This window comes from Pseudonaja textilis, chromosome Z, assembly GCF_049901715.1.
Source record: "Pseudonaja textilis isolate UNSWEBS1 chromosome Z, rPseTex1.2, whole genome shotgun sequence".
Classification (NCBI taxonomy): domain Eukaryota; kingdom Metazoa; phylum Chordata; class Lepidosauria; order Squamata; family Elapidae; genus Pseudonaja; species Pseudonaja textilis.
In genome coordinates this window covers 97,130,777-97,274,955 of record NC_142008.1, presented here as the reverse complement: position 1 = coordinate 97,274,955, position 144,179 = coordinate 97,130,777, and the positions used below count along the sequence as shown (strand labels likewise).

The window sequence follows — 144,179 nt, the reverse complement described above, 5'->3', positions numbered from 1 at the left end:
TCCTGGCACTTGACAAAGCATTTCAGCTTCAAAATAAGCAGACAAGGATCCATAACACAGTGTTGACCAAGGCATTCATGAGGATCCTGCTATAAAATTTCTGTTTTCTGTTGACCACACAGCAATTCATTCTTGCCACTGTTTTTGGTGGTTGGATCATGATCAGTTATATTTTGAGATTAGAATACTATTTTTAGGCATGTTTCCCAGGAAAGTTTGAAAAAAATTCATTTTCTGGCTTTTAAGGGGAAAAAAACTTGAACCGACTTTATCTTTGAGACATGGTAACAAGCTGCTTCAAATGGCAAATATTACAGGAAAGCCTAAGTGATATAATCATTGAATTAGATGACATGGCACCAAGTAATCTAAAAGATGCTATCTGATTGTCAATATTATCTGAAAAGTTTCTGCATGTAAAAGTAGAGCATCTGGCCTTTAAGTGAGATAGGAAAACTTTTTAATCACTCTACCGGAATTATCCACTCTTGTTCTTTTCATGGAACATAGAAAAATGTAACGTGGTTCTTTTCTTTTCCACTACTGCTTTATTCTTATGTCATCCCTCTGCAGTAAGCAATAACTCGTCTCATGGTTGATTGTGGTCTTTGGTTCATATCTCCCTGATATACACTAACTTTGGCAACTCATTGATTTTCAAATAGTTGTGTGTCTCTTTTGCACAAAATAGTGCCTCTATTGTCTTTTCTGAAAGGAAGGTTGAGGTAGAGATGAAGTATGGTCATTAATTTTTTGTTAATGTATTGGGGTAATAAGGAAGACAAATTTTAAGAAGATTGTTGTGAGTAGTACTTGAATGTTTTATGGCTATTCATTTTTTCTATTCTCCTCCAATATTAATATGTAAGACAATCTTATGCCTGCTAGCCAAAACAGTTTTAGTTGAAAAAGTAAAAGATGGTAAATTTAAGAAATATTTTTCAAATACAATTTTAAAAATGTAAAAAACAAAATTCAAAACTATCTCATAATTACAGCACATCATGTATTCTGGCCTAATAATAGGAACTTTCTCCACTAAGGTATTCTAAATTCTAAAGAAAGTAATAATAATATAAATAATATTATAATAATAATATAAATAATATAATACAATAATATAAATATCATACATTATTCTACTTGTACTAATTTGCATAATTTTTTTTATTAAATTATAAATTCTTTAGTCAGAATTTTTTTTTTTTTACTAATTGTGGAAAGCTAAACAAAGACTCTGCAAATACAAGTACAATGTTAACTGACTCTCAACACATATCTCTATATTTCCAAGATGCTACAGAATTTTTGTGGATCTCTGAAAGCTGTGTGAATTAAGTAAAGGTTCAGTCCATGCTCCTTGAAGAACACTGTGAAGACAATATTCCAATGTGTGATACAAACTTCCATCTTTCCATCATTATCCTCATCCTCCTGCAGAGAAAGTGTCATGGCTTCTTGCCACCAAACTCCCATCCTCTGCAATTGCTCTGACAGACAGCTTTGCCATTCTTCCCACAGCATCCAGTTGAGGGAGAGCTTTGTGTGTGTGTGTGTGTGTGTGTGTGTGTGTGTGTGTGTGTGCGTGCGAAAAGCAAATAAAATAGGCAGGGGAATGTGGACTACCAGCTGGTTGCCATATTTGATGACTCTTCTTTGTCCAACTTACAAATGAGCACTGGCAACATGGGAAGACCGAGAAAGAATGTGTCATGTTAATATTATATTATATGGCATGTCTGGACTTCAGAACCTCTGCTCAATATTCAATGCTATAAATTGCTATCCACCCGATTTTACACTGACCCAGAACAAGGCTGGTATAAAGTCTGCCATTCCAATTGCCAAACCCTAATTGCTTCTACTGTGCCTGTTCTGCCTCACTGCTAATTTGTGAGGGTGCTACTTGTTAAAGGCAAACTGAATAGTTTTTGGCTCTGACTTCGCTGTTACCCTGTTTCAGCACATTACCAAACAGCAGGAAGGATACTCATCAATCAGGGGACTATAGTAGTGAAGAGGAAGACCTAAATTCAGGATTCTGATTGAGCTTCCCCAAGTGGTTTTGTCTGCCCTTTTGTTATGCCTAATTTGAGCAAAACAAAATAATGAGCAGAAATAACCTCAGAGAGAAAGGAGGCAAACCTTACTATGATTATCCTAATAGTTAGATTTAGTAGAGGGAGAGAATTGTCCAGCTGCTGGGCAACTACATCTCCTGCTTCAGGTAAAGGAAGAGGAACGTGATTGCAGTGACAAATACAAAGAAATTGGCAAACCATCAGTACTCACTACTCTTCCTCTTCAAATGATATAAGTCTGCTCCCATCCCATTTATCTTGCTAGAAATTTGTCAAAAGTAGGGAAGTGGGTATAAAACAAGTTTAGAAACAGAAGTAGGCAAAGTGGGAAAGGGTTCAATGGCCAAGCTTAACATATTTGCATATCTTGAGGCTATTGTTGGGTGGAGTAAGAAAGAACATGATGATGATGATGATGATGATGATGATGATGATGACGATGATGATGTTATACATTAAATTATGTCTGACTCTTGGCAATTGTATGGGCCAAGTCTCTCCACATCTTCCAATCTTCCACTATTTATTTGAGTTTTTCTGTGTCAATTTTTGTTTTATCTAGCCACCTTGTTCTTTGATGACCTGGTTTCCTTTTATTACTAACTCTTCCAAACATAATTGCTTTTTTCAGTAAATTTCCCTTCATGACATGGCCAAAGTAAATGATATAGTATCGTGATTTTGTTTTCTACTGACGTGTCTGGTATTACATGCTCCAGTACTTGATTGTTAGTCATCTTTGCTGTCCAAGGAATACATAGCAGCCTTCTCCAGCAACATACCTCAGACAAGTTGGTTTTCTTTCTGTCTTGCTTTTTTAAGGTCCAACTTTCACAGCCATAGGTAGCTGTGGGAAACACAGCAGAGTGGACTAACCTACATTGCCAGGCTGATGTCCTTGCTTTTCCACATTTGGCTCATGTTCATCATAGTTGTGTGACCTAGTGCAATCTGACATTTTATTTCTGAGCTGCATTCAACACCTTAAGCAATCTGAGATCCTATTAAAGTATATTTTTCCATGCATTCTATCTCTTCACTGTCAATTTCTGTTTTGATGTTTCTCTTCCTTGCAGTAATTATGAACTTGGCCTTTTTGATGTTCAGAAAGGGACCAACATTCTCATTTTCTTCTTTGATTTTCTTGATCAGGTGTTCCAGGCCTTCTTTGGTTTATACCTGTTCAGATAATGATATATTAGGGCTCTCTTATTCATGGGATGAAGATGAGATAAAAGGAAAATCATGGGGCATAAAAACCATGTTGTAGTGGTTAGGTACAAGTGGAAATAGGCCCCACACTCACCCCTGCTGCCAATTTTCTCTAAAAGAAAAAAAGGACAACAATGATATCATTACATTCAAATCCATTTTCCTGTTTACTTTCTGTTGCTCCAGATAGTTATGAAATGTAGTAGCTGTCAGGTTTCCAAGTAATGAAATCCATGTTAAAAGAAAAATAACAAAGTCCATCTTCAAAAAGATTTCTTTTATTTGGGAAAACATCAAATTGGCAAAGTCCATGGTAATTCCAGATCTGACCCAACCCGGAATTACCCCACAATATTAGAAGTTAGAAACAACCCCTGAAAGTCACATTCTCTAACAGAAGTATTACAACGTTCCTTGATGTCATAAATCTCCACCTCCAGGGCCCCAAGCCCGGACAGCTTATTTCCCATGGGAAAGAAGATCACCTAGCCTTAACACTCTCTTTATCTCCACTCCTCCCACCTTAGGAATGTGTCAAGCCCACAACTTTTCCTCCATGACTATGACATGGAAAATAAGGAAAAAAATATATATACTAAGACAAACTAAAATGGCTGCACTTTTGACAATTTTGGGCTTGACAGGCTGCCCTCCCTCTTTGGAAAAGAAACCTTTTGAAGTATTGAACCCATCTAATTTGTTTAGGAGACAGTTTCCTAGGTGTTTTTAGAGCTTCTAAGTTTTTATGGTCCGTCCATACTTTGAACGGAATGTCACTGCCCTCTAAAAATTGTCTCCAAGTTTGCAAAGCCCACCGGACTGCATACGTTTCTTTTTCCCATACAGCCCACCATCTTTCAGTGTCTGTTAGTTTTTTGGATGTATATGCACAGGGTTGTAGATCTCCATTATCATTTTTCTGGAGTAGAACAACCGACAACTTAACACAAGTTCCCCCCAAGGGTTTGCACTCACGTTCCGGTGTCCCCAGGTTCCATCCTTCTGCCATCTTCCCTGAGTCTTTACTGTTACCCAAAATGCCAGGTAAGCAGCCAGGGCTCAGGACCCTGAATAACAACCCCTCTCCAGAATTATGGTTTTTGTGAGATCCGGAATAATGTCAGGTTTCCAAGTAATGAAATCCATGTTAAAAGAAAAATAACAAAGTCCATCTTCAAAAAGATTTCTTTTATTTAGGACAACATCAAATTGGCAAAGTCCATTGTAATTCTGGATCTGACCCAACCCGGAATTACCCCACAACATTAGAAGTTAGAAACAACCCCCGAAAGTCACATTCTCTAACAGAAGTATTACAACGTTCCTTGATGTCATAAATCTCCACCTCCAGGGCCCCAAGCCCAGACAGCTGATTTCCTATGGGAAAGAAGATCACCTAGCCTTAACACTATCTTTATCTCCACTCCTCCCACCTTAGGAATGTGTCAAGCCTGCAACTTTTCCCCCCATGACTACTGTTAGATATTTATATATATGCCCTGATTGGTTGGCCCGTGGGGGCGGGAAATTGAAGAGCTGTCACTGGTTGCAGCCACAGCAGCCTGGGGTAAAAAAGGAGCTGCCCTGGCTGCTGTTCTTTGTTCTGAACGATGTAATTAAGAAACTTAAATGGTCAGAGCCTCCTGCCATGATCTAACACTGGCGATGAAAGTGGGATTCTGAGAGAAGCAGGATTGTGACAACATGGCTAGCTAACCAGACAAAGCACTCAACATGGCTGGGAACAATACGCCACCCACACCCTTCGACCCAATGTCTGAGGACTGGGAGTCCTATGTCAATCGTTTCCAGATGTTCCTAGAGAGCAGCGATCTGGTAAATATTATAGAACAGAGGAAAAGAGTAGTTTTCCTCATGCATTGCGACCCCACTGTATTCAAAATGGCTGAAGCCCTCGCAGATCCAAGCCATGTAAAGACGATGGCCTGGCCAGATCTAGAAAGAATTCTCAGGGTGCATTACACTTCCCCTGTATCACTTCCCCTGTATCACTTCCCCTGTATCCAGTCAAAAGACACGAATTCTACAGGAGAGATCAGAAGGAAGGAGAAAGCATCAACGATTTCATCGCTAATCTGAGGGACATTGCTGGGGCATATGAATTCCTGAATGTGGATGAGGCAATGAGGGATCGTGTAGTCCTGGGACTAAGAGACCTGACATTACAGAGCCAACTTCTAACAAAACCAAAAATAACACTAAAGGAGGCCATCAAGGAAGCAGCAACGGTAGAAGCATCGCAGAAGTCAGCCGCAGCTATGAGGAAAATGAATAAGAATCCACACACACACCCCCAAGGACACTGCCCCCATTCACCATGAGGACCTCAAATCCAGGTCAGGGTCAGCAGACAATGAAGAAGTGAATCAACTTCACCCTGAACGGCACCAGAAAAGCCGAGAAAGAAAGCGGAAGGAATTTTGGTGTTTGGGTTGTGAAGGAAATCACTCTAGATTGGAATGCCGGTTCCGAGAGGCTATTTGCCAATGCTGCGAGTGGAGGGGGCACATCACAAGAGCATGCCGAGCATTCAAGCCAAACAACCAAAGACCAAGACACCCCCAAGAACTCAGGAAAATCAAACTGAAAACTGTGCGGGTCAAAATAGCAGAAATCGATGGAACCATGAGCGGAGCACAAAAAGAGAAGTGAAACGCACCAGACAGTAATCGTGGGCCACTCAAGCATACCAAATGCCAAGAAAGTACATGTGCACATCACAATAGAAGGTGAACCATGTAAAATGGAAGTAGATTCCAGATCTCTTTTATCAATGGTGTCGTGGGACACCATCAAAAGAATAATTCCCCAACTGACAAAAATACAGCTGAAGGAACAAAAAATAATCCTAAAAGACTATCAAGGGAACAAGATTCCAGTCATTGGCATTGGAGAATTTAGAGTATCCTTCAGAAATTACTCTGGGATCCTGCTTTTAACCGCGGTCAACAGGGACCGACCAAGTCTGCTGGGGCTCCAGTGGTTCAAGCCATTGGGAATTGAATTCACTGGCATCCACAACATCACTGACAGCAAGTGGGAGGACCAACTGATAGAGGAATTCCAGGATGTTTTTGATGGAAAACTAGGCAAGTACTTGGGGTCCCCTATTTCTTTTAATCTAGACCCAAATATTGCCTCTATCAGACTAAAAACAAGGCAAGTTCCATTCGCACTTAAACCAAAAATAGATGAGCAGTTAGACAAGCTCATTTTCCAAGGGATTCTAGAACCCATTGATCATGCAAAGTGGGAAACCCCTTTAAAGCCAGTTAGGTCTCTGTGCATCTGTGCTGACCACGGAGCAACCCTTAACTGTGCTTTACAGCAGAGTGTGTACCCCATCCCAGTGGTGCAACACCTTTTGCACTCCTTGGGGCAGGGAAAGATATTCGCAAAATTAGATCTTGCACAAGCCTACCAGCACTTACTGGTAGATGCTGAAACGGCAGAAACACAGACAATTGTGACACACAGAGGGGCTTTTAAATGAAACCGTTTGCAATTTGGGGTGAACATTGCCCTGGAACTATGCTAGAGCCTCATGGAATGCTTACTACATGGACTAAAGGGGGTTGTGCCTTATTTTGATGATGTCCTCATTTCAGCCAAGAACAAAGAGCAATTACAAGATCGTTTGAGGGAAGTCTTCAACCATTTTAAGGAGGTGGGGCTTAAAGTGAAAAAAGAAAAATAGCAGCTGATAGGGTGGAATTCCTTGGATTTTCAATAGTCAAAGACAGCATGGAGAGTAAAACCAAAGCAATCAAGGATGCCCCCAGACCAAATGGTAAAACTGAATTACAAGCTTTCCTGGGGCTAATTAACTTTTACCATATATTCTTACCACAGAAGGCAACTGTGGTAGAACCGCTCCACTGACTGCTTGACAAGAAAGCAGCCTGGGTTTGGGGACATAGAGAAGAGGCAGCGTTCAAAGAAATAAAGAACTTAATTACATCAGAATGCATACTGATTCAATATAATGAGACTTTACCAATAATAGTAACTTGCAATCCATCACCATTTGGGGTAGGCGCAATACTCTGCCACCTTTTGCCAAATGGAAAGGGAGCCCCAATAGCTTGTATTCAAAGACATTATGCAAACTGGAATGGAATTATAGCCAACTAGACAAAAAAGCATTATCCACAGTCACCGGAATCAAGCGATTCCACGAATACATACATGGACAGAAGTTCACATTGGTCACAGACCACACACCACTTTTGGACATCATCGTGGGGGATAAAGCCATCCCAAACATCATGTCCCCCAGAATGACCCATTGGATAGAATTCTTATCTGCATACAATTACAACTTGATCTATAAACCATACTGAAAGGTTGTGTATTGTGGGGTGATCGAATTATAATTCCAGCCATTTTAAGGTATGATATAATGGAAATGTTGCATGCAGAGCATCCAGGGCTAGTTAAAATGAAATCATTAGCAAGGAGCTATGTGTGGTGGCCAGGGATGGATAAAGAAATAGAGGCCTGGGTCTCCGCCTGCCAGGTTTGTCAGGAGAACTAACCAGCACCACCCATAGCACCCAAGCATGAGTGGGAATCACCCAGGGGACCCTGGTCTAGAATACATATTGATTTTGAGGGACCAGTAAGGAGACACATGTTTCTTATCGTTGTGGATGCATATTCTAAAGGGATGGAAGTCAGCATCATGCAGAGGCAGTAATAAAAACCCTAAGGAAACTATTTGCTACACATGGCCTTCTGGATGTAATAGTATCCAACAATGGACTTCAATTTACAGCCACACAGTTTGAGGGATTCCTAGCACAAAATGGGGTATGACATGCCCTCTCGGCACCTGGACATGTGTCCATGAATGGATTGTCTGAATGCATAGTCCGGCACACAAAAGAAACACTTCAGAAACTAGGGCCAGGGGATGTGCAAGCAAAAGTAGATAAGTTATTAAGTATACAGCACATAACACCTAGCACATCAAAAAATAAAAGCCCCGCGGAACTTCTCATGGGAAGGAAACTGAGATCACAATTAGACAACATACACCCCAGTTACACACCAGAAAGGCCACTAGATTCATCTAGCAAATGCCGGAATTTCAAAATGGGTGACTCAGTATATGCTAAAAATCTAACAGGGGAACTATTATGGGTACTGGCAACAGTGGTAAAAGTAATGGGACCTCGTTCATACAGAGTCAAGACAATCAAAGGCAGATGTTGGAGAAGACACATCAACTACGGAGCCAGGGAACAAAGAGAAGACAATCAAAGGCAGATGTTGGAGAAGACACATTGATCAACTATGGAGCCAGGGGACAAAGGGAACAAATAGGGAGGAAGGGGGAGACCCTTCACACAGATACATTACAAACAGAGAAGAAGGGGGAGATCCTTCAAATGCAGCCAACAATAACAGGGAGGAAGGGGAAGACCCCAACCACCCAGACCATATAAGGAATAACACAGAACAGGCCCTAACAACCTCAACAATTAAGAATAGCTCCAGAAGAACTGAACAGAAGTAGCAGACAGTCACCAGACACACATAGGCAGTGTCAAACCAATGAAGGAAGCAAAAGGGCGGCATCTAGTGGAAGTAGAATGGCCACCATGATGAGAAAATTCCAGGAGGTTCCACGGAGGGGAGCAGGAGAGGCGATAATTCCAACCGAGCAGCTCAGAGACCAACCCATGACTGAGCTGCACCGGTCTGGTCACACCCATGAGAGTCCCGCCTACTTACATGATTACATATAGTAGGCAGAACAGGATTGGGTGAGCTGGACTAGGTGGGGAGGGGTGTTAGATATTTACGTATATGCCCTGATTGGTTGGCTCGTGGCGGTGGGAAATTGAAGAGCTGTCACTGGTTGCAACCGCAGCAGCCTGGGGTAAAAAAGGAGCTGCCGCGGCTGCTGTTCTTTGTTCTGAATGATGTAATAAAGAAACTTAAATGGTCGGAGCCTCCCATGTCTTCTCTCGCCCACAATCTAACAACTACCACAGGGAAAATAAGGAAAAGAATATATACTAAGACAAACAAAAAAGGCTACACTTATGACAATTTCGGGCTTGACAGTAGCATTGAGAAAATGTAGTCTGTGCTTGCTCAGAAATACTTCATTTATAAGTCCATCACAGTTCCACTCTTGCAGTGAATTAGGGTGCTTCTGACCTCTTGAATTTTGTATCTTATCTACCCTGAAAATTGTTAAAGGACAAAGTAAAGCACTTAGTGTACAATCATTTTAAAGGCTATCTACTGTATACTTTTAGCATACTTCATGGCAGTCCAGCCTAGCTCTTGGAGAAGACAGACAGAAGCACCAAGCCACTGTTCAAACCTGCCAACTGGGCATCAGTACAAGTTTCTGTCATCAGGTAGAGATTGACCAAGGCACCTGCAGCCCACTCCCTCCCTCCGCTAAATCCAGTCAGTACCCAGTAGGTATTTATGATTGCTTTAAAGAGGAGTGACAAGGTCTTTTAATAACCCTGACAGGCCTGTATGTTTTAATAGATTGGGGAGATGGAGGAGAGAGAGGCAAGCTGAATTGTCAAAGCCCTCTTTCCTTTACAGTTCCCCCCATCGACAATATGACACAATAAAAAATGGGACATGATACTTTCTTTTCTCCTTCACTTTAATGTACAGCCTGTCATCTTTCACTGCTAAACAAGCTCCTGGACCACTAAGTGCTTCTTACCTCTTCTGGCCAAATGACAGATGCCTAAGACTTAGAATGGGGAAATTCCTTCTGCATGCAAATGCATTTCCATCCTATGGGATTATCTAACTTTTCTCTAAAACCTTGTAGGTAAGAGCTGGATTGTACAACAGACATTTGAGATAAATAGGTCTACCTGTATTTTTCTTGTGGCTTACATAATGCTGTGTCAGTTCATTTCTGTCTTAGTGAAACTATAATAGACTTTTCCAAAGGTTTTTCACTCTTCCTGTTAGCAATTTTGGCATGTTTTAAAATCCCCATCCAACCACTACACAATGATATAGATGCACTCCCTAGCAATGGGCGGTATTGGTTCTGACATGTTCTACAGAGGAATTATTGAGTCTATCATCTGCACCTCTATAGCTGTCTGGTTTGGTTCTGCAACCCAACAGGGCAGACACAGACTTCAGAGGATAATTAGGACTGAATTACTACCCACCTGGCTTCAATTGAGGACCTACTTCACGAGTCAAAAAGAGGGCTGTGAAGATATTTACAGACCCCTCACATCCCGGACATAAACAGTTTCAACTCTTTCCCTCAAAACGACGCTATAGAGCACTGCACACCAGAACAACTAGACACAAGAACAGTTTTCCCCCAAAAGCCATCATTCTGCTAAACAAACATTTCCCTCAACACTGTTCAACTATTTACAAAGTGTACACTACTATTACTGTTAATCTTCTCATCATTCCTTTTCACCCATCCCCTCCCACTTGTGATTGTAGGACTGTAACTTTGTTGCTTGTATCCATACGATTTACATTGACTGCTTCCTAGTATGATTTGATTGTTGATTGTACCCAATGACTATCATTAAGTGTTGTACGTTATGATTCTTGATTCTTAACAAATGTACCTTTTCTTTAGGTGTACTGAGAGTATTTACACCAAATTCCTTGTGTGTCCAATCACACTTGGCCAATAAAGTATTCTATTCTATTCTATTCTATTCTATTCTATTCTATTCTATTCTATTCTATTCTATTCTATTCTGTTCTGTTCTGTTCTGTTCTGTTCTGTTCTGTTCTATTCATATGTCAATAGGCTGAAAGCATTTGTGGAAGGAACACATGTTCTTAGGAAAATTTTCTTATACAAATTCTACTGAAACCAAAGGAAGCATAGAAAAGTGAAACCTTGAGGCAATTTCCTTGAATAAGAAAGATAATTTCTTCACAATTGCCTATTTCTCATAAAATTTAATAAACTTGTATCTGATTGACTGTATCACTTTATATTGCAAACAAAATGTTTTCTCCACTTAAAAATTTAAGGAGCCTGTCAGAAGAAGGATTCTGACCAGAGGTGGTATTTAGCAGGTTCTGACTGGAGAACCAGTAACAGAAATTTTGAATAGTTCAGAGAACTGGCAAATGCCACCTCTGACTGGCCCCACTCCCATCTATTCTCTGCCTCCTGAGTCCCAACTGATTGGCTGGGTCTTCTTTTGTTGCCCTGAACAGGAGAACTGAGCTGGAAAGCAGGTTAGTGGGGTGGGGAGGGAATGGGATTTTGCAGTAACTTTCCCCCTGGAGTGGGCTGGGAATGGAGATTTTACCATATCCTTCCCCTGCCATGCCCATCAAGCCACACCCACCAAGCCATGCCCACATAACTGGGGCAGCTGTTCCTCCACCCGGGTGCATCAGCTTGCCATGGACTGGAGGAGGAGCTGCTCCGGGATGACCAAAGGGTCATCTACTACTGCAGCTCTGGAATATGGGACCGACTTTCCCACCATTGTCAGCAAGCCACCCCGGGGCGGATTTCCCTCCCTTGCCATTGGTCTTACCTTCCAGTTGCAGCTTGCGTAGCTCTAGGTAAGGTTTGAGCTCAGCCGAAGGGTGAGGGCCAGCGGGTGGGCAGGGAATGTGGGCGGTGCAGACTGTTCTCATGCAGCCTGGATTAAATGCTTTGGGGGAGGACATTTCTCTGCGGACCACCAACATTTTCTCATGGACCACCAGTGGTCCCCAGCCCATCAGTTGGCGACCACTGGGCTAGAGAGTCATTGACACCATGTCATTTTGGGCGACATGCCAGGATTCACCAACGCCTTCCAATTATTATCAAAAGAATACCTTGTTCTTGCGCAATTGTTTCTCTTTTGTTGTTCTCTGCCAAGATCATGCCAGCTGAATCAAGTTAGCCATTTTCTGAGTTTTTGACATACCAAGCTCAAAAGCTTTGCCATCACTATTCTAGAGCTTCTTATATTGCTTCCAGTTTATGGAACATATGTCCTTAGTTATTTTTAAAATGATTTTATCATTTACTGTTCATTTTAAGTTGCCTTTTTAACATATCATGTTCAAATTTTGTTTTTTAAGTTTTCATAGCTGCTTTGAATATTTGCCAGTAAAATTTCAGTAATAATGTATTACTGTCTGTAATTGTCTTATTTTTCTCTTAAGCTTTAGTCATCATATACTTTATTTTTTAAAAAATTGGCCATTCTATTCCACTGTTCTTTTTTAAACTGTGTATATAATTATATTCATCTGTATCAAACATCTCCAAACTATCGTCTCAAGGACTCAGAATTTCAGGTCCAGTAATTCCCATCCAGCACATTAAGGCTGATTTATATTTGTATTTGTGAAATCTGAGATACACATCTTGCATCTAATGAAATAGACTGGGGTCTACAAAAGGTTATTTGTAACAGACTTTAAGACTTTTTGTTATGGGTATGCATGATGTGACAATAAAAATGTGTGCTTCACTATGCAGCCTTTAGCATGCTAAACATTCATTATCATAAATTTTCTCTCTGGCATAGTATCAACAAAACAAAAACTGCTGCATCTAGCTACTGAATGAATTAATGTAGGTTCCCCCTTATTTAAATACAAATAATATTTCTGTCATTTCCAGGTTAACATAGGGATTATGGAAATGGAATCAAACATTTCATGAGGACACCACACGGGAGAAAACTTGCAATCCCCACCACAAAGGGGAGGGGAAGGTTTTGGGGAAGAACTGAAACATGACAGGAAATATATATTTTAATTTTAATTGTTTCATTGCAGTACTGATTTTACAGTAGCTTTATAGTAGCTGGACAGATGATTCTCTGAGAGATTGTAGCTAGCTAGCAATCTAGATACTAAATACTGGATATAATAATACTAGAGAAGAAATAGAGAAGAAAGAAAGAAAAAAAGAAAGAAGAGATAGATAGATGATAGATAGATAGATAGATTGATTGATTGATTGATTGATTGATTGATTGATTGATAGATTGATTGATAGATAGATAGATAGGATAGATACTGTAGATAGATTATATATAATATGGCATATCATATGTCATACATGTTATATATATTGTTTCATCTAAGTTAGTAAAATGATAAACTAGATAATAAACAGAAGATAGATGAGAGAGAGGGGAGAGAGAGAAAGAGAGGGAGGGAGGGAGGGAGAAAGTGATCACAGGAGCCAGGGACATTGCAACCGTCATAAATGCGTGCAGTTGCCAAGCATTTGAATTTTGATCACAGGACCATGGAGATGCTGCAATATCATAAGTATGAAAAACAATCATTAAGTCCTTTTTTCAGTGGTGTTGTAACTTCAAACAGTCACTAAATGAATAGTTGAGAACTACCTGTGCATATAAATTAGAGACAGGTGGTCCTTGATTTACAAACATTTGTTTAGTGACAATGGGGAAACCAGATTCTCTTAAAATCATATTACTAACTTAACAATTGCAGTGAACTACTTAACAATGTGGCAAAAAATAGGGCAAAACTCACGTAATAATTTCTTGCTTAGGAATGGAAATTTTGGACTCAATTTTGATTGTAAATGAAGGACCACCTGTGTGCATATTTTATATATATATGTGCTTTCCATCATTCCTTTCCATCCATCATTCATGGATGGAAAGCCAGAGTGGTTAATCAGAGAGAGAACAGAAGTTTATTTCTGAGCCCAGTAAAAAATTTGCTACTGAAATTAAAAAGACAAAGTTTTCACCAATTTTGCACCATAAGCAAATTGGCTTGAGCTGAAACCATTCTTCAAATTCTGTTCTGAGGAGGTTTATGCCTATTCGTAGCACCGTTTCTACTTATTCAACTGTCACTACATTTCTGGGTGTTGTACATTTCTTGTAGTATTAGATTAGACTGTTGCTCCGCACACTGATCTTTGAAATCCATAGAGCGGCAACTGAGCAATATTATGACTTTTGTGAACACTTTTGCCTTTGTGGGCTCTTCCTTCCATAAAAATAATATTATTAAAGTTATATAGGTAATCCTATATAATTGGACAACATTAGGACAACAATTGGAATCAGAATTTCCATTGTTGAACAAAGTGGTTGTTTAAGTGAGCCATACCTGATTTTACTGCAATCACTGCATTTGTTAAGTGAATCACAGAGTCATTAAGTGGGCTTCGCCCACTGACTTTGTCAGAAGTCGACTGAGGTCATAAATGATGATCCCATGACCCCAAGACACTGCAACAGCTGAAGTTTTATGTCAGTTGCCAATCCATGCCCTTGACAAACAAGTTAGTGGGGTGTCTACAAGCAATGGCAAGAAGGCTATGTTGCTGAGCCCTTGGAAGCGGTGGTGGGGTTAATTTTTTTTACTACTGGTTTTGTGGGTGTGCCTTGGTGGGTGTGGCAGGGGAAGGATACTGTAAAATCTCCAGTCAGAGATGGTATTTGCCGGTTTTCTGAACTACTCAAAATTTCCACTACCAGCTTTCCAGAACTGGTCAGAATCAGCTGAATACCACCTCTGCTTGGAAGTAATAAGTAGACCTTCAACAAAATTTACAATTATTCAGAGATACCACAAGGCTGCCATATTCCTCTTTAGCATGGTTGCAGAAAAGCAAATTAAGTCAGTTAACATCTTCTCCTCAGTTTCCCATTTTTATTTTCCAGTGACATTCAGTGCTTTGCGTTTATAGAACATGCTCAGTCTTCATTTCCCCATTTATCTATAGACTAGGAAGGTAATTTATTTTTTTTAAAAACTGTACACCTGCAAATTTAATTTTTTCTCCAAATGAGGTGACATTTCCCTCTTTCTTCTCGGTAGCCTGTTTTGACCCCATTTCTTTTATTACCTGATCTTACAGTGTGATTGACAGAGATGTGGTGCTCATTCCTCCACTTGAGTTGTTCCTCACTCAGGAAATCATCAGGTAATAAACTGCAATAAACATTGCCTTTGATGGAGGACATCTGAACCTTCTCTTTGGGATACATTAGGCCAGGAATAGGCAGTCATTTTGGACTGGTGGGTATACTTTAGCATTTTGAGAAGATGTCATGGGCGTTCTCACAAAACGACCGGTCGCAAACCACACATTGACTAGGAGGCAAATTAGGAAGGTTGCTCCCTGCCACCCTTTTTAGTTTCTCTGAAAGTTTTCTTCCACCCATGCTTACCTTGGTCTTTTTGTTTTTTGCTCTGGTGGACACATTTCCAAACAAAGCACTGCAGCCACCCACCATTTTTATTTTCCAAGAATGCCTATGAGGCCTATGTGAATCGCAGAAGCATTATTGTAAATAAAGATGATGCTTCAGCTTGGTGCTTTGCTTTGCACATACCAGCTTCCCATTGTTTTTTAAATTGAAATAATCTAAAAATAACTAAACTCTGGCAGGGAGGCTGCAGGTTCCAGAGAAGAAGGCTGTGGAATGTTGGTACTGAGGTCTCTGTCTCAGTCAGGCAGCTCTTATCCTTAAAGGCACCGTGAATATAGAAAAGTTGAGCTTTTTACCCCATTCCTGAATTTGTACATATGTTCCTAGTTTCTCACATTCTTAGAAGTAACTTTTGCAGTGGGAAAAGTTTTACATTTTTTGATACCCCCGGGTGAGATTAACTATAAAAGAAATTAGGCTTCGTAAATTGCACAAGTAGAAAAATCTTGCAGGGGCAAAGTTTAGCCATGTTTAGCCATGTTACATTAGAGCTGACATTAAAGATAGCATCTATACATCCATAATGTGGCATGTCCTTACTTGAAGGGTAAGCCTTATAATGTCCATTCATGCACATATAAAATCTATCACCTCCTCCTTTTTCAGTGGCTGGATCTAGATAACATGCTAAATCTTAAAAGCCACTTGTAGTTCATATAACATGCTATTTTGAAATTAACTAACTGTATTATAGGATACTTAACATGATGATCTGGTTCATATAATATGTCCCAAAGCACAGTCTACTCTTGTGCAGTGTATAAACTTTTGACAGACTTGATAAAAGTCAAATCCTCTTCACAGACTAGGAAAAAAAAAAGTGCAACTCTTGCTTCAAGGCAGAATTTCCCTAAATAGTGCTGGTGTCCGAGAATTGTTAAAAACAGGCCTTTTGTAAAGGATGCATGGTTCTATAAGGCGCATCTTATGGCAAGTAAAGAAAGTGTTAAAGGTGCTGCTTAATTCATCCGTTAATCACAGTTAAGAGGAGTGATGAGTAGCTCTCTGGAGCCTGGGTGTTTCTCCACAGATTAAGCACCAATTTACATAGTGCTTTTATTCATGTTCACCTTCCCCTGCGGCGGCACGGTGTCCTTTCAGAAACAGCCAAGCAGAGCTCACGGGAATGTTTGACAAATGGCTTTAGAGTGCAAAAGCTCCCCCCCTTTTCTTTCCTTCTTTCCTCTTTTTTCCCCCAGTAAGCAAGGAGAAGTAGTGAAGTGTGGATGGTGCATTTGCAAGAAATGGCATATTTCAGAGGTACTGGATATTAATGAATGAGGGTGATAAATTGGGATAACTTTTCATCTTTTTTAATGGCTAAATCTCCATTCAAACAGGTACATGCTCCATTTCACAGTACAATATAAAGAATGGAGAGGAGAAAACCCTTTGATTTGTTTGTCAACATCAATGTAACAATGATATACAACTATGGTGGGACTTATAAGGAAGAATATGAAGAGAGAGAAAAGTATTTGAGTAAAGTTTTCATGAGTCCAAATTATTTTAATACTGTATTATCTAGTTATAACAATCCTGTAAGCCAGAGATATACGGACATACAAAGCATACAAATACATAGGGACATACAAAGCACATTAATTTTTATATGTTTTGTCTTGTTGTTTTTTTTAAAAAAATAGGATTAAAACAAAAAGTCCCTGAATGGTAAATTGCTTCAATCTTAACCCTTAAACTTCCTTCCAGAAAACCTTGAAAACGCTTGACATTATACTACCCAGTTTGGAAATGGTTTACAAATATACATGGGAACCAACATACTATACCAGAGGATTTCCATATATATTCCCATACATCCCATCCTATTTGTTTGAAGTTGTATAAAATTCAGCTCAACCTCTTCAGATCATGCCACCATGTCTCTGGAAAGTTAGAAGCTTCTGATTCTTTGCACATTTTCCTTCCTACTTTTGGGGCAAAGTGATGATACAGACGCAAAGCCTGCAGAAATTGATAAAATATATTGCATAAAGAGGCAGACTGACATTGCATGCATTCATGGTTACTTGAAAAAACAAACCTGAACATTCTTATCATCTCAAATCCTTCACATTTTAAGTCTCCGTTTCAAACATATTAGACATCCATCTATGCTAACTTAGAAGTATTATTGTATTATTTTTAATTAAAAGCAATCAAAATAACACAAGGAGGCTGGTTCAGTAGAAGTTCTTGCTGGACATTCTGGATTCTCCTAAGTTAGATGACACAGTTATGTAAATGACAGAACTGTCCTTAGTCCTCTGACTAATCTGCTGTCTTCAGATATGATACAGAATGTTACTTGATCATTGAAGCAGAGCCAACACTGCATACAGATTGGGTACTACATTGATGTTTGCTTGTGCCGACAAGTTGATCATGATGTTATTGCAAAGTCTGGAGTTTATAACAGTCTGAAGTACTAGAGAAGTTATAAAGACCTCACACATCCTCCAACTTTTCATCTTGCCAGAAAGTAACATATCCAACATGCCCTGTACAATTTTTTTTATTTTATTGATTCATTTCTTCTACTTCCTTCTCTATTTCTTCTGCCTCTTCCTGGTTTTCACTTGACATCCATTTTGATGAAAAGTATTAGTGAAATTGAATCCTTGCATATTGCTTTGGAGTATGTAAATTGTATGTATTTTTTCTTTTAAAGAAACTTTTTAAAAAAAAAACTGCAAGGGCAATTTTGGGTGAAGATTATATTGCTAAGCTCTGTCAAGATAATAAATAAGGCTATAATCCTGTATTCATTTACTTCGGAATAAGCCTCATTAAACTCAGAGATTTTGCTGTATATGGGACTGCACTGCATATGGGATAATAAGGAATATAACTCCACGGGAGACTTCTCATGCACAGCCTCATTGAAATTAGTGAATTAATAAAGTTAACAGGTGTATAAAATATAAGATGAGGCATGTGCAGATGAATGACAACTAAAAATTGTCAGCTGTACAACAAAATAAAATATCAGAATATATAATTATTCTGGAAACAAATTGCTTTGAGTGTACCTCAGGAAGTGTTTGAAATGTCAGTCTGAATTATACAAAATATGATTTTTTTTAAAAAGTAAACTTAGTTTCTTTATTTTTGATATCCTCTTCATCTTGCATTATCAATGTGATTGGCCGATGCTGTTTTTCACAGAAGTTCTGTGCTTCAACTCAGCTTTTTTCAAAAATGGTTTTAGCATGATTGTAAATTTCCAAAATGCCATGGACTCCATAAACATTGTCAGAAAAATGAAGATTAATTTCAGTTTGGGCTTCTGTTTGACATTATCCAGCAAAAGAAAGAAAAAAGAATAGAATGGTATGAGGTGGTATTGCTATGGTGATCATACATTGCCTTCTAGTAAAACGGATGCTGTTATGACTGAGTCTCTCATGGCACCCATTTTGTGAAAGTGTCAGCAATATGCTCTTGAAGTTCGGTCTGTGTTTATTTGGCAAGAAACATCAGATGATATTTGGGGCATATAATAATATAAAATAAGAAAGAATAGTAACTTTGCCAATTAGTCTATTTCATAAAATAATTACATTCTAGATTTGACTAATTTTAAAATATCCTATCATTGAAACAGCACTGCTGAATTGTTATGTACAATCTTCTCTCAACTCCCAGGACATTTTTTTAACTTCCCTAACTTAGCTTTGACTTTTTTGGGGGTTCAGAAAAGTAAACCCAGCAACTGAATGCAACCACATCACAGTACTTTTTGAAACGCCTCTCACTCTACAGAGAGATATTATTGAAAATATTATCATGTTTAAAGCTTATCCTTATTTTTCAAATATATTAATTCTCCATTAAAAAAACTAAAGTTATTGTTTACAAAATCAGTGAAAGCAAAATACCTACTCAATATCTGTGAAAATGGCTGTGGGAATATCATGTTTAAAGCTTATCCTTATTTTTCAAATATATTAATTAATGATGCTCAAAGGCATCATTTGAAAACCCAAGCAATGTGAACACACATACATACAGCTTTTGTAAAACATAATTTAAATTTGATTTTTTTAAAAAGAATACCAGAAGAAAGTACCTCTATTCTCTCTATATCAAAGCACAGGAACATGTTTATCCCTCTCTTTTAAGAGCAAGGGGAAGAAAAACACGCTATCAAAAGGAGGTGATGTTCCCTAGGTAAAAAAAGGTTAAATTAATTTACAGTGGTTAAATTTTTTATATGTATGTATGTATGTATGTATGTATGTATGTATATGTATGTATGTATGGTATTCAGCTTTGTTCGGGTATTTTCCCACATCATTATAGTTGTGCTTTTAAAGTTGTAGCAACGTTTCGGCAGAATCTCATCTGCCGTCATCAGGCTTCTGTATTGCAATACAGAATACAGAAGCCTAATGATGGCAGATGAGATTCTGCTGAAACATTGCTACAACTTTAAAAGCACAACTATAATGACGTGGGAAAATACCTGAACAAAGCTGAATACCATATATAGATAGATAGACAGATAGATATAGATATATAGATATAGAAATAAAAATTGGCTAGTCAGCATATGTGAGTGGGAAGAAAATCTAGCACAGTGGTAGTCCAGATATTCTTCTATGAAAAATATTTTTCAACTCTTGACATCTTCAGTTAAAACTTTGGCAAAGTAGATTATAACAGATTTGATGGAGAAATAATTTATCTTGGAATAGTAAAATTATCTAATTGTAAGAACACCCTTCCTCACAAAAGTATTTTGCTCTTAAATTGAATGTCTATGTTCTATCTCTAAAGTGTTAATCTGTGACAGTTCTTTCACACAGACATAGAAAAAGGGGCAATCTTACTATCTTTCTGAACTGTTGCACTTAGTTCAGCTCCACATTTTCCAACTGACAGGGCTACCAAGTGAACAGAGAAAGATGGAAGATGCATGTAGAGAGAACCAGGATTCAGAATTCTGAACTAGGGCATTGAAATCCCATAGGTGCTTTTTCAGAAAACAACTGGACTTCCTTGTTTGTTTCTTTTGAAACAAAAGATAGTTTCCCCACTATCCTGTCAGAGCTGAAGAAACTTCTTGAATGAGAAGTGAAACATCTTCAAAAGAAACAAACAAGAAAGTCCAGTTGCCTCCTGAAAAAGCATCTTTGGGACAACCAAACTCTACAGACTTTTAGTGACACAATTTGGGATGGACACCGTTTGAATGGTGTAGGAGTAGGAATGGAGGAAAAAATGCAGAGGACAGAAACCAGGAGCACTACTCAGGTGACACTGAGGACACAGATAAACCTCCAAGTGCTTCAGTGACCCGCTAAAAGGATGCAAATGACCAGCTGTCTGCAAGGAATATAAATCCTTCCATTACCCACAATCCTGTCAGAGCTGAAGAAGCTTCTTGAATGAGAAGCTTCTTCAAAAGAAAAAAACAAGGAAGTCCAGTTGCCTCCTGAAAAAGCAACCTTTTTGACAACCATGACCTGGATGACTGAGAATCCGTACAAACTTAAGAGCATTGAAAGCTTTCAAATATTTTATCTGTAAAAAGGAAAAAACCCTCGTGTTATTCTATGTGAGATACAAAGTGAATGAATTTTCAAATGATAAACTAATAACAGAAAAAAATCCCTTATGTTGTATTTTTATTTCATTTTCATTTTGTAATTAAAAGTAATTTTTAAAATATCATACTTGGATGAATTTCTTCTCATGCCTTATTAACAATTCTGATATTAGTCCAGAGGGTGCTAATTAGTCTAGATTAATTAATTCTGAATAAAGGTATGGTAATTAATACATTTCTTTAGGTCACTGCTTTTGTTCAAGCAGGGCAACAGATGTCTGTTGAATACATGAATGAGAGAAAAGGCTAGATGTGTGAATGTGCTACGTAAATATTTGTAAATGTTCTACTCATTTTTAGCACATTTCATTTAGTAATATCAGGCCATATGAAATTCTGCCAATAATCCTGTATAGAAGTATGTTCAGCTGATGGTCTGCCTTGGGAAATACCCTTCCTACGAACACCTTAATGCAAAATAGTGCAGGGAAATGCTCCCAATATTGTACTAGGCACATGCATAATCAATCAATCAATTGTTCATAAAGAACAACTTCTAAAATGCAGCTTCCATAGGTCATTAAAAAAGATCCTGAAAAAAAGTAAGTAAAGAATATAACAATGAAACAAACAAAGTAAAATATAAAATACAATGCAATCGGTAAAAAATGACTGCACTTTTTGATATCTAAAGTAAAAGAAAACACTGAAATATTCACGAAGTTTTCTTGGTAATAATATGATGTATAGTACAGTACCATGTTGGTGAACCTATGCCACGCGTGCTGGAAGTGGCACACAGAGCTTTTTCCCCTGGCACAAGAGAGGTTGCCTGGAAGAGCCCCACTGCACATGTACATGCACCGCCGCCCAACAGCTGAATGTCAGGTATCTGGTGCACATATTCAGGGGGTGGAGGGGGGTGCGTGGGAGACGCATGCACATGCGCAGATATACTGTGTGCAAGGGGGAAGCACACACGCATGTGCAGATGCACAGCACGCGAGTGGGAATTGTGCACGCAGACCTGCAGCGCACGAAGAGGAATTGTGCACACATGCGCAGGGGACTGGGGGGGCAGCACGCATTGCCTTCTGGGTGCTGGCACACAAGCACACGCGCACACAATTATCAGCACGGGAGCCAAAAAAGGTTAGCCTCCACTGGTATAGTGTATAATGTACAGATAGACTTTGACTTACAGCAGTTCATTTAGTGACAGTTCGTAGTTACAACAGCACTGAAAAAAGTGACTTATGGCCATTTTTCACAATTACAATCTTTACAACATCCCCATAATCATGTGTTCAAATTCAGATGCTTAGTGACTGGTTCATATTTATGATCATGACAGGGTCCCAGGCTCATGTGATTCCCCTTTTGTGACCTTCTGACAAACAAAGTCAATGGGGAAGCCAGATTCATTTAACAGCCATGTTTACTAACTTATCAATTGCAGTGATTCACTTAACAACCATGGCAAGAAACATCGTAAAATTGGATAAAACTCACTTAACAAATGTCTCACAACAACAGTAATTTTGGGCTCAATTGTGATTATAAGTTAAGGACTACCTGTAGTTTAGCATATTAATAATATACTAAAATAATAAGAGCCTTCTTATTGCCTTTTTCCAATGTTTCAGATTGTCTGTCAAACTCCCATTCAACTATCCACCAGGCCTGGTATGGCTTTTATTCTGAAGTCTAGAGAAAAACCAACCAGGTTTTGTCCTTTAAATCAGGAAGAAAATCTTTAAATGTGGTTGCTTAAGAAATAACACTGAATTGATGGCATGTAAACAATAATCAATCAAAACACCTAAAATAAGGAAAAACAAATAGGCAAGCTACAAACCAAAGGACCGCCTTTGTGGGAACACTCATAATGTACACAAGGGGGAGGGAGACAAAATGATGGCATAGGTGTGGGATCTTTTTCAATCCATTCACTTGATTGGGCTTTCTGTTGATTCTGTAGTTTCTATTATTTGCATCAAATTATTCCTTAATTTTCTGTATGAAACATTCTCAAGGGAAAGAACAAAATGAAGTCAAAGGGGCCCCATTCAGAGATTACAGGTAAACTAAGAAATTAATTTAGAAAACTTCTATGTTTTGCAAGTAATAGCAAAAAGCCTTGTTATTGGCATCTTTGGGGCATTTGTTTATTCCAAGCATAGACATAGATCACTTGAACAGATTTCAGGTCATGAATGTTTTTAATCACACAAAAATGTTCTAAAAGTCATAAAGGTGTCCAACTTTAGTATCTGCAGTATTATCACAGTATTTTTTTTAAAAATGTTTCTCAGCCTACATAGAACCAAGAGATATATTGTTATGTGTGTACCATGTTATTTTCAGTAACTAACAAACTTCCAGGCATCTTTGCAAATAAAGCACATTTCAAGTTTTAAGTTCCTCAGGATGGCTCTGGTTTACTGTCACCTGAATTGTGGGCCAGAAGATTCTGCAGGCTTTTGAACTGGCTGCTACTGAGGGGTATTTGTCTAGTATCATCAAACTCAGATTCTGGACCTAGACTTGCCCATGGCAAGGACTTGAAGAAAAATGCTATACCTACCATGTAAAACAATATCTTTCCATGCATTTTATCTGGATGTCATGGGAGGGAGGGAGGAAAGGAAGGAAGGAAGGAAGGTTGGTTCTAGATTTATTTTTATTGTATATCAATGTAAATTGTTGTTTTCTTAAGCTCTGTACAGAAACTTGGAAATTATAAAAAGTAAATAGGCAATTAGCTCATACCTCCTTTCACTAGTTATTGCTCTAACTATCCACTTCATTCACCTCCAGTACCTCAGCAGATGTTGATGGTGACCCAGACAGATTCTATTCAATGAAAAAGTATGCACATTTTTTTTCCATTTAGGATTCTCAAATATGAAAAGAGCCTTAAATAATGGCACCATCCATGCTACACAGTGCTGGGATTCAAATTTTTAACAACCGGTTCTGTGGGTGTGACTTGGTGGTCATGTGACTGGGTGGGCATGGCTTGGTGGTCATGTTATTGGCTGGGCGTGGCCAACTCAACATCACTCACATTGAGGCATGCATCTTCTTGCCTGCCTTTCATGACTGTGGGGATGCTGCAACAGTCGTAAGTGTGAAAAATGGTCATAAGTCACTTTTTTCAATGCCATTTTAACTTTGAATGGTCATTCGACACAAGCAAAATACCAGCAAAGGAGGGGGAAAAAACTCCAGAGACGTTCCAGAGACAGAAAGTCTAGTCCTGCCAAGAATGTAATAAGGGTTAATGGAGAGGCAGTTTCTGTAAGCAACACCAGAATGTTTCCTTCCTGCCTTCCTTACAGGATTAGGCCAGTAATTTCTTCTAACAACTGGTTCTCCGAACTGCTTAGAATGTTAACAACTGGTTCTAGAGAATAGGTGCGAACTGGTAGAATCCCACCCCTGATGCCACACAAAAAAAAAACCCTTTCCAACCTTAGAAACTGTCATAATTTTGGAGTCACTACTGTATGTGATGGACTATTTTAAATTGCCTTACTCCCTCTGTAGAGGGACAATGGCTTTCATCTTAAATACAGTATATACTCATACCTTGATACATGAATCATTCCACATTATCCAAGAAATTCATTTTTACCTGCAAATTTTGGGGTTCTGCCAAACATATTTGAAAGTCACCAGATTTTGTAGAGCTGAAATGTATCAACCAAGAGGTGAATCATAAATGATCCTTACAATCAGAATGTGTTTGTAGTGGCCAATGAATTTTAGAGAGATATGTCAACAAAGAGGGCTTGGAGGTGGCAAATAAGATGGAAAAACAGAAACTTTTCCTTTTGGAAAAGCAATGGCATAGCAATGGCAATCCAATTACAATCTAAACAACCTAGAAGGCTACCGAGCGTTAATGAAAAAAGTAAGGCTTTTGCTCAGTTTCCAGCTGATGGTCCAAAAAGGTAAAGTCCGTTTGTTTTTCCTCTCTTGCTCCTCCCCACCCCACCCAAAACAACTACCTCTATAGCCACAAGAGGGTGAAAGCAAAGAATGAAGGAGGGGCCAGAGTCCCACTTGACGTTAATGGATTGTAGCGGCTGTTGGTGCCTTATCTCTCTCTCCTTCTCTGCTGGGTAGCGTGTGTCCACCAGAGTCCGCAGGGTCGGTGATTAATAGGGCCCATCACTCACTGTCCAGAATGGTTGAAAGGCTGCGTGGGGGGGAGGGGGTAGCCCTCCCCCCACTGCTGAGATAACAAGCAGCAGGAATAATGAACGCTGTCATTCCACTTTTCATTTTGATGGGAAGTCATTACGAGAGTCAACACCACCGACAAAGAGCAATGAATCAACTGCTCTCCTATGAAATTAAAATCGAATCACCTCCCCCCACACCCCAAAACAATCTCTCTCTCTTCATCCCCACCCCCAACAAATAAGAGAGAAAAAGGGGTGGTACTGGTACTCTTATCATCTGCCAGGGGAAAGGACAATGGGCACAGACTTGAGGCCACTCACACAGTGACTTGCTGGCTTCGCTGTCTATCCACAGCTTAGGGATGACTTGATTTAGCGTCTTCCAGGGTGCCAACTTTGAACGGAAAGAAGGGAAGGGCTGATTCACTATGTGAATGGCTACTGTACCATTTAGTTATCATTCAAAACTGAATCACAGATGGACAAATGGAAATGGGAGACTTGACAGAAAACATCTGTTGATCACACCTGATTCAAATATTTCAACAGGAATAGAAGGTATTTAGCTAGGGCTTTGTCTCAGTTTAGGGCACACCCTTTATTCCAGATGCATTGTATGTATGAACAGATGCTATTTGGAGTTAGGTGTGTACCTGGAATCATGAAATATAAAGGTAGCAACCCAAAATGCATTTGCTTCCTGTGCAGAAATGGAAGTCTCTTGAAAAGTGGAAGCAACTTGCATAACAACCGGACTCTTTTCTACAATCAAAATTGGAACCATAAAAATTAGAATGTACAGCTGAAAGTAGATTGAATGCAAATTCCTTCATAGTCCTAAGGGTGCTTTTTCTAAAATACAACTGAACCTTCCTGGGTTTGTTTTTTTTGATAATGTTTTGCTTCTCATCCAAGAAGCTTCCTGAGTTAACGGAAGAAGTTTCTTAGATAAGAAGTGAAATGTTTTTTGTTTTTTTTTTAAACCAAGAAGGTCCAGTTGCCTTTTGGAAAAAGCAGTTTGGGGAGAATCATGACCTGGATGATTGGGAATTTCTATAGATATAAGCTCCTTCATACTTTGTGTGAAGCCACTGAAATAAGTGGCAGTATAAAAGTGTAGAGGACAATGGCAATGATATTATTCACAGACGTTTCTTCCTTAGGATACCTGAAAGTTGAATAAATATCACACAAATAGAGACAAGGAAACTTATTTGTTAAAGATATTAAACAAGAGAAATAGCAGATGGCTTTATAACAATCGGTACAGTATTTCCCTCAGTTCTTTGATCAAGCAAAAAACTAATCGCTTACTGGCATTCATAGAATATTCCTGCTACCAAGTAGTGAGTGCAGAAAATTTCCCCAGAAAGCAAGGAAAAATTAAAAATGCAATTAGGACTCCAGAGAAACAATAACAGGAGATAGTTTTTATCTTCCTCAACCAGAGAATACATACACAAGAAATTTGGTATTGAAACATCAGCTTTATTGACTCATTAGAAATCATTAAGAAGTGTTTAAAGCTGATACAAAATGGAATCAGAGCATCTTTTCCATTACAGGTCCCAAACTTCTGGAACTTGGTCAGTGGTAGTCCTTGTTCTCAATTCTTACGCTTTTTGATACTTGTCCTTTTCCCCAGTTTTCTTCTTCTATTTGAGGTGATGCTTAACACTTTGCTGCTTGGAAGATTGTCTCTGGCATGTTTGAGGAGGAATAATCAAAGAGAGGCACCCATCAAGTTCACAGGTCGACCGTTATACCGCTTAGAGATGTCAGCTTTTATCTGAAACAAGGCTTCTATCAGTTATAAATATCCTGGATTTTAAACATACAAATTATATACCTATTGCTACTGAATTAAAGAGGCACAATCTTTCATAAAATTATGGCTGCCATAGCTAACCAATTACCATCTCTCAGTCTCTAATTTATATGTCCTACCCCTCCTTTCAACCTTGCAACACTGTTCTAAATCAGAGTTCTCAAACTCAAATAATCATGAGGGACATATGAGGTTAGATTTGGCAAGCAGACTTATGCAGTAGTTTGGATTCATTCTAGAACAAGGCTGTCAAACTCATCACTCACGGGCCGGATGTGTCACATGCTGGCCATGCCCACGTTCGGTTTAGCAATATACATCATGTGATGCCACCATGACGACATGAGTTTGACACCCTTGTTCTAGAAAATTGGAACAAAGATTCCTGCAGTGGCACAATCTTGGAAAATGATATGGTTGTTTTTAATGGGTCTCAAAGTGGAATTGCCTTAACACTCCCACATATTCTGATTTACCTCTTATAAGACAAATTCAAACACTCTCAGTGTGTTCAATAACTCTCAGACATGCTACTAATATAAACTTTTATCAGATTTCTATATTTAACAGGCCCAGAAGAAACTGGTCTAAATGTTAATGTTCTAAATTGTTCACTGCAGTACAAGCATTCAACTGTAGTTTTTTTTTAAAAAAGGAAAACTTAATTCAGTCTAAGGATTTTTACCCCCCCCCCAAAAAAATAAAAAAATAAAATAAAATTTTGTCCTTAGAAGCAAGGGTCATGAAAATATCTGGCAGAACTTGTGTGCAAAAGGGCAGTTCAAAGAAGTAAAGAAACATGTGGCCTTGGAGCCTGCCATCAATTCGTTAATCATGATTAAATATATTTTCTCCAGAGGCAACAGCAGTTGCTCAGAGAGGGCCAGTTTTCAGTCATAAATAAGTACATAAATAAACAAGTAAATGATGAGGCAGGGTTAATTCAAATTTTAATTCAAACAAACCCAATAATTTCTCCAGAAAGCATAAAAGATTTTTTTAAATGTCATTTCAACCCATTTCATCTTTCATATTGAAGGCAAAACTGACTGGTATTTCACTTCCCAGATTCTCAACTTCACTTTTATACATACACATTTAGTCACATACTAGCTATTAATGCATTTCTGTTCTTTGTGGCCTAATAGAATACCTTCTGTTTGCAAAGCTTTCCTAAAAATACCAGGTAATGTTGGTTTACATTTTCTTTTCATTTTTCAGGGATATTATGACCCAGGAGGAAGATGCAGTTTATGGTAGAAATGTAAGATATAGTAAATAAAGAAATAAACTGTATGCTGAACTATATAAAAACAGAAATGATCTAAATATCTTATTACATGAAAAGCTATGCAAATGACTTCCTGGGTACTCACCAGTTTCTGCAAATCTCTGGTTTTTTCTAGAAGTAAGTCAAGTTTTGGCTCCAGGTTAGCTTGCTCCTCTAGTGCCTCCTTCTGCTTCTTCACCATTACCTCCTTCTTCAGGAGCAATAGATTTGCTTGCTTCAATTTTTGGTGCAGGAGCTCAGTCACTCGGTCCACATACCTGAATCATAATGACATCCATATAATACCTACAAACCAATTCTTACCCGCTATATGTCTAACTACTTTTAGAATGAAATTTCAATGTAACAGACCTCTATTTACCAGACTTTGGATTCAATGGGCCACATGTTTGTTTTAATGTCATCAAAATTACAGACCATTTTTATTTGAAATGGTCTGAAGAAAGCAGCTTTATTTGCATTGTTTTTATTTTAACACAATATACATATAACGACATCACATACATAACATAAAATAATGCATTGACCCAATGTATAATTAATAGACAGCCTCTGCTGTACCACTGGCCTTCCGGAACATTCACCCCCAAAGTTCCATCCCCTTTAATGTTTAGAAAGTGCCTCAAAATCTGATTATGTCATCAGGCTTGGGAGTCCCAGGGAACCAGCAACATTTTGGAAGTTACTCTCCTATTGAGGATGGTGTGGTTAATATAATTACTCTCTCCATTAATGATTTATATACTTTATTTTTAAATAATATTTTAATGTTTAATAACAAATGTTCATATTTTTATATTGATTGTTTTTATATATCATTATTTTATTGCACTGTTGTATGTTGCCCAGAACCATGTCTGCTGATGTGGGTGGCTGTATACCTTTGATAAATAAATATATTCAGTAGTAACAGAAACCCCTACCCAACAAATCAAAGTTCCATTGTATCATTGTGATATCTCAGAATCAGAATATTTGACAAGTCTGGCTGATCAGTCAAACCATAAAACTATCAGTAGACATCAGAGCATTCAATTTAAGTGTGGGAACCATGTCATATTTTTGTTTTGTTTCACAGAAGTGATAAAATAAATAACCTGGCAGCTGAAAATAGGCAGGGGATGGTCTTAGTTTAGTTTAGTTTACTTTATTGTCATTGCACCTGTACAACAAAATCCAACACCATCTTCAGTGCACATCATGACCATGACCATGAAAATAAACACAAACACACATCCTTCACCCTTCACACACTGAACCCTCGACACCACACCAACACTGCACTATACAGCAGAATTCAAAAGAGCTACTGCCCTGGGATAGAAGCTGTTTTTCAGCCTACTTGTCCTTGTTTTTATTATTCTGTACCATCTGCCAGATGGTAATAGTTCAAAAAAAGGGTTCCTAGGATGAGATGGATTTTTGAGAATGTTTTGAACTTTCTTAAGGCAGCGGGAGCTATAAAGCTCTTCCAAAGAGGGGAGAGGGAAACCAATGATCTTCTAGGCAATGACATTAACCCTCTGGAGTGCTTGCCTATCGGTCACTGTGCAATTGGCAAACCATACAGAGGTGCAATATGTTAAAATGCTCTCTATGGTGCAGTGGTAATAGGTCACCAGCAGTTTTTCATTCAGTTGTTGTTTTCTGAAAAGCCACAGGTAGTATAATCTCTGCTGGGCCCTTTTGACCAGGGCTGCAATGTGGGCACCCCAAGTCAGGTCCTCTTTTAGGGTAACACCCAGAAACTTAAAACTGGCCACTTGCTCCACTCGGTCTCCATTGATAAGCAAGGGCTGGATGTCTGATCTGTTCCTTCTATAATCCACTATAAGCTCCTTGGTCTTATTGGTGTTGAGGCCAAGTTGTTGTCTCCACACCACGAAAGCAACCGGTCCACCTCATCTCAGCAGGCAGACTCATCCCTCCCCCGGAGATAAGTCCCTTAGAAGTAACCTATGCCAGAATAATTTCTTTGAAGTAGCTATAAGAACAAAGGAAAAGGAGAGGAAATGCATACAATGTTGGTTTAATATTTGGAATGGAGAAACACATTTTAATCTATTGACTGAGATAATCCAATGAACTAGTAACTTGACCATAAAGATATTTACATGAATATAAGATCTACTTGGTTCACCAGAATGAATTTCTACCAAAGTACATGTTAATGCTGAATAACTAGCAACACGGGTTGTTTCCAGTTCGTGACTTGGCAGAAACTCAAGATTCCAGCCACTCTTCCAAGAAAACAGAGTATATATGTTTAACTGATTACATATGCACTGTGGTTGTTATCCCCCTGAAAATACATAGCAATGCACACAAGTAGGAGATTGTGGCACAGTTTACCAATGTTTTATTTGCCTGAGAAGCACTTTGGTGTACAGATAGTTTTCAATTAAAAACTATTTGTTTACCTATTTTCAATGTTGCAACAGCACTGAAAAAATGAACTTACTTAGCATCCCCATGATCACATGATCAAAATCCAGGTACTTGAAACTTGGATGTATTTATGGGTATTGCAGCATCCTGGATCACATGATCTCCATGTGTAACCTTCCCAGTGGGCTTCTGATAAGCCAAGTCAATGGGAAAGCCAGATTTGCTTAATGACCATGCGGTTCAATTAACAACCGGGGTGCTTAACTTTATAATCATGGCAAAAAATGTCATTAAAATGGGCATAATTCACTTAACAACCACCTCATTTAGAAATTCTAGTCCCAATTGTAGTCTTTAGATGAGGACTCCCGTGCCACTTGTATAAGAAAAAAAAATCCCCTTGCCATAAAGAAGACTTTAAAAAAAAATGAGTCAGAAGCACAAAGCCATAGAAATCACAATTCAGTCCATAACACACAGGACTCTCCTAAGTAACACTGTATTTTTTCCCAACAATATAAATGAATGCTAGAAAATTGTTTTTTCCCCCATGACACCAGAACTTCTACATAAGTTTAAATTCCAGATTATAGAAATATTTGATCTGCATTTAGCTATTATCCCAACCAAAGTTCAATTGTGAGAACATTAGGTAAAGGTAAAGGTTCCCTCACACATATGTGCTAGTCATTCCCGACTCTAATGGGTGGTGCTCATCTCCGTTTCAAAGCCAAAGAGCCAGTGCTGTCCGAAGACATCTCCGTGGTCATGTGGCTGGCATGACTAAACACCAAAAACGCTTGGAACACTGTTATCTTCCCACCAAAGATGGTCCCTATTTTTCTACTTGCATTTTTCACGTGCTTTTGAACTGCTAGGCTGGCAGAAGTAATGGAAGCTCACCCCGTTACTCAGAAATAGGGATTCAAATCGCTGAACTGCTGACCTTTCTGATCGACAAGCTCAGCGTCTTAGCCACTGAGCCACGATTAAGCACAATTAATTTGACCAACCATTAAATGGTTGGAATAAAAATATTAGTTTACCTACCTTGGAGAAGCAAGGATCATAAAAAGATGTTGCATTCTCAGGTTTGTTAACTGTCCTATTAGATTCTGGATGACTGCCATCATGGCTTCTAACCTCTCTTTGGTCTGGTCTTGCAAGATAGGTGGCGCTTGCTGGAACTGACTCACAGATAGAATATCTGCCTCTTCACTCATCTCAACAATGCGCTGGGAAAGGAAGATCTCCAGCTGGGAAAGCAAAAGAAAAGTAAGAAATTTAAAAAAAGTCACTGCCATTATAAGAAGCTTTTCACATTTGGTTCAATTCTTAGAAATAAGGTATATGGTGTGACTGCGGTGGAAGATGACATTCTCTTTCTCTACTGTATGCATTTTTTTCTCTATGGTACAGCGGGGGGAAAGTTCTTGCCAGACATTTGAACAATGTCTGCATCTGATATTAAGGAAGCACACTGATTGCCTTAAGTTGCCATTCTCAAATTCTATTCTATGATCTTAAGGATGGGCACTGCTTTGTTCAAAATTGAACTAGCACATACAACCTCAGGAACACTGACAGAAAAGGGAAAAGGTAACCTTTTATTAACCTATTAACCTTTAATTTTGTCAGTCCGCCTACCACCGCAAACTGGAAATTCAACTAGAGATGTCAAGTACCTGACTGCATGTTCAAATCATTTTGACTTTAAAGTCAGGATGAACCGCTTCCCAAGTCCTCATTCACATGACTGTCAAGTAAAAACATATCTTAATTGCATAAATCACTGTTGATCCAGAAAAAAATGTTCATCTGCATTAGATGAAATACAGGTTTTAATTTCAGTGAGAATTATTCTATGAGGACATTAAAATAAGAAAAAACAAAAGGGTTTTTCAGAGGTTCACACAGAAGGAATTAGGAAGCAAGGTTCCTGAATTTCCTTCAGAATAATTAACAAAAAGAGACATTTATGCTCCTTGCTTTACCCAAAGAGTAACATTTTCAGATATCCTCATGCAACATTACACAGTCTATCAAAATATTCCAATAGGTGAAATCCTGCAAGAAAAGAAACATCTGACATTCTAATTTTTCATAACCTATATTATTTCTTTTTTAAAAAATCTAGTGAGATTTGTATGAATTCCATAGATTTTACAGGATTTAGCAATACTACAAGATTGCAGCTGTTTTTAAAAATAAAGTTCAATTATAATTATATATAGATATTTATTTTAGGGCATCTTGGGTGTCACTTATCTTGAAAGGCAAGGAAGCCGAAGAAACTAGGAAAGTGAGACACAGATGGCAAAGATAGTTCCAGGATGACTTTTCAACATTAAAGAATGGAGGCAAAAGGAATAAATTAAAAATATCAACCATTACCTCCATGAGTTCATCAATGAACTGATTACGAGTCTCTGGCATTTCCAGAAGTGTGAAAGCATCAGGACCTCGTGCAACTCCCTCAAGGTCTAGATAAAAATAATACGGGACATACGTAAAAGAGAAAAATACCATTTGTTGCTTTTTATATATAAAATTCCAAAACCTATGAAGCCAAAGCTTAGTTTCCTTCTGTGTCCATTTCCCACAATCAAATTCAGAATTCATTCATTCTAAAAGGTCCCAAGCAATTTCAGTATTCTGCCTAGCTCCATGGCCCCTCTAAATCGCCAGTGGAAGTTGCAGACAGCAAGTGCTGTACAAAGAGGGGAACTAATATGAGTGAATTATTCTGTCTGAGCTTACTGCCTAATGTCTAATTCTCATGAGAATCATATACGTCTGTTTAAAGCCTCTAGCGAATATTAGAAACCAAATGAAGTGGGTTATGATGCTTTATCCATTCATATGAGCAAAAACAAATGCAAAATTCTGTATGCTTAATTCTGTATCATAAGGATTGCGGATTCCAGCTTTCTTGGTGTGGGGTCTGAATTAACAATTCCCAAATTTAAATATTATGTACCATATAAGAACATAATTTCTGATTATCATAAAAAGAATGCACAAGGAAATCCTATTTCTACTTAGTAACTGGGAAGGATTTTGTACATATTTTAGATTTTCTTTGCAAACATCGCTTGAAAGTTGGCTGGCTGACTTTGGGCCAACCACTCCCTCCAATTCCAATCTATTTTATAGGGCTATTATAAGGAAGAAATATTATGCGTGTTTTTTACCTTGAGTTACTTATAAAGTAATAAAAGTGAGATAAAAATCTAATAAAATAAATAAAACCTGCTATTAATTCAGATAGAAACTTGTATTAATGGATATCAGAGGTGAATAACAGAATGACAGAGTTGATAAGGACCTTGAAGGTCTTATAGTCCAACCCCAGTGCTCAAATAGCAAACCCTATACCATTTCAGAGAAGTCACTCTCTAGTTTCTTTTTAAAAGCTTCCAGTTTTGAACATTCATAATTTCTGGAGGCAAGTCATTCCAGTGATTAATTGTTGTAAATGTCAGGATTTTTTTCTGTAGTTCTTGGTTGCTTCTCTCCTTGATTAGTTTCCATCTATTGCTTCTTGTCCTGGCCTCAGGTGCTTTGGAGAATAGACTGACTTCCTTCTTCTTTGTAATAGGCCCTGAGATATTGGAACACTGCTATCATGTCACTCCTAATCCTTATTTACATTAAACTAGACTTAGTCAATTCTTGCAACTGTTCTTTTTATGTTTTAGCCTCCAGTCCCCTAAGTGATACCAATAAATTGTCTGTGGTCATTTCCAACCTGCTTAGCTTTTATCCCTCCTTCTAACATTGCGTAGATCAATAGTCCATCGGCAAAATTCTGACCTAGAAAAAGTGTTCCATTCTCAGATTGTGAGAAAACATCAATGCCAAATCAACTCCACTTCAAGTAGTACACTTCTACTTTTTTTTTTTTTTTTGAGAAAACCAATCTCAATATAAAAGCTTGCATTTTTGGCAAGTCTTTTGTGATTGCAAATTAGCTAGTATAAGGAATTTTGACCCCTATTTGATATTGGTTTCAAATGACATTTTGAATTCATTTGAATTCAGATTTCTCAGGCTGCTGTTTTAAGAGGCAAATTAGCAGATTAACAGCAAATTAGCAGATTAATCGGTCTACGTATGACTGGAAACCTACCCTGTTCTTAACCAATCAGCCATCTCTACCTGGTGACCTTCAGATGTCTTTGAATCTATCATCCCCAATCATCATAACTAAAGACAAGTGGAACTATATCATAGCCTCATATATTATGAATGATGACTTCATGTAATAAATCCAGCATTGAAAGAAGCAGCCCCCAAACAACTCAATTAGATGTTTCTAGTTCATAAGCTGGCAAGAGAAAACCCACTTTTGATGAGTCAAAGTGTTACCACCTGCAATTTCAAAACTACCAGCAAAAATCCTAGCATTGATAGTTATATCTCTGTATCACCAATGGATAAAGCAAGGAACAACCAGCACAACATGAGAATAAATAGAAGAAATACAAAAAAGATCGTTGGATAAGGATCCCACAACAGGAACAAGAATCGCATATCCAATACCGCCCTCTTGTGTCTAACTTCTTCACTTCTCTTTCACATCAGGCCCTCTTAAATAAAATGGGATACAATTCCACAGATCTTTTTCCAGGAAGAAAGCTAGAAGTGCCTCACGAAAGGATGAATTGTTCAAGGAAATGGTTCATAATGCTTCCATGTCTGTCAGTTCTTACCTTCAAATGGCCCTAGGCTTGAGAAGTTTCCTCATTGAGGCCAGTTTTGGAGGGGGAAGACTTTTCCAGTTTGTTCCCCAATGAGTTTCATTCTAGCTCATATGAACATATATTGCTCTCCTCTTAGCAAAACAGACACTTACCCTCACTTAAATTTTGAGCCATATCATCCTTCATATCTCCCCAGTCAATACCTGAAGAGCTGCTCTCCTATGGGAAGGAAGGTATAGGCTATTTCAGTGGACCCGGTTCTGCAAAGATGCCACAAGCAGGTGATGTTGATATGTGGCAACAATATACAAGGCGAACAGATTCACAATCGAAAGTGTTAGTTTGCATTCCTGGCCCATTGCTATACGGATGCACATAATGTCTGCAGGGAATATGGGCTAGTTCATATGTAGAAACAAGGTCTCTGTCATTCGGTTCAACAAAAAAGATTAAGTCTTCCATTTAAATTTAAACCTATCATCCTTTACAAATGTTGATCCAATTTTAAGGATGGCTTAGGTATATTACAATCTAGTATAATTCTGGCTTGTTTTTGTATTTCACCCATGAATAAATTGGCAATCACAATCCCCTGGCTGTCTCAAAGGATATTTGCAGCTTGTTTAATAAACATGGCTAAAAAAACCCCAGCCTTGTGCTGTATTGCAGGGGTGTCAAACATGCGCCATTATGTGACGTATCGTGACTTTTTTCTCCTTCGCTAAACTGGGTATAGGCGTGGCCACTTCATGACACATCTGGCCCATGGGCCGCAAGTTTGACAGCTTTGCTGTATTGGAATACATTCCTTCTTAAAATTGTGTGGCTATGCACCAATAGCATCCACATAAAATGCACAGTCAACATGTTTTGACACAGTGAAACTTGTACGAATACAGACTTAATATACAAACTGGCAAATATGGGAGACACCCACTTGAGCCTCTGGTTCCAAAGAAATTCCCCAATCTATCTCTTCACTTCCTCCTTCAACTGAGATACCATAATCTGTTGCCTCAGAGACAGATACTGTTTCTTCTGTTCCAAAGTCACCCCAGTCAATCTGCAACAGGAAAACAAAGCACAGGATCTGTCACCAAATCATTTTGAAGATATGTTATGATTTTAAGATGTTTTTCCCCTTTCAAATCAACTCCTATGCTTTAAACTCTTATGTGTCTTCTTTTTGAACTCCTATACACAGTTACATGGCCATGAATTTCATGCTTCTTACTCTTGTTTACAGAACATGAAAATACAAAATACATCCCTTAACAATTGAAAGCTTGGGACTTTCTGCGCTGGCCACTTAGAATGTTGATTATCTGGGCACCCATCTGGCCAATAAAATTAGACAAATTTCAGATATATGAGGACAACATGGGACTATTGTAGGATAATTATTTCTACAGATGCTGCATTTCTGTTACAGTAAGGATTCTTCTTTGTGAAATACCGTTTCCTTAGAGATTAAACCCTCTACCATTTTTATTACAATTCTGGCACATATTTTTATTCATTTCTGCATCTGATACCTCATGATGGTAATCCTCTGTTAGTCATAACAACTGATTTATATTGTTTGCATATTTTAATATATTTTAATCTCTTTAATGTTACATCAGTTTTATGACATTTTAAATTATGTAACAGTTAGTATAAATACCTTTTTTGTGCAAAACATATTTTAATATTTAATAGTGCCTGGAATCATATGGGTGGTCTGTAAGCATGGCTGAGCTGAAGTCCTGCATTCTTCTTCTTTTTCCCATTAGCAGATGTATATAAATCAATAAAAACATTCAAAGGTTTCCATTCACATTTCGTCTAAACACAGAACTGGAACATGTAGGCATTGAAGGAGAGGAAGACCAGGTAAAAGGACGGGTCAATAGAAATGGCAACTAAAGAGACAGAGGAAGAATTGAATGGCCAATGGCACATTCAACATCTAAAAGCAGCATAGTGAGTGCAGAGATGGGGGTCATGTGAAGAAGGGGAAAGAGGGCCGAGATGTTCAAGCCTTCTTCTACTCATCTCTGGATTTATTATCACCAATGCCCAGAAAAACAAAGTTGGTTTGGGTTTAAGTTTGGCCAGACTGAAATCCCCCCTTAGAATGCTCTGGCCAAACTTCTGAGTCCTAACAGATTCATTTTGTCAATGGAACAAAACACATTTTTGTATTCATAGGCACACCCCAACAAATCATACATTGTATTTTGCGAAAAAGAAGAAAATTCTGAATTTAAAGCAGACCTTCAAAATGGACAGAAAAGAATTTATATCAAAAACATAATATCTGGTGGAGAGAGAAATAGGTGTTTTTCAGATAGTTTCAGTATATGTTATCATGTCCCTTCAGACAGTATATGTTATCTTGTCCTTTCAGACATACCGCTTCCTGTGATGGTAAATGGAGATATGACTGAAAAGGTTAATATTAAGAAGGGTACAAGACAAGGATGTTCTATGTTGCCATTATTATTTGTATTGACTTGGGAAGTATTGAATAGAAATATTAGACAAGATAGGAAGATAAAAGTCATGGAAATAAAACAGGAAGAGTGTAAGTTACAGGCATTTGCAGATTGCAGTTTTTATTGTAGACGATCCACAAAAAACATGGTTGAAACTAATGGAAAAAAATAGAAGAATATGGGGATGTGGCAGGACTGAAAATAAACAGAGAAAAATCTTTTAGTGAAGAATATCACAGATAAGCAAAAAAAAAAGAGTTAATGAAGAGATTAGATATTCAGATTACCAAAAAGTTGAATATTTAGGCATCCAATTAACAGCAAGATGTGTAACAATTAAAGAAGATAATTATTATAAATTGTTACAACAAATTAAGATAGACTTGGAAAAATGGAACCGTTTGCAACAATCCTTAACAGGAAGAATAGCTACAATTAAAATAAATTTACTACTGAGATTATTGTATCTGTTTCAAACAGTCCCGATTAAGCTGGAAAAAAATATTTTGAGGATCTAAATAAAATAATATTAAAATTTATATGGCAAAGGAAAAGAGCAAGAATTAACTTAAAAATGCTACAGGATAAAAGAACAAGGGGAGGTTTGGACTGCCAAATTGGAAACTATACTATCAGGAAGCGGCGCTAACATGGATGAAAGAATGTGTTGTACTGAGGAACACAAGACCTTGGAGGGACATGATTTGCAACTGGGCTGGCATGCCTTTTTATGATATGGGAAAAATAAGATACATGGTTACTTTCAAAGACACTATATAAGAAATGCTTTATTGCTAGGGTGGGAGAAAATTAGAGAACAGCACTATTTGAAAATACCAGTTTGGCTTTCAACAATGGAAGCACTTATTCATTCAAATGTTTTTAATATTGGAAATTTGTTAGATATAAAGATATTTTGAATGAAAAGAGTGAGCTCAAAACTAAACAAGAATTGGAGGAGCAAGGGATTGAAGTGGCTTGGTATTCACACATGCAAATACAATCTAGATATGAAGAAGATGCAAAACTATATGGTTTCTACAGAGAATTGACAGAATTGGACAAGATACTAACAGGAACAGAAGAAAGATTGATTAAAAAATTGTATAGTTATTTGTTGGGCATTAAATTAGAAGAGGAACAAGTGAAGGAGACAATGATAGCATGGGGAAAAAAATTGGTTATACAACTGAAATAGATAAATAAATGGCAGAAATTGTGGGATAGAAATTATAAGTTAACAATGTCAACTGCACATAAAGAAAACTTTAATAAGATGTTTTATAGATGGTACTTAGCACCAACAAGGTTGGCAAGGATGTTTAAAGACAAATCAGCTAAATGTTGGAAATGTCACCAAAAACCTGGGTAATATTCTCACATGTGGTGGACATGTGTAGAAGCCAAAAAATACTGGACAAAAATACACATGTGGTTGGAAAAGATGACATAACAGCATATTTATTTAAAGCCTAAAAATTCCTGTTGGGGATCTTACCTGAAATTTATAGTAAGGAGAATATATACTTGATTATCATGTACTAACTGCAGCTAGAATTGTATTTGCTCAAAATTGGAAAAGTGAAGATTCCTACTGAAGAAAATGTGATCAGAAAAAAATATTAGAATGTGCAGAAATGAATAGATTAATACTTGCAATTAAAGAGAAGGAGCAAACTGAATATTACCAGATATGGGAACTATTTTATCGATGGGTAGAGAAAAAATATAAAAGCTAGAAATAGCTAACAGACTAGTGAAATACAGAAAATATGTTAATAGAATTAAACATGTTAAGAAGAGGAGTGTTATAGTAATAGAAATATTACATATATCTATAATAATAAAGTAAGAATAGAGAATTGATATCAAAGCAATAAATATGGTTGTAAAAATTAACTGTTATTGCACAAGGTATTTGCACCCAGATGACACACCATTAAATGAAAGATGAATTGTATGTATTTTACATAAAATACTTAAAAATATTATTATTAAAAAACAGACATACTGCTTCCTCCTCAACCATTTCTTTCACTTCCTCTGTCTTTGGCCGTTCCACCGATATTGGTTTGACTCCTCGCCTCCACTCATATACGGTGGTGTTGCCTCGAGCCTGCACATGTCTCAGTAATGGGACCACTTGTTCTGTAGAACTAGAATGCACAAAAGAAGCCTCAGTTTGCCCTTTGCTAGAGTTTGTAGAAGCAAAGATGATTGCCACCCTCCTGGAAATACATCTAACTTTACAAATTGAAGTAGCTGTAAAAATAACTCTACATGTAGGTTGTGGGGTGCTTGCAAACTTCATTCCAGGATCACAGGGATTCGTTACACGGCTCAAATAAATGGATCAGCTCAAATACTTTTTAAGGGGGGGAACAGGACTCTAATTAATACATGTTTATCTAATTAGCAAATCATTGACCAGGTCAACATTTCCCAGGGTTTCTGACAACAGCCTTTCTAACTTAGCTTGAATATGCCTATATTTTTCTTCTGAAGTACAGCCTCTCTTTGCAACATCATACAACCTGATCTATCTGAATTGGACCACTGGGTTACCTAAATCTATGCAGTCTTTTCTAGCCAGCCTCTTCAAGCTGGACATTTTTGCAGTCCTCTTAATTCAGATTTTTTTTTTTTACATGGAGACCCTAAAAGCAGTGCTTCGCATTTTTGGCACCTCGTGTTTTGGCATAGAGCTACTGTCCCTTTCCAGTTGCATCAGCAGATTTTAAATAGTGAGGAACTCTCCCAAAGTTATTCCAGACCATTTTCAGCTTAGAAGCACCTACCCATCACAAACAAATTGTACACAGGCCTGGTATAGGTTGATGGCTTCCAAAAGTCCCTTGGCACCACCTCCAATCTCTTCCAGCTGCGATGGCAAGTCTTTCACTAAAGCCAGGAGCTCTTGGTGTATATCATCCCCCTGATAAAAAATGGGACATATAAGAACAAATGGATAATATTCAAAAGAAGGTTTGCCAAGGCCTCGTGCGTTTAATTTTGAAGCTGCGATAATTAAGCCTCTGAGCCTTATTCATTCATGAGAAATAAAGTGGGAAGGGATCCTGAGGTAAGGTGACTGTGGGATCCTAGCACATGTCTGCAGGGAGTCCAGAGTTTCCAATCAGCCCTATATTCTAAATGTAATTTACTTATTTTTAAAATATATATATATAATCTGTCCCACCTTCAATACACCCAGATACATCACAAGAAGAGGATGCAATCAAATTTAAAAATACATCAAGAGCCACTTTTCTCTACTGCAGAAAAGCAACCACAACAACTCAATACATTAGTTGAACTGGGGAAAAACTTTCAAGGTTTTAAGCAGTCTCCATCTCGTGCCAAAATGTTCAAGGTAGACTAAAAGTCTGGGCTTGGGGGAGGGCATCCCCCTTTATACCGAAATTCCATACTGCTTGCAGGAGCTGCAGAAACGTTCCCGCATCTCAGCAGCTGCCAGCTGACACTCTTCCTCCTTCCGCATGTATTCTTGTTGCAGTTGCTGACATTTGCTGATCTGTTTCTTGAGGGAAGGGATCTCGTAGTTGACATTTCGCACCAGAAGGCTGGACAGTTCCACTGCAGGAGAAAATAAAAAAGACGCAGTGTGTTTCACCCCGCTTCTGAGCAGAATGATGTTATAGTACACAAACTGTACACACTCAAAGCAATACAGAACAGGAACAGGCAATTTTTCATTGGCCAGGAAATATACCTATGAAAAGCACCATTTTTTCAGCTGAGGGCTACAGCAGGTGGAGTGCAAAGATTTACAAGAAAGGAAGACCACTCTGATTTTAAGTCCACCACTACAAGAAATGAAGAGGGTAGTGAAAAAAATGATTAAACAGAAAAAAACACAGGACAACACCCAGCTTCCTTAACTTGTCAAAACTCGATTGCCAAGGCAAAATGCAACTAATATTAGAGATTCCTAATCAAGGGGAAAGTGTGTGTTTGTATATATTTATAAATGCATGATGAACATTCCAGAAGCCATGCCCCCTCCCCCCCCCCCCAAATGGCAAAGCTGGGCCAACATACACATACCTCCCACACACATGAATTAATAACTACCAATTAAAATTAATTGCCTATAAATAATACACTCCCTTTATAGAATTAATTGATCTCCATCTGTATATACCAACCTACTCTCATAGTCTACTCACATGGCTATGCACAAGCACCTTCTAGTATAAAGGAGCAATAAAAAGAATGGATAGTTGCATTGAGACAGGAAAGAAAAGAGATTGTGCAAATGGGGGTGAAGAGAGGGAAGCATAACTGGACTGGGAGAAAAAAACAGGGAGAAGAGCTCTGTCCATATGGTACGCAAGAAATTCCAATTTACAGCATAATCATCCCCTGCCAAGCAAAGACTAATCTTCAAGGGAGTCATACTTTCCAGTACTGGTAATTTGAACCTCCTATCCACGACAGTTGGTTAATATAAACAACTGAATACAGAACTAGCCATTTAGTAAGAATAAAACAGATGCTGCTTTAACTTTCATGACAAGCATACTAGAAAAAGAATTGAGGTGGGTTAATTTAAGTCTGCCCATTTCTTCTTCTTTGAAGAAACAAACTTATTAATGAGAATTTGGGGAAGGGGGAGCTAAGCCACAAAGCTTACTTTTAACCAATATGTTAAATGATAAAATTCCCAAATATATTTCTAGAAATGAAAAGTCACCTTCTAAACTCAAGACAGAATCTGACTCATGGAAAGATACACAAAATAAAGCTCTTGTAAATTTACATTGAGTTGTTTTTCTAAGGCCTTTAAATCCTTGAACACACAACTATTAGATATAAACCAACGGCTCAATACCTTGGCCTTAAAGAATTTTATTGCTGCAGGGAGAAAATTAATACCCATGCAAATTGTTGGATATCTCTGAGGCTTGAATGAATCTTTCATTTGGTTCTTCAAATATTAAGGAAGACTGGAAGATAACTCCAAATATTTGAATTGTTTATTCATTTAATACTGATTCAGTTATCTTATAATTATGTCTACAGTTATCCTTTGAACAGAATCAGAGAAAATTTTAGTTCTGGAATAATTAATGTCCTCTTTTGCTTTGCTTAGGCCTATCTGAGGCCTAAAAAACCCCCTGCTTTTCAATAAAAATATTGAAAAGGTTTACCTGCCAAACGCAGAGTATGGATGATGTTTTTTTGCTAGTATGCATGCAGAATTACTGTAATAATTAATACAGTAATAAGAAAAGAAACCTTATTTAAAATTGGGGGGCTTTACTGAGTTGAATAAGTTTTCAGGAGAGGCACATCAATGGCAACTGGGATATCTTTAAGGGTTAGATTCTGGATTTGTTTTCAAGACACTCAAATTCTAAATTAATCCTTGCTGCTGAATTTAACATGAGAATTACCCTCTTCACTCCCTGTTATAATAATTTGCACCTCTTGACCAACACACTCCCATACTTTAGGACATGTAATGCAAAAGACAATGAAATTAACAAAGAAGAATAGAGGTTGGCCTTGATAACTTTGAAAGTTGGTCTCCTCATCCTAAATATATACAGATTATTTTGGATACTGAAGGGGAACATGTAGAGAAAGGGACCCAAAGAATTGACAAAATGAAATGAGAATCATCTATATATTTTGTGTATCACCTCTATAACCTGACTGAATTGTCAACCGCAACTTCTCATATAGAGCTTATTATTTATAAATCTTTCCATATTAATTAAAACATGTCTTCAGCAATATATGATGCTGCTTAGAAAATCTCCAGCCCTTTTGAACTGCTGTCCCCCAGACATATTGGAACAATATTCATAGTTCTTGTTCAATATGGCTGAATTGAGCAATATGTTCCAGATGATCCAATATATCTAGGGAGCTCCACACTGAGGAAAATTTTCTCAGAAATCAAAAGAATCCATGTGGCAATGTTTTAGCTAAGTAATTCTATTCTAATACAATAGTTATTATTAGCTCATACTATAATTAATAGTTAATACTATTGCAATATTATAATTAGTACTCCATAGGAAATAACAGTCACTTAAGATTAGTATTCCCTATGGAGAAACGATCATTCATATATAAACTGCATAAACCTGTAGGTTCCCAACCCCAAATAATATGACAAATAGTGAAGGAATGACAGAATGACAGAGTTGGAAGGGGAACTTGGAGGTCTTCTAGTCTAACCCTCTGCTCAGGCAGGAAGCAATGTATCATTTCAGATAAATGGTTGTCCAATCTCTTCTTAAAAACTTCCAGTGTTGGAGCTCAATTTCTGGAGGCAAGTTGTTCAAGGAATTTAAATATGTATTCTGTAACATAAAGAATGCCAAAGAATGTTCCTACTCCTTTGCAGAACTTACTAAACAAGAATCAGAGGCTTGAAGATAATGAAAATATACTGAAAATGTGCAGATTTGCAAAATTATAAATATCTAGTTATCTCTATTGAAGATATATTTCTACTCTGGCTAGGAACCCAAAAAAGCCACTTGTCACTAAGAAAACCTATAAGACCTGCAAAAAATATTGAGCCTAAAAAGGGAATTTATAGGCTGATATAAAACAATAGACAAGAAAAAGCTAAAACTCAAGCTTTCAGGCAGGGTATAACTTTCAGGTAGGGTAGAAGAGGTCTTGCCGCTAACCCTAGAACAGCCTTCTATAGTCTGGACTCCTACCAGATAGCAATAGCACTTAAGACTTATATACCGCTTCACAGTGCTTTACAGCCCTCTCTAAAAACTTTAGAGTCAGCAAAATGCTCCCCAAAATCTGGGTCCTCATTTTACCGACCTCTGATTGATGGGAGGCTGAGTCAACCTTGAGCCAGTGACATTCAAATTGCTGAACTGCTAGCAATTGGCAGTCAGCAGAATTAGCCTGCAATATTGCATTCTAACCGTTGCGCCACCCCTGCTCTTATATGTAGATTCTCTATTCAGGGTGGATGTTGGAGATAATTTGGAGACCTGAAGTTTAATAAAGGCACCTAGATTGGAAACGGCTGCTCTAAAACCCTTGTATCTCTTTTAAGCCTCAAACTCCTCTGTGCTTGGGGACTGCAGACATTAAAGAAACGCTTCCAAAGGAGAGGATGTACTCTAGATCAGGGGTGTCAAACTTGATTTCATTGAGGGCTGCATCAGAGTTGTGTTTGACCTCAGAGGGCCGGGGTGGGGGGACAGAGTAGGCACGGCAAGGATAAGCATGGCCAGCTAACTCGGCTCTCTGGGGCTCAGTTTTTGGCCACAACAGCCTCCTGCAGCCCTCTGACAGCAAAAACTTAGTTTTCACTGGCAGAAGCTGTCGCGGCCGAAAACGGAGCCTCTAAGGGCTGCACGTGATCCTCCTGAGCTCTGTTTTCACTGTTTCCAGAGCGGGCCTGTGGGCCAGATCTAAGCACCCCGCAGGCCAGATCTGGCCCACGGGCCTTGAGTTTGAGACTCCTGCTCTACATTAAGAAAGGACAATATGAATATGGAAAGCTTTTGGAGTGATCTTCAAATGTTAAACCTTCTGATCTCTGAAGGTGTTTCTAAGAGGGAGAAATGTGATTTTAATTGCTGGTAGGCAAGTAATGTAAAAACCTGAATTTATATAGCCTTAATTGCAGCCTAAGGAGTGGACTTAAACTCATAATGAGAATTGTGCAATGCATGGAGGCTGCCTTTTGCCTTACCCAAGTAAGTGTTATCCTTTTCATATAGTGTTACAATTTCTTGCCAATCCTGTAAGAGGAGCAGAAAAGACAATGAAATGAGAATACTGCTGTGACATACAGTTTGCATCCCATTTTACAATCATTCTAAGGGCCAGAATGCAATCTCTCAGAGATGGAAACGTATAGATACTACAGCATCTTTTGCACTTTGCCAAAACTGAAAAAACCCAGAAGATGCTTAAATAGAAAATAAACCAGGAAGAAAAACTTAATATACTGAATGAATAAATGAAAATAATTCAAAATTATAAGAGGTTGAGCTAGCTCTTTGAGGATTCCCAAAGCACTATTAAATCAAGTAATAATAGCTCACTGCTTTATCTAAATAGACTGAAACTCATGTAAATTAGATTACTTTCTCTTTCAAGTTTGTTCAAATATTTTAGGCTTATCGGTTATCTATGGAAGGGAGGGTGTTACACCAATCTGTACCCATTGCAATATAACTTGATTCATACACAGCCTTAATCTATGATTTATCTAATAATGGTTTGTTGAACAGTGATCCGATTCACATTCAATGCTCAAGTTTAACCCATGGCTTATATGCTATACTGAGCATATTTTCATTAATAAAAACTATGTGAGTGCTGTGGATTTTAGGTCTCCCCCCCACCCAAATATCTAATGGTATGCCATATTTATGTTTGGCAGGAGCTCCACTCTTCTGGGGTTCTCTTGGACTCACAGCTCCTGATGAAATGAGAAAATGGCAGAAATGAGAAAATGGCAGTTGAGGCTTGAGGCCTTTGCACAAGTACACTCTGAGGGCCAGTTACCCCTTCTTGATTGGGAGGTACTGCTCAGTCACCTATGGAATCATATAATTCTAACCACCCTTGCTGTACAAGTGGTCTTCGACTTACAACCACAAATTGAGCACAAATTTCCATTGTTAAGCAAGGCAGTTGTTAAATGAGTTTTGTCCCATTTTATAATCTTTCCTGCTACAGTTAAGTGAATTACAGCGGTTGTTAACTTAATAACACAGTTTAAATGAATCTGGCTTCTCGCTGACTTTGCTTGACAGAAGGTTGTAAAAAGTGATCACACGAAGCCAGGATATTGCAACCATCATAAAATATATAATAGTTGACAAGCACTGAATTCTGATTACCTGACCATGGGGATGTCCAGTATGAAAAATGGTCACAAGTCACTTGTTGTAACCTCAGTCACTAAATGAATTGTTGTTAACTCAAGGACTACTTATACACTGGACTACCATTCAAGTTTGCAATCTGCATCTGTCCAGAAGGCAGTGACATAGACCAGTGATCCCCACCTTTGCAGCTTGGTGGCCCCAAGGGGAGGTGTGGAGGGGCATGTGCAGATCCATTCATCAAAGAGACAAGAGAAACCTTTGGGGCACAGTTTTGTGCTCCTTCAACCTTCTCCATGACAAAAGCTTTTACAAAGGGACAGAAGGCCTGAAGCAGCGTGAAGTCACGTCCCCAAAGCTTTTCGTACATTTCCAAAAGCTTTTGGCGCACAGAAGCCTTCAGGGGCACTCTGCTTCTTCAGATCACCAAAAGTGAATTGGGCAACCTGCACAGGCAGCCTCAGTGAGTCGGCAAAGCTGAGCAGGGCGCCCTCATCCCAGTCAGTCTCTGCTATCATTGCTTCACTTTTCGAGTATTGGAGCAGACATCTTTGTGGCCTAGCTGGGGAGGGAGAGGAGAAACAGACCATGTGAGCGGTGAGCCAGCATGTATGCGCACAGCTCCTCTCATGCAAGAGAGAAGCCTTTAGGGCACTGCTTGCGCAAGTGGAGCTGTATGCACGCAACGTGCACATGATCCGCCTCTTATGTGGCTGTTTCTAAACACCCCATGCCTGGGAGTTGGGGACCCCTGATGTACGCAGTGAGCAAATTATAGCATACTCACATAATTGTTGAATGAGCTGCAATGACTCCCATTAAGCTTCCAGATGCAATTCAAGGAATTAATCATCACCTTTAAAGCCTTACATATGACGCCAGGCTAGTTTTAGGACCACTTATCCCCACTGGTTTCTGCCTGTCACACCAGATGTTTGGGTTGGCATGCTCCAAGACTCTTTGGTGTTACCTGGTGAGGCCTGGAAAGCACGTGTTCTCTGACATGCACACGCCTTATGAAACAATCTCCTGCAGAGATACAGATGGCGCCAATCTCTTGCCTTCATGAAACCAAAGAAAACCTGAGTTTTCCCCGATACTGGGTCCAAGATTTGGTGGGCCAGGCTATCGTAGTTAATGAATGCAAGTTTATTTATGCCTCAGTGTTGTGGGGTTTTTTGTTCTAATTTGATTGTGTTTCTTATTATTTTTATCAAAGTAGATAAATGAACCATATAAGTTTTCTTAATAATAAATACTGTATAAATAATATTTCAGATGCAAAAGTTCTCCACATTGTGTTCTGAAAGATGTTATATTTTGGTATAACTTCTTGGACAGTCTTCCATCCAGAGTGTGTTTCTAACTAGATTTATTGGATTACTATGGCTTTCATCTCTGATTCAATTTAGCCAATACTTTTGTTGGAAGTGGATAAGAACACTGGTATTCTTGATTCAGCTGTTGAAAAATCCAAGGTTAGTAAATTGCTCTTATTGAAGGAACTTTAATGAACAATAGAGTTTATGTGCCTATATGAGGTTCTTTTGGTTTAGCACGAAGAAGTGAATCTTAGTTAATTAAACTTTAATGTTTTGTATTTCATGGGTATAAGTTTGCAGAAGTAATAAAGAGGGGACAGCCAACACTTGGAAAATGTAGAGTTCATTGACCAGTGGATGCAAACTATGCTGTTCTCCTCCTCTGATTTACTCACCTTCATTCGCTGCGAAGAATAGCGACCAAATATGTTTTTAGAAGAGGCTTCAGTCCTTTTGAGGATCTCCACAATTCTGAGGCAATGAAAATAGTGAATATCTGGAATCAGAGATAGAAGGACTGTGAGATTTTGATTAACACATTTTATTCTGTAAATCTCTTGTTTTTCTTTTAAAAATAAACAGCAAAAATCCAAAGCTTATTATTTAAAGTTAATTATGTATTCTAAATACAAGGTTAATTATACATTCATTTAACAACTTTCATAAATACTCACAGGAACCAGAAAGAAGACATTTGATCTCTTCATTTTCTGGCATGTCCTGGATAGCCAAAGCAATTTTTTCACGGATGATGCGGACCTGAGCCTGCCATTTCAAGCTGCAATGTCGCCTATCCACCAGCCAATCTTCAAAAAGAAAAAAGTACACATCCAAAAAAAGCCAGAAAGATCACATACCTATTCCAAGTCATATTTAAAGTGGTCACTTGTTTCAACAGGACAAGTAAAGAACACAAAGAGAGACCTACCAAGCAACTTGCTGGTCTGTATATCAATTGGCAAGTTCTGATAATCCTGTTGAAACAGAAACAGAGTGATTTAACACTTAGTGAAATTACTACGTCAATAATATGCTATGCCCCCCAACATATTAACTCGCTGAAGATCTAAAGGAAATAACATGTCCAATAATATTAGCCAATTAAACTTATATTAAAATATATTGAACTAAAATGATAATTACATGCTTAATTCTTGCTCCAATTACAATTCAATTACTGGTTTCACAAACTATGATATGCCAGGTGTTTTTTTTTAGCAATGTTGTCTTCAATAGGCTACAATTAGTTTGGCTTACACAACACACAAACCTACACCCATGACTTAAAAACATACCATGGTTCACTTCTTTGTGCTAAACCAAAACAACCTTATATGGTTTAATGTGACATGTGAACTCTACTGATGATTAAAGATTTTACATTATTCATAGAAAATGAGAAATATTTTGATGCAGTTAAATCATTGCTATAGGATGCAGTAATAAAAATGAAAATAAAAGTGAATTTAGCAAAATCATGCCTAACTCTTCAGTTCTATGCTTAATTTTCAAAATGAACACCTTTCAAAGCTTATGACAGAAACATCTTTAGTTAAATAGCTGTATAGATTTTTAATATCTGGAAATTCATATGTGCTAAAGAAGGTTGTAGCTTACACCCACTACGTGAACTATCTGTCTTTCCTCCAAATGCCTTAGAATTCTGTGACCATATTAACAACCTGCATGTTTACACTATTGTTTCTCAACCTCAGCAACTTTTAAGTTGTGTGCATTTCAATTCTCAGAATTTCCTAGTCAGAATTCCCCCCAGCCAGCAATTTGGGGAATTGAAATTCACACATTTTAAAGAGGCCTTGGTTGACACTGTATTACCCAAATGTGAATAAAGCCTTTAAGAATCTGCAGCTTCCAGGGTACAGTATTTTAATTAAATAAATAAAAAGGCAAGATGCCTCTGTCACGGACAATAAAATAGCAATTTTAAAAAGTAGAGCGGCTTTGAACAGGAAAGGTTTTGGAGCCTCGAAGTGGAAGACTGCCTCTACAGATAGAAAACCCTGAATGAAATCAGAGGTCTTCATTTGAGCAAGAGCCTTCCTTAGACTTTCTGAAAGATTTGTCTTAAGAATAAGTGTTTCCAAAAGTGTTATATTAGTAATTGCATCCAGGGAGCTAGAATTAGAAGAATTAACGGAGGAAAGTACGTGGCATTCATGTTAGAATTAAACAAGGGGAGTTTATTGTAGGTGCAAAATAGGGTCTCCTGCTTGAGTGAAGAGTTGGACTAGAGGACCTCTAAGGTCCTTCCAACCCTGTTATTCTCAAGTCTAGAAATAGTGATTGCGAAGTAATCGCAGGATGAGCTAATTACCCACCCACCCCAAATAATCCAAATGCTGTTTTCCACCAACTGCCCCGTTATCATTACATGTTCTTTCCCACCTGCATAATTTTTATTGCCTCCGCAGCCAAAAGAACTCGTTTTTCTTCACGATACTACGCTTCCGCCTCAACAACCAATCGACGCAGACGCAGGACAGAGTTTTTCTGCCGTAGCCAATAACAAACGCAAGTTCCAATACGCAGAGCCCGCCTTCTGTGGGAAGTGAAATGAAGGAGCTGTACAAGGCCACGCATCATTTTTGTGATTGGCCAGCAGAAACTCACACCGTAAAAAATTCACTTATACCAGAAACGGCGGGGAGGAGGGGTTGCGGTCGGAGCGAGTGAGGATAGAGGAAAGGGAGTTAGGAAATGATAGTGGTCGGCAGGTGGCGCTCAAAATTTGCAGACAGATTCAGATTCTTTGACGAGGCTATTTTTGCATGAACTAACTGTGCATGTGTGAATTGGAACCCTACATTTATTTATTTTTATTTACTTGATTTGATTTGTTAATCGCTTACAAGATAATAAAGATAAGAATAAAGTATAAATACGGAAAATAGGTACGAATAATTGTGAACAATAGGACAGGAATGGTAGGCACGATGGTGCGCTTATGCACGAATGTAGATGAAGTAGAAATACTAAACCGTTTCAGCTAAGGACATGGCCAGTGGTAAAAGGATTATCTGCATACGAAAGTTATAAGTCAATCCGCAAATTCTCTTAAGGCTAAAAAATTATCTTTTATTTCCTAGAAAACCTGTCAGAGAATAGTACAATATTCAGAAATTCGACAGCTTGAGATAAAACAATAGTCTAATTCCTTCATATTGTATAGTAATTCCAAGGCTGCCTACTACATCAGCTATTTAATAGTTAGATGCTGAGAAATTATTACACAATAAGACTGCCTTCAAGTAAATTAAAGAATAACATAAGTACAAGGTCACATTGGAAAATTAACTACTGATATTTTTGTTTTTCAAAATTAGCCATTTCTTCCAACCAGAAGTTAATGTTGGAGTGGCATAACCTAATAATAATAATAGTAATAGCAAACAATGCAAAAATATCTATTTCCCAAGTCGAATTGTCCAGCAATTCTAATGTTTTATGTACATGGTAGAATATTTGGCACTGAAGTGTATAGTAAATTTCCAAATTGAACTGTGAATATTTTCAGCTTTTGTTTTAGTAACACTATTTTAAGATGAGGCTGCCTTTGATGAAAAGGTGAAATTACAGAGCTTGACATTCAGTTCATGTGTTTGCCTATAGTAAAGGTCATAAACCTCTCATAAATGGCTTACTAGACCACATACAAGAAATTTTATTATAAGCAATTATTTTATATTTCAGAATCTGAGTGAGAATTAAGGACATTTTGACATTCTAGATCAAGGGTCTTCAAACTTGGCAAGTTTAAGACTTTGTGGACTTCAACTCCCAGAATTCCTGAGCTAACATGAGTGGAGGAGAAATTCTGGGAATTGAAGTCCATAAATCTTAAAGCTGTCAAATTTGAAGACCCCTGTTCTAGATAGTCTCCAATCTCACTACTATTTATAACTTCCAGGCAGATGATGGGGAGACAGATGTCCCTTGTATGATGTGTGTCAGTTTTCTCCAGTCATGATTTCCTGTAGATATATTAGATAATAGAATTTTTTCCTCTTAAAAGCTCTAACATATCTAGGGCATCAGACAGTGGAAAGCAAATTTATAGTAACAAAAACATTTTGCCAACTATTATTGCTATATCCCAGATTGTTGGTGTTGAGTTTGGACTTAAACATGCCCGGAAAATAGATCTTAAAATCAGTGGAAGGGCTTCTCTAAAAGGTTTGGATTTAACCCATTAAACATACATACTGTCCAGGGCTCAGAGAGTTTTGGTGATATTATATTTAACTAATGCCCTATTCTTTTGAATGGAACATAAATGGAGTTAAATTTGTCTGGAATTAGAGTAGTGGCAACAAATTTAAGAATGCTTAAATAAAATCCAAGCTGGAAATAAATTAGTATGTGGTTTATAGATGAGTGAAGGAAACCCAACCTTTCTCACATTACCTTTGCCTTACCTCTAGTTTCAGAAGTTATAAGGGTCATGATTTTATTATGATTAGGAATGAGTAACCAAGTAACTTTGGAATTTCACTAAGATTCAGTCGCAAAATGGTGCACTGATATAAACTTGAATTATTGAAATAGATTTAGTTCTGAACAATTCCTCCTATAGATTATTTTCCACTTTATATATTGTACAATGTTCACCTCTTGGAAAGATATGCTGTTTTGGGAGAATGATTTGCCTGGGAAAACAACTGAATGGTCTCTAACCTGGATTACTGGAAGCTGTTGGCAATTGAACAGGAAAAGGAACAAATTATTCCCCCTCAGCCCAACACAGAAAGAAAAAGAAAAGAAAAGAAGTCTAAACCGGTCTGATGAGTGCCTGAGCCAGAGTCTAGTCTGACTAATCCTCCAAAGAAAAGAATAGATGTAAAAGAACCAATCTAGTAAGAACTAGAGATGTTAACCCTTTTGTTTCAATGAAGGATAAAGAAAGAGAAGTAGAAGATTGTTTGGCACTGGTAAGAACTAGAACCAGGAAGCTCCACCTGTTCATATCAATTTAAATGTCAGTTTAAGAGTTATTTTGTTTTATTTTAACAAGGAGTTCTTTGTTTGGTGGATTAACCTGAGAATTAGTGAGTGGCTCCTAGTTTTCCAGTGGGTATATTCTGTTGTCCCCATATTGCTCTGACATCTAGAAAATTACATTTTGTATCCCACAAAATTGGATTTGGAGGATTGCATAGATGAATAAATCGGTCCCAATTAATTAGAACCTTTTATTGGGCTTATCTGTCTTGGGAATTTTAGCCGGGAAAGGATTGGTTTTTTTTTTCCTGTTGTCCAGTTTAGACTGGAAGCACTTTGGAAACTCAAAACTATATTTTTATTGGTGTATTTATACTGTTCCACGAAGAACCAGTACCTTTGAGACACTGTATAAATAACAAATAGCCACAATTGTTGAAAGCTTTGCAAACATCATGGTAGTAGTAGGCAAGACTTATTTCCTTATTTTTTTTTTAAAAAAACCCTCCAATTAACCTTGCCGTGTTCCAGAGGCCCAAGCCCCAGCATGAACTGTAGCAGAGCACTTGCCAATCCAGAGCACTTGCCAATCTCTGGAGGGAAAATTTTTCTCCCTTTCTTAAAATCTTCAGGTAAAAAAATTATTTTAGGAAGAAGCTTTTCATGTGCTCAGATCAGCTTAATATTTATTTATTTAAAAACGAATTAATACCTACAAAATTAGAGGATATGCCAGTGGCATCCTTCCCATCTCCTTGAAGCCCACAACCACCATTATAAAAGCTTAAAACTTTAGTAAGGCTTTTTGGAATACCCTAACTATTCAAGGCAAGTTTCCAAAGGTATTTATTACTCTACCAATTCATGAATAGAACTATGTGACTAATCTCTAAATTTTGCCTTCAAACATTTTGTTTAGTGTAATAAAATATGACCAACAGGAGGTTTACACGCTATGCTACAACTATAAATACCTAACACATTATTTTTCATTTCCTTGCCTACCTATATTGCTGGGTGATTAGAAGGATAAAAGAAGTGTCCAATTATAATAAATACAGTAACTGGAACTAGAAGTCACAAAACAAGTAGTTATAAAGCACTAGTTCATACATGTCGTTTATTATTTGATTACTGCAATATAAAATTATATGTATAGTATATATAACTCTAGATTAAAACTCACAGAAGAAGTTTGGTGAATTTTCAATTAACTTTATAATTGACATGGTTTTCAGTGATTGATTCCCACATTTGATTCTGGCAGAAAAAATATATAAACCAGCCAGATTACTAAAAATTGACCTTGACGGAAATTATCTTCAATAGATTGACACTGTATTATGAATGAAAATGGGTTTTACTTTCCTGCAGAATAATCGTGTTCCCATTTGAGAATTTGCACCCTGCAGGACCAGTCACTTATCTGGGTGCAATTCTTTATAATCTTGGTGTTTTAAATTTTGCCTTGTTAACTCAGTTTGGGTTATAAAGTCTGAGCCTCTGTGGGCATGTGCATTCAGTAATGCATTTATTGCCTGTGGTTATCAACATAATCCACCTGAGGAAATAAAGTGTTTCCCTTTTTAAAACTTTGACTCAGTAAATAAACATCTAAAGCTTTAAGGGATGCATTCCCAACATCCAGAAGAGCTGAAATTCTGGAATTTAACCCCCCTCTCTTTTTTTAAAATACCACCTCCTCCTTCTCCACAGATAAAGTCAAATGAAATTGCTCTAAGCCAGCAACTGTCTCAGCTTAGATTTCCCTCATCATGAATATTCAGATCTGTCCCTGCTCAGCCACTGTTCACTCCTGTTTACTTTATGCAGGAGTGGCTCAGTCCCTGGTTAACCTTGACATACAGAGGGAGGGAGGGAGAGAGAAGTGCAGCACAAATAGGTATGTGGCACCTCCACACACCTGAGATATGAGAATCACATTTTTACTGGTTGCCAAAGCCAACTCTGCCAGTTTTGCACAAAAGTAACAACGTCTAACTCAGTGTCTCGTTCTACCTCACGTTTTCTCCATATTGATCTTTGCCCACAAGAGTTGAAGATACTGTTCAGTGACGAACAAATCAGACATCAGACGAAACAGGTATGTTGTTAACGGCACTTTTAAGGGAAGAGGGGAAGGAAACTCACTCCACACTTGGGAAGACTGAGTTTTGTAGCCTTCACAAATGTTTAATCAATCACCATGTAAAGATGTAAAGATAAAATGAATAGAACTTCAGTGGATAATAGTTTTGAATCTAGATGGGGCAAACCCATGTTTTCATCCATACTTACTCCTAATCTCTGGATGATATCAGACCAAGATACAATCTTTTGCGAGATTGTTGTAAGCATAGAACACGAAGGAACAACTTTATTCGGCTTTCAAATAAGGGAAACAAAAACGTTGCAGATGATCTGCTGAGTAGCTGTCTGTTTTGCATATTTCACTTTTACAAACCTGAGTTACTGCTAAAATACACTTAACAGAGAATCTTTAGCTCAGAGTTTAGGCAAATTGATAATTTTAGGTGAATGAGAATTTCAGTTCTCATTCACCCGCAACCAAAATAGCAAATTATTAAGGATCATAAGAATTGTAGTTCAAAACATGTGAAGAGCATTAGTTTGTTCAATTCTGTCTTGATACATTTATTTAGTTAACTGACTATTTCAAAGGTGTCCATCAATTTGTGAGTTTTAAAAATGTTCGGCTTTCTGTTATTCATGTAAAACATTGAATTAGAGTCAAATATTGTCATGCCATTCCAAAAAAGAGGTGTTTTTTTTCCTGGCAAATGAATCCTTCTTGCTCTCTTTATATGGAGAAAAGGAAAGAGAAAATGAAAAGATATATCTGTGTAGAATACTTCAGTTTTTGATCTCTTAGACCTATTAGATTGCTCTCAAGGACGGATGAAATCAAATGCTGTATTGGGTGCCCAAAGAAAGGCACATTTAACACCTCCATGAACTATATTGGGTGCCAGTTTGCTTTGATTCAAGATGTTGTTTATGACCTATAAAGCCCTACATAAGCATAGAGCAAGGCTGCCTACAGACCTAGCTTCATCCCACTCAGTCAGGCAAGGAAGGTATGTTGCAGACCCACTCCCAAAGAACTCCGATTGGCAGGGTCTAGGAGAGAGCCTTCTCTGCCATTAACTCCACTCTATGGAAGTAGTTAATATTTGGTGTGAGGACATGGTAATTTATCTAGTTACCTAGGATTCCCACTAAAAGATGGGTCATGAACCTCTCCTTCCTTCCTTTTCCCAATCTGCTACCCTCTACGTCTGTTGGAACAACTCCCATAATTCTGAGCCAGCATTGAAGTCTTAACACATTGGGGGGGGCGGGCATTACTAGGTTGATGGACAAAGAGGACATGAGCCCCCCTCCCCCCAAAAAGGAAAATGAAGTAGATCATGTGCTTCAGAGAAACATTAAATGTCTTAAAATAAAGTTTAAGCGTGGTTTTGGAGATAGCATAATTGAATCTGTAACTTAGTGGCCAAGCTTAAAAATAATCCAAAGCACCTGGAGAACGCTGGTACGAGTGATACAGTAATCGTTAGATTAGAGATTACCATTCATCTATGTTTCTAATACCTCTTTCTGGTGCCACTTCTGAGCTGGAAGATAAAGTTCCCACAGAAATCTATGGATAGAGTGAATGGGATCCAATATTGGACATACATGGGTGGGATGGAAGAAAGGCTACCTCTCATCCTTTTTGCTTGGCTCATAGGGAATAGACAGGCCTTAAAACAGGGGGTTGCGTTCAGTCTGTCTTTCGGTGAGATGTTGTCTATTTATAAACTATTATCATGGTATCTCAAGCTACAGTATCCTTAGATCATACACAGGAAACGAATGTTTTAATGTAGAATAAACAAATTCACCTACATATAGTAGCTCCTGCTCTTGATCTTGATCTGAATAGATTCAAAACAAGAAGTTACACCTTGAGCAAATATAAAACCCTGAGACAAGCTAGAAGCTAGGAAGTAAAAATAATAAAATGCATAATAATAATTTAAAAATAAAGATTCTTCCAAGTTGGATTTTTCTGCTGAATAAGCATTCCTTTTTAAGGATTTTTTTTCAATATTTCACAGTCTAGCCTTAAAGTATCCTGGTGGTCTCCAAATGCTAACCAGTTGTAATTCTACTTAATTTTTCAAGTTACAACCTAGATGGAAAGAATAAAAATTCTTGTAGTTCTTTATGGACGTTTTTGTTATTCAGCAAGAAGATATAACTGTTCTTCTGTTAACTATTTTCCTCTTATCCAAGGCTGGCCCATATCTATCATTTAAAAGGATTCATAAGACACACCAGTGTAAGCACTTCAAGGTACACTGGATTAGGAAACCAATGTCATGCATGCAACACTACTTTCATTAGATTATAGGAACAGAATATTGTGAATCTGAATGTCCTTCCCTCCCCCCCACCCCCATTATTATTTTGAGAAGTCAGAAGAACCTTGTCTGATGTGATTTCTCAATTCTGGCCCGGCCTCGGATTTCTTTTATCTGACTTGTTTTGATTGTGGCTCTTCCTCCTATTCCTTAAGGTTATTACTTCTGCCCATTATAACTGGCTTGAGTTGTTTAGCTTAGCATAATGCATGAATTCAATCAACATGGTTCTTGGGAATACTGCAAATTGTTCTCAAACCAAATGTGGCTTAGTAAAATGTATGGATCAAGAACAGGAATCTGAGAAGCACATTTGGCAGTGCCTAAGTGCCAGAAAGAACTTTGCTCTACCTACAATGCAACATTTACATAGTGCATTTAATTTTTTTTCACAATGATAACAATAAGTTCATGAACAGATGGAAGAATTTAGACACAGACGAATTGGCTGAACTAAGATCATTCAGACATATACAAATAAGTTAAGCTTTATCCAATATTTTCCTGACTTAATATTGATACTTTAACAGTATGTATACTGTGTCTCTGCCACCATCAGTGGGGGATAAACAAAACTAGAGTGTGAAGCAACGGAAAACAAAGGGGAAAAAAGATAAGATGCTCCATGTTTTAAAAGGAAAGCTTAAATGAAGTGTTTAATTTCTCTTAACATTTTGAAAAAACGTGGGGGGAGACATTCAAACCAAGTAATCTTTTAAGCAACATCTCATCATTTTAAGTACTCCTTGCAAGCAATATATGTTAGCAATGTGGTGGCTGTGGGCTTTATAAATTGTCTTTAAAGTTGACTTTTAAAGATGGCCAGAGGTTGCCATTCTCTACAAGTAGCCCAGGTAAAGAAACTATTCTCAATTTCAATCTCTCCCTTCCAACTGAAGCTTCAATACCTGCACTTTAAACATCAAAAACATCTGAAAATAAATCTTTCCCACATACAAGGAATTTGATTTTGTCCTCATTATTTGTATTACACTTTTTTTTCCTCTAAGGCACTAAGGGCATAGGCACAGATCAAGAGAGAAAGTTCATAGTTTCTTGCTTATATTATCCATCTAACTTCCATGATTTATTTTTGGAATGAAAATAGGGATTTGGGGTGGAGGTGTTTATTATGTGTACATGAGGAATATGAAGCTCAGAATTCTAAACATGGTCTTCTTGACCATTTAGGGGGGAAGAAGAACCAGCTAATGTCACAAGATCATAATAGATATGTGCTTTTTTCTCTTTTCCCAAGAGTGACTGATCCTTCTTGTTGGCTCCATGGCAGAAAATAACTATAGCTGGTGGAAGTTAACCTTCCTTCGAAAGAAAAAATCAACTCCAAAGGTATTGTATGAACATCCAGATATTTATGGAGTGGCCAATGATGAGAGTCTACAAGAGGGCATGCCAGCAGATGGGAGCAGTGGAAGCCGCAATGAGCAGGAATTCAATGCCCGGCTAGAGAAAATTGTGGACAAAAGCACCAAAGGGAAACATGTCAAAGTTTCCAATTCTGGACGCTTCAAAGAAAAGAAGAAAATCAGGGCTACTTTGCCCGAAAACCCCAATTTCTTTTCTGATGGGGAACGGGAAGAAAAGTAATGGCCAAGTGAAGGAGATGCTTTTCATAAGCCCTTTTCTGAGGACATTTCTCTGCTGAAGAGAAGCTGATGTTGACAGATCAGGTTCATTACATTTGCTAATGAAGTTAACGAGGGAGTCCTCTGAAACTCAAGGATCAGATCCTGATTTTCATGTGAAGTTTCCCCAAAGGATGAACATTGTTCTGTTTTGTTTTCCTCTTTTTTAATTTAAGAAAAAACAATGCAAGATTTGTATCAAACACAAGTTTATGAGGGACTTATAAATGAGAAAGGAAAATTGAGAGGTAGAGAACATACACAGAATAGGGAACATACACAGTATTGCTAAATTCAGATAAATTACCCCTCCTTAGCTACCTTGTTAACCTTTCTAATCGGAGTAAATAGGAAATGTTTGTTTTTGCCTCTCAGGATGCCCAGCTCTTGGCACACTTGGGCAGCTGCTCTGATAGGCCTCATTGGTACTGGTACCTGCTTTCATCTTCCTACTCTCCTCCCTGCTGAAAGCTTTCTTGCAACAGCAGTTGAATCTGACCATCACTGAAAATTATCCAAACATTCACCTTATATAGTTGTGTTCTAAATCACGATAGAAAATGTAGATGGGAAATGTTTTTTATAGATTAAGTTGCTTCTGCTAGGTAAGCTTTGGTCGCCTCTTAGATACCAATAACTGAGGCCAATAAATCTGATGTACATGGAAAGATTCTACAGCAGTTCATACAAATCTTTATTTTTAAGAAACTTGAAAACTATCTGCTAATTACCAGCAGTCAGCATGACCTGTCAAAAACAAATCTTGCCAAATGAACTTAAGTAAAGGTTTTGTTTAGACAGAATCCTTAGATTGAGGGAATGCTGGAGATGTAGTTTAAATTAATTGCAGAAAAGCACTTTACAAAACAGCCCATATTCTGTCTAGCATGCTACTTGAATGTGAACAGGATGGGTGGCTACACACCTGACTCAAAAATTGAGCTCAGGGTACTAATAAGTGGTTCCTTATCAAATTGGAATAAGGTACTATAGGAAGAAAAATCCAGTCCAGTTCCAAGCCAGGAAAAAGGTACTGGAAATAAAATGGAGGCTCATTGGCTGAAAGGAAAGAAGGTTTATTTGGTTTCCAGAAACTTCAGTGACAACAGCAATGTTTCTGGGTTGGCAGATCCCTTGGCTGAATGAATGGATGGGTCTTTATAGGGTTCTGGGATTTTGTGATTGGGATGTTCTAGGGCAGGGATGTCAAACTTGCATCCTCATGTCATCATGTGACGTATAGCGACTTTCCCCCCCTTCACTAAACCGGGGGTGGGAGTGGCTAGTGCTTGATGCACCTGGCCCGTGGACCTCGAGTTTGATGCCCCTGCTCTAGAGGTGTGTGCAATGTAGTGACTTGCTAGTCTAATGATGGTGGGTTAATCCTAAAAGTCATGTCCTGTATTTAGAATTTGGGTGGGGGATGTAAATTCTTAATCCCTTCAGCTGTAAGAGCTGAAAGTGTTTTGTTTATGAATAGATTGGCCCAGTGTTTCTTAATAGGTACAAAATATCTATCGCTTAAGACTTCAGGCTTCTGCTTGAGGCTATTAAGAAAAACTGGGGCTATTTTCTGCCTTTTTAATATTTTTTTCTGAATTTCTCCTTTGAGGAAATATAATATTCTGCCTCTTTTTAACATTAATAATAAAGAATATTTTAATCTGGGAAAGGAGGGCTTCCTACAGTACCATGTGTGTGTGGGGAATATCCTAGATCCTGAACTCTGAAATATTTTTATTACTTGGATAAAGAGACGAAGGGAATACTTTCCTGAATTTGCTGATGATATAAAACTGGATATGATATCTTTCAGAACAGAAATAAAATGTACTAGTTTTTATAAAAGAAATGGGATAAAAATATTAATATTATTTAATAGAGATATTGCAAAATTATTTTCTAAGGAAGCAAAAATTACAGTACTAATAAATTGTAAACTGAATATGGGATTTGGGTCAACAATGTGATATGCCTGAGGGAAAAAAAAAACCAAACCAAAAGGCAAATATAATTTTAGGTAGCATATACAGAAATACAGTTTTTAAATAAAAATTCTACTTGCACTTTGTTCTGCATTTCATATGTCCACTCTACCTTGAATACCATGACTAATCTTGGCTTCTGATTCAGGCAATCTTTAACATTTTAAAGTATACCAATAAGGATAATAGGTGGCTGGGAAGAGAGATATAATCAGTGATTTTCAAACTATTGGACATGTAGACTTCAGTTCCCATAATGGACTTCACATATTTGTGAATTCTGGGAGTTGAAGTCCATGCATTATGAAGTTGCAAAGTTTGAAAAACACTGGATTAAATGAAGAGGGATGGTTATCTTTGAGCAGAGACTAACAAGAGCTTTGGTCATGTTTTTTTAAATACTTGACAGGATATAACATAAAATAGGGCACTGAATAATGGATTTAAATTACAGGAACAGAGATTCTGACTGAATATGTATGAGGGGAAAAATTACTTCTGAATTGTAAGCACTGTTTGACAGTGGAATCTCCCCTTCATTGGATGCGTTCAGATGACGATTAGATAAATGACCTATCAGGTGAAGATTAGAGAAAATTATCTATAATTGAAACAATGGACTGGAACCTGTTGGCTTAATAGCATCTACCATAGTATGGCTCTTGAACGTGATGCGTGTGGACAGCATCACATTACCAATTTACCAAAAGGCAACGGAGATTCATCTAGTAATTTTGAGTATAGTCTTTGACTTATGAAATACTACATAATGAAGCCTGTTCATAATGGTTGTAAGTCATGATAGTCATTTAGCAGGTTGATCATATAACCAAGACAATTTTACAACTTAAAAATTGTGGCAATAATTAAACAAACACCATGGTCATTAAGTAAATCAATGGTTTGCCTTGGGCCCAGTTTTACAAAAACCCTGAAATAAATGAGGGTAGAAGTTCTTTCTCTGAGCTTGAGGATTGGTTTCTGAACGTTTCATTACCAGGCAAGGTAATCTCTTCAGAGAGTTAATAGAATACCCTAAATTCCACTGAAGATGTTACCTAGTCTGATAATAAAACATCTGGAAACCAACCCACAAGCTCAGAGAAAGAATCTCCACCCTCATCCTACACCCAAGCAACAGATATTTGTCATTGAAAGTAAATGCCGGTTTTCAGCAAAATTATCATAAAACGTAATTATATGATTGTAAGATGCTGGAGCCAAGTTGTTGAACACCCAAAGTTCTGTCACATGACTGTTGGAACATTGAATCCAGGTTGTACATAGCCCTGAGGTAGGACCATTATAACTGAGCTACCTGTACGTTATTAAGTTTTCTGATACATGAGCTGCCTAAGTGTGAGGTCCACCAACCCAGCTGTTCAGTCCATACTGTGCATTGCAATGTATATACAATCCTGTTTATGTTTTATACTCCTAGCAAAAAAGAGGGATACTGATCTTAATGCAGGCCAACAAATACGTAGGGTCATGGGGACACTGGTCCCCAAAATATATAAACTTGCATTCAAATAAAATGGGGTGAAACTGTGGCCACACTTTTATGAACCCCAAGGGGGGTTCCAAATGGACAAAACGACAGCTTGTCTCAGCCAGGTTTCATATAATCCACTAGGTGATGTGATTGTTTGGTGTTGTTTTAGCATAATGTGTGAACCAAGACACAGAAACTTATAAACCATGTTTTATAGTTCAAAACCATGCTTTATAGTACAAAACCAATATGTGTTTATTAAATAACTATGGCTTAATATAATATATGAATCCAATCACTATAAGACTGAGATTAGTAGTAGGGTCTCTTAAGAGGGCAGATATTTGGTTTCATTTATTAATCACATTTACAGTCAGAGAAAATGAGACTCTGCTTTTGGATCTCACCAAATTTGTCTGCTGTCCTGTAATATAATGAAATTTATTATTTCTCCAACTTTGAAGTAAAAAATTTAACTGTAAAATCTGTTGGATCTAGTGTATAAACTGGGAAGAGAAGGCTCTTGTGCTCGGCATCAGGTGGTAAAAATGCTGGATTTGTCATGCAGAATTACATGGATCTGATACAAAACACCATCTTGATATCAATGTACAAATAATATTCATCTTCAAGCTCTATTAACTTCTTATTTTTTATTCAGACAATAATTTATATTGGACCAGATCCAAATGTGACTCAACAGACTATCAGGGATTTATATCAACACCACATGAAAAAGAGCCAACTAAAGAGGGAACTGTAATAGGTGAATTGGTGCCCCATTAAAATTCCCCTAACTTTGATTACAAAGTCCCCTTTTATGATCTTCAGTTTCCTTCTAGTGCAACATTACATTGTTTGAAGCTATTAAAATATTACATTGTTTTAACATCTTTGATTTGCTGGCTGGGGAATTCTTGGAGTTGAAGTCCACTGATATATACCAAGGTTTCTTGAAACAGAAGTAGTTCCTTTCCATCTCAAACTGAACAGCAATTTCAATGTAAAAGATTTCCTCCTCCTCTAAATATAATGTATTTTATTAGCTTTAGTCGTCAAAGACTACTTTTGCATATCGTTCCTCATTTTGTACCACAGTATCCAGGGTTGAATAGCTTGTGTGGGGTTTTTTTCCTTGATGTATCAGTGAAAATTCTGAGGTGAGCGGGTTGGTGTTGGATTGGCTGTTCTTTCTTATACAGAAAGTTAATTAGGAACTTTATATTGTAATTCATTTGTTATATTCCAGAAAGGGTGTTGTTAAATATAAGGAGTCAAAAATAGATTTGTTTTTGTCTCTCTTACTCCGTAACTCAGAATTCTTTAAACTACCTGGAATAACTTCTTCAGAATTTCCCCAATATCTCTTGTTAGATATCAGCAGGGATAATATTTGAAAAGAAGATTTGAACATTTTCCCATGCATTTATAAATTCAGCCTCAAGCTTTATCTTTATTCCATATTCACACCTGAAATTCCATTTCCTATGCATCATTTCAATGATGGCAATCATTAATTTACCTCTGATTTTGTAATTCTGTTTCACTAAATCAGCAGAAATGCCTTTAAAATATTTGCTTGCTACATATGTTCAGTTCAAGGTTGTTCTTTTCCCACATTTATTGCAATAGCCTTCAGGCTATTTCCTTTCAAATTTGTCCAGCAAGCCACATGAACTTTAGCTGCCAAGAGCTACATTAATAACTCATCCATCAACCTCATTTTGCACTTGTAAAAGTTACAATTTTGATAAACTTTGAACAGCAGTTTTGTTGAACTCTCTAACAGTTTGTCTTATAATCTGGCAAAAATCACGTGCTATGTAATTTGTTCCAATTGTCCTAAATGGATTTATTAAGCAAACAATTAAAAAGTGACCTATTTTGTCAGAATTATTAATGCAAACTCCAAAATTAGCTGTTTTTACAATAAAAGAGATCATTTGTACCTCAGGGTTGAAATGAGAGGTCCTAGAGCATGGTTGTTTTCTTGATGACTTTTCATTACCAAATCATATCATCAGTGCTAATAGGGAGTGGGGTGTGCTCTGTTTATATTCTACTGACTTGCCCTGCTAAGTATTGGTGGGTTTGTGGCAGGGGTGTGTGTTTACTGTTGGCTGATTTGGCAGTTCTTTAATTGGAATATTGTTCACTTCTTCACTGTTGATCTGATGTCACTCTTGGTGTTAATCTATGCTCATCTAGCTCCCAACTGCTTTTCGGATGTATTTTGTTTTTTTGCTCCTTTTTTTGGCCTGTTAATCAGCATATAAATTTTATTGAAATCTGTTGATAGATCAATTGCCAGAATGCCAGCTTCCAGGGATTCTCTAGGGTTTTTGGATATGGCTTGGTCTCAAATGGTCACGATTTCCACTTCAGATTTAAGAAAATTATATGGAGAGAGTCGGTATCAGAGGCCTTTTGATGTGGTGGTTAAGGTGCCGGATTAAACCTGCAGAAACCCAGTTTTAATTCTCTCTGGGAGTCAGCTGGGTGATCTTCAGCCGGTCACTTTTCTCAATCCAAAACAGGGGCTGGCTATGACAAGCTGGCTGAAAAACAAAACATCTACAATATCCATCAGATATTAATGACTTTATTGTACATATTGAGCAAGTGTGGTGCCAACAAATAGACCTTGCATTGAGTGAGACAAATGTTAAGAGGGGAGGAGGAGGAAGGGAAACATAGTCAAAGATGCCTGTACTTAATACCAAATCCTGCCTTATGTTACAGCCCATATGTCAATATTACACTTATCTACAGGTGGCAATACTTAACCAAACTTACCTGATCTCAAAAACAAGCCAGGTAGGGGATGGTTGGGATTTCAACAGGATATTGCCAGGAAATCCTGCGCTGCAGGGAAATTGAAGTGTGAAATAATTCCTGGAAGAGGGCAAGGGAATGATAGCTGTACAACTGGTTTGATTATTTATAACAATGAAAGAGAAGAAAATGTCAGCCTAATTAAGCACGTATAGGGTGTTTTTATGTGAACACAGTTCTCACATTTCTGACTGAATTTTTCAGAATTTCTCCACTGAGAAATAGCAAGGGCCATATGTTTGTAAAAAAATGGAATGGATTGTATGGAAAACAGATGGCAGCAAAAATGATTCTGATGGTTGTCTGGATTTTAGCAGCCCAGTTGTGGTCACCCTAGGTCTAATTATAATCTAACTTTCACAAATCTGCCAAAATTTGGTGCAACAGATAACTCCTTTTAGGAGTATGGTTTATAGCTTAGTACAATCTAGGAACTTTCACTTTCGCCGCAAATAACTGCTGGCACTAATTCTGTGTTACTATAATACAGGAGACACCAGGTACCCAAGCTCCAGTTATTTCTTGTACTTTATAAAATATGTTTTAATTTTTTCACTTGCCTTCTTCTAATCCAAAAAGGCTACCTTTCCAGGCAGTAAAGAATGATGATGGACTCATTCTAGGACAAAGCAATCTCTTATTTTGATAATAGATAAGAAGGAGAATGGGAAATAAAGAAAATGCATTTCCCTTGGGGAAAACTTGGAGCCAGTAAAAAACACAAGTTCATACAATGTAGTCTTTGTTCATAGTGAAATATCCCAGCTTTATTGCTCATTCATTTCAGAAATGGATGCACCATTTTAAGTGTTTAAAATGGGCTCTTTATGTAGCTATTCCTGTTTTGGATCAGCACTTATAAAGGAACCTACTCACTTGCATGTGAAATTATCTTCCTACTTATTTCTCTTCTCTGTTTTGATCAAAAAGCATCTAGGCTATCAGCAATATGATGCTTTTCAATGATCATGTTGGATGAGAATGACATTATTTCTTGTTCGTTTACCAAAAGTGGTTTAGGTATAAAGAGTTTATTTCACAGCCATTTCTCATCCTGCTAAGAGAAGACAGCTATTAAGCTTTTGGAAGGTTTTCTTAAGAAGAAAAACAAAAGCCACCAAGCCTTCAGTTACAATCACTATTACCCCAAGGTCTGACAACTATGTTCAACCATGTATTTACTTGAAAGGAAATGCATAGAGCCACCACCCTACCCACTACTGCCTGGCCATTTACTCCTAAAATCCTTGTATTTTCTAATACATTACAGACAGATTAGCTTTTTTGCTTTTGCTTTTCAAGGAGTGGGAAGCACTGTTTTCAATTAAATTTAGAGTAATCTTTCTTTTGATTCATAACAACACATGGATATGAATCCTTTACTGATCTAAAGTCTATTCTTGTCCTTTGCAATGGGTGCAATCACTTATATTCAAGGCACCCGACCTGATTATAATTCTTCCACTCAGATGTAAAATGCCACCTGTGTTTCTGCTTAGTAGATCCAGTTACACAGGGATACAATAACTCAAGGGCAAATGTGATGTTTATACCACATGTCACTGTTTTTAACAGTGATTTTATAATTTAAACCTAATCTTGTAAAGGTTAGTTTCGCTCCGAAGTCTTGTTAAGCAGAAGTTTGCGATGAAGAATCCTACAGTCAAGGTCCAAGACAGATTGAATGTCCAACTGACATAAATTAGAACAAGATTCCTTGTTCAAGATTCCCCATCAAAATAAGAATTTTTAAAAATCTATCAAATTTCATGACAATAGGGCTGAAGGTCTTTAGTTGGGCCTTTAAAGATTGCTTTTTCTTCTGAATTGCATCTAATACCATCAAACTATCAAGAAAGGGGGGGAGCATTAAATACTTCAAGTTATAGAATCCAGTTTGAAAACCCCATTCATGCCATTCAATTAGTCTACATCTCCGTCCAAAATGTAGTACCATCTCCCAGGCCCATAATTGAAATCTTTCTTTCCAAAATTGGACTCTCTTGGTACAGAGCAGAAGTATAGACTTCTTCTTCCAGGATTCCCCACCTAGCCATTCTGGAAGTTGAAGTCCACATATTTAAAGGCTCTGAGATTTGTGTGGATAAATGATAGTTTTTTTTGAAGGGATTCGAAAGAGAGTGGGGAAACCTATTACATTTAATTGGAGAGGAAATCTCGTCTGTTTTTTTTTTAAGATAGATTGGCTTTGGAAATTGGATTTATTCTATGTAATCAATCAGCAATTGAAAAGAAATGGTATTAAGAAATATAGGTATTTGATCCAGGACCAAGTAGGTTTAATATTTTGGGATGATTTTTGAAGACATGGCAAATTTTCTAGAAGTTGATTATATTGAGTTTGTTAACAGAGTTTTGGAATTTTAAATTGTCTTTTTTGATTATTATTGATAATCTTTATTATTTTTATATTCCTATACATTATTAAGATTACTTTTCCTTTAACTATTTTGTTTATTGATATAGTATATAGATGACAGGCTAACAATTTGTAAACAGATTTAGTAGTTTAAATAGTTTAAAATTCTTTTGGCCTGTTTTGTAAGTGGTAGGAGATTAATATTGTTGTATTAATCAGCATTCAGCTAGGGTGGATGTTATGTGTATAAGTGTTAATCTTTTTTTTCAATACACTTTTTAAACATTTGTTGTTTTTGTTTTTCATGTTTTGTATTTTAACTTTTCTTGAATAAATTAAATGTTATTCTATTCTTAAAGTCTCTGAGATTGAGAAACATAGTATAGAGCAGGGGTGTCAAACTCGTGTCACGTCATCACATCATCATGTCATTACATGACATATCACAACTTTGTTTCCCTTCACTAAACAGGATGGGCATGGCCAGCACATGACACATCTGGCATTTGACATCCGGTATAGAGGAACCACAGTTCTCAAAATTCCAAGATGAAGACCAGATTAGGGAAGCAGATTGGCTTGGGAATTCTGGGAGATGAAGTCCATACCTCTTAGAGCAGGGGTGTCAAACTCGATTTCATTGAAGGCCGCATCAGGATTGTATTTTACCTCGGAGGGCCAGAGTGGGCGTGGCCAGAGTGGGTGTGGTCAGCTTGACATCACTCGTGTCAGGGGTGCCTGTGGTGGTCTGAGCCCTTTGCCAGAGAAAACAGGCTCCTGAGCATTATTTTCGGCTGCAACGGCCTCCTGTAAGTAACCCTCTGCCAATGAAAACAGAGCTCAAGAGGGCTGTGTGCAGCCCACCCAAGTTCTGATTTTTGCTAGCAGAGGCCAGTCTTTCGCCATTTCCAGGGTGGCCCCGCGGGCCAGATCTAATCACCCCAGGGGCTGGATCTGGCCCCGGGCCTTGAGTTTGACGCCCCTGTCTTAGAGGCTCTGAGACTGAGAAATACCAATATAGAAGAACTACAACTCTCAAAATGTGAAGATGAAGATTACCATATTAGGGAAATCAATATCTCTTATCACTATGATAATCCCTTAATCCCGTATGCACCAAGATAAATTCCTTGTGTGTCTAATCACACTTGGCCAATTCATTCATTCACTAAATTGTTGTAGCCCCATATTTGGAGACTCAAACTTGAAAAAGGTTCCCCGCTGATCTTGTGATATGCTTAGTGTAAGAAAAAAGGTTTTCTATGGAAAAGCTGGCATCACAGCAGATGACTCAAGGTTCACACCCCTCTGTAAACCGCAAACCAACCCCACAGGCATTTGCACAACTAGGATAACAAGTGATTGGCTTGTTTGTGTTCCTACCTGTCAGAGTACCGCAATATGTTCCTTTCTAAAATCAATAGCACTAGTTCAACTGGGAAGCCAGGCGGACCTCTTTTACAATCCATAATATATAATGGAGGAGGTGAGAACTGCTTCAGCTGCTTACTTGTTCTGCACATGGGCAGAGTTTTCTTCATTCCTATGAATAGGAGACTGACTTGCAAGCCAAGAAGCCACAGGCTAAAAGAGGAAAGTAGATATCCAGGAAACATTCCACAAAGCAGGGGACTCACCTGGCCTTTAGGGAATCCCATCATTCAAATGACTTTTCTGCAAGAGATCCTGACTTGTGATTAGAAAACAAAAGAGCAGTGACTCAGAAGGCAAATACATTCCGGAAGCTCAGCAAGGGCAAAAGGTTATCACAGCTGCAGTTTCACTGGGACACAACCCAAGAGAACCGATACTCTTGAACAGTCCCTAGAAATCTTCTGGCACCACCTAGTGGAAAACAAATTCAAAGCACTCTTTTACCTTTTTTCTAAGCTGTTACAACTTAGGACCACAACTGAGCCCAAAATTTCTGTTGTTAAATGAGACATTTGTTAAATGAATTTTGCCCCATTTTAAGACCTTTCTTGCCACTGTTGTTAAGTGAATCACTGCAGTTGATAAATTAGTAATCTGTTAAGTGAATCTGATTTCCCCATTGACTTTGTTTATCAGGCTGCAAAAGATGATCACATGACCTTGGGACACAGCAACGGTCATAAGTGTGAACCAGTTGCCAAGCATTTGAATTTTAGATCACATGATCATGGGGATGCTGCAAAGGTCGTAACTTTGAAAAATGATCATAAGTCATTTTTTCAGTGCATTGTAACTTTGAATGGTTACTTAATGAACTATTGTAAATCAATGACTATCTTTATTAAAATAACGATTTTCTATAAAAAAAATTTCGGATCTTGATTTCAGAACATTCTGCAAGAACACAAAAAGCACTGTAGTTGTTCCATTCTTTTGCCCTTCTCAGGTTCCGAATCCCAAATTCTAGACATGGGTGTATCTTAGAAGACAGATTAAAGAGCTTGAAGTAACATGGCTGCATCATCGAGGAGTTAAAACTTCTATTAGCTGCCTGACATTTTGGAACTATTATACTGCTGAGATTTTGTAACTGCTCCTTAATGGATAGATCAATAGATAAATAGGTCTCTTTAGAATGTAAGTAGCTCACTTATGTTAGGTAAAACCATTTATCCTTTTGTTCCAATGTTGTCTTATTGTTAGTAGCAACATTTTTCCAGAATTCTTTAATAGCAGCATTAGTTTCACCAGCTTCTGTGTATTGTTTTCTCAGATGAAATCTGGGACTGGATTTCACCCAAAATTTGCTGCATTCTACAGACAAGGCACCTACCTTTGAGCCTTTCTTTGGAAAAAGTTGTATGTAAATGATACTAGTTAAAAATGTAAGAAAGGCAAATGTTTTTAGGATAAGGATATCTAAAAGTATGTATCTGATACTCTTATTATGCTGGCTGGGAAATTCTGGAAGTTAAAGTCCACACATCTTAAAAGATTCCACGGTTTAAAAATATGGCTCTATTATAAGAAGGGAAACAACCACAACAAAGGATTGTTAATAGTAGCTGATCCAGCTGAGTTTAGTTTGGAGTATGGCTGATATAAAGTCTCAGAGCAGAGGTAGGCAATTAATTTTCCCAAGAGGCCACATGAGAAACAGGTTGTGGAGAGCTGCTTCTGCCTCCCCTGTTTCAGTGAAAGAGCATGACCCAAGGGCCATAAAATGTCCAAATCTGTCTTAAGAGCATATGAAATACAGAAGACACATCCTTCTGTACTGAGAAAATTAAGAAAGCAATAAAACAGGACAAAGTTAATATTAAACTATGCTCACCTTCAACTATCATTCACTAACTTTTATTGTCCAAATGTACATAGTCACATAATCAACTAAGTACATAAGAGCACAAAGATAGGTCAGTCAGACAGAACAACAATTATTAAGGTAATAACACCACTTAAATATTTTTTTTAAAAATAACATTAACACAAAGTGCATAGAACCCCCCCTCCCCATCTGACCCACAATAACTGCTTGCTGATGTAGAACTTGCACATCCAGTTCTAGCATGAAAGAATCACATTTCTGCAAACAAAAGCATACAAAGTGCTTATAATAGTGGAGAGAAAAGTATATGGAGACAAAAGAAGGTGGTTTCCTTGTTAACTATTACTGCAGGATGGATTCAGTGATTGTGATTCTATTTTTTCCTGTGCAAATTGAACACAACTGTTCAGAAAACAAGGCTCTTCAGGTTCAACTTTCTTGTAGTAATTTCCAACATCACTGAAAAACTCTTGGGCTTGGAAAGCACTCTGAGTTATGCAACACAAGTAGTCCTCAATACTTACAACCATACTTGGGGCAGGAATTTTTGTTGTAAGTCATTATGGATGTAAGTCAAGAAGGACCCAATTTTATAACAAAGTTTACAGTAGTCATTAAGAGAATCCAACTTCTCCAATGGGTTTTTTGTCAGAAATTTGGGGGAGCACAAATTGCAATCATGTGACCACAGGATGCTGCAACCAGTCTTAAATGTGAACTGTTTGCTAAGACTCTGAATTGCAATTATTTGACTGGGGAGGTGGGGATGGTAGTTAAGTGCGAGTACAGATCATGTCGTTTTTTCTAAGGCTGTCATATTTTGAAACATTGTTAAATAGTTGTAAGTCAAGGACTACCTGTGTGGTGATTTGCAGATGGAAACAGAGATGCAAGATCTACCCTTGCATATTGTTTCCAAGGAACAACTAGAAATTATAGAAATTGGATATCCATTTTTACTTTTCAATGTCTCTATTTTTTAAGAAAGCATCTCTCTTCTAACGCATAGTTGGCTGAATAAACTGTCAGTGGCCAACAGCTGCCTCTAACAAAGCTGAAGACTATGGTTGGCAGGCTAATTATACAAAACACACAGAAACATGCCGCATATCTTGCCAAAGTTGGAAATTCCTGCTTTTTCTAGGTTTGAGCCTTGCCTTTTAAAAATATGCTGAATTAGAGTTTACATTACTGTGTGTGTGTGTATTTCTTAATTCAGACTGGTAGGAAACTATGATCAATCTTCAGCAATTCTAGTGAGAAGGGATTTCGTTACCTCAACCCTCTTGAAAAGGTCTCAAAGTTTAAAAACATAGGCAGTGAACGTTCAGGAGCAAAAAGGCTGACCTTTCAGTTGTTATCCCCTCCCCTATATTTTTAACTTTACAGCTAGTTCTAGTCTTGTTTATTTTATAAATGTCAATTGTTGCATTTGGCACTGATGATCTGATCTTGTTTTTCCATTAGTTCTAATTATGGCTCCAGAGTTCACTTTGCTTCCAATGCATCTTAAATGCTGGTTTGAATCAAAAGCAGGTGCTTTAGAATTGATTTTTTTCTTTTAATACCTTCCAATAAGTCTGACTTCCAGGGATTGCCTGGATAAGTCTATGCATTTTTCTTGGCAACATTTTCAGAAATGGTTTTCTGTTGCTTTCTTCCTAGGACTGACCAAGTCACCCATTAGTTTCTCCTAGTTTCTGGGTCAGAAACCCCTTTAACCATTACATTAGACTGTCTCTCCAGTACAGAACACTTTAAATATCCTAGATAATGTAATGATTTTTTTGAAAGCCAAATCCAATCTATCTATTACAATTAAATGCAGAATTATACAGATTTAACTGCAAAACATAAACTATAAAACTAGGCCACTCTGTTATGTTAATCTACTAGGACTACTCCACATCTCTGGAATGTGTTTTTTTTTTGGGGGCGGTATGGTTGTTGTTAATTCAATCCTTTTTCATTAAGATTCCTCCATTCTTACATGACCTTAGGATAGTTTGTATTGAAGAAACCCTCAATCTGTTCTTACAAAAACTGTGACATGAAATAGCTTAAGGACTAATCCAAAGTTACTTATGGTTGGCAGAAATCTGAATCCAGGTCTTCTTATAGCAGATCCAGGATTTTATCCTCTTGGTTCTTCCTCTGTTCTGTCTCAAGGGAAAGTTGGGATCAGAGAAATTGCTGTGTATATTTAAAGACAAACCCTGCGAGCTGTTTAAGGAGAGAGTCTCTCATATACCCAGTTGCCTTCCCCTCTGTGAGTCATAGGGTCCAAGGATGTGCTGCTATCCTGGAGATGTCGGAAGACGATGCGGTCATGCAAGCGGTTGGTCTGGCCCTGCCAGAACTCTATGACTTCTGGCTTTAAAATGTATCCTCCCCTGGAAAAAAAGAGGACCACAGCAAGTTGCTGGACAATAAAAGTTAGACTGATCTACAAGCTGCAAGTCCAGGCTAGGCTGAACAACTCAGGCCAGAAGGCACATCCAATAAGACAATGGGTTGAAGGCCAAATGAGAATGCCCACAAAGGCTTCCTCCGGCTCAAGTAGAGAAAATTTATCTCCTTTCAACAGAGATGGACCAAGGGGTGAGACATAACCAGGGAGGAAATGGCCATCTTATCAGGATCTCTGGACAAGTATAGATACTGCAGCATTACTCCTTTTGGCAAGCTTAAGGAAAATATTTTGTAGTCTCTTGTTCCGTGTAACTATAATAGCTAAAGGAGCAAGGAAAAGAATGTAGAGGGAGGGAGAAGCATAAAAAAAAGTCCAAAGGCTGCGCTCAGTCAGCAGATTGTCCATGCCATAAAGGGGCAAGCTTCATAAGATAGTCAGTCTTCTTAATAAAAGCAAGCCATGGCAATATGACTTTATCACTCATCATTAACCCAGAACTAGAGGCATGACCCACAAAAACACTTGTCAATGACAGTAATGAACCCTGGAGAAAAACTATCCAAGAATCCCTGTATTGTTGGACACAGAATATTGCACTAAGGCTAGAACTCAGTTATCCTTTAACCTTAAATTCCTATTTTGAAATAAAACAGTTTCCTGGTCCCTGTGGTGAAAAAAATGAAACAGATGACAGTGAGTACTGTGCTTAAATATGAATTAGAATAAATTGGAATTTGTTTTTATATTCCTCTTATGGCTATCATAAAATTATACAAAACAGAAATAAGAGAGTTATATAAATATGTTAATTTGACATAATTATAAAAGTTTGTAGCTTCCCCTGAAGTGGAATCTGAATTGCAAAAATATGGAGTTGAGGACTCTATCTAGGAAGTACAGATATACCCAAATGACAATCCAACAGAATGGCTATAGCACAATTTTTCATATTCACAGTAGAAACACCCATTGCCAAAATGCACACGAAGGTCCAACTCACCAGTATGCTGGCTTAGTCACTTTGGCATCTCGATATATTTCCTCTAGTTCTGCATTCTTCTTCCTTAAATACTAACAGAAGGGACAGTACTATAAAGTCTTTAAAAAGATCATCACAACAAGCAAAGAAGAAGAAGCTTGGTATTATGTTTAAGTTGCTAACAAAGCCTTCTGCATATATTCTCATAGATTACTGAGGTGCAAATTTACTTTTCAAAACCATAATAGAAAAGTAGAAGAGCTTACACTATTCTGCAAAGCATGTATGTGCTCATTCTTTTACACGGATTTCCTGGCCACAGATGGTGAGCAAGCATGTTGTGCTATCAATAGGTCTTGGTATATTTTTAACTTTTAAGAGGCTGACTAACATGCATTAAATCTGTTTACATTAAATTCAACATTCTGAACTTTCTAATTTGCGGGGGAGTCATATGCATGAAAAATTATATCTCTCATATCTTTCATGTTTAGTCTGTCTTTCTATGTTCCACACATTACCTAGTTACGGTGACTATCTACACAAACACAGATAGGCAACCTATCATCCATACTTTGGATATAACTTCCATCCCATCCAACCAACAAGGACTATTTAGGTTATAACATCTGAAGGGTGTCAGATTACCAACTGTATCACAAAGTGATTCAGATTTCACCATTTTTTCCATAGACGGATGTTTAAAACATAATTCAATCATTTTGATGAAGAATATTCAATCTGAACAACTCAACATTTATATGCATTTGATGTACATCCAGTTTGCTTTTGGAATTATCTCAATCCTTCAAGCTTATTATAATTAGTTTTTATCCCATTTTTAAATATATCCTTCTTCCTCCTATTTTCCCACAGCATCAACTCTCTGAGAGGAGTTGGGACAAGGGAAAGAATTACTTGTCCAAAGTCACTCAGCTTGCTTTCAATGCCTAAGGGAGACCTAGAATTCAATCTCATGGTTTGTATGCCAACAGCTTCACCACTACACCAAACTAGCTCTCTTATTATGAAAGTTTTATAATGAAAAGAATCATGGCAAACAAATTCAAGGAGACTCTGAATATGTGATTGGGGGAAAATGTAATCATACATGTAAAGGCAGAAATGTTTCAGTGTTGGTTATCCCTTTTTTCTCAAAAGTCTGTAGCTGAAAAACATAGCACTACCATTCCTCACCTCTCTGTCTGCAATCACTGTACTTTGACGGCTCACAACAGCCCCAATTTGACTACTTTTTGGACGTGAATGAAAGTATTTCTCTGATTCCTGTTCTGGAAGCCTTTCTACAGAGCCTTCAATCCGTACCTGCAGGAAGTACAGTTCAAGGAGTGAAAGAGAATCAGAGTAAGGCTGTGCTTCTGTTACAGGACAGGGAGATTTCTATGTGGTTAAAATTATAGCTCACCTCAAGTTTTCTCAGTACTACAAATGAAAAGGGAATGAAGCCTTCCCCATCACCAGAGCTTAAGTAATTAAGTAGGGAAATCCATTGCGATCAAGCTTTAATCTTTATAGTCCTTAAGTTACAATTGTAATGGCACCAGAATTTCCATCAATAATCACTGTACTCATAAAGTTTGATGTCACATGACCACATCATTTAGCAAAAGCAGAATCCCTGTTGCTATTGTTAACTGAATCCCACTGGTCATTAGCAGAAGACTTGTCTCAATCCAGACCATTTCTGGCTTGGTCCTTCCCAGACTCAACCTTCTTTTCTATCCAAGTAATGAACTACATCCCTTACTTCAACCCCCGTAAACTGCCTATTCCTTCTAGCCATCTCTGGCGTTTGGCCACCCTGCATCCCGTTTTGCATGGTGGAATGCAGCCATGGAAACCCATGGCTCTTGGACTGCTTGCCACACTGCAGTTCAGAGGGTTCTGGTCATGTGATCAAGAGGATTCTTGATCACATGACCATTGCAATTTCCATAATTTCGGAGACCAGGTTAAGTACCATACATTCAGCACCACCATAACTTTGAACTGCTGCTGAACAAATGGTTTTAACTCAAGGACTACCTTTTTTGCCACAGAGAAATATCCTTTGCTTCTAAACTGATTCCCTAAAATGAACTAACTATTCTCCAAAACTCCAGCCTGTCAATTATGGATACTATCTCTTGGCTTGTTATGTTTTCAGGGCAAAGAAAGATAAAATAAACAGTTCTTTGGTCCTATATACTTTCTGAAGACTAACATTAGATCCAATCAGCAGAATCCTTACTCTATTTTCAAATTCCCCCAGTCAGATCAAGAAGAGTAAAAGAAGTTTCTTCCCATATTTCTCTTAAATGATGGTTTCACTGGCACCAGGCTAAGAAATTCTGAAGCAATCTCAAGTATCAACATCTCAAACTCATCACCATCTCCAGATCTGGAAACACAAATGCAATTCCCTAATAAAATTAGGAGTCAACTTTCCACATTGAATAAATCAGAGGGAAACAAATGTTGGCTGCAGCAAGATTTAACTGTCTGCTCAAGTCTTCACTTTATACAATGAAACTACAAAGAAAGGTAAGATTGAAAGGAGAATCTGTGATAACCTTTCCTTTTAGCCTTCAAAAAGTTCAAGTGTGACTACCAGATACTTCCCTTTCCCCTGCTACCTATATTAAAATAAAAGAATACACACTTTACCTGGCGATTGAGAGGCTCCCAATAGAAGACCATTGAAGCAAATGGGTTGGAATCCTGTAAATAATGGGGGAAAGACCAATACAAAACAATTGGGAGGGGAAACTATTATTGTCCTTTGAATAAAAGACACCTCTGAAATCTCTAAAGTGAAACTGAGATGACAATTGATTTTTTTTGCTTTTTTTTGCTGTTTTGATGGAAGGCCTGTGCTAAGAAACATAAAAAGAAGCATAGATGGAAGCATATCTGCCTTTCTTGTTTGTTTTGCACATAGAAAAATCCTTGCTGTTTGAAAACAATATTACCCTTGGTTAGCTCTAATTAGCTCTTGGCTAATTAGAACAACAGTTGTTATAAAGTGAAGGATTCAAAACACAGGAATGGTTTCTGTGATATCTCCAATAGCACTGCAGCCTTTTCGTTTCTGGTGTTTAAAATCCAGAAAAAGACAGGAGATGCTGAGCCTGAACTCAGCACTTAATGAGCATGTCAGTTCATTGAAGCCTCCTTCCTTTTAGCATTTTATAGTTAAAGGTCGCTGGCCAGCAAGTACATGCACACTCATTTTATTATCTTTACATTATATTTATTATATTTAAATATTTATCATATTTAAAGAGAATTACATTCTCTCACACCTTAACTAAGTTTAGAATTTATGAAACTAGAGCAAATATCCATAGAATTATTTACTTAACATTGTAAGCACGTACTCAGAGCACAGCTCCCCACTGTGTGTTGTCCAAGTAAATTTGGACAACTCTCATTACGATTAGCCAAGATGGAAATTACAAGAACTGTGGTCCAATGCATCTGTAGCCCAACATGCTGCAGAAAGGCTGCTATAGCATATGTAGAATGTAAAATATGGAAATGAGAGAAATAAATCTCACAACTTCAATAATAACAAATGGGGGAAGCTCTGATTAGACCAATACCATTCAGGTTCTAGAACAGGTGTATCTAATCCCTGGCCCATGGACCTCATGAGGTCCTGGAAGTTTATGGATCATAAACTTCTTACACTATTATGTGATTTATATAAATTAAAATTCCCTTTTTTTATGATCCTATAGTCCCTATTTAGAGTAGAGTCAGAGAAACTGGATGGATCTCAGCATTTACTGGCCAGAAGCCCTTCCTGATGCTTACATGGATTTCGCAGCAGATATTTTTTCTTTGTGCCCTAGGAGATAATCATCTGCCCCTACAGTATCTAGGATTGAATTCTCAGCCTTCCGAGTGGGAAGGCCACCATGTCGCTCTTGTGATTTATACATATTAATTATATTATATATTTTATATGCGGCTCAAGGTAATTCCTGTTCATTCAATGCGGCCCAAGCAAGCCAAAAAGTTGAACATTCATGTTCTATAGTGCCTTCATGGAATCATGACTAACAAAAACAGAAATATGGAAAATAAGCAAGTTCTCATCTTTCCTTGAACTGCATACAATAACTGGAACAAAATTCTGACTAATTTGTTACTTCCCTTCCTCATCCCTGTCCACAATGCATACATAATTAAGACTTTCAGCATATGAGCTTCAGTCTTTCTCCAATAATTATTCTTCATTAAGACAACACTCACCAGTTCCCTTCCTTTCCTGCTCTCATGATTGGTAAAGAAAAGAAAGCCTTCTTGGTTAAATCCTTTCAAAAGCAGCATCCGAGCAGAAGGTCTCCCCTCCCTGACAAGAGGTAAAAATCAGGTAACAGAAAGAAAAATAAAACACAGATAGAGCAGCAGAAAGACAAGCTATAAGAATGCAAACCTTACTTGGTACAAGTGGCTAAACACATAGCATTGACTTCTCCAATAGATGGACACCTCATGGCCTCTTCAAACCATGCAGAGAATTGTATAATGGGATTAAGGGAAATGAGATGTTTCTCTTCAAAAGCCTAGAAGGGTGGAAGTAGAAAGCATATGTGTTTTTAGCAATCCCTTTCGTTCTCAAGTACCAATTTCCTTTTCCTTGAAATGAGGCTGGTCTATCTTTGTTCATCCATTCCCATCGCTTCTTCTATTTTGAAGCAGTACATACATCCTTTCCAGTGATGTGGAAATATCCAAAATGTGAACAGCTTCCCACACCCCCTCTGCCCCATTACAACTGACAAGTTTGCTGTAATAGTTAAGGTGTTCTTGCTTTAGGCATGAAAAACAGATTGGGCAATTTGGGGTCAGTCATTCTCTCTCAGTAAAATTCATCTCATAGACTTGTTGTTTTGGGGAGAAGAAGAAGAAAATGGAGTTTTGGTAAGTTTGTCATCTTAAACTGTATATGAAAAGAATATGTGATAAAAATCTAAGCAACATAAATTTGTTGTTGTTGACTGGAGAAACATAGATGCAATTGTAAAGCAACAAGGAAAGCGGTTCAAAGGAAAAGGGAAAAGGAGTCCTTTATAACAGAAAAAAATGAACAAAGTGGTTTAAAAACTACTCTCCTGTAAGTTATTCAGTCCCAAACCTAAAATTATCTACCAGCACTACTGCTCCCTCTTTAATTTTTCTTATCACAACCTGCAGTTATTCCATTGCTGCCTCTTTGGGTTATAACAGTGCTGAAACATTTCCACTTATACATTCTTGGTCGATCTACACATTTGACACCCGACCATCTCACTCTTACTTTAACTAAAAAGCAAGTCTTCAGTAGTTAGTTTCAGGAGCTACCTCCTATCCAAACATTTGAAGGATACGTGTCTTCTCAGCCACTTTAATTTGACACACGGTATTTGTTTAAATTGTTTCATCTCATTGTTTATTTTACTATTGCAAAACTATAAAATGGTTGTATGCGATGCTGAAATCCTGCGCCCAAGACCCATACATAATCCGAGACCCATGCATCCCCGAGATCCGATCTCCCAACAAAAAAAGGGTACCCTGTAAAACATCATCTTTAGTATCCCGTTGTTATTTTTGGCAGAACGAGCATCGGTCCTAAGAGCAGATCCCAAGATTAGTACTACAAATAACGCCATGCACTTTGCACAAATTCAGAGCTGTCGCCAATCCCTTGCTAACATTTTATCTATGCGGAATCCTTGAAATACATTAAGATGTCTCTCACCTCTTCATCCCCCCTGTAGTTTTTCCGAAGAGATCCTAAATCCATAGCACGAGAAGATTTTTGAACTTGACCCGAACTACGAGAGATGATTGGATTCGAAACCCGAAGCCACAGAAGACCCCTGAACCTAAACATTAAGGTCACATTTCACTCACAGAGCGCATGCGCGAAAAGAAAGGGAAGCGGCCAGGCTCTAACATTCAAAGCTGTCTTTACCTTCTCTCGTCAGAAGTTGAGGGGCGGGGGGAAATGTCTAAACTCCAATCAGACATATTGCCGCAGTACTCAACCTCTCTTCCGTCCTCTTTCTCTGATCGTGGTAAATTAAAGAGAAGAAGAACTCTACAACATTGTCAATAGGAAGATAGAAGGCGGGGTTCGTGAACCCAATGAACAGCGAGCATTTTTAATTATTATTATTGTTCTGAAGGTTGCAATCGAACGATGGAAGAAGATTTTGTGCTGTATGAAATATTGACTCTCAACCAATAGGAATACAACCCGAAATTTCTAAAAGGAGAATTCGAGGAATTTAGAAACAGCAAAAGGGCAGGATACAAAACTACGTATAATGTGGAAGACTAGCAACCAATTTATATCAAAGTCTGGCAATGAGAAGAGATGAACTCTAGTTGTGTAAGGTGTTAATCAATTAAAATTATTGCATAGGATTGGTAACACAAAACTCTAAACTGCCATCTACAGGTCTAGACCTTTATACCTTCCATAATGTTAGCAGCCCATTCAGGTTCCTGCGTCCATATTAAGTGAACTGAAGATTTAGTGCTTTCAGATTTCTCTAAAAGGGGAAGGGGATGGTGGTGAAATATATGTATGCATTTAAATGCTGGAATCATGAAAAAATATCTGCAGGTGTATATAGTGCACTCATGAAGTAGAGAACTGGTATTAGGTTATACTAAGGACTTTGCCAAAATTTTGTTGACTAAAAGTACACAGTTCTTACTTCCACATTTAAAAATAAAATAAAACTGAAGCTCTTTCAGGTGAAAAAAAAAAGCCAACTAGACACTTTATATCAGTATATCTTAACCCTGGTAACTTCAAGATGCCTGGCTTTCAATTTCCAGAATTCCCCAGCCAGCATACTGAGAAATACTGCTTTATATTAAAGCGTTCTGTAAAAGATTGCATATTCTGGAGAGAGGCAGTTTATATAAAGTGTTCCTTTGTGCAATGCAAGCTTTGTATTCAAATTCTCCCTTGCATTTGTTGTATATTCTGCGCCAGAGTCTATGAGTCTATGACTAGACTCTTTTGAGAACATACATGGATTTGAGTACTGAATCCTGCACTTTGCTGTGGCAACCCAAGTGGGTTAACTGGGGAGATGACTGTGTTTAATTTTATTTTCCCTTTCACAATTTAAGGAGGTTAGTTCCTTTTGCCAAATCTGAAGCTTATACTCTTATCAAGGGCCGAGAACAAGGGAGTCTTCCATGTGGAATTAGGTTGTTCCTAATGATGCTCTTTGAAACTAAGTGCAGGGAGATAGAGGACCAACAGAAGAAAATAAGAACCTAAACTGAAATTCATTGTTAGCAATAATGGCGCAGATTTAGGGATGAAGAGGTTACCATTAGCTATTAGCTATTTTCTTTATTAGAAGCAGTGTGCTTTAAATGCTGGTTGATAGAAGCAACAATGGAAGGGGGCTATCATTTTCCAGCCCAGCCCTGAACATGCATTGAGTTGGCTCCTGTGGTGATACACCATATCAAACTGAGGCTTTTGTATAATATCTGACAGAACAGGGTCTCCAAATCACTAGAGCGCTATAGTTCAGTAGTAAAATTTCCCAATTTTTATGTATACATATAACCCTCCCTAGAAAGATATGTGTGTTTTCATATATAAAAAGAGTTTGATGATATAAAAGCAGCACTATGGTGTATGGGCACTATCATGTATTGTTTTATGGAGTCTTTCCCATTATAAGGCATGACCTTCCAGTTCTATAAATGAACACTCAGCTGCCAAGCAATTCTTGCCCAGCTCAGAAGCAAGTGGGTAAATAAAACAGTTTGAAAGAATTAAAGCCATAAAAATGCTTATGGCTTAGACAGGTTGCTAAGGTAACAGTGACATGGCCTCTATTGTGATACTTTTCCCTGCTGGTTCATAAGTCAGATAGCCAGAACTCCTTTCAGGAAGTAAGTATTTGATATTTTTGTCTTCTGTGTTACCAATTTCCACTGATGGTATACTTGGAGCTTCATTATGTACTAATTGTTCTGGAAGTAATTTTGGTCTGTGATTTTGTAATAATGCAAGACTAAGAAGCATAATTTGCATACACTTATTAATCACTGTCAAACTATTTTTATTCTTGAATAAGCACCAGACTTTAGATAATTGCTTCAAAAAATCATGGAAACCTGGTATCTATTCCATATTCTCTATATGGTGTATCTAACATAATTGTACCAACAAATACTGCACCAAAATCTGAGTTTCTTCTAACTCCAAAGTCTATTTCTTAGAAAAATTTATTCTAAACTAAGCAATAAGTTACAGTGTACAATTTCATAAACCCAATGTTTTCTCCTTCATATCTTGTAATATCTTAGATTTAAGAGGGTGCTTCCTCCTCCTTCATACAAATTTAGATACAGTATATCTTTTTGCCATTGCTTAAATGTGCATCATTTCAGACAAAACAAGTGTTATCTGAAACCAAAATAACATTCTAGGCAAAACATTGGTTTTAATCACATAAATTCTTGCCTAACAGTTGTAATTTCTCCTGTCTTGACAGATCTTTGTAATTTTATTCAGTGTTTTAAAATAATTTGAAGTAACATAAATTCATATTTGTCATAGTGATACACAAGTATTTTACCTGCTTCTCAATTTTAAAGCCTAATTTATTACAATTTTATTTCATTTTATATTCTCAATTTCTTTTTAACATTCTCATCTTCTATTACTCTTAAACACGATTTGTCCAGGTTGTAACACTTTTGTTGTTCTCAGCACAAGAAACATTTTATAGATGTGAAATAATAAGCAAACATAAATGGCTATCATCATGAGATACTAGAATTTTGTTAAGGAAATTGTAAGTTAAAATCAGCGTAAGATCTTGTAGCAAATGGATATGCTTGTCAATGGTTTTCTTATTTACAATTATTAGAAAGATTTAAAGTAGATAAAATAATGGTTTTGAGCATTGCAAGACTGAGTCTGAAATAGAATTGTGTACAATTGTGAACATGTTATTGCTAAAATGTATAAAATTTTATTGAAATTTGAAACAGAAGAACAAGTGAAAGAATGGAGGAATGGTTGGTGAAAATGACAAAACTTGCCAAGATGGCTGAACTGACTTCTTTGATTAGAGACAAGGAACCTTTTATAGAATTTTTGTAAGAAACAGGAAAAAAATGAACATGATTCAGTTTCAATGACTGTACAGAATAGATGATAAAAAATTGAGTTACCTTATAATTGTACTTTTAACTGCTATAAAGAAAATCAGAAGCTACTTTGTATTTTTCTTTGCACTTTTTAAATTTCCTTTTCCCTCTCTTTTTCTTACTTTAGTTTTTAACTACTTTCATAAAAGCTTTAGTAAAACTTTTGCAACTAGGCAGTGAACTTATGTTTAAAAAGAGAAGCAGCCTAGCAATTGGGATTTGGAGTAACAAACATTCTTTGCACATGCTTAGAATTGTGCTGAACAGGTATACTTCAGTGTAAGAAGAGGTAATGTTCCTTTGTATCACATATAGATCAAGAATGGAAGCAGAACTGTTAAATTTGAAAACAGCTTTTTCCACCACCTTATCCAGGTACAAGTGAAGATATCAGCAGACTCTTTCTGGAAGAAAGCAAATGAGAGCACAGGAAGGAAGCAACATTATAAATTTGGGTGTGTAAGCTAGATTTTATATAAGCTTTTGAATTCTAGTTCTTTATTTACTCTCTGTGATAATTGAGAATAGCCCACCATTGAGACCAACTACTCCAGAAATATTTAAAATTTTGGACATGGATAGGAGAGATGCTGATTTGCATCCCCCACTTAATAATGTTCATTAACAAGATAATGAACATTATTAAGAAAGAAATGCAAACCAGAATCTCCCCTATCCACGTCCAAAATTTTTATCTCAGCTCAGCCTATTTCAGAAGAAGTTGTGGGGATAAAATAGAATACTGTATGATTTCTCTCCCTCCCCCATTTTTTTAGTTTCAAAACCTTCAAGCTTTCTTTAAGTATGGAACCAGGCCCTTTGTCCTGGTTGAAAGATTTTGTCTGTGTTTTGTAATATTTTCGCAGTGTGTGTTAAATGATCCTCCTTTGCGGGGTTTGCATGACACCTTGAATTCTAAAATAATTGTGCAGGCTGAGTGATTACATAACCTGTTGGGCTAAAATATGGTTGCCTAGTTTGTGGCTCAGTGTGTTGGATGAACAGATCCTGAATCAATGTTTCTCAACTTCAGTGCTTTTAAGATATGTAGACTTCATGAAACTGGGGAATTCTAAGAGTTAAAATCCACAAAACTTAAAGGTACCAAAACTGAAAACACTGGTCTAAATAAAACAACTGTTTAGTTTAGGGGCCCATGAAATAGGCAGGAGACATAGAAAACTCTAAGAAAGCAATACATTATTTGGTTCAGGAGAAATAATTGAGTTTTCCAGTATTTGCTTTCTCAAGTAATGTTTGCTTTATGGGAGGTTTAAGGGGAATGCACTTTCTAGAGTTGGCAGGCACTAGCTGCCCTATTTCTCACTTTTCTATACTCTGTTCTAGGCTGGAAAAGCTGCAGATCCCCATTCAAAGTAAGAATGTCAACGCTATCCAAAAGAGGTGTGAAGCAATAAGCTCCAGGAATCCTCCCCTGGGTTGGGAGTTAGAGATTTTCCATAGACGATAGCTCCTATATCAGAGGACGAAAGGGGTTCTTTTCTGCTTAGAAAATAAGGACTTATCTCTGAAGGATTGGAACATATGGATATGTCCTGGACTTGCTGCAAGGATGAACTCTCAGAACCTCAACGTCCAAAGGTTGAAGATAGAAGACCAACTCCCAAAGCAAATCGTTTAGATGTTCCAGGTACAAACATAATTTTTATCTCTGCTTTAGAAGTAGAATGCTGGCTAAACTATGATATGCTTGAACATGGCTTATAGAATATGCTATAGTTAGCTACAGTGATGAAACTTTAACTCCAGTGAATTGGTTCACACTGTACTCTAAGCCTCAAGCAAATAAATCACATTATATCTGGGCTTGTTATATAAACCCAGCCACTGTACTTGCTGGACTTTCAACTGAGGCACTTCCCTTCTTAAAATAGCCCTGAAAGATTATTGAACATTTTCATGGAACTCCAGATATCAGCTAGGCTAGAGTATCCATTACTTGTTGAACTGTAGGGTTTTTCTTTGTTGACACCAAATACAAAAAGTAAAAGGATCTGTTGATTATTATTATTTTTGCATCCTTGTACTATAACGTTGATATATCTCACCTGAAGACATTTCATGAGTTTGAATTATGCCATAGGATTTCTCAGAGAATGGTTTGTAAATAAAAAAATTTTTTTTCATAATTTTCTTATGTGTCATGTCCCCCCTCAAAATGGAACCCAAAAGGTAGTTTTTTTGTTAAAGATGGGAAGAGATGATGAATAAACTTTCTGGCCTATCCTGTGGGAAAATATGAGACAAACACCTGCCCAGAGAAGGGTTTATGGTTGAGGCTAAATCTAAATAAATAGGAATCACATCATAATTTTTGTTCTGCATTTATGTTTGTCCACATCTAGGGGAAAACCTGGGTGACATCAAGTAAGTATAATGCAGTAGACGTTGTATAGTACATTGCTTAGAAAGCTCACTGTTTTTGCCTATCTGTACAATGTAAAGCTTTAATTCACACCAGTACTATTGTACTGATTTATCACAGAGATCCATCCAACTATAGTCCACTGAAGGCAAATTCCAGCTGTGGGCAGGATGAGAATAAAAACAGTGTAGAATCAGCTCAATTTTCCCATCCCCTTTCTTTCCTTTCTCTCTCCAATTTATGGTATGAAAGGAGGGGTCCCTTTTGCTTGAATTTATCACTTCCAGGGTTTTTTAGGCTATATTTTATATGTGGCCCATCACCATTTTATAATATATAAAATATATATTTATATATTATATGTATATATTACATTTTATAATATATAAACTTAATTACTTATTTCATAAATGCTATCTTCGTATGCATAATGGCATGGTCATATATATAGTTTAACATGTTCAATAGAAAGTAGGATTGGTGACTTATTCAACTATCCTTGCTATTTTGGACAGTTGCCTACATATTTCACCATGAGGAAGATGATGACCAAGAACAGCCAGGATCATCCGGTCAAGGTATGTGCCCCAAATCAACAAAACAGTTACTGTGTGAAGTTTTGTATATTAAAACATCCTTCCTCTAACAATGAAATACCTATTCCAGCACCATAGGTCAATAATACAATAAGAAATTCTGTTAAAAATAGATACAAGTTTATATTAAGAACTCTTTCTGAAAGGAAAAATGTATATAGGCAGTGTTTCATTCTGTCATGCAACAAAGAAGCTCCAATCAGGTAGACTGGTAAAGACCAGATTGATGGATTTCCTTTATCATGAAGATAGATCTATGGTTGAATGAACACATACCTTTCATTGAATAAAACCCAGGTGCAAACCCTGATATCTGTAGGTTGACAAGGTAATGAATCAAAGGTAATGAGAAAAATTCAAGTTATTGGTTTATTCAGTTAATATGAGCCAAAATAAGGTGCTGTAATTTTTTCTTGAGCTTTATGTTTCTCTTGAGCTTTTAATAAAAGACGTTATTTTGTAATAGTTCAAACATCAGAACTAGAACATAAATTGCAGGAAAGCAGATTTCAGCCAATTATTAGGGTAAAAAATTATGTAGAAGTTGTTTAGAAACAAAGGATAGATTGATTTTATGGGCAGTATTTAAGTGAATGGTGAATTATCCCTTGCTTCAGATATTATAAAATATATTCAGAGAGGAGATTTAACATGCTTTCTTCCTGTCCATGAGGTGATACTTATTTTTCTGCATAGCTAATCTATACTTGCCTTAGAAATGTGACTGGGAGTGGTACAATCCTAAAATTTACTAGATGATAACAATGACAGTGATATTATAGCTTTATTTATAGTCAAAGACCAAATAATAAGAGCAGTATAAATTCCAAAATACAACAAAAGATTGAACTAAAAATGGGAAAAGTAAAGGAAAATGCAAGAAAGTAGCTAGTAAAAGGAAACAATTTAATTCAAAATATAAAAATTATTTAATGTTACAATGGCATAGGAAAGATAAACATAAAGATATATAATGTACGATAGCGGAAAAAATTATAAACTGTCAATCTCCCAATAACAATGGCAATTGCACAAAATTTAGTTGCCTTTCTAAATACTTGGCTAAATGTGTTGGCCAAGAGATGGCACATTTCATTATCATCAGTTCAACCATAGCAGTTTTTCATTCAGATTTAATAATTCAATTGTCAAGCTATGTAAAAGGCCAACTTCTCCGAATGTCATGGAAGGACTCAATATTCCCCACTTCCTATATCTAATTATGTACTGCGGAGAAATACATTCTTTCAAGGAAAAATGTGTCACTCGATTTCAGCCCTACTCCCTTCAATGGGCTGCTGTTGTGAGGAAATAGGAGAAGAAAGGTATGTTCACTCCTTGATTTATTGATAAAAATGATGAAGATGTGATACAAATAAATAAAATATTGATTAGATAGTTGTTAGGTAATTGTAAATGGCCTTCCACTTGGCCATCCCCATGATACAGGAAAGCAGGGGCTGATGAGATGCAACATTTTCCTTGATATCCCATCCATCTGAAAAAATCTCAATCAGTTGCTTCTTCTAATGTTGCCTAGGGGAATGGGAAAGCAAGCTTTGGCCATTCATAAAGTGACAGGTTCAACTTTCTGTTTAAATAATCAAGGTTTGTTTTTCAGAGTTGTTGCATTATCAGTTTTTCTGACATAAGTAGTCCAGATCAGTGTCTGTATAGTTAGAAAAAGTGATGGATGAGTATCTCTACCACTTTCTCTAGGTTTTGGTATTACTAGACAAAGTAGGACATTGGGACAACTCTAACCACTTTGAGAGATCCTACTCAACCTATTCTAACAGTAGCAGTACCAAAAAAGTGCTTGGAAAGCTTTTTTTTAATGTTGGTGTTTAATGTCAATCCAGTCTAGTCAATCCAACATGAGTACCATGGAGGCTCCCATATTAGCTTGTTATCAGCCAACAGGAGTTGGGTAGAATCCACTACAGATATTTCTGTAGTGTCCCATGTTGTGGGAATAGGAACATTTATATTAGGGAAAGATGGAAAACACTACTTGCATTTTAGACTTGAAATACATCTGGGAATTAGAAGAAGGGTATATTATGTAGATGTGCCCTTAAGGAATGGTTAACAAAGCTGAAATTAAAGAACATGTAAATGTGTCCATAGATGCTGGATTCCTGCACTGAGCAAGAAATTGGATCTTTGCACTATGCATCACTTTACAACCAGCTTTCCATTTTTGTTGTTGCCATGAATTATTAAGAATATTATACTTCAAAAGTACTGAATTCAGCTTTATCAGACAGCAACATCAAAGTACAGCTAATTTGTTGTGCCTGAATTCATACATTTACCTATAAACCATGATTGACAAGCCCCAAGCCTAGAATCATATATCAATTTAAGCCCCCAAACCCCGCTACATTGTACTTTAATACATGAACAAACCAAGAATGTGGATAGATCTTAGGTCTCTAAAAATTATTTGAACGGTTCTCTTGCAACACAAGAAAGCATATACAAAGTGCTTCTTACCTTAGAAGCTGTCCTATTCTCTTCTCTAAGGAAGTGCATACAAGTTTATATTAAGAATCAGTAACAGCCTTGGAAACAACTGTACAGTCTTGAAGAAAAGATTGGGCTGCTTGAATTATTTGGGAAGATGTTCTTTGATTTCTGCATATAGTAAATACCTTTTTAGAAGGTACTAAAGAACAGCTTTTCTAGATTCCAAGTTCTCCAATAATGTATACCAAAGTTTTCTACAAGGAAGACATTTGAAAAGAATTCTTGCTTTGACCCAAACTAAGCAGTCCTCTTGAACTGATAAAAGAACCTAGAAGGATGACATGGCTACTTCAAAGATTTGTTCCTGTTTGTCTGCATACAAAATAATCTTTGGTTAATAATAGTAATTAAAACCAGAAACTCTGTTGCCAAACTATGCAGTTGTAAACTGTAATACCATGTGGCCACATTGCCTTACAATAGCAATTCCAGTGCTTAAGTGAATCCCATACAGTCATTAAGTGTGACCTCATATTTCCATGACTTGGAAATTGACAGTGAAGCTCACAAATGGCAATTGTATGGTTGTAAGAGAAATCCTGCTATTGTTATAATTGTCAGCTAGTGGAAAAGCCCCTGAATCACAATCATGTCATTCCACAATTTCGAGAACTGGCCATAATTCTCATTCAGCACTGTGATGACTTGAAATAGTTACTGAACAAATAGTTGTTAACTGAAGACTATCTGTATACACATACTTCCACAGCCATTTTTCTTCATCGATCATCCCAGCAGTAGCATTGTTCATGTAGAACCGTCATGGTAAACCTATGGCACCTGTGCCACAGGTGGCATGCAGAGCCATTTGTGCCAGCATGCAAGCTACAGGCAAACTTACCTCACAGTTGATTTTCGGCTGGTTTGAGGCCTTTTTCGGGCTTCTGCAGGTTTTGCAGACTGAAAACTAGCCCCGTTTCATCACTTCCTGTTTTTCCAAAAATACCAGAAGTGATGAAATGGCCTGCAAAGTCTGCAGAAGCCTTCCTCAAGCCTCTGGGAGGCTGAAAAAGGCCTCAAATCAGCCAAAAATCAGATGTGAGGCACAATGCAGGTAAGGGGGTGGCGGGGATTGGTGGGTGGGTGGGGATTGTGTGCAGAAGTGTAGGGGGCGTGGGGGGCGCGCATTGCCTTCTGGGTGCTGGCACGTGTGCGCGAGCATGCAAGCATGCACACAATTTTTGGCACAGGAGCCCAAAAAGGTTAGCCACCACTGATGTAGATCATGTCAGTACAGAAAAATTCCAATGACAATGGCCTTTAGCAGATCCAGCAAGATGGGGGGATACATTCTACAATCCAGTTTCACTAGATTTCATCAAACAGTATAATCACTGTGAGTCGGTCCTGAACCCAGACCTAATCCTGATTGATAGAGGTCTGAATAATCAATTTCTTCTAGGAGAAATTAATTATTGTGCTATTATTTTTTTCTCCCTTGAAAGATGATGGTATTGAATACCCACTCTCCACAACCAATAATGATTTTGGAGCCAAAGAGATAGGGACACAAACCAACCCACGCTATTTCAGTAGATCTCCAATGAAGGTTACATTGGATGAAATCCAAGTTGGGCTGCAGAACATCCAGGTAACCTTGGATTGCACAAGTAAGGAAAAATATTTTTAATATGATTTGATCAAGCAAACAATGTCGAAGAAGGATTGGGGGAAATTGATTTTTAATTATATTTTTATTCTGTATTGAGCTTTTTTGTTTCCTACCTATGCACTTCAGTCCTCTGGGAAATCAGATAACATGCTGTAGTAAATATGCTAAGACAATATTGTAGTAAATCATTAAATTTATACTAAAGGCATAAAAAAGTGAGTTACAATTAGTGCTTACACTTACGACCATCATAGCATCTCCATGGTCACATGATCAAAATATGGGTGCTTGACAGATGAGCAACATATGAATTAATTAAACAAATAAATGTATTTAACAATAGTTTTAGCATCCAGGCTTATGTAATTGCCTTTTGTGACCTTCCCAAACTGGCTTCTGACAAGTAAAGTGAATATGGGAAGCTAATAACATCATGATTTGATTAAAACTCTAGTAATTTGCTTAGTAACTATGGCAAAAAAGATTGTAAAATCAAGTGCAATTTAACAACTGACTTGTTTAGCAATAGAAATTCTTGTCCCAATTGTGATCATAGGTTGAGGACTACTGTAACTTAAAAGACTTGATGACATTATTATTATTATTATTATTATTATTATTATTATTATTATTGTTGTTGTTGTTGTTGTTGTTGTTGCTGTTATCTGTTATCTGTTATCTGTTATTATCTATTATTGTTATTGTTGTCATTATTATTATTATCTGTTATCTGTTATTATCTGTTATTGATTAAACATGAAACTCAGTCAACTGAACATTTACAATGTATCACAAATACCACTGACTGGTGCTAATGGTTGATATGATTTGCTCCCAGCATCCTATGTATCAACCAAATAGCTTCCTAAAATATATGATGTTCCGAGTAGCACAGTTTTTTGCAGTTCCGCTGGTGTTATTGCAGGAAGCTGCAATTTCTTGATGTATTTTGTAAAATTCTTGGACATGGTACCAAGTGCCCTAATGACAGTGGGTATCACTGTATTACATGTTTCATCCATAACCATGTGGTTTCAATGGTCAGGTCACGATATTTTGTAATTTTTCCCCAGTTCTTTTTCTATTGGCCACACAACTCTAGTGGACTCTGAAGTTGGGAGTTCAATGAATTCATCTGGCCTAGAGTCTTCATAAGATGCGTTGAACTGGAAAATGAGCTACTTTAATGTTGAACAAAAAAGTTTCAAAAGGGAACAAGTTTGAAACCCAATTTTCAAGAAATTCTTTCACTAAACCTGATCTGAGATAATTAAACTTATTCCACCTGATATATTAATTCACCAATAATAGTGTATTTGTAATAACTATAACACTGCTTATTAACAATTGTAATTTTGCAGACATGTTGATTTCTATATGATTATCACAGCTTGTATAAATACATTTCATTTCTCTCTTAGTTTCTTGTAAACCTTCAGCTCACAGGTATCTATGTCTTGTCAATCTAGAATGCTTCTTTAAAGTAGACTGTAGCTTAAACCATAAAAAAGGTTCAAACTTCATTCTTTTTATCTGATCATTCTACTATAAAACATCAGGCAAAAATTACCAGGAACAGGAATTGGCAGAAATAAAATCAACTGTCACATGAAGTTTGGCTTAACATCTGCTTCACTTAATGAACAAGTGGGAAGTCAAGTCATAAATCCAGCATGTGGATTTGGGAGCATGTTATTTTCTGCTATGTTTTTAGCAGTGGAGTTTTTGTCCCAATTGTGGTTGCTAAGTGAGGACTTCTTGTATTATTACACTGTTAATAACACTGTTATTGTAATTATTACACATCATTACATAAATTATTGATAAAGCCAGACCAAGGCCAGCTTCTGAGAAAAAGTTTCTTAAAAGTTTCTTACATGTACCTACCTATACACAAGAATCTGATCTACTAACAGTCAAAGCAAATTAGCACTAGATAAGAGTCAACTGAATTTACAGGAGTCTGGAACTTACTGGTAGGTCTCTTTTGGGAGCATAGTTTTAGCATATACTCCAAACTGATTATGCATTTGACCCCACCTTCAGCCTCTGCCTGGTTATCTCATGCAGAAAAAGCACCATCTTACTCAGGTTGATTTATTTTGGGGATAACAAACACAAGATTGCACTAAAACTTTATGCTGAGTAAATTTGCTGAATGAATGCCTTGTTTTAAATAGTTCCGGCTACTAAAAAAAAAACCTCTATGCTGTTTTTTACAGTGAAAGATTTGGAGCAGCGTATATCCCGCTTGGAGCGGATAGTTTTAAAAATGAGGAATGCATGGGTCCATCACAAAACCTGCCATTTCAAAGGTCTGGAATATGATGATAAACAGGAAAAATAATTTTTAAATTGTATTTCTTACAGTTCAATTGGTTTTGTAATGGCTTTGCATGCTTGTAAATTAACATCCTTTCCTGCCCCAATAAACCTTGTGTATTTAGCAATTCATGAGTTTATATTTTTCTGTTAAAAACATTCAGTAAAAAAGAATGTTATATTTTATTAAGAAAATTAAATTATTAATTAATTTAATAAACTATATTTCATTATTTGTCAAGATGACTTTTGATTGGTTTGGAATGTAGATTGCCTACAGGTAAGTCCTCTTTTACCAACTACCTCATTTAGTGACTGTTCATATTTGCAACAGTGTATAAAAATAGCTTTGTTACCAATCTTCACATTTACCATGTGTTGTAGTATTCTGTGGTTGCACGATTGCTGTTTCTGTACTTTGCAACTATCATGCATTTACAACCATTGTAGCATCCCACAGTTGTGATCTTCATTTGTGTGTTTTGCAATTTTAAAAATCAGAGTTAAATAGAGTTGGGAGAAGTAAAATCATCAGTCACATGAAGTTTGGCTAACAACTGCTTCAATTAATGAACAAGTGGGAAGTAAAGTCATAAATCCATTGGGATCATGTGATTTTCTGTTATGATTTTAGCAATGGAGTTACCGGTCCCAATTGTGGTCACTAAGTGAGGACTACTTGTATTACTACACTGTGTGTGCAGATTTTTGATGAACCCAGACCAGGGCTTATTTTCTGAGGAAAATAAGTATAGGTCCTAGTGGACGATCACTTAAATATGAGCCAGCAGTGTGAAGCAGTAGCCAAAAAAGTTAATGCAATCCTCAGTTGTATAAACAGAGGCACAGAATCAAAATCACGTGAAGTATTAATATTGCTTTATAAAACCTTAGTAAGACCACACCTGGAATACTGCATCCAGTTTGATCATCACATTCCAAAAAAAGATGTTGAAATTTTGGAAAAAATGCAGAGAAGAGCAACTAAGAGGATTAAGGGAGAGACACTAAACCATATGAAGAATGCAGGAAATGGATATGGCTAGTCTGGAGAAAAGAAGGACTAGGGGTGACATGATAACAGTATTCCAGTATTTGAGGGGCTCTCACAAAGATGAGGGGATCAACTTATTTTCCAAAGCATCAGAAGGCAAGACAAGCAACAATGAATGGAAACTAATCAAGGTTTCAAGCGACCCGGAATTAAGGAGAAACTTCCTAACAGTGAGGACAATTAATCTGGGGAACTGCTTGCCTTCAGAAATTGTGGGTGCTTCATCACTGGAGGTTTTTAAGAAGAGCCTGGACAGCCACTTGTCTGAAGTGGTATAGGTTCTCCTGCTTGAGCAAGGGTTGGACTAGAAGACCTCCAAGGTCCCTTCAGCTCTATTCTGATTGACTGAAGTACTAAATAAAATGTACGTCTGATATCGGTAACCATGAACCAAATGTCATTTTCTATTTGGTTGCTTACTTCTAGTGACCTAAGAGGCTTGCTTGTTTGCTTCCTCCCTCCCTCTATACTATTCCATTTCCAGAAATTGAGCAGCTTTCCAGTGAAAACCTTATCTCACAGGATGAGTTACTGGACAATTTATCTTGATGCATAATACCGAGGATGCTGCCATCTCATCAGCTACTCAAAGCACGATGAAGATACCTCAGAATTTTGCTCTTCTTGATGTGAGTATGAATAGACAGGGTTAAACTCATTTCTGGATAAATCTGCCACTGGTTAGCAACTATCTCAGTAAGCTTGCTAATGCCATCCACCAAACTAGTGATGGGGACTCAAGGTTACAAGCTCTTTTTTTTTTTTTTTTGCAGGACTCAGAATACATCTGAGATGTAGATGCTGAGGAATAGTGGCAAAGTTTTCTGGTATTTTGAGATAAGAAACATTCAGAAAGTTCCAAAATGTGCTTAACCATTAAAAAGATAAACAGTGAAATACCGTCCTTAGTTCAGAAAAGAAGCAGTATGGTACTCTGCTTTTCAAATGTTACCATACCACATTAAGCAGGGATGGGATTCAAATTTCTTAACAACCTGTTCTGTGGGCATGGCCTAATTTGTGGGGGTGGCTTGGTGACTGGGCATGGCTTGCTCACATGACTAGGTGGGCATGGCTGGTATGTAAATATTGTGAATATTTATGTAAATATTGAACTTTTTATAAAAAAAGAGCAACTTTTACCCAAAATCAGGCAAAGCAGGCAGGCAGATTGAGTTGATCCCAGAATCCCAGATTCACTTAGAGATCTACCATTCTGCAATCTGCTATCTGAGTCTGTCTCATAAAATTTGCTTGCAAGCAAACTCACAAAATTAACTCATAACACACCATTATAATATTGTAAATATTGAATTTTTTATATATAAAAAAGAGCAACTTTTACCCCAAATCAGACAGTCAGGCAGATTGAGTTGCTCACAGAATCACAGACTCACTTAGAGATCTATCTTTCTGCCATCTGCTACTGAGTCTGCACTGAAAAATAGAAGCTTCAGTCCTAAGGAAGGTTCAGCTCTGCTTTTAGATTAGCTAATGATTTCCTGCTTTCTAGCTAATCTAAATCCTTGGCACAGCTGATAATAGGAACAGCTGATGGTCGGAAAATAAAAGGAAAAATAGCAACACCAAAAATTAGGCTAACACAGGCTAGTTGGATGGTGTGCATGCCAGGTAAGGAGTGAGTGGGCGGGGTGGGGTGGGGCAGGGCCAGTCAGTGGTGCAATTTGCCGGTTCTCTGAACTGGGCAGAATCATAACAACTGGTTTTATAGAACCAGACCGACCAGGAAGAATCCCACCTCTGACATTAAGCCCATCATTTAGCTCAGAGCTGATTCTACCATTATATAAGGGAGCTGGCTGCTAGAGGCGGACAATGCCAAATATCCTGAATATGCATGAAGATTTTAGTTACTTAATTTGTTACTGTATTTTTACTGATAGCAATAGAAGAAAAAAAGATACAATTTTCTGCCTTGTACAGCACATTTATTTAGGTTGTCTTTGTATACAATATTGTGAATCTTGCCTAGGGCAAGTAGAAAATGTCATTTGCTCCTCTAGCTTAGACATCAAATCATCTGTGTCTCATCCTGATTTCTGCCATGGTCAAAATTCATACTTATTGCTTCTTTCTTTTCTTGCCTTTCTATATGTCCCTCTTTTCTGTCAATTCTTTGAATCTGCAAAGGGGATTTTTAATGAAATTTTAGAGCTACAGAAGAAAAGTTTGAAAGTCATTTCATTTATTGCATCCTCAGGAGAATGTGTTAATCCAAATCCCTTGATCCCAGAATCACTATACAGATAGTTGTTGTTTATCAACAACTGGGATTAGTGATTCTGTCACTAAGTAACATGATGGTAAAATGTGATGTCTGTGATCATGCCAACTTACAATGGCATTTGCAGATGTTCTGGTTCTGCCATTAAGAGAATCCTATACAATCATTGAGATGACATCACATGATCACCATCTGCAATTCCTGCCAGCTTCTCTATAGACTTGCTTTTCAGACTGCAGCAGTGAAAGTTGCAAATGGTGAAATGCTGTTACCATTGCAATTTTGAGCTGATTACCAAGTACACAAATAGTGATTACATAAAAATTACAACTACGAGGACTAGTCATATGTCTTTTTGTTCAATGCCATTGTGACTTTGAACAATTGCTGAACAAGTAGTCCATCAATTAGGATTACCTGAAATACGCTGAAATTGGCAGAATAGCCCCCTTACTCTTCAGCCAGTGAAATTACTCCATTTTAGTGACCCAAAGGAAGAAAAATAGTAACTTATTGCTTTCTGTTGCCTGAATGGTGAAGTAAAGCATAAGAAAATATTATACTTTCATATTATTTCTTCCATAGCTGGAGATTTGTTCCACAAGGGTTGTTCAGAAAAGATTTTCTGAGATTTTCTGAGTTGGCCTCACTCATCAAGAGTGTCTCTAAAATTTTGGTATCATTTCTAAAGGCAGTATTTAAGTTTCTCTGCTGAGCAATGGCTTCTGTAAAAAGCATCATTTGCCCAAATTAGCCATGACTGGCTTCACATAACTAGATTCACCTAAAAGAGATTGGATAATTTATTGTTCTGCACTGTTGAGATCCCAACTATTATTTCAGCATGCTGTCAAACTACCTCACCACATTAAATTGCAATGTGGATTATTTGCTTCAACAAAGCCTTGTGAACCACAGCAATTGCTTTTTGATGACTTGGATGGATTTAGATAATAAGCTAACCTCAAGGATTTCATTTGTGTCCTTTTGTGATTTTGTATCTGTGAACTTATTATCTTCTTTCCTTAGAGACGTTCTTGTGATGATATTGCTGACTATCTTTGGAGATGGGGCAGGCTGCGAGTCTTTAAAGTCAATAACAATAACATGAAATTTGAAATAAATGGAAAAAAAGGGGAACAAATGGGTTGGAAATGTGGTTTGCTCTACCATGCTGAACTCTCACAGTGCAGGAACTGAAGCCAGGATGAAGCAAGTAAAAATAATTCATTAATATTTTGATGAATTTAGATCGCAGTACTAAGTTTGTATCAGATGGTAGTAATTTGCAAGCTTGCAATGGAATATCGGAGTTGTTTTATTTTGATAATTAGGGCTAAATTTCTAGCAGATAAAATATCTAATCTTTCCTCTGTCCAAGACAGTTTAATTTGATGTTTGTGTGTGAGGATGATCTGTGACATCTGTCTCCCAATGAATTGCCAAAATTGATCCAGCTGACTATCCCTTCCTCTCTCACAACTCCATGTGTATCTGCTCAAGATCTAAATTGTTCTTTGGTCAAGGATACACAAGAGGAGGAATCTGATCTGATATAGTTTCCTTATACCTGAGGTAAAATTGGATTTATTAAGAACACCTACGATAGGAAAGCTTTCTTTGAGAAGAGACAGGAAAATCCCTATTCCTTTGGTCCTTTTATAATAATAGATCGTGAGAAAACTGTGGTCAAAAGGCTTATACATGTAGATCAACTAAATAATTTAAGTGATAATTAATTAATTAAATGATTAAGTATGGCAAAATCCCTTACTCAAAGGATTTTCTCAACATCTTGTAAAGTTTGATCAATCCACAAAAGCATGATCCAGGTGTTCTTTCTCAACAAATCAAATGACACAGAAACAGACCTTATCTGTCCTATCCCTTCAGCTGACTCTGAAAACTGTGGGCTCCATACTCCTGATTTTATGCATTGCTCCTTTATAAAGTATTTGAGAGCAATATCTGCAATATGGATTATCTTTAACTCTTGCTATGTTCTTTACCTTTTTCTTATCTTGGTATTATTGTGATATTTATGTGGTAATTTTATTTAGATGTTAGCCACCTTGAGTGTTGGAGCTGAACAAGATATGTTAACAAGTATGTTCTTCAGGCCTCCTTTCTTAATTAATACAGTCATCAAACACTATACTTTTTACCATTTCAGGACTTCAGCTTTTAATATGGGATTGCTTATACATAACATTAGTTTCAAAACTGGAGTATAACGATATGGATTTATTTTTCTTTCTTGCCTGCCCACCTGCTACTTAAAACATTGCCTTTCCCCCCCAGGATGGGGAAAAAAGTAAAATGTGTGAGCATTTCAATAGGAGAAAACCTTTTGCTGGATGGTACTTCAAATCCTTGATAAAGCATTTACTTTATAGAATAAGGCAGCTTTCCTTGCATTCCACTATGATTCACTGTCACTATGGATTAAGCATGACAGAAGCATGATCACCATTATAAACCTAAGAGCATTGCACACTGTTATGTAATGAATATAACAGGTCAAAGATCATTTTCATATACAAAGTTCGCAAGTGTATTTTTGAAAGTTGTTACTTCTTTATGAAGGGAGTGAGAGGGTAATGAAAGAGACATCATAAAATCAAAACATTCTGACCAACTTTTTATATCTGCATGACAAAACAATCTGAGCATGAAAATGCCTTTGAGCAGTCTTTAAGGAGTAAAAATACTTCTCTTTTACATTTTTGTTGTCAACAAGCCACCTAAACAACCCATTTTCCCATTCTTTCGACTTAAGAAAAATAATCTTTTGTTCTCAAATGGATGGTTCAGTATGAGATTCTAACATTTCAGTTCATCAAGAAATGCATGGTTCTCCTTCAGTCTAGCACTCCCTTTTAGGCAAGCTACATGCAGCTCTGCCAAGTTACACCATTAATTGAAAACAAGAATGATTTGTCATTTAAAGAAACATAGCCAAGCAGTTACAACTAAAAAATAAAATGGATTTTTGTTTTAATTTAAAAGGTCAAAAATAACAAAAGGTATATTTTTGAAACAAACAAACACTTAAACGCAATATATAGTTTATGATACAATATACACTATAGTACACAAAAAGAGCTGCATTGGATATTAAAAAAAAGAGGCAGGGGGAATCAAGTGAAGTAAACAAAATAAAAAAGGGGAGGGAGGGGGGGACTGAGAAAATTCCATTTTTGAAAAGGATTTTTTTCATTTCACATGCCAAATCATTAATAATGACCAATAGAACTTGACAGTGCAAATCCGTACTGGACTTTTTAACTCTTATTTTTGTAACCAAGTAATTCAGAATTGCAAACAGATTGCCCTAGATTTTCCATATGGCTCATACATAGCTTTTGCCCGCACTTTTTACTATGTACATCAGGATTTGTGGGCTACAGTCCCACAGCTCTGCTTCATATATATATATATATATATATATATGGGAGATGCTCTTCCTTCCTTGAACAAAGTGCTGCTGCTACACATACCCTAGAAATCCCTGGTATATACACAGGGCATATCTAGTTTATAGACCATGGTCAGGTCACAGACTCTGCGTTTTGACAGAGTGCTTTGCCTGCTCTGTTAGGTAGGGCAAAGGATTGTTTTGTTTATAAAGAAATTATTAAATTAAAAACGCTCACAATACATAATTTGAACCTGGGGTAAATATAAGGCAACATTCTCCGTAGAAAAAACATGAAGCTTCCTAAGGAGGTTATTTTATATGTGTGTGTGTGTATATATATATATAGATATATATATTTATATATATATATATATTTATATTTTTAAATATAAAGTAGGAATGTGCTAGGGGGACTGAGTCCCATTTTGGATGGTTTCCCTGCCTCTCATTCAAAAGCTTCACAAGCACATGGGAGCGAGTGGGAAGAGGAACCCAAATTATAAGTGGGGTACAGTTTTGCTGGTGCTACTCTCAAACCCATAAGGAGTTCCTTTGGTGCAGCAGAGGGGGGGCCTTGGCTCTGCAAGCTCCTGAGGAAGGTGCATAAATGGGTTTTGCCGTGCTTTTCTAGGTCTGCCACTGGGTTTGTGCTGATTTCAGCATATTTGGAAATGGCATTGCTCTTCCATCTCAGGTTCAAACCTTGAAGTCTGATGCATTCATCAAGAAGTTCCAAAGGAATATGCCAGTCTGAAGGCAGTTTGATTGAAGGAGCAGCAACCATTCCATTTTTCCTTGGGCAGATGTGGCTGGGAAAACAGTCACACAGTCAGGACAATTATTTTTTTCTGTCCTTTGCAGAGACCATCTTTCATGATGAGGAGTGAAAAGTTGCTCATCACCATACTGCTTCCTTACTTTTCCTGCTTGCATCCCAACCTACAAGTTCTTGATGACTAAGTGGGTTTTATAATGCTTTGTCAGATGATCACTCCTAATGAAGCGCTTTTGGCACTGGGCACACTCAAAACGTTTGTCACCTGATCAGGGAAAGGAACAACAACAATGAGCACAAATGACAACAACCATATAATAAAAAGCTAATGCACAAATAGCTTACAGAGATCGCTTTTTTAAAAAATCAGGTACATGATAAAACTAAATCCAGAACTAAAACTAAGACCCAGTTTTGTATGGTGATTAGGGCTAAAAGATGGAGACAGTAAGACCTGGTCTCATCTTAGGCACAAAACCAGCTAGGTAATCTTAGGCCAGTCTTTCTTAGCCTTATTAAGGAGATAATGGCAAACACTTCCAAAAAACCTTGCCAAGTCCCCCATTGCAGGGATTGTTCTAAGAATTGGATATGATTGAACCAATCTCCCCCCTTCCCCAATAAAATCTAAACGTAAAACTCATGTAAAAATGCATGGCAAGGATGAAGGTTCAGGTGCTGCCTGTAGGCATCTGATAAACCACTTTTAAAACCAGAATGCTAGACATAGGTAATCTGATTCAATATTGGAACGATTTTCCACCCAGACTGAAATGTGTGAGTTTCTAGTTAAGGTTAAGTATTTTATGAACAATGGAGATGGAATGATGGCCACTGCAATTAAAGAAAGCTGAACACGTCAGTACCATAACAGAACAATTGGACTGTGAAATGTAAATGAGCAGATCATGAGATAAAGTGGAGAATACTAAAAACAATCTAGGATACAGGATATGAATTCTAACTGTGCGCCTAGCAATCTTCTATTCTCAAACATTTAAAGCTTCTAGGATAGCCTATGGAGTACAGGGTAGCCTATGGAGTACATCACAATATTTACAGTAAGTCATGAGGTACCTAGGGAGATTGTCTGAAGGGATTCCTGATGCAAAAATATATGCAATGGGTGCCCCAGTTGGAATTATGCAAAGGCCTTTGTAGCACTTCAGGAACTGTGAGTCCAGGTCGATCCCCAAAGTGGGTTCCGTTCATAAATGGAAAAACTGCAAACCCATCCAAGATTAAAGATGGAGTATTCCACAACAGTTACCTTTTAGGGGACATGGGTGGCACAATAATTTAATAATTCACTCAACAAAAGGAAAGGGAACATTAAACTCAATGGCATCCACAAAGGAGGGACCTAGGGAACAACCTGTCCTCACCAGCACACCAACTGGAACAGGCCTCAAAGGAAGAAAAATAACCATTGCAAAACAGTGCAACCAACTTTTAAAACTAGTCCAGATGCTGCCATGATCAATGGTAGTGAAACTCACCACTGAATTCAACAATGGATGCATTATCTCCATCCAGATCGACCCCATATCATCTACAAGTGTGACCAAGGTTATTGGTATACTAAATTCTGACCTAAAACACAGCTAAAATGGGTCTAGATAAGCTGCTTCCTCCAGGGTCCTCTGCAACTGCAGTCCAATTACCATCTCAACAACTTTCCTTACAAGAGAAGACTAGAGACAGCTATCTTATATTGTTGGGTTCAAGGTTGGGTGTTTAAGGTGGGGGACAAACCACTGCCCAATTCAAGGCTGAAGGTACCATCTCCCCCAACTCATAGAAATTTTCATCACAGCTCAACCACAAGTCTCCCTGGCCTCTTTAACTAGGAAGAACTGATTCTAACTCACTATTGGCTAGATTAACAGCACAGAAACTCCTGCATCACGAGGGCCCTCAAGAGATATCTCATACTGATGTGCTCCTCCACATAAAAATGTGAATACGAACACAACAAAGGGGGAAAATTATAGATAGACAGACAGACAGACACCCCTTGAATTGTACTTCAAAGCATACTAGAAATTATTATATTTCTAGCGTAATTACACTAAAAGTATTGCTAGGAATCTGTCCAACAATTAGTTGGGTTGGCAATATATAAACCAACAATGTATGTTTTGTAGCTTTAAGACAAAATCACTGTATTGATTTGTACTGTGTTCCGATTGGTTGATTGTATTGCAGATTGCCATAAGAGGGAGCTAGAGATCATGGCTTGCTCTCTCTGACATTCTGTCTCTCTGACATTCTGTTGCTATCTAAGGTTTATGCTGTGCTCATACTTTGATATTTTTGTTTACTGGAAATGACAAAGGCAACCAGTAAGAAGAATTTTGTAATTGGATATTCTTTGGGCTGGAATTGGATATGACCTGGACCGTTTGTTGGACTGTGCTATTTCTTAAAGTAAACTTTAATTCAATTCAGTGTATGGCTGTGTGTGGCTGGATAATTATTCATAACTACTCTCATAAACGTTTCCATGTACATATCCTTGTTATTCAAGGGTTAGTCTGTACATATCGTAACAAGTATAATAGCTTTTAGTGTGCTTTGAAGTACAATTCAAGGTATAGAATCACCTATAAAGCCCTTCATATTATCACCTATAAAGCCCTTCATAGTATAGGACTACAGTATTTCTAAGACTTCCTCTCATTACTTCTATCCACCACACTAATACTGTGTTTCTCTCAAAATAAGGCCGGGCCTTATTTTTTTTTGACCCCCGAAAAAACAGCTAGGCCGTCTTTTTTTGGGGGGGTGACTTAATCCCCGCATCCTCAGGTGGGCAGGCGGCGACGGCTTGGATGTTGACCTCGGTGTTGGTGGGGCACTTCGTATTGGGTGACCTTCCGCCACTGTTGCTTTCCCTTCTCCTGTGCTGCCGCGCATTTAGCGCAGCCACGCACAGCCAGCCAGGGCTCCTCCCTGCAACTGGAGCCCAGCAGAGACACCCAGCTTCAGGCGCTCCTGTTGCCGCCTTCCCTTCACTTTCGAAGGCAAAGCCAATTCTTTTAAAAACGACGCCTCCCCTGCCCGAAAGGACAGCCCAACCCCACGTGGGGAGGCAAATCTCCTGGGGCTGCAGCGCAGGAACGGCCCACCCCGGGAGAAGCACCCGCTGCCATCCCTGCCTGGCACCAGGCAGAGCGCGAAGAGCTTCGTCTGGGGCGCCCAGCACAGCTGACAGGCGGGCCCTCCTGCCCGGTGGTGGAGCTCTCACCAAAGTAGCGAGCACCTCCCCGCCAGGCCCTCCGCTCATCCCACCAGGGCCGCGCCAGAGCCGTGCGGGCTGGGCAGAGCCAGGAAAGCGAGCCGCAGGTGTGTGCCCGCCTGCCAAGCAAAAGAGCCCGGCCGACACGAGCTTGGCTTCCTTCCCAAGTCCCTTCAGCCCGAACCCGAAGGGCCACCGGGAGAGGCTACCCGAGACAGTGATAGTGGAGGAGGACGCAGCACAGGGCCGTCGCTTTGCCTCCCTGTCCACGGATGGGTGGGTGCTATCACTGCCTCAGGCGGCCTCTCCTGGTGGCCCCTTCGGTTCGGGCTGGAGGGACTTGGGAAGGAACCCAAGCTCGGGTCGGCACGGCTCTTTTGCATGGCAGGCGGGTGCGCATCGCATGCTCACTTCCCTGGCTCTGCCCAGCCCGCATGGCTCTGGCGCGGCCCTGGCGGGATGAGCGGAGGGCCTGGCAGCGAGGCACACGCTGCTTTGGTGAGAGCTCCACCGCCAGGCAGGAGGGCCTGCCTGTCAGCTGTGCTGGGCACCCCAGGTGAAGCTCTTTGCACTCTGCCCGATGTCAGGCAGGGATGGTGGCTGAACGCTTCTCCCGGTGTGGGCCGATCCTGCGCTGCAGCCCCGGGAGATTCATTTCCCCACGTGGGTTTGGGCTGCCCTCTTGGGTAGGGGAGGCATTGTTTTTAAAAGAATTGGCTTTGCCTTCGAAGGCAAAGGGAAGGTGGCAACAGGAGCGCCTGAAGCTGAGTGTCTCCGCCGGGCTCCAGTTGCAGGGAGGAGCCCTGACTGGCTGCGCGTGGCTGTGCCAAACACTGCGGCGTTGCTCTAAATGCCGCGGCAGCATGGGAGAAGGGAAAGCAACAGTGGCGGAAGGTCTCCTGATACGAAGTGCCCCACCAACGCCAAAGTCAACGCAGGTAGCACCATATCCGGGTATGCAACAAAAGTACTTCCTAACGGCAAGCTCCCCCCGCCACCCCCCCATTTCACATGTTTAATGTAGGCCTTAATTTGGGGGAGGGGCTTAATTTGATTTTATGCCAATAAAACATGCTGGGACTTCCTATTGGGGGAGGCCGTATTGTTGGAGAAACATGGTACAATGGGAAAGGCATGCTCCAGATTCTGTTTATTACAGAGTGTCATCAAATGAGACCACGGAGCAGGCATTTTTGGTGCAACACCTGCCCCAAGGAACATCACACTTTCCAATATCCAAGTCTGCTAGTATCTCTTAAAAACATGGCTATTTTCCTAGGTTGGAGATCACAAGGTTAAGGGCCCATGTGATTGATGCAATTGCAATTGTTTTTCTTGATTTTATATGTGCCTTCAATTCTGTTACCCAACCAGAACTACTGTTTTAGAGGGAGATGGCCATATTTAATTTATGACTTATCTAAATTAACTTTAATGATTTCATTCTTTTTTGAAATCAAGTCTTTCAGCATTAAAACAACTCAGCACATCTTTATTATAAAGGTAACCAAGTTAAGATGAAATGCCTTTTAAGTGTTTAGTATTCACATTTCCCCCCTATCCAGCTGGGATACAACAGAAGAGAAAAGCAGAGAAATGACTTGACAGACCTGTATGTGTTCGGGCATGCCGTTGCAGTTCATCACTGCGTGTGAATCTTTTTCCACAAAAGACCCAATTGCAGGCAAAAGGCCTCTCGCCTGTGTGTAAACGTACGTGGGCCCGCAGAAGGGAAGTCTTGCGGAAGGTCTTTCCACATTCAGGCACATGGCAGATGTGCCTCTTCTTCCCTTGATCCCCCAACCTACAAAGAAAGAAAAACAGAAAAGGGGTTCTTTTAATCTAGATTAATAAAGATATTGATATATTTGCTGGATTTTACTGTGGTGGCATCTCAGGGATCAGATCAATTATGGTATCCTGCAATGACGACTCAAGAAGCAGAACTAATCAAAATCGTTGAAAACATCAAACTAATTTCATATTGATTATCCCATATAGCTTCTGGGAAAGGATCCAACAATGATTCACAAGTACTTTTTATAAAAATACATTGGCTCTTCTGGCATTTACCAAGAATCCATTTCAGTCTTCCAAGCAAAAACACATCACTGCTTGAATAAGTCAACCCCAATCCATTAATCTATCAATAATTTCAGACCTGTCGCTCAATTTAGCAAGGAAGGTACAACCTTTTCAGCTCTGAGATCACGTCAATAGTTAATTTTATACATATGCATATGGATACAAGTTTACATCAATTCAAACATCACCCACAGACAGAATCACAGAATTTCAGAAAGCAGGTTCATTCCCTTCAATTCAACCTGCTTAAGATAATAATCAAGTGCAATGTGAAAGAAACTATTTGTTTTCTGCCACTGAACTGATCCTTTTTAATAATCTGATCAGCTTGGTTCTGAAAAAAAAACCAGACAAAACTCCAAGTCTTTCTGTTAAATACAATACAAAAACATTACTAAGCCCATCCATTACGATGAATATCTCTGTACTGTCCCAGATAACAATACTATTTCAGTTTTCTCAGAGGTAAGCAATTTGGGAATAACCCTGTCTCTTCTTCATGCAGTTATTTTATTTAACATAAAAAACTGCAAAAAGTATTATAGGAGACAACGTAGACATATTCAATTATTGGTACTATATTTCTAAAAGGCTGAAGACATTGTAGGATGCCAAACAATCTCTGGACAAGAAAACAAGAACACTGTTTCTTCTGAACAGCTTTCCTCAGATAATAATTTAACAACTAGACAATAAAATATGATTATTATAGAATATCTTTCATACTTAATGATTTGTTTCCTGCTTGATGGAAAATCTATCTTTTAATCACCTACATGTTAATCACTTTACCACAGGCTATGCTCAAACCTATGCAGTTTTTTGTAGGCAACTAATGGAACAGGAAGATATGCATTAACAATATCCATTTTTAAAACTTGTATATCTAAAGGAGTAAATGCATCAGAAAACATTATGACACTTTATCTTGGTATTTTAAATTCTGACTTCACAAGATTCACAATCTTATTACTGTAAAAATATCTGTAGATAAAGGAGGTTCTCAGATAAACTAGAAAACTGACAATGAGGGCAGAGATGACACTGATGGGCTCATACTCATTTGACTCTTCCATGTAGAGGCAGGCAATACAGTTTTGAATGCCCAAAGACTGTTAGTAGTCTTAATATTCTTATTTGTTTTAATATTTACATATATTCACCCCCTTCCCAAATATCTGTAATAGTTTTAAAACTGATTCAAGGAAATTTCCTTAATCTCACATAAAAAGCAAGCAAGGATTCTACTAAATTGGTTTGTTCAGTAGGGGTTATCCATGTTTAAAATGCTGCTTTTATTGTTATAAAGGACTGAATACTATTTATTGATAGCAAAAGGGGAAGGATGTGAATTAAATAATTATATAAAGCAGGAACTGAAGTTGGCAGCCTTTGGGTTTAATGCTCCTTTTTGTTCCCAATCCCTCACACATTACCTTTTCTCCCCATCCTTGCAATTCGGGCAAGTGCAAGCCATTCGCCGTCTCTTTTCCCCAGGCTGCAGGTCCCCCAAGAGTGCTTGTTCCATTTGCAATTGGATTTGGGTAGGGTTCAGGCCACTGATGGTTAGATTGTTGCCTGAAACATTCTGCACTGTTAACTGCTGTTGGCCTACAGAAAGAAAGATCAAGAAACTATGGCTTGACAATTTCCACTGTTAAAATATGAGGACTCAATTATTCCAGGAAATCTCTAGGCAAATACAGATTAAAATACCATGTAATATGAGTTCCATTTTTTCTTGTTGCCTTTTATTGCACAAGGCTTGAAATAAAACCCAGTTTAAGGTTCCAACGTTTCCTTCTTGCCTGGCTCCAGAAGCCCAACTTCTCTTCCTAAATTACGTACCAACATTTATATTATTACTGTGTTTACTTCTCTCTACAATATTGTTATCCCACTCCAATACACATTTTCAAATTTGCTACATTATGAGGGAGTTTTCATACCTTTCCCACCCTCAGGAAGATAGAAAATATGGAGTCCTTCACTGCCATCTCCCCAGCAACCACCAATATACAGAACAGAAAGAATGCAATGTTTATGATTACAAATTACAATTACTCTGAAAATAAGCAAGCCATTTCCCAGTAATGATAGCATAGTGATATAAACTGCAATTGTATTTTGACATGTCCCCTATTATTAGAGTGAAGCAAGAAGAAATCAGTCTTTGGGAGTACAAATGTTAAAATGAACACAAAATGCTTTACACTTTTCTTCAAGGGTGTCCATTCATCAAGACCTGGCTCTTTCCCCAAGAATTAGGCCAGGATGGAATTTGAACTGGGGGCTTGTTTGGTCTAGCACCTTTGAGGAAGAATACTTTGGGTGTTTTTTTAATTGTTATGAGCAGTCTAGAATCATTATGAAGATATGGTCATATAATTTCTGTAGATATATACATAACCCTACTTATGCATTACTCTTCTTTGTTACTGACACTAGAACAAGAAATTTAAAAAATGAAGGTATTATTATATCACAAATTGAAATATTGCACATCACAGGTTTGTTACATTGTATTTCCCACCTCCGGTATTGGTGATGGTAACAGGAACACCTTGAACCTGCACACCATTGATGCTGATAGTTTGCATTGCCTGGGCAGCCGCAGCAAGCTGGGCAGCGTTCAGGCTGATGATGCCTCCAGCAGGGGCGATCTTTGGCAGAGCACGCTCTTTACGAGCCCCCGTCTTTTTGGTACTCCCCCCTGACTGGGAACTGCGGGGTACAGGGCTGCTGCAGGTTGTGGCTGAGGAGACCGCAGGGGCAGGGCCCATACTTAGGCCCCCTCCTGAGGCTTCTTGGAGCAGGATTGTCTGTAGTTCACCAGTAGGTGTCTTAAAATAGACCTAAAAAAAAGTGACACAAAAGTGAATCACAGGATGCCCCTGTGTATGGAAGGAATGTAGAATTTGACTCAAGCAGACCTTCCCAACCTTTCCCCTCCCCCAAGTTCTGATAGATTATAAATCACTGTACCAAAATAAATGTATGCCAAATTGTTTATATCTCTTGAATGCTTTTATAGGAAACTGGCATTCAAAAAACATATTTATACGGAAAAAAAGTAATTGGACAAGTTGTTTTTTCTATTAGAACCCCTAGCCTATTTGTCCCCAGGAATTCTAGTAATTATGTATTACTTGGTAACTCCAAATTGAGTGATAGTTTTAACTAATAAAAATATTTATTTTTTTTTAAAAGGGGTGGGGGAGAACTTTCAATGAAATACCTGAGTGGGAACTGGCTCCGTTGTCTGGATCTGGAAGTTTTGTTGGGACTTTTGGGGAACTGTAGGGAGTGTGGCTGAAGCTGCCTGGACTACCCGTAGGGCTTGCTGGGGTATCCGAACTGCCTGTTGTTCTTGTTTGGGCTGAAGTACTTCCACCTGTTGGACCACAGCTGGCTGCCCAGAGCCAGGACTCTGCACAATCAACAGATTGTTCCCTGCCTGGATAATGTTGTCAGCTGTAGTCTCTATTAAGACTGTTTCCACTTGCTCTGCCATAGCCATTGCAGTTGTCTGAGCTTGTGATACCATTTTCTTTCGGGATTTTCTGCTTGGTTTAGAGGGGCTGTCGGGCACAACTTGACTTTGAGAACTAGTCTCCCCAGCAGTTACAAGATTGCTCACTGGAAGAGTAAGTGTAACATTGCCACTGGTGCCAGTTAACTTGACAACACTACTTGTGTTGTGGAGACTGGATGCTGATGACTTATGAGCTGGAGCTGGCTTTATTGGCACAGGCTTATGAGCTGAAGTAGAGGACGATGATGATGAAGAGGAAGAAGAAGGGGTGATATTGCTGGGAATAATCTGTATTTGATTGCCCAAATTTTGCTGCACCTGAATCGTCTGTCCTGATGCTGTTTGGATCTGTGGTACCGTCTGATACTGGATATTGGCAGGAGAGCGGGTTCCTTTGCTGATTACAGTTGGGTTCTGGATTGTAAAAACTAGCTGTCCACCAGGATATGATGTCCCCAGTTGGGAACCTTGTATTTGAAAGAGATTTCCTTTTGACGATAGGATTCCAATGCTGTTCTTATTAGAACTTAATGGGAGTGGAGCAGGTTTAATAGGAACCAATTTCCGAGGGGCAGGTTGAGGAGGAGCAGGAGAAGTAATTGCTGCTTCTACAGCTGGAGGACCAATTTTGCTACATGTGGCTGCAAGAAGGGCTAATGGAGATGGCTGAGAATCCTACAAGAATGGAAGAGAAAAGGCTTGGGTCAAAAGCAGAAGACAAAAATAGTTTGTTCCAATATAATACAACCCAGAAGAATGAGAAAACCCAGATTTTTATAATACAGAGTTTTGACTTTGTATTAAAATAGCATATCATATTCTTAAATCAACAAGTATCAACATAATTGGATCCAGACTAATTGTGAGGTGCCATAGGCTCATCAAGTGCAAAAGAACTAAAACTTGACTAGTTTAGGATCTATTCCACTGAATATGAGTTCTGCAAACATTCCAGGTAACATGTATTCAAAATATGAATTATAAATGTATATGATAGTTTGAGAGATCCAAAATATTCTGTATATAAAACCCATACAAGGGAGAAATGAAGCATTCCCAAATACTTTAAAAACTATCATTATTAATTCTTATTTTTGTATTCATTCTGCATTTAATACTTTTACCATTTTCAGCAATCAAACCTCAAACTGAATATCTGTGATAAACACTTTATAAACAAAAATTAGTACTCTGTAAGACTCATACACAGTAAGAAGTGATATCGTCATTGTACATAATGGTGGTCATTCACTGACTTCGAATGGAGCTTGGATGCCAAGACAGAACAGATTTAGAAGATAGTCCACTAGTTCTCTCAAGGAACTAATGATTTGAAGCTGATTTTTATCAAAAAGAAAAAAAAATACATTCATTTATATGAAGTAAATAAGCAGCAGACTTCTCCTAACATTGTCCACTTCCTTTGTGGCAAGGATGAAGGATCTCTCTTTTTTTCTAACCTATAATATAGGAAAATAGATAAGGCAATCCTTTCCTAGCTTGAGAGTAGATTAAATCTTTTTATTGAGACCTGGCCTGCTGCATGCTGCTGTATTTTACAGTTACACTGTGATCTCTCATAATGCTCTGTAAGTTTTATTTAATTCTGCCACAAAGAAAAAGTTACAGCCAAATGGATATAGGGAAGTAAAATTATGTGACAAATATTGCAGAAGTCGGTTAAGTTTCCCACTGGAAGTATTTAAACAATGCTTAGTGGTAAAATGAAGGGAATATAGAATGTAGACAACAAAATAAATTAGAGAAAGCATGTGGATGAAGAGTTCTTAATTATTTTGTTTAAAATCCTTTATCAGAAGAAAGCATCCATATTTTCTTTTATGTAATGAAATAACATGTTCTGTTTGTGCATGCAGTTTTCTGTTTTTCCTTTTTATCGCATCTGGGTTTGCAGGCTTCACATGCTCCATTCTGGGTCACCTGATCAGAAGGAATAAGAACTTAGAATGGAGCAATCAGCAGCATTCTTAGTTGCTGCCCAACTGCCTCTCCAACAAGGTTAAGGATTATAAACTTCTCTGCAGCCCCAAGCCAGATAGGGCTCTTTTTTTAAAAAAGAATGATGAATTTTGTTTCTTTCTGTTTAGTTTTTTACAGGTTTATGTTTTGGATGGATAGACCATCTGTTCAATCCAGGAGAATAGGGAATGCCTGATGGAGGTCCTGTCCTATCAGGAGGTATGAAGAAGGAGCACTAAGCTCAGCACTCTTAGTAATTGCTTTCCTTTGATGACCATCCAGAGAAGAGTTAAAACCTGATTTGTTGGCCACTTTATATAATTTTTTCCAACATTTTACTAGGTTGGAAAGAATAAAAAATGCATAGAAAAGACAGTTTTTGAGAGAAGCATTACTACAATGTATAGGAAAATACAGTTGCTAACAAGGTAAGTCAAAGAAAATAAGGACTGGTTAAGATTAAGAGGCACAGGAAATATAGAGTGATTCTGAAAGTGAAGAGGGCTAAACATGCATAAAGTGAAACCAGTGATGTACCAAGGCGTGAAGTTGCAATGAATGCTAAATGTTAATGTCAAAAAAAAAGTAATAGAGAGATGCCATGAATGCTGTGCCTATGCTTAAATCTAAGGTTGCAATTATTTAAGGAGTAGCTATGCAACCGTGTGTGTTGTCCATGTGCGTGCGTGTAGAAAGACTGAAACTCCATCTGATGATTGGAACAATGTCTTATTATTCCCTCTATAAAGAGAAAGGGAACAAGAGTAAATGCAGAAACTATCTGTTAAGTGTGCCCAGAAAAGTGTTCGGCAGAATTATAATTAAGTTGATGCAAGAGGTAACAATGAACAAAATTTGGGAAACAAAATGTTCTTATGTTAGGTAGGAGTATTCTGACCTGAGTACTGGTATTTGGTAAGTAATTGTGAAATATGTTAAAGTAAGAAAGTTTATTGTGCATTCATTAATTTACAGAGATGTCTAATAAAGTGAATATGCAGACTGAATATAATGTTTCGCACAAATACAGAGTTTAAGGTTATTTGTTAAATGCAGTGAGAGGATATATTATCTAACAAATGTATGCAAGAGAATAAATGGAATACATAGCAAATGGTTCAGTCCTGAATAAGAGAAGAATAAACGATGTTTTCTTGGTTGTTTAATGTATTTATGAATAAATTGATAAGGAATGCATTAGCAAATATACGGTATACTGCAGTGAAAAAAATAATGAAGATCAAGGCAATGGTATTTGACAGGTAAAATGGAATGATTAATAGTTAATTATATGCAATGCCAAAAAAGCTGGAGTAAATTAATGAATTTATATAGTTTGGTAGAATAATTACAAAGATTAGAAAATGGACAATGAAATTGTTAGGACATACAAATAAACGTTAGTAGGACAGTAACAGGTAATTTATTATCAGGAGAATTTGTAAAAAGAAGAAAACATAGCTGTGTCTAGGACTTCGTTTCTGCTCAGCTTGGTTTATGAAAGCGAAAGGCTGATATGTCAGGTTAAAAAGTAACTTGAATGCAGGGCAAATACAGAACACAGTACGTATTATTGTAAAACAAAATAGGGTCAGAAATTATTAGGTGATGATGAATGAATAAGGACTGGATACAAAAATGAGTGGCAAGTCTAAAAAATACATTCTTCTAGTTTGTTCCTGGAGAAAAAAAAATTAGAACTGATTAATCTGGGGAACATATAAAGTAATAATAAATCAGCTGCTGTCATGCCCCTGGTGGAGACTGACTCTGAGGAAGAAGAACAGGCAACAGAGATTTGGAGTGTGGCTCCAGAGATGGTGGAGGAGGCTGGGGAAGGGCAGAGGCCGGCTGAGCAGTTAGAGAAGGATCCAGGCCCATCCCCTATCCATCCTAGGTCACGCAGGGAAGAGAGGATCAGGGAAAAGTGAGGTCTATTCAAGAGGAGATTACCATGATCCTCCTCATGGCTTGCAGGTGGGAGCTATGTATATAAGTTTACAACTGCGCCGTTAGAATTTGCAGGAGTTAATTTAGTGTTCACCTTGAAAGAGGTTTATCTTTGCTGGCGTTCTTCTCATGGGCTTTTCTCGGTTATTTTCCTGGAGTTTATGATTAGTTATCTTGGCTTGCTTCGGAACTCTCATCAATGCGGTTTGTTTGGGTTTTCTGTTTGCCTCCTTATTTACTTTTGTGACTTTAAACTGTGCCTAATAAAACAGTGAAGTTAAGTTGAAGGCTTTACCGGACTTTAATGTATGTTTTGAGTTTTGGGTTATTTTGAGAGACTACGGGTCATCACAGCTGCATAGAAGAAAAACCCTGAGAAACTGGGGCTGGTTGCAGTTGATAAGTTCTTTTAAAAAGTGAGGATTTTAAAAAATAAAAGCCAAAGAACAAAGTCATGTGTGGACATGATGAATTTCCAAGGGCAGAAAGAATATAGTAAATGGTAGGGGTATAAACTACATTTAATCATATTTTATTCTTTTTTTCTTATGACTTAAATATATTTGGCTATGTGTTATTTCCTTTTCTTGCTTTGAATAATAATGCTTACCATGATGGAAACAGATGAATGGGTATGCATGTAAGAAAAAAAAAATGCTATCCCTTTCCCAACCATTTCTTCATTATGATGCAATTATTTCTTAATGCATCTACATTTCAAAATATAGAATTTAGAGTCCTACTAAATCTCTAAGAAAGTAGACTTAAGGAATATTTTCAGAAACAAACTAAAGTCTAAACCTTTGGGATGATACAATGATGATATAGAACATCTTAGATGTTTCTGCCGAAGGCAGTGGGATGGAAGCTATATTTAATGAAAAGTATTCTTGATTTTGCTTTGTGAAAGGGAGCCTCTTAAGATACCTGAAAGCTGTTTCATAGAAAAATCTTCTCTGGTAGCCAATAGCATATAAAAGAAAATATTTTTATTTTCTACCAGATTTTGTAGTCAACATGCTTTCTCATGAATCTTTCCTCTGAAAGATTCATAAATGAGTTATTGTCCTAGTTAAAACTGGAAACTTTCTTTTATGGGAAAAAAGCAAAGAAACATTTTTCATTACAATGCTTTTATTAACTTGATTCTTTATAAAACAGAGAGTTTTATGTTATTATGAGAGTTCATAATCTCATATTTTCTATGTTCCTAAGAGAAATTATTGCATTGACCTTGTGAATCCTTCTGTGTGTTTTCAATGATCGTTAATCATTAAAACTGTGCATACTTCTTGCTTCAAAAATGATATTGAAGATGTGCTTCAGGTTGTGTAGTATAGCATCTTTTTAAACTTTCAGAGTTCTGCTCAAGCTTGAAAACAAATGTGGCTACTTTAAGGAGTTGCATTAAGGGTGCAGAACTTAAAGCAGTTGTGCCTCTTTTCAAGCTCGCATGGAAGCCGAAGAAGACACAGCTACTTCAAAGAGATACTGAATTCATGATCCAGCACTTTTGGAAATGTATCTTCTAGATCATTTTCAAAGCATGCACACTCCTATTTCTCTGAAAATTCCATTTATAAATATACTGATTAGTAGCCATAAATTTTTACCTATGTTACTCTCCAACAAATATCCAAATCATCTATACTACTTGTAGTCTTGATAAGTGAATTATACATCTTTTATTGGTCCTAAATTATATACTTGGGTTGAGGGCAATCCCAGCTGAATCTTTGGACACGCCAAGAATAATTTTCTTGAACATGAAAGAGAACTGGTTTGTCACTCTCTTCTTTTGGGATTTTTTTTTCAACTTTCTAGTTTAACCTATAGCCCTAGGAATGTCTGAGGGACTCAATTTACGTATTAATCAAGTGTAAACTTTTTTTTAGTAGATGCTGCCACTTGTGAATAACAATATATGTAAAAAAACTCAACTGTTCTCTCATTTTTTTCACTTCTGCCACATATACTTTCTCATTTGCTCTGCCAAATTACACATATTTTTACATGCAAGAAGTCTTTAAAAAAATCAAGCAATTGCTTAGTCCACCAAACCATTTCGAGACAAAGTTTTTAACATTGGCAAATATCACAACATGTTGTTCCAAATATGTTTACATATGTATATCAAACAGTATAATGCCTAATAATCCATACTGGAATATCAACACAAGAACCTAAAACACTGACTACAGCATGCAAACATCTTACACAGTATTATAATATAAAGTTATGCTCAAGAACAGCATTAGAATTTGAAGCATAATAACATCATTTGCATTAATCCCTGGACTTTTTAGGTAAACTAATTCTTTTCTATAGTAAACTCTTTCATCAGAGAGTAGATATATAAATGAAGCAATGCCATCAACAGAAACAACCCACCTGAGCTGCTGAAGCAGCAGGCTGTAAGTAATCACTGGGGCTTACTGCAGCAGTGGCAGCCATACTGTCTCTAAATCTGGAAAAAAAAGTTTGGTTAATCAATTAATAATCTAAACTGTTTTTCAATACTAAGATTTATAGTGTGTGCAAGAAAGAGATATTAGTACAGAATGTGTCATAATATACTAGTCTCAGTTAAAATTATTCACAGCATAAAAGTAGAGTACAGAATTTTATCTACAACTAAAGTATTTATTTAAGTGAATCTATCTTAAGCATTTTTTTGCTAGTGGACCTAGCAGATATCAGAACAATAAAAAGAAAGTTGGGTTAGAAAAGTAGTGTAAAAACTATTAGAATGAAAAAAAATGCAACATATTTGAGATAATTTGACAGTGATGCCATCAATACTTAGTAGGACTATTTTGGGGCATATTTATCACATCTGGAAAGGAAAAAAATATATTCTGACCTTCTGCTACCTCATAATAGAAACAATCAGCCAAATAACTGCAAGACAGAATTTAAGCAAAAGTTTTTACAAATTATGAGCATCAATATAAAAATATATGCATTGTTTTATGGTGCTTACACATTTGTTGTATGTAATAAACTAAAAAAAATGGTAATATTGGCTTTGACACATTTTACAAATATCTATTTTAAATTCCTAAGCAGCAATTACATTCTAATTATGACAACTTATTCATGGAATTCTGTATGTGGAAAATATTCTAAAAGCAAATAACTAGATTTTACAGTTGTGGAGATAAATTTGAAACGTAGAGATGACGATTATCAAAATGAAGGAAATGGGGAATACAAATATCCCCGTGCATTTGGAATTACCTCTTCTCCTCCACTACCCCAATAACACCATGCTTGTCCATATCAAGTATTAGCCTACCCAATACCCATTTAGTTCTTCAAAAAAGTAGTTCAGTTGCTAAAGAGTGATGTTGATCAATTAGCAAAGCCACAAGTAGAAGGATCAATATGGATCCAAGTAGACTATAAAAATAAAATGGCTCACCAATGTTTCCTACATCCATAAAAGAAGCATGTTTATAAGAAATACAACCAAAATTACAATTAGTTCCTTCAGTAGGCACAGACATCCTAGATGGCAAATCTAGAGGAACACATTTCATCTAGATTTGCCATCTTCATCAATAGTTCTTCATCAACAATTGTTACCCTTTCAACGGAAGCAAATGTAAAGTTGGTAACTATGACTCATTCTACCAATTTCATAAGATTAGGCAAAATGAGATGAGGCTTTGAAAGAGGATGAGAAAGAGAAAAATATCCTACTCTGATCATTACTTTTAACAGGCAGTTTGGTTTCTAGATAGATTTGTTTATTTAAATAATAAGATTTGTATGGCTGCCCATTTTAAATAACTCTGGGGGTCTTGCAACTACTGTTCATGTTATGTCAATGTTCATGTGACATAATTGTCCATGTGGCATAAACTGGAATGTTAGTTCATAGGCTTTCAAAAGGACAATGGAATAAAATAATTTTATAACTTATTTTTGATAGGATTTTCTATGTTCTAATTTACATTCATAGTGCAAGATGGCTTTCACAGTTTAGATTAAACATGGTGTGCTGAAAGCCCATACCAGGAGCTCTAATATAGGTAGTCCTTGAGTTACAACTACCATAGCCCAAAATTTCTGTTGCTAAGTGAGTTTTGCCCTATTTTATCTTTCTTGCCACACTTAAGTGAATTTATTGAAGTTATTAAGTTAGCAATTGTTAAATGAATCTGGTTTCCCCATTGACCTTGCCTCTCGGATCACAAAAGATGATCACATGACCCTAGGACACTGCAACCATAATATAGTCAATTGCAATATGTCTCAATTTTGATCATAAGACCATGGGGATACTGTAATATCGTGTCCCCGAAAATACGACCTATTCGGAAAGTTAGTCCTACCTTGATTTTTTACATGCGCCCAATATAAGCCCTGCCCCCAAAATAAGCCCTAAAGACCTTGCCCACTCCAGGTTACATGGGTAACAATTAAGCTAGGGTGGGGATGGAGGGGTGGACTCCCCTACTACTTACCTTCAGATAGTTATAGCCAGGCCTCGCACACCTTGACCCATTTCCTCTGCAGCTGGCAAGACTTTACTGAAGCTCTGTTATCAGCTACAGAGGCCTTCTTTCCTAAAGGCCTTTCCTGAAGGAAAGCCTTGTTTTTCTTGCCAGCTGAAGAAGTTCCTGAAGGCCTCTGACAGCAAAAAGGAGGCCGGGAGCAACGCGTGCAAGTGAGGTGAAGGGTCTTATTTTGGGGGGAAACACGTGAAAAAATGGTCATAGATCACTTTTTTCAATCCTGTTATAAATTTGAACAGTCCCTAAATGAAACTGTTGTAAATCGAGGACTACCTTTTATAGCAAATTCTTATTTGTAAGATCAAGGTTAAATATCACTTAACCAGTGAGGAAGGACTTAGGGACTTAAAAGCAAGTTTTTGAGTTCAGAAAGAAAAACCTCAGCCACAAACTTTTAATGTCATTTTAAAAACTTAAAATATTTTATTTATATTTTATGCTAAAGTCCCAAGTTTTTAATTCAAGGAATCATCATTACTGAGATCCTTAAATCCCAGAAAGCAGTATTTTGAACTCATTTTCTTGAAAGAAATAAACACAACTGTCAGCCTCCAAGAATTTTCTTCTGCTTGTCTCTTTCCAGCTGCCGTAGATACGGGGGAGGGAAGAATAATTGGGCCTCGTGAGGGAAAAGGTGCTGAAGGATGAAGTTGATAAATTATAAAAAGTTGGAATACTTTCTTGATTATGTTTACTTGCTTACTGTGCAGATGTATATAGATGCCTACCAGATATGTGAAATACCACCTAAAGATGCACCCACATGACATTAAACCCACCTCAGATTGGATGGCCAGTTTGAACTATTGGGGGTGGAGACATAGGATAATTTTCTATATGTGATTTCTTCTGATGCTACCACTTCAAATTCAGTAAATGTCCTTTTCTCTATAACAATGGTTTTCTTTGATTTTGAATGGAGCTACACCTGACATTATACAAGAACTCTGTTTTTACCAGCCCACCTGGAGATTTACTTTTTTATCTTCCTAGGGGGTCTGAAAACAATGTCTAACTCAGCCAGCGATCAAGAAGATCTGGGGGCTGCTGGAACTTCAGCCTCACTGCTTCTTGACACTCAAAAGGAGGCCAAGTTGCTGGTGGAGTTGCAGATCTAAGAGAAACCGGTGGTCCAACCCAAATGGTCTCTGGGATGGAAATTATCAGAAGAAACCCCCTCTGGGGTGATGACTGCCAGATGCCAGCGTGGAGAAGCTGCATGGCAGGAGGAAAACCGAAAAAAATTTCTGCTGACCCAAGCATTGCATCTGTTTAATGAGGCCATGGAGGACTGTAGAGCTGAAGAAAGGTATGAATTTCTGACCCATGAAGAGCCTGGGGGAGAGAGGAGAGGGGCAGAAGCAATTGGAGCTCCACTGGCCATTCCCATAGCTCAGCCCTGGCTAGCTCAAGCAGCTGCCATAGCCCAAGCCCCTCCTGAGAGGGTAGCACCACGGAGGCGCCAAATTCCAAAAGTTCCTCCGCTGGAAGCAAAATATGGAAGGGATCCCAAGGAATTGGGATTCTTCCTAGCCCAAGTTTGGAACAATATGGAGGAATATGGGGATGATTTTGCCTCAAAGGCAGCTAAAGTGAGATGTGTCACCAGAGCATTAGAAGGGACCGCAGCAAAATAGTCACCCTGCATAATGATGATGCCCCTCTATTGAGGAACTATGACCTTTTTATGGCAGCCTTGTGCGCATGTTTTGAAGATTGCAAGGCTAGGATTAGGATGAAAACCATAAATCAGGGGCGAAGGTCTATGGCTGAATACACCCAGTAATTCAGAGAGCTGGTGTGCCATATATGAGGGTGATCCCAAGAAGCCCTGATAGAAGCTTTCAAGGATGGGCTGAAGGAAGATGTTTATCAAAGCTGTATCTCCAGAAGAGATCCTAGAGACCTACAGCTCTGATATGTGTTGGCTGCGGATGTGGAAATCAATCTGACCAGAAACAGATGCAGGGGTGGTCCCGTCCGGAACAAGCCCTCTCCTACCAACCTCCGAGAGGCCTCTAAAGTTCAAAAGGGTGGATCGGCTGTGAAACCCAAAACCACAATGTGTTTCTGATATGGGAAGGAAGGTCACTGGGCTGCAGATTGCCATGCTAAGCTGGATACAAAGGGGATGCCGGCAGGAGGCAATTTTTTTTGAAAAAAATCCAGTCAAGCCATGCAGAACAGCCCTAAAGGTGATGGAGGTCGTTGAGTTCGCTCCTCCGGGAAAAGAGGAGCTGGGAACTCTGACCCCTGCTGGCAAGAGTGAATCCAACTCCGATGACAATCCTCTTTTAAATCCACAAAGGGGCCCCATGACCATCCCAGGGGAAATAAGGGTGCCTACCTCTGATACCCGGGGGAGAATGTTGGCCCTGCTGGACTCTGGGTATACTAGATGTGTAATTAACTTAGAAGTCATGGAGAAACTGGGATTGAGGCTAAGAACTTTAAAAACTCTCACAGCCTTTTGCCAACTAGATGGGTCAGTAGCTGACGGTGGCCCTGCTCATTTTATAATGGAGCCAGTGGAAATGTCGATGGAAAGACATTGAGAGACTTTATGTTCTATTGTGGCCCCTGGGATGGAGTGCCCCTTATTACTTGTATTGCCCTGGTTTAGGAAATGGAATCTCCAAGTGAACTGGAGGAAAGGGCTGCTATGCATATGCACCGACCAACATTAGAAGGGGAGAAGTTGTCTCTTGTAAGGCGCCAGAATTCCATGGAGTGGGCGTCAACGGCTAGTGAACGCATTGTGGGAGAAAAACAATCTCTGAAGAATATTGGGACCCAAGGGAGATTTTTAGCGAGAAAGTGTCAGATGTGCTGGCCCCTCATCGCCCCACAGATTGCAGCATTGAGATTCTGCCAGAGGTGAAGCTCCCTAAGCCTATTCAATGTATTCAATGACACAGTGAGAATTGGAGGAATTGCATTTATCATAAAAACCTTAAGTGAGGTTTCATCCAGCCTGCCAGGCCTTGAGTGGCGGCCCCAATATTGTTCCGAGAAAAGATGGCTCTCTTCACTATGTGTTGACTATCACAACCTTAATGGAATTTGCGTAGAAAACGTTTATCCACTCCGCTTAATGAAGGACATGTTAGCTCATCTTGCCAAGGGAAAATTTTTCACTAAGCTTGATTTGAGAGAAGCATACTACCAAGTCCGAATGAAGGAAAGAGATGAATGGAAAACTGCATTTAACTGCCCTTTGGGCGGTTTCCAATTTAACGCATTCCCATTTGGTCTGCAAGGAGCCCCTGCCATATTCATGAATATCTATACAAGGGGGTGTTGGTTTATCTTAATGACATCCTTATCTATACAGATCTTGGAGGAGCATGTGAAATTGGTGCCATCAGTTTTGAAAAAACTTCAGGCAGCTGAACTGTATGCTAAGTTGTCCAAGTGCGATCACCAAGAGAAAATTGATTATTTGGGTTACCGCATATCGCTGAAGGGATAGAGATGTACCCAGAAAAAGTCCAGACCGTTTTGGAATGGGCTCCACTTGCAGAAAACAATTGCAGACTCTGGTTGCAGGTTTGCTAATTTTTACCGTCAATTTATCCCTACATTCAGAAAGATTGCATTATCTATTACAAATCTCCAAAAGACTAAAGGAGAATTGAAACCAAAGCCCAATTGACTGTTGGAATGGTCCATGGAATGCCAACTGGCTTTTGAGAAGCTGAAATTACTGTTTGCAGTTGAACCAGTGCTTAAGCATCCAGATATGGATGCTCCTTTTGTGATCCAGGCTGATGCAAGTGATGTCGCAGTGGGAGTGATGTTGCTTCAATCAAATGAGAGTGGAACTTTACAACCTTGTGCTTATACCTCCTGAAAACTGAGACCAAAAGGAGATGGGCTATTTGGGAAAAAAAGTGTTTACTGTCTGATGGGTATTAACTTGGAGGCATTTTCTCAAAGGAGCAAAACACCCCTGAGGTGTGGACAGATCATAAAAACTTAGAGGCCCTGAAAACCCCTCGAAAATTGTCTCCCAAGCAAATTCATTGGGCACAATATATTAAGCGGTTTAATTTTTAATTGAAGTACCTGCCAGGGAAATTTTTTTTTTGGCTGATGCTCTAGCTAGACTGCCCCAATATAAGTGTCTGCCCAGAAATGATCTGTCCTATTGTTCCTACAAAGCAACTGGCTGCTCCAATGGTCACCAGAGCCCAGAAACCTTTCAAAAGATCTAACCTTATAGTTAAAGGAAGCTTTAAAATTGGATGATTGGTTTTTAACCCACTCAAATGATTGTACTATTCACGATGGTCTAGCATGAGTGGGGGCCAAATTATATGTCCCAGCTAGCCTTACGGGGGCCATCTTAAAACAAGGCCATGATTTGAAAGCTGCTGGACATTTTGGCTTTGTGAAAACCTTACATTTGGTCAAACAGCCTCGTAGTCACCATCCCCCCCGCCCCCCTAAAATTTGGATATAGTCATATCAGTATAGAAGAACGTAGATGATTGTTTGTAAGAGTATATGATGAGTTGAATAATTTTTCAGTTACATTTTGCCAAGTTAAAATACACTAGAGTACATGGGTATGCATTTTAAGGAGGATGAGGAATATTACTAAACGCTTTCTGAGTATCCATTCTTTTTCTTTATATTTAACTTTCTATTAGCCCCACTCCATTTAGCATCGCTGGTAAATCTTATTCTGCTTTTTCCACAATTTCGCCCCTTTTCCCTAAGAAGTAGGGACTTTAGCATAAAACATAAATAAAACATTTTAAATTTGACATTAAAAATACTTGAGTTACTTGTGGCTGGGATTTTTCTCTTTTAAGTCAAAACTTGCTTTTAACTCTTTTATGTGATTTAGGACCTATAGCCAATTTGGATTAGTAGTTAAGATATTGGGTAGAAATCAGGAAACTTCAATTCTAAGCTTCCTTTAGACCAGTTTCATCATTTTGGATCAATCACTCTTAGAAAGCTGTGTCACTTTAGACCACTCACTCTCTCAGCCCAACTCACAAATTAAATATTCACAAAAAATTTTTTAAAGGTTTATGTGTGTTTATTTAATGTTGATTCTCTGTATACATTGTGCACACTTTCTTATTTTCCTTTCTTTTTTATTTGCCTGTAATTTGTCTTTTTTATTGTCTTTGCAGTTATTTATTTAATCTTATCCTTGAAATAATTCAGAAAAAATATTTTAAAGATGGGATCCAATATAATAATTTTAGGATTTACTTAAAGGTTAATCACCATTGCAAATCAGAATGATATCCAATAACTGTAATAACAATCACATAGTACAATAAAACATGCCTTGTTGCTAGATTGTTTAGTCTTTTTAACTGGCTGCATAGTACTGATCTCTGAAGAGTAAACAAAGACTTCTAATTCAACATACCAAGCATTTAGCCCCGCGATCTGTGCTACATCTTCAGTGGAAGATGTTTTCTTCTGGATATTCTTTAGGATCCTATGGACCACAATTTCTTTTTCAATTCCATTGGTTAGGTCTGCAGAACACACTGCCCGAAACTACAGTTGGCTAATTTGTGTTTCAATGTGTTGCGTTGAGCATTATATTATAAACAAAGTTAAAGCAGAATAATCAAAATCTGAACAGGATTTTATATATGCATGTTTTATGTATCTGAAGCATGCATACAATAGCAATTGGGACATGCACAGCAGTATACAGTATATGAATTGATTTTGCATTCAAAGTAAACTAAACTGAGGTCAGTTAAATCAAGGGGGTTCTATGACTAGCTTAGACTTCTATGTGCTTGTAAACTAAGCACATTGAAGTCTAAACTGGATTAATTAAAAAAAAATCATTGTGCAAACACAGTATGGCTATTGCAGCAAGCAATTTAAAAGCATAGCAAAGGATTGTTATCATCCCTTGCAACCCCACCAATTATATTTTATTCTCAGTACATCTGAACACAGTACTGATACTTCAGGAAACTTGCTTAAGTCCAAAGGTTTGAAATGCTAAGCCTGCCTTATTAACCTGATAGTCTTGTGAATTTCTTTCATCACTTACAGTCATCTATCTCTTTTTCTCTACTGTACCTTTGTGCTGTTCATCTGTCCAAGGTTAGAGGCAGCATTATCTCAGTCCGTTTTTTCTTCTCTTTACGATCCTAAACCCATCTCTTTCCCTTCCCTGGTTCCAAGCACCCACCATTCTGATTCGGCATGCCCCCCCCCCTTAGGCTTGTCCCAGTGCCCTAAAACCACATATTCTCACTGTCGTCTGGGTTGGGCGACTATCTCAAGTCTTCATGCACACATTCTCTACTGTAATTGACAGGACGGTCACTGTCCGTCCTCCAGTTCCTTTAATTCTCCAGTCTTAGACCGTTTTGTTAATCTACAGAGCTTTCAAAATAGCCTGGCATTGGAGGTGGGGGCACAAGTCAACATATATTTGAACCAACAATATTACAGAAAGGCCCACTTGTTTGCTGTCAGGTTATTGTTAGAAAGTACAAGTACACCGCCATTAAAAAAAAAGGAACTCAGAATATCCCGTCATTTCCCGCCTCCCGCTCTCTGAACACAGGAATAATGAATGGACACTCTCGTTCTTCCCCCGTCACCCATGCCTGTTTTTCTTATGGGTCCCCGGAGGCGGGCTCTCATCTTAGCCCCGCCCCCTTCCGGTCCCATTTGCTTCAGCCCTGTTCGCGCACTCGGGGGGGGGCCTCCCAACAAAGGCCCCCTACTCGCTTTACAGATCCCACCTCTTCCTCCATTTATCGCCCCACTCCATTTCTTGATTTCTCCTCCCATTTCTCCCCGAGCACGAACTCGCTCCTCCGAGCTCGCTCACCTGCTAGAAAGGAATCGGCAGCGGTACGGACCCCCCTCAAGGCGCCATTTTCATCCTCGGCAGACCGGGCACCGCCCTGTAATCCCCGCCTACCCCACTGAGACGTGACCAATCGCTTTTCAAGGATTATACTGCTTGATCAATCAAAATACACGTTGTTCGTTCAGATGGCCGCCTCCAAATGACTGGCATCCGTTCTTACCAATCTTTCCTGCCTACTGAAACGTCGAAGTTTAGCCAATGTAAAAGAACGCGTTTGACAATGATGGACGTCAATGGAAAGTCCAATCGCTTGGACGGAATCACAAATTGACTTGAATCCTGACCAATTGATCTTCAGGGTGGTGTCACGCTTATAATTGATTGATAGGCAAGGACCTGGGAGAAGAGGAAAAACAAACAGAAAAACAGAGCTCAATAAAAGGGGCGGGATTCTTTCGCAGAGAAGTTTCATTGGTCAAGAAATTACCCGAGAAGCCAGTAGCAAGCACGCACACTCATATACGCCATAAGGAGGAAAAAAATTGTTATTGCTGATGTTTGGATTTAGATAGAGCTGTCCAACCTTGTGCTGCAATTTCTGGATGACCACTGGGGGCAGCAGCGGGCCAGACTTTCCTTTTTTTGTTGTCTTCCTGCTCCAGGTTCTGCAGCCCTCGTTCTAGGATGCTGGATAAGAACCAACATCTGCGCTGTTTAGGGGATCTCTTAGATGGCGGGGTCAGAAAGCGTAGCAGTTAGAGCGCGCCCAGGACCCTTGCGAGGTAACGAGGCTGGAGCTCAGCGTGCAAACCTTTTAACCTGCGAAACCCACATTTGGCCTTGGAACCTCAATTTATTTATTTATTTGTTTATTTGACAAGCAAGTACTAGATAACAGGTATAAGCATAAGCGTGGTTATGAATACATGAAATGGATACTGTCATTTTCTCAGATTCAGAATAATGTCAGCTGGTGCCCCATTCAAAATCCAAGAAAGAAATACTCTTTTAATTAGAGAAAAGATATCTTTTATTGGAAATCAAGTGGTAGCATCAAAAGAATTCTGAATCTGAGAAAATGGGCACGTAAATCACATATACAAAGTAATGGCAATGTCCCCCACCCCCAATAGTTCAAATAGTTCTTCCAATTAAAAGTTGTGAATAACATCATGTGGATATCTCCAGGTGGTGATGAGGCTTCTGTCAGTTGACCTTGGCATAGTTTGATAAAGGTTTGCAGCTGTGCATAGCATAGAAAAGAAAGCTAAGCAAGGAATAGAAACCTAAGCAAGAATGTACTCCCCCTCACCAGTTTATACAGTTCTAGTTTGTAACACCTCCAGCTCACTTCCCATAATTTCCCCCCTCCCCCACCGTTACTTATGATAGCTGAAAGATGCAAAGAAAGGGGAGAAAATCTTGAAGGCTGACAGATACCAATTAAAAAAAATAGGACAAGGCAAAACACATCATTCGACAAACATGCAAAATGTAGAACTAATTGGCAGTGATGCCTTTAATTTGGAGATAGCCATGGGAAACACAATCTAATGAACGCTTAAGTTATTGCCACCTTATCCAATCAGTAAAGGTTATTTGACATTTCAACAGGTTGTCCTAAGCATAACTGGAATAGTACTTAAGCTTATATATTGCTTCACAGTGCATTAAAGCCGTCTCTAAGTGGTATACAGGGACAGCATATTTCCCCCCAGTCTAGGTTCTCAGATTGTAATAGGGAAGTAGAAAATCCCTGTTATTTATATTCTGTATCTGCAACTTGTTCCCTTAATGCAGTGAATAGTTTACAAAATGTAGCAAAGGTACGTGTTAAAAATAATTCCAATTAAAACAATACATAACATTACCACTAAGGCAGTGAGCATTTATCCCATAAAATGAATCCCATAATTGAAAAAGCTACATTGGATGTAGTATTTTTATAGTACTCTGTTTCTCCAACAATATGGCCTCCCCCAATAGGAAGTCCCAGCATGTTTTATAGGCATGAAATGAAATTAAGCCCCTCCCCCCAAATTAAGGCCTATATTAAAACATGCAAAATGGGGGGGAATCATGGGGGGGGCTTGCCGTTAGGAAGTACTTTTGTTGCACACCCGGATATGGTGCTGCCTGCGTTGACCCCAATATGAAGTGCCCCACCAATGCCGAGGTCAACATCCAAGCCATCGCTGCCCGCCCGAAGATGCAAGGGGGGGGAATTAAATCACCCCTGAAAAGACGGCCTAGCCATTTTTTCGGGGCTCAAAAAAAAATAAGACCCGGCCTTATTATATGAGAAACACGGTAGTATGTAGTATGAGCATTTTTAATAATAATTTTAATATTAATATTAAAAATGCTTAATTGATGAGATAAGATGTCAAGACTATTCACAAATAGGTCTTACCATAAGAATACATGTGCAAGAGTTTAAGCATCACAATTTAAATGCCACTGTGACTATGTAGAATAGCTCTGGAGGATAATTTTTCAAAAAGGGGTAATGAGAGACCTTAGTCACCATCCAGCCATATTGCCACATTCTCCTTGGCTCTGATTTCTAGATTGTCTTCAAGGACCATCATATAAAATCTGTATTGGTCTTATACATTTACTTTTATTCTCCATGTAAGAATGTATTTGTTTTATTGGCCACCTATGATTAAAATAATCTACTTGCCATTGATGTCAGTCCTTGTATTATATAAATTGGCTAGCAAAAAATAATTCCATTTTTTTCTTCAATGATATCCCTTTCTCAGAGAATAGCTGGAGAAGTCCAGATATTTTGTTGGTAAGGTTTTTCAAGAAGTAATTTGCCATTATTTCCTCCCTAAAGCTGAAAGTGACTGATCACCCAGCTGGCTTTGTTCTTTGTGCTGAAGACAGAATTGGAACATTGGTTACATGGAATAGATAGGGATGTCAATCTAGTCACTCTAAACATAATTTGTACTCAGGAAAGTTATCATATACCTTCCTAATGAACTCCTGTAACTTCTATACATTAGTACATGTGAGCAATCTCACACATCTTTTGTTCAAAATATCAGCATCTAAATGTATATCCTCAAAGTTCAAAAATAATGATATGGGACTTTTGAAATAAAGGTATTTAAAAAGAAAACCCCAAAATAAAAGCCATGGACATTTCCAAAAGTTATCTTATGCACAACCCTTTTAATGAATGAGGACTATGGAAAAGAAGTCTCAAACCCTATGCATTTTAATGACTTCTGCATTGGAGAATATCCTCTTGGAATATCCTCTCATTTTTAAACTGGACTGCAAGGTAATAATGTAAAATAGCAGCTTGTCTTTGAATTAACTTTGGCTATCAAGAACAGCATTCCTCTTCTTTCCAGCTGTGTTGGACTTCAAATCCCATTATGGTTGAAGTAATTGATTGGTTTGAACACTCTACTTCTAAAATTTAATTGCAACTATAATTGTGGTTGCAGAAACATCATGGACATTGTTCAGCCACTTGGAAGTACAGAAAAGTGCACTAAACTGTAGTTGATGGATTTAAACATATTTAAATCAGTGCTGCTGGTAAGTAACAAAATAGCTAACAAATGTAATCTGTGACATAGTTTATGATTTAGAGCAGTAAAATCTCATTTCCTTGCTTTTCCAATTAATTACAGTTTTGTTTTGTTTTTTGCAAATCTGTGGTGGTTAAGGCATCAGGCTAGAAATTGGAAGACTGAGTTTTATACCTCTAGAGGGTATAAATACTTGAAGAATAAGTAGTCTTAAAAATTGTGTAGATTACCTTTGACATTTACTAATGATATTATTATTTAAATTACTGTTAGTGGATGGACATCATGAAATTGAGCTTAGTTAGCACTTGACTATCAAAGCTAGATTTAGGTTTTGGAATGCAGCCTCTAGAATTGAACATGACAAAAGTGACATGGGTTGAAAGACTCTATTTTCCATAGAAGGGACTGTGTTTCCTAGCTGTAGTAAAGTTAATCCTTTTTCATTAATCCATTTTTGTCTGTTCTATGATTCAGCCAACTTTAAATTAAGGATGGAAATCTTGTGTCTTTGAAAGTGTTACTGAACTATAATTTCTACCGTGATAGTGGATCGTTATAATGAGGAATGTTGGAAATTCTCTTTCAGAAAAATCTTGATGAGAACAGTTACCCATGTGTATGTGTGTGTGTGTGTGTGTGTAATAAACAGGAAACAAAGATAATTGTGTGTGTCCCTTAAGGACAAATAGTTGCTCTTCTAAAACTGAAGTCCATTTGGAAAATATGTATTAAGGGCTGGGTAGTCCATGGATTTAAAGGTAAAATTTCAGAGCTTGCAGAGAATGTAGCAACTGTGAAATTACAACTCATTAAACCAAACTCATGTAGCTACAGAGGGCAATTGTTCAATTTCTAGAAAATATTCAGCTGCTTTTATACAGACATTGCAGAACATATCACAACATGTGCTAAAGACAAAACTGGGGGTGGGGGACAGAATTAGGCATGTCAGCAGCTACAAATGTCCAAGACTTTTGAATTCTGTTGATCCTTATCTGATGCCAATTTAGTACTGAACTAAATTTGACTAGATTCTTGCTTGAACAATAAATCTTTTGAACTGCAACTAAATGATGGTCCTGATCCTATGTGCCTGAGACCTTTTAAAATCTTTGTATCCAAAGTACTACACAATTCTACTGCGAGTGTTACTGGTTGCCAGGCCTTGTATATTTTTCCTGTGTTACTCAGTACATAATCTCTGTAAATGGTAGCTACATTTCAGTGGTTGTATTCCCATATTATGCTAAAACCTAGTATGCTTAATTTACTGAGTCAGTTATAAATACTTAGGGTGTTAATGAAGTGGATCAGATTCACCAAAATCCCCAGATCTGATTTTAAAAAGAGCTAATATCATCTCTAGCCTTCTAAAATGGGGTTAATTGTAAATGGAATAGTCATTCTTCTCCCCAATCTATAAAAAAAGCCAGTTTGAATCATTATTTAACCAATACGTTAATATTAAAATTTTGAGTTTCAAAATATTTAATACACATTATTAGAAGTCCAAATTATGGTATTGTACACCAATGTATCTATCCAAAGAGAAGAAGCAGGAACAAAGACAAGAGTTTGGGAATATAGTCTTAAGTTTTAAAAATGCTTATTTTTCTTCATTTTAACATTTTAAAAATAAGGAAATTTCTGATGAAAAATTTAGAGAACCGAGAAAGATATCCAATCCCTTGTGTATTAATTAGAGAGCAGAGAGTGGTCCACAAAGGAGATCAATTGTCATAAAGTAGGTGAAGGAAATACTCATTTTAAATGTATAACCTGCCTTTCCCTCCAAAATGATATTGATCTGCCTTTGACTGACAAGGTACCCTGTGTGAATAAGATGAAATGGATATAACTGGTCATGGTGTACAATTCAATTTCCTTCCACATTGTTCATCTATTAGGTTTTATTATTTTTATTACTCAGCCTCCTAGAAGGCACCTTTCCTCATCTACAGTCTATTTCCAAGCACTGCCAGGCACTGCCACTGAAGTCCATTTGGTCAGCATTGTCCACTGTCAATACCAATATAGCTGGCAAACCCAAACAAATGAAAACTATACAGATTTCAGAAAAGTATCATTAATATTAGTCATAGGTCAAACCACAATCTTGTAAATTATGCAACTAAATTCCCAGGCAGATCTAGGGCAAGCCAAGGAGTCTTTTAAAAATGCTTCCTCCAATGATTCCACATCTAGGCTTGGCTTCCTTTTCTAATATCAGCTGAACCCCTTACAATGCCTGCTTCCAACTGCCTCTCTCACACTGCTGTTGCCTTGTAGGTTTTTTGAGGACAGAGCTCAACATCCCATGCCTACTCTCTATGCCCAACAGCTTAATGGATGGGTCACAGACTTGGAAAGGGACTTCTTGGGAAACATAAAAGGTATATGAATTCTTCACCTCAGGCTCCCACTGTGTTCCACCTCACATTACCTTAAGGAGAACAATTGGTGATTTTTTTTTCTTATAAGCTGGTAGAATTGAACAATAATTTTCCTTGTCTCACACTAAAACTGTAAGGAAAATACTACTCAGTGACCTTGTTGCATAACAATAGGCCTTAACAGTTGGGACTCTGCAATTGATTCTAGCATACCTTTATTCTGTACATAAGGACTGGTGGGATAGCATGTCAATGTGATCCTCTGGCTATACTGTGCTCTCTGAATATTGAGAAAACGTTTTGGCTCTGATGACTAATTTTATATATATGTATGTATGTATGTATGTATGTATGTTTTCTTAAGTTTTCGCGGGTACTTACATGTATGGCATTCAGCTTCGTTCGGGTATTTTCCCACGTCATTGTAGTTGTGCTTTTAAAGTTGTAGCAATGTTTCGGCAGAATCTCATCTGCCATATATATATTTTTTTTAAAGGAAATGTTTCCAAACCATCTACCTGCCTTTGGCCAGTTACCCTTGAGGTAGCTGTAATAATTTCCTAACCCGGTAGGTGGCAGTAACTGCTAGCTTTGAAAGACTCACCTTTCTGTGTGAGGAAAATGGACAGACTGAGGTGATCCTAGGAATGGTATCATTTCAGGTTTATATTATTCATTCATTCAATTGATACAGCCAGCCATCTCACATATGTGACTCTGGACAGCTCACATAATTAAAAACAAAAACAAAACAAACAAAACAAAAATACAAGCAAAATATAAATAAGACAACAAAATATAAAATTATTAAAAACCATATTGATTCACAATCAGTGGCAAAGCTACAGTACATTTTTATCTATCACTACAACTATTGAACAGTCTCTACATCACGGTTGAATAGCCAAGAATGATGGCAAAACTATATCTTCAACGCCTTCCAAAAGGCCATTAGGGTCAAGGTCAACCTGATATTCAGGAGGATAAAGTTTCAAAGATAGAGAACATCACCATAAAAAAGACTTTCTTTTGGGGCCCCATCAGATGATATTCCCAGACCATCCTGCTTCTGGAGCTAGCCGGCAGATAGATGTAATTGGAGAGAGATGGTTATTCAGATAAAATGGTCCTATGACAGGAAGAGTTTTCAGGATCATTATCAAAATTTATCTATGCAATGTCGAATTAAATGTGAATATTGATAAACAATGCAACTCATGGAGAAGCGGGGTAATGTGCGCTGATCGAGGAGATTGCAGGAGGAGTGGTAGCCATGATGCAACTTAGAAAGCTGTACTTGGCTGAAGTACTCTACAGGGCTTTTGCCTTTTTATAGGGTAATTCTTTTCTAAAAAAATAAGGTTGCAACTGATCATTGGCAGCTTAAAATTATATTTTTTTATCTTTCTAAGTTTCTACCATCATTCATTATGTCCATATAAATATTTAAATGATCCAAAAAAACATTTAGAATACTTTAGAATATTAATTAGTGATATGAGGTTTACAGCTCAAAGTTTGAATTTTTAGAAAGAAAATGTTCTGCTTTTGCGTTTTTAACCAACTACTCTATGGTTAGAGAAAAATGCTTTTTATTAATTTTGTATTTATATTACATCTTTTCTTAGTTCTAATTGGTACACATAGGACTTTCCATTTTATTCTTATAGCAACAATCCTGTAAGTCAGGTTTGGCTAATTATTCTTTCTCAGCTCAAATCATTCCAAGTTGGTTCAGTGGTCACATGTGGTCTTCAACTTGCTCATTCTTTATATATTTCTTAGGTAACCCCACATTGCACAGATAAATTCTGAAAGCCCAAAGCAAAGCAACATACCTCCAAATTTCTTTCCAGTAGATGCATCTCTAGGCAGTGATGAAGAAAGTAATGAAAGCAGCAGACTGCAAGTGGTGTCACATCTGGGCCCAGAAGTGTGAGAGGAATGGACTTAAGGTGGATAGAAGCAGAAAAGTGGATGAAAAATTGCTAGGATGGCATTTAAATACATACGGAGTGTTTAGTAATGGAGGATGGGACAAGGTCCTTGAGAAGCTTTTTAGAAGTACTCTAAACAAGCAATCCTAGACATTTTAGATCTTTGGAGGTTTCCAATTTGAAAAATGGTAGATATTTGAATTGAATACTAAAAGAGAATCTAATAATTAAATAGTAGCAAGTCTCATCCAAACAGAAAAGGCTTGCTATTTACTTGTTTCCTTAAGTATTTTATCCTACCATTATTTTCAATCTAATGAAAGTGCTATATAGAGACAATACTCCTGTGTCCTGTTGCCATACATCTCTATTGAGAGAGTTGAGTTGAGAGACAATGACAAAAGTCACCCAGCTGGCTTCCAGTGCCTAAAGAAATGAATATAGTTTTCTTGGAAGTTGAGCATGACTTTTAGCCAAGTAGCAGTGAATTTTAAACAAAAGATTTATTAAATGCATAGGATAGGAGAACCTTGCTTCTATCTAAGCCACATTTTACTGAGGAAGACAAGAGAGGTGAGATTTTCCTTTTTGTCTCTTGAACTCAGAAACACATTTTACTAAAATGAGACACATGAAAGATGGACATAGGGACAACATAAAGACTTTTCTTCTTATTTATCACAGGTGCAACTTACACTACTATAAAAGTGTCTCCCAAGCAAAACCTAAAATATCAAATTGTGTGTAGGCCATTTCTGTAGAAAGTTCTGGAAGCCAAGGCAGCCAATCTGGTTGCTGAGGTGCCTTTGTTCTCAAAAAGAAGCAAAATTGCAACTTGCTTACTTCCAATTTTGCCAAAACAATCCAAATTGCTTTCTAAAAGGAAATTTCAGTAGAGAAAAAAAAAACCAATAACAGCAAAGGGAAGACAGAATATATTCAGCAATCATAAAAAGTTGAGCTCTAAAAGGAATTTGATCAGAAGAGAAATTAGAATGGGTGAGGGAAGGAGAAAGTGATTGATCGGCCTGCAAAAGAGGTGGGATTGCAATGCAGATGTTTTTGTGCCAGTCCTAAGTATTTAAGGTGTTTCATTTTATCTGTCAATTTGTATAGGTGTGTTCTTATTATATCTTACATCAAATAAACCCCATTTGATCAGAGAAGCCCTTAAGAGCATATTTGTGCCCATGTCCTTGTTGTCTGCTTGTCTCCTTATTCACTCTGATTTTATTTTTTTAGAAATGGGAAGCTACGTGCTAATAAGCAAAGCACAAGCCTCTAAGGTCTGTCTATATTTACAAAAACGCCTCTGGATCTCATATAGGTCTAATATTATTTTAGGAAATAATAGGGTTACTGCAGCTCTAAACCTTAGGTCATCTCATCTGCCTAAAAAAAAAAGAACAAAGATAAACCAGGATGGCAGGGAGCATTTTGAGAAAGTAGGGGTCAGTGGTTGGCTACTCCAGTATTTAACCATCAAAAGTTGATTTAGGAGATAATTTGTATAGAAATGAATCTCATGAGTAGGATCTGTTCTTCTCATTTCACTTCTGATCTGGAACGACTTGTGTTGGGGTGTAAGTCAATACCTTAACATCCAGGGCAGTAGCAAGCTTGGCTTTATTGATAACCTTCTCATAATGTCTCAGTTGCAGTGCTACTAACAATCTTTGATCTACCTTCAAAGAAAAGGGAAGGTATGGTGTCTTCCCTTTTTCTTTTTATAGATTTCCCCTCCCCATAATCCTTACAGGTTCTAGCCTATCCGAAAGCCACAGGGTTGGTATGTACATGACTTGCAATAGAAAGATGACAAAGACCTAATTTCATTAAGGTGGTAAGACCAGCCAGGCACAAGCGATTCAGACTGACTGAATGCATGGCATTTTATAGAACTGTCAAGGAAAATATACAATGTTATGATGACGGGAGAGTCTTACGTCTTTCTCTGTGTTGCTGAACTGCAATGCAAACCTTGCCTGCTGGAAGGTGTGGTTTAACAACATTGAAACAGCAACAGATTCTTTTTCTTTGCTCTGTGTACACACAAATGTTGTATTTGTGTGACGTATTTGTCAATGGTTAAATAATTGTTTATAGAATTAATCCAATTACTTGCTTCAGACAATACAATGAACCATAAACCACACCACTGAGACTAAATTGTGGTTGCTAGTTTATTGTTCAACAGGTCATTAAAACAGCCAAAAAGAACACAAAATTTTACATTTATGATGTTTATCAGGGGCCACAGCAGAGTTGTTTATTTTACACTAAATAATACTTTGTTTAGTCATAGTTTATTGAATAAACTAAAATAGGCTGGATTTATAAACCATGGTCTATAATTTTATCATGTTTGATTTATAACACACAGCTCCCAAGGATGACAAGGCAACATCAAATGCTTTTAAGGTTCAGTTATGCCACTAGTCAGAAAACTGATATTTTCAAAGCATTTCACATTCAAATAAAAATACCCAAACCTTCTATTTTTCATTAATTTTACTGAGACCCCACAAAATGACATTTCCTACCCACACTTTGTAATATAAGTAAGAGCTGCTAACTGGAGGCTGTGAAGGCTCCACTGAATATAGTTAAACATGGATTTGTTCACCTTCCCCACATTAGTTTTTCTGTGCAGATCCAAGAGAAATGGAAGTTGTGCATGAGCATATCACAAATGATTTTCTCCCTATAAAAAGGATATCCATATCTGATATATCATCTAAACTCAGTTTTTTTCCCCCCCAAATTTGGCAATTTGTTAAGGTGTGTGGACTTTGACTCTCAGAATTCTCCAGCCAGCATGCCTTGGATTTTTGCTTTGCATGTTAACTAGGGAATTCTGGGAGTTAAAGTTCACACATTTTAAAAATGCCAAGTTTGGGAAGAAAACCTGATCTAAATATTAATTTTGCCTTTTAATAGAGGGGTAAAGAAAAAGTTATAAATTTCAGATCGCTTGTCTGGAAATGAATCACTGCTAGGCAACACGAGTGGTCTTCTGCTATTTTTCCCAAGCAGAATTAGTTACCTTGGAGAGGCAAAGCAGCTCCTCTACCAAGGAAAAAGTAATGGAACTGAAACGAGTGAGCAGACAGAGATTTTCCAGCTGGAAAAATACCAGCGCTATTCAAAACCTCCAGAAAAAAAGCAGTCGGGAAAGAAAAAGAGCCTTTAAATGCTTATACCTGCCAGCTCTACTGGAAAAATAGGGGATGGGTTCTTTATCTGATAGTTAATATTTGAGAAAAAGAAAGGTGCCAGAGCTGAAACTGCCTTGGAAAAAAAACAACCTTTCCCCCTCCCCTCGCACACCTGTCCCTAAAGGCCAGAACAGATACATTCCTCAATATATGCTTGTTACTATAAATTTGACCACACCTACAGAACTGCCAGGCTTTGACCTCTCCCTTTCCAGAGGGTAGGAAGCAGCATCAATAGTAAATCTTTTCAACTTCCTTAGGGCTATTCCGCAAGGCAGGGTTTAACAGCAGGTCACCCATCATAACCATGTCAACACATGTGAACGTTGGGTTGAACATTCCCCCCCTTGAATGGGGAATTCTGGAACTGTATTGTGTGAAAGTGTATGGGTAATGAACATTGGATCTTCCAAAAGAATACTGTTTCCAAGAATCCTCTTTAGCACGGAAATCAACTGGGCCTAGAAATCTAAGGTTCATCTGATTAAGATTAAGAATCTAACTGAGTTGAACAGACTTTTTTTGTATACATATGAAGTAGGGTCCTTCTAATAAACAGAGGGACACCTATTGTATATCCTTCAGCATTTTGAACTTTAATTGCCATTTTTATGAGATAGCATCACTGCCAATCAGAAATATCCATAGCTATCCATAGGTTGTCAGAAACTGGGAAGCATGCCTCAAATTATGTCAAGTTTTGATAAAGAACAGGAAAGTTTATACCCTTAAATTTATTGTAGAATGATTTGCCACAGATTAAGCGCTTGGCATGGATTATACCAAGCAGAAGTTGAAAAATGGCATTTAGATATAGGGCAAGGAAAAAAGTAGTGGAGGTTGGTATGGTTTGAGAATGTCATTGTGCATTTGTGTCCTCAATAAACAGAAGGACATCTTCATGTTAAGCAAATTGCACATGTGAACAAACATGTTAAGCAAGTGGAACATGTGAATGAACCCAAAGAGATTTGATTTAATTTCTGGACTAGTGTTTCATCTCTCTGGTTTAATCCATCAACAGTGTTGGGCAACTGAGCAAATTTATTTCTAGCTTAACTGTAAAGATCAAATGGCAAACTTTCACTTTTCAGGACTGGAGTTCTATGGTGTACAATGGAACAGGTCATCTTTGCACTGATGGGGATGATACTTCCTGTCTCCTTCACAATCCTTCCATCCCGCAGTTGTAAAACCATGGTGTTTATTATAATACTATAGTGTTTTCACCTCAGTAGAAGAGAAGGGCATATGACTAGTTTTTATTTGTTTGTTTCCTTTTCCCCCTCTCCAATGCAGAAGAGGAAGGATAGGGAGAGGGTTTATTTAGTAAGTTCAATAAATATAGTCACTCATCTGTTCAAGAAACTCTGAGTCATGAACATAAAAGAATTTAACTAAAAAACCCAACTATAATTGCATTGTTTCTTCATAACAAAAAATACACATATATCACTCCTTAATATTCTAACCTCATATGGAATATTACTTATATATTGATTTTGTTATCCCTTATTGCTTAGCTGAGAGAAAATTGGTTGGCTAGTCTAGACCAAGCCACTGGAAGGTGCAAGTAGGACAATTGCTAAGTTAATACACAAATCTTTCAGATGATTAAGGAACTGATAATCATGAGTACATGGAAATAGTCCTAGTCTAAAACTTGTGGGGAATTACATGTTGTCTTATCCTTTCTTTATTCAGAACTCAACAATATAACAGTAGTGGCATGTTTTCCTTACATCAATGCAGATGTAACACATTTCTTGAAGTCTGGGAAAAAGAATGATTTGCAGAATATCTGGTAGTTAGCAAAATGATCAAAAATCCATACCCAATAACATTTTGAAAAGGTATGTGTTAAAATATGCATTCTATTTCCCAACATTCTGTAATCAAACTCTCTTGTCCTTTCCATATATTTGGCTAATTAGACTCAGTTAGAATCTAGCCTTTTTGATTGTGAGGAACTACTAGAGACTTTAAAATAGTATTTTCAAGTCAGCAATTGGTAGAATCCCAGCCATCTTTTTTTTCCTAGTAACTCTATTTACTTGTCTTTTGTCCTAAATTTGAAACAGTTTGACTGCCATTATGGACCAATCCTATTAGTGTCAATAAGAGTGATTCTCATAGCACTCTGTTAAATAAAAATTGCTTGTCCCCCCATCTTTTTTTCTGCTTCCTGCTATTTGTCCCTTAAAACAGTTTCCTCTCAAGCTATTATTTGTCTTATAAGGAGAATCCCTTACAATAAGATCGTACACCTGTTTATTCATCAGGGTCAGAGTAATCCAAGGTCTCTTTACCTCCTCATCCACTGATTCAAGCCACATGTAATACTTTTCTTTTCTTTTTGACATCTTAGGATCTGTTTTACCACTACTCGGTCTTGATACTTTGCAAGAGACGTTTGTAGCAAACATCTCTCTACTCACATTTTAGAACTTTGAAGAAAATAATTAAAGTGGCCTATCCAACCCCTTTGGCAAACACAGAAAAAATGGTTTTGGAGGTGGATAACCCTATGACTAGATGGGAGGGAAAAGGCCTGTAATTGGTCCACTGGAGTGAAGCAGATTTCTGACCTCCAAAAGCTCCTTGAGCAGGGGTTTCAAACTTGTGTCATCATGGCGGTCTCAGATGACATATTGCAACTTTTTCCCCCTTCCCTAAACCAGGCATGGGTGTGGCCAGCACATGAAGCATCTGGCCTGTGGGCCACGAATTTGACAGCCCTGTCCTAGAGGCTTTCAATTTTGTAACACAATGGATGCTACTTACATGAATGTTGGAACAACTTAAATTTCACCCTGCCTTGGGGGTAATACAGAGATAAGATGGCGGCTTTATCATCAGTATATGTCCTTGGCATTGATCTTTGTATAACAAGCAGGAATTCTTCATAAAGGGTCAGCATCTTCCACAGAACTGTGGTTTACCCCCCGAGTGCAACAAAAATAGCCAGTGGAAGACACTTTGCTTTTATGAAAGATCAATGGCTGTCCCTTTTGCTAATTTATTCATTTGGTGATTAAGCATAAATTAACTTATGAATCATTATAAAGAGCTGAGATGTCAACTGTTTAGAGTTGAAACCAGGAAACAGCGTAAAAAAATTGAAAGTGGGCTGCTGCTGCTTTTTAAAAATTTATATTTCTTACATCTATGAGAATATTTCCAGGCTACATTCTGTAATCACAAAATCTGGAAGATTATTTTCTTTATTAGAATGAAAATAGAATATCAGCATGCATTAAAAAAGTATGGGAGTAATATTGAATTCTACATTGAGTTATGCCTAATCTACTATTCTTGCAAAGCATTTTGAAACAAACTATGGCTGTTTTCCTCATCTAGAATCTTTCCTTGGCACACATTTTTGAAAGAAACCCAGAGAATCCAGCATAATAAATCCACCCTTTTACTTTTTGTTGGCACTTAGTGTATCTATCCTGGGCAATGCATGTACATTTGGTTCAAATGAGAAGGGATGGTTCTGTGAATCTGGGGCTGATTATAAATGTTTTCAGAGTCTTAATTGCAGTAAATCATCAGATTATAGGAGGATTGAGCTGGCTCTCAGACCAGACAAGAGTCACTGCATCACTGAAATAATTGACTTGGAGATTATTGTATAGTCAGATATGCACCTGAAATGGCACCCTTAGTTCAGTTCCATTCAGTTCCATAGAACTTGAAATGTTGTAAAAGAAAGAGGCATCATTCACTGGAGAGGTGACAATGTGATCAAAAATTTTAAAAGAATAAATTTACAGATTAATAAAAAATTGCAGTCCTTATATGTGAAACTACTTGAGAGGAACTTCAAGATCAATACTGTTATGTCCTGAGGACTCAAGGAGTTCTCACTCAGGTCCACTCACTTTGTGTGGGCGTTATTCCCCCATTCCCATTGGTCAGTTCTCCCCAGCAGCCAGCTATAAAAGCAGGCTGCGGGGTCCAACTGGCTGCTGATTGCTGCGAGCCAGTTCCAGGCTTGGCAAGCACGGTCAGCCCTTTATTTGTAAAATAAAGTACTGTTGCACTCATGCTCTGGTTCAGCCTCTCATTGCTCAAACTTAACACTGGCGACGAGGGTGGGATGGCTACCAGAAGCACCTTGCAACCGCTGAGTCACTAGCCACCGATCTACAGCCCAGAGAGAGCGATCGGCTGGCAACAAGGGAAACGCTGATCCGCAGCCAGAGAGAGCGGTCAGCTAGCGAAACGAGCGATCAAAAAGAGCAAACGCAGATCCGCAGCCAGAGAAAGCGGTCTGAGTCAAATAGTTAGAAGCGCCTGTAGCCGCTTGTTAGCCTCGCCACGGGAAAGTGAAGCGCTGCGAGCCGCAGCCGCTCTGCATTTGGCGCGAAATTCAAACGGGTGTCATTTGAATTTCGAGCCAGTAGGAATCACAGCACAGCGCTGTAGAGAGTCACTAACGCCCACTTTTTTGGCGCGAATCAAGACACCTCCAACGGCTAGCAGCCAACGTGGTAACCCAGAGAGAGAGAAAGAGAGGGTAGCAAAAACCTCTCCAGAGCTGATATCACTAGTAAACTCACGAGCGTCGTAGTCCCAGAGAGATTTCTCCCGCAGGTAGCCCAGCCGCTCCAGCACCATGAGTTCCAATCCAGTATTCCCGGCGTTTAAACCAGACGAAGAGAAGTGGGAATCGTATAAGAACCGCTTTCAATCATTACATCGATGCGGTCGGCCTGTCGGATGCGGGAGAGCATCGAAAAATCCTATTTCCTAATCTACTGCGGAGCCACCGCTTACGATATACCGCTGCAGCACTCGTGGCGCCGAGAGAATTAAAAACGCCCGTGGTCCGAGTTGCTTGAGATCCTCACAAACCACTACGCCCCAGGCCTTCACAAATCGCCAGGAGGTTCACCTTCCGAATGAGGAAGCAATCAAGTAAGGAGACCATCAACCAATATATGGCCGCCTCAGAACAGCAGCCCTGCACTGCGGGTTTGGAACATACCTGGAGGACATGCTCCTCGATCAATTGGTTTGTGGGGTCAAGGATCTCAACCTACAGAGGCGACTGCTAGCTAAAAAGACCTCAACCTCGCGCAAGCGGTAGAGGAGGCCCTAGCAGCCGAGCTAGCAACGAACTCAGCCACCGAAATTCAGGGCCCAAGCGCCAAGCTAGCAGCGCCCCAGTCCATTCCAAGAGGTGGAAGCGGAGGAAGGCCACAACGATGAGAACGATGTCCATCGCCTCACCAGTGACAGACGGTCGCAGGTAGGGGCCAAACAAGAATACACCGGTCCACCCAAGCACATCACCCTGTGCCTAGCCTGTGGGGATCACATCAAAGGGCCACCTGCAAGTTTAAAGGAGCCGCTTTGCAACAACTGCCATAAGAGGGGCACATTGCGAGAGTCTGCCAAGCCCCCAAAGCGCTGCACAAAGACCCCCGTCCTCGCACTCGGGACCACAGAGGCAAGTATTAAACTGTCGCACACACCGCCTTGCCAGGCGACTTGCCACTCTGTTAGTAAAATTTCTCTCCGTTTCCCTAGAAGGTAAACCGTGCCACATGGAGGTTGACACAGGGTCAGCGCTCTCAATAATCTCGTGGAACACCCTCAAGAGACTCCACCCCAGCCTATCTACTACCCGGCTTCAGAGATGCCAGTTCGGTCTGAAGGACTACCAGGGGAAGGCCATTCCCGTGATCGGCAGAGGCAAGTTCTTTGTCAGTTTTAGAGCTTTTAAAGGCCACCTACCTCTAGTGGTAGTTAACGGCAATCTACCCACCTTATTGGGGCTCGATTGGTTTCCCCACCCGGCCTAGGGTTAACAGGAGTCCATGCTGTCTCAACCTCAGACACTGACTCCTTATTCGCTGACTACGCAGATGTGTTCAGCGAGGAGCTGGGGTGTTATAATGGAACCCCCATCTCGCTCACCGTTGACCCCCAGGCAGTCCCAATCAGATTAAAACCACGAGAGTTCCATTTGCTATTCGACCAAAACTAGACGCTGAATTGGATAAACTACTAAAACAAGGGGTCATTGAGCCAACAGATTTCGCCAAGTGGGAGACGCCCATTGTCACACCCTCAAAAAGATGGTAGCCTGAGAATTTGCTCGGACTACAAGACAACAATCAATAAATATTTACAAGTTAGCGCCACCCCGTGCCCGTCATTCAGCACTTATTGCACACATTCGAACCGGGCAGTATTTTTGCTAAATTGACATGTCTCAAGCATATCAACAGTTCCCTGTTGATAACCAAACAGCGGAACTTCAGACCATCGCACTCACAGGGTGCCTTCCGATGCAAGCGCCTCCAATTTGGCGAAGTGTTGCCCGGTATTTTTCAATCCTCATGGAGCGGATTTTACAGGGCCTCCCTGGTGTAGTACCCTACTTCGACGACATCTTGGTCTCGGCCAGGGACAGACCCCAACTCTTCCAGAGAGTGCGAGCAGTGTTAGAGAGGTTCAGACAGCATGGCCTCAAGTTAAAAAAAAAAATGCGCCATTGCCACTAGACAGGTGGACTTTCTGGGTTATAAAATTGACGCCTCTGGCATTCACCCCCTGGAGTCCAAGGTCAGGGCGATCCACGAAGCTCCCACACCGACCTCCAAAACGGAGCTACAAGCTTTCTTGGGACTCCTAAACTTTTATGCATCCTTTTGCCCCATAAAGCCTCAGTAGCCGAACCCCTACACAGATTACTAGACAAAAGTCACCGTGGCACTGGGGGCACAAAGAAGACCAGGCGTTTAACGCCACAAATCACTACTTACGCCAGAGGCAGTGCTCATCCAATTCGACCCCAACCTTCCTTTAGTACTAGCAGCAGACGCATCCCCTTTTGGAATTGGGGCGGTCCTTAGTCACCGACTCGCCAATGGCGCCGAGGCCCCCATCGCTTTTTCTCCAGGACGCTCTCGGCCACGGAGCGAAATTACAGCCAAATAGACAAGGAAGCCCTAGCAGCTGTTGCAGCCGTGAAAAGTTTCACGAATTCCTTTTGGCCACTTCTTCGAACTGGTCACCGACCATAAGCCCCTCCTGGGCCTACTGGCCGGCGACAAACAGACACCTCAAGTCCTCTCCCTCGGATGACAAGGTGGACGCTTTTCCTAGCGGCCTACTCATACAAACTTATCCACCGCCCGGCAAAACTCTATCCCACGCTGACGCACTCAGTCGCTGCCCCTTACCCGCCCGGCTGAAGACCCAGCTCCTGTCAATGCCATTTTTGAAATCACCCAGTTGGAACTGCCCATCACCGCCTTGACATCGCCGCCAAAACCAAGGCAGACCAAACGCCGCCCAGGTGCTCGACTGGGTGAGGAGGGGTGGCCGGGAGGCAATGTTGATAACAAATTCGCACCCTTTAAGACTCGCATGCAGGAGCTGTCCAGTTTGCAGGGTTGTCTACTGTGGGGCACTCGAGTGGTCATCCCGACCTCGCTGCACCCGAGTCCTGGAAGCGCTTGCACGAGGGACACCCGGCATTGTGAGAATGAAGGCGCTTGGCACGCAGCTACGTGTGGTGGCCGGGTCTAGACGAGGACATTGTCAATTGGGTAAGTTCCTGCAGCATTTGCCAGGAATCCCGTCCTGCTCCCCCCATCGCCACCCCTACCAGATGGGAGAGCGCCAGCGCCCTTGGTCTAGAATCCATATCGATCTGGCCGGCCCCGTGCATGGAAAGATGTTCCTAGTGGTCGTGGACGCTTATTCCAAGTGGATAGACGTGGCGCAGCTATCCACGACCACCACACTAGCAATCACCAACGTGTTAACGCGCCTGTTCGCTACCCATGGACTACCCGACTCCTTGGTCTCCGATAATGGCCCACAGTTCGCATCAGTAGAATTCAGCCGCTTTGCAGCCAACCTAGGCATTCGCCACATTTTCACAGCCCCATTTCACCCTGCGAGTAATGGGTTGGCTGAAAGGGCCGCCAGGACCACCAAAGAGGCCCTCGCTAGGTTTGGCAGAGATGACTGGCACCACAAACTCTCACGGTTCCTGATGAGCCAGCACTCAACCCCCTGTGCAGTCACCAATAAGTCCCCAGCGGAACTTCTGATGGGCCGCGCCTGAGGACTGTATTAGATAGACTGCACCCACAATACTGCCTGACTCTCCCCTCGCTTCCACTTCGGGGTTAGACATTTTATGTTACAGGAGCCGATATTCGCAAGGAATTTCGCTGGGGACCCACTTTGGATTCCGGGCGAGGTCATCGCCGTCACCGGGCCGAGATCATATAGAGTCAGGCTGGAGGATGGTCGCGCCTGG

At 38.2% G+C, this 144,179-nt stretch overlaps 5 protein-coding genes and 1 long non-coding RNA gene across 13 annotated transcripts; 2 read left to right on the top strand and 4 right to left on the bottom strand.

The window, feature by feature from the left end:
• Positions 1-26,731: 26,731 nt before the first annotated feature.
• Positions 26,732-50,609, bottom strand: CDK5RAP3 (CDK5 regulatory subunit associated protein 3). Of its 2 annotated transcripts, XM_026710674.2 has the most exons (14): positions 50,538-50,609; positions 49,060-49,105; positions 48,806-48,937; positions 48,527-48,627; positions 45,666-45,714; positions 41,376-41,554; positions 40,756-40,892; positions 39,969-40,113; positions 36,415-36,540; positions 35,630-35,696; positions 33,166-33,254; positions 31,822-32,027; positions 28,469-28,640; positions 26,732-27,053 (listed from the first exon to the last, which is right to left on the bottom strand). In XM_026710674.2, the coding sequence occupies exons 1-14, from the start codon at positions 50,541-50,543 to the stop codon at positions 26,988-26,990; spliced, it is 1,521 nt and encodes a 506-aa protein (XP_026566459.1). In that variant the 5' UTR covers positions 50,544-50,609; the 3' UTR covers positions 26,732-26,987. The 2 variants fall into 2 exon arrangements, with proteins under 2 accessions (XP_026566459.1, XP_087771477.1); XM_087915351.1 differs by lacking the exon at positions 49,060-49,105.
• Positions 50,610-55,050: 4,441 nt separating this feature from the next.
• PRR15L (proline rich 15 like) lies at positions 55,051-61,232 on the top strand. The gene is made up of 2 exons (XM_087915357.1): positions 55,051-55,194; positions 58,779-61,232. Exon 2 carries the CDS (start codon positions 58,805-58,807, stop codon positions 59,126-59,128), a length of 324 nt encoding a protein of 107 aa, XP_087771483.1. The 5' UTR covers positions 55,051-55,194; positions 58,779-58,804; the 3' UTR covers positions 59,129-61,232.
• A 2,894-nt stretch (positions 61,233-64,126) lies between these two features.
• On the bottom strand, positions 64,127-69,706 carry LOC148124165 (uncharacterized). Of its 2 annotated transcripts, XR_015739915.1 has the most exons (3): positions 69,499-69,706; positions 65,443-65,511; positions 64,127-65,204 (listed from the first exon to the last, which is right to left on the bottom strand). It is a non-coding gene; the product is annotated as an uncharacterized LOC148124165 (long non-coding RNA). The 2 variants fall into 2 exon arrangements; XR_015739916.1 differs by lacking the exon at positions 65,443-65,511.
• Positions 69,707-71,136: 1,430 nt separating this feature from the next.
• Positions 71,137-80,877, bottom strand: PNPO (pyridoxamine 5'-phosphate oxidase). 3 transcript variants are annotated; one of them, XM_087915353.1, is made up of 7 exons: positions 80,484-80,877; positions 78,965-79,089; positions 78,776-78,875; positions 77,183-77,236; positions 75,713-75,841; positions 74,537-74,607; positions 71,137-73,516 (listed from the first exon to the last, which is right to left on the bottom strand). In XM_087915353.1, exons 2-7 carry the CDS (start codon positions 79,018-79,020, stop codon positions 73,351-73,353), a joined length of 576 nt encoding a protein of 191 aa, XP_087771479.1. In that variant the 5' UTR covers positions 79,021-79,089; positions 80,484-80,877; the 3' UTR covers positions 71,137-73,350. The 3 variants fall into 3 exon arrangements, with proteins under 3 accessions (XP_087771479.1, XP_087771478.1, XP_087771480.1); XM_087915352.1 differs by having other exon boundaries at positions 80,268-80,601; XM_087915354.1 differs by lacking the exons at positions 78,965-79,089; positions 80,484-80,877 and adding an exon at positions 80,268-80,462.
• On the top strand, positions 80,805-93,283 carry LOC148124164 (uncharacterized). Of its 2 annotated transcripts, XM_087915355.1 has the most exons (6): positions 80,805-80,903; positions 84,083-84,162; positions 85,055-85,358; positions 86,609-86,671; positions 90,667-90,831; positions 93,056-93,283. In XM_087915355.1, exons 3-6 carry the CDS (start codon positions 85,253-85,255, stop codon positions 93,178-93,180), a joined length of 459 nt encoding a protein of 152 aa, XP_087771481.1. In that variant the 5' UTR covers positions 80,805-80,903; positions 84,083-84,162; positions 85,055-85,252; the 3' UTR covers positions 93,181-93,283. The 2 variants fall into 2 exon arrangements, with proteins under 2 accessions (XP_087771481.1, XP_087771482.1); XM_087915356.1 differs by lacking the exons at positions 80,805-80,903; positions 84,083-84,162 and having other exon boundaries at positions 85,115-85,358; positions 90,667-90,812; positions 93,056-93,174.
• A 6,140-nt stretch (positions 93,284-99,423) lies between these two features.
• Positions 99,424-124,885, bottom strand: SP2 (Sp2 transcription factor). Of its 3 annotated transcripts, XM_026710689.2 has the most exons (8): positions 124,800-124,860; positions 116,305-116,342; positions 115,833-115,908; positions 109,215-110,186; positions 108,510-108,831; positions 107,413-107,587; positions 105,502-105,695; positions 99,424-100,915 (listed from the first exon to the last, which is right to left on the bottom strand). In XM_026710689.2, the coding sequence occupies exons 3-8, from the start codon at positions 115,893-115,895 to the stop codon at positions 100,815-100,817; spliced, it is 1,827 nt and encodes a 608-aa protein (XP_026566474.2). In that variant the 5' UTR covers positions 115,896-115,908; positions 116,305-116,342; positions 124,800-124,860; the 3' UTR covers positions 99,424-100,814. The 3 variants fall into 3 exon arrangements, with proteins under 3 accessions (XP_026566474.2, XP_026566473.2, XP_087771475.1); XM_026710688.2 differs by lacking the exon at positions 116,305-116,342 and having other exon boundaries at positions 124,800-124,885; XM_087915349.1 differs by lacking the exons at positions 116,305-116,342; positions 124,800-124,860 and adding an exon at positions 124,037-124,174.
• Positions 124,886-144,179: the final 19,294 nt, after the last annotated feature.

Coding starts and splice junctions, on each gene's coding strand:
- CDK5RAP3 (XM_026710674.2), bottom strand. Junction 40,893..41,375: donor GCAAGCAGTATGGAATTTCG/GTATAAAGGGGG, acceptor ATTTTTTATCAG/GGGGATGATATACACCAAGA. Junction 35,697..36,414: donor CTTTGGAACCAGAGGCTCAA/GTGGGTGTCTCC, acceptor TCCTTCCCATAG/GAGAGCAGCTCTTCAGGTAT.
- PRR15L (XM_087915357.1), top strand. CDS start 58,805: ATGGCAGAAAATAACTATAGCTGGTGGAAGTTAACCTTCCTTCGAAAG.
- PNPO (XM_087915352.1), bottom strand. CDS start 80,402: ATGTTTAGGTTCAGGGGTCTTCTGTGGCTTCGGGTTTCGAATCCAATC. Junction 78,876..78,964: donor TGTTTAGCCACTTGTACCAA/GTAAGGTTTGCA, acceptor ACCTCTTGTCAG/GGAGGGGAGACCTTCTGCTC. Junction 75,842..77,182: donor GGGAGCCTCTCAATCGCCAG/GTAAAGTGTGTA, acceptor TACTTCCTGCAG/GTACGGATTGAAGGCTCTGT.
- LOC148124164 (XM_087915355.1), top strand. CDS start 85,253: ATGGATATGTCCTGGACTTGCTGCAAGGATGAACTCTCAGAACCTCAA. Junction 86,672..90,666: donor GCCAGGATCATCCGGTCAAG/GTATGTGCCCCA, acceptor CTCCCTTGAAAG/ATGATGGTATTGAATACCCA. Junction 90,832..93,055: donor GGTAACCTTGGATTGCACAA/GTAAGGAAAAAT, acceptor TGTTTTTTACAG/TGAAAGATTTGGAGCAGCGT.
- SP2 (XM_026710688.2), bottom strand. CDS start 115,895: ATGGCTGCCACTGCTGCAGTAAGCCCCAGTGATTACTTACAGCCTGCT. Junction 105,696..107,412: donor TGCAAGGATGGGGAGAAAAG/GTAATGTGTGAG, acceptor CTTTCTTTGTAG/GTTGGGGGATCAAGGGAAGA. Junction 100,916..105,501: donor GCATGCCCGAACACATACAG/GTCTGTCAAGTC, acceptor TTCCCTGATCAG/GTGACAAACGTTTTGAGTGT.